The 144179-nt window shown below is 36.7% G+C and overlaps 1 protein-coding gene across 3 annotated transcripts; it reads right to left on the reverse strand.

Annotated features, from left to right (window-relative positions):
• Positions 1–6008: 6008 nt before the first annotated feature.
• Positions 6009–66777, reverse strand: PCDH10 (protocadherin 10). Of its 3 annotated transcripts, none has more exons than XM_072755252.1 (5): positions 63927–66777; positions 62174–62232; positions 61507–61613; positions 53215–53520; positions 6009–6499 (listed from the first exon to the last, which is right to left on the reverse strand). In XM_072755252.1, exons 1-5 carry the CDS (start codon positions 66576–66578, stop codon positions 6432–6434), a joined length of 3192 nt encoding a protein of 1063 aa, XP_072611353.1. In that variant the 5' UTR covers positions 66579–66777; the 3' UTR covers positions 6009–6431. The 3 variants fall into 3 exon arrangements, with proteins under 3 accessions (XP_072611353.1, XP_072611352.1, XP_072611350.1); XM_072755251.1 differs by lacking the exon at positions 6009–6499 and adding an exon at positions 25966–26348 and having other exon boundaries at positions 63927–66718; XM_072755249.1 differs by lacking the exon at positions 6009–6499 and adding an exon at positions 47232–47507 and having other exon boundaries at positions 63927–66718.
• Between the last annotated feature and the right edge of the window lie 77402 nt (positions 66778–144179).

Raw genomic sequence — 144179 nt, forward strand, 5'->3', positions numbered from 1 at the left:
GACTGAAAATATTCAATAAACCATCTTATAAACAGATGTGCTGTCATCTAGGCTTTGTTGTTCATTGACAGAACAAAGGCAGAGTAAATTTAGACAATTCTTAAGGGCCTGAAGATTTTCAGAATGATAAATGAGCATTGGCTTCAACTCAAAGTCACCAAGTACATCACCCCTAACAAGGAAGTCAGCTTTACTTTTTAAAAATTTGAAACCCGGTGTTGACTTCTCCTTTCTAGCTATGAAAGCCCAAAGCGGCATCTTCTTCCAAAAGAAGGATGTTTCATCCACTTTGAAAATCTGTTGTTTAATGAAATCACCCTTATTAATTATCTTAGGTAAATTTCTGTATAACTTGCTGTATCAACACTGATTGCTCTCTCTTGCACTTTTATGCAATGGAGAGTTTCTTTCCTTAAACCTCAGGAAACAGTCTCTTCCAGCTTCAAACTGCTCTTCTGCAGCTTCCTCTCTCAGCCTACATAGAATTGAAGAGATTTAGATCCTTGCTTTGGTTTGGCTTTCGCTTCAGAGAGTGTTGTGGCTGGTTTGATCCTCTATCAAGACCACCGAAGCTTTCTTTTCTCCACAATCAGCAATAAGGCTGTTTTGCTTTCTTATCATTCATGTCTTCACTGGAGTAGCACTTGTCATTTCCTCCAGGAACCTTTCCTTTGCATTCACAGCCTGGGCAATTGTTTGGTGCAGAAGAATTAGCTTTTAGCCTGTCTCAGCTTTCAGTGTGCCTCCTCACCAAGCTTAACCATTTTTTTTAGCTATGATTTAAAGTGAGAGCCATAGAATAAATAAATAAAGTGAGAGCTACGTGAGTCTTCTTTTCACTTGAACACTTGGAGACCATTGTAGGGCTAATAATTGGCCTAATTTCAATACTGTTGTATCTCAGGGAATCAGGAGAGCTGAGGAGAGTGAAGGAGGTGGGGGATCACCAGTTGGTAGAGCAATCAGGACACACATTTATCTATGAAGTTTTCTGTCTTATGTAGGTGCAGTTTATAGTGCCTCAAAATAATTACAATAGTACCATCAAAAATCACTGATCACAGATCACCATAACAAATATCATAATAATTAAAATTTGAAATAGTGTGAGAAGTACTAAAATGTGACACAGAGACATGAAGTGAGCAAGTGGTTTAGGAAAAATGGCACTGGAAGACTTGCATGATGGACTCCCTTGCCACATATCTTCAATTTGTAAAAAAAAAAAAAAAAAAAAAAAAAAAAAAGCACTTACCTGTGAAGGTCAATAAAGCAACTATGCTTGCAATTCCCTTAGTAAGAGGAGGCCTTGGCTCATTTGGGTTGGATGTGAAGCCTGAGGGGCTCCTACAGAGGGAACAGAAGAGCTGGAAAACAAGGATTATCAGAGACTGAATTCTGGACACCTCTAGCTTTGGAGGATACCTTGATCACTTTTGTGGGAGGGAGGGATAAATCAGCAGCACCAAGACAAGTTCTGCAGGGTCCACAAGTGAAGCTTTAATTTTCAGGTTGTATTGAGTTTGTGGAATTGGCTTGAGAAACATGAAGGTTTGAGGTCAAAGGGACAATGGGATGTTTGAGCTAGGATATACTGAGACATAGTGAGAGGCTATGCCTATATATGAATCGAGATGTTGTGTAAGGATGTAATTTTTAAGTTAAGGTAGCTTAAACATGTTTATTTACATACTGAGGGAGGGATCCCTGGGTGGCTCAGTGGTTTAGCACCTGCCTTTGGCCCAGGGCATGATCCTGGAGTTCCAGGATCGAGTCCCGCGTCAGGCTCCCTGCATGGAGCCTGCTTCTCCCTCTGCCTGTCTCTCTCTCTCTCTCTCTCTCTGTCTTTCATTAATAAATAAATAAAATATTTTTTAAAAATTAATTAAAAACTGAGGGACAAAGAGTGGAGAGGAAGAAGGAAAGGAGGAGATGACTGATGGAGCAAGATGTCCAAGAGCAAGCAGGAAGAAATGGGATTAAAATCATCAGTGAATAGATCAACCTTGGAATTTAAGAATTAGTCTTCTCATTTGGATCTTTCAATACACCCACTCATAGACCTTTCAGGTACCTGAATGAAAATAATCCTTTTCTCTTAAGCCCATGCATATTGGCATTCCGTTGCTTACCGGGAGTGTTGACAAATACAAATGGTGACCAAAAAAATGTTCTTTTTAAGATGTAAAGATGGGTGCTGATGATGTTGAGATTAGGAGACTTTTAGAAGTTATAGGATCCTTTCTGATGCATAAACTATTTATGTGAATGAGGAAGCAAGGTCATCCACAGAAAACTTTGGGTTTTTGGGTGAGGAAGGCTTGATTTCAGGCTTGAAGAAAGCAATGATGATTTAATATTGAAAAGGAAAGGAATAGAAAATAGTATGAAATGAGATGATGCTACAATGCTTAGACTATGTGGTACCTGATTCGATGACATTTAACTAACTATAGAAGATATTGTTAGATTTTCAAATTTACTAAAAACTAGTTCTCAGAAAAAAAAATCATCAAATTTTTCATTAATTTTCATATCCCTTGGTTCTTGAACCAATAGCTATATGAACTATTCAAACTTGAAAAAGTAGTTACATGATCTGGTATTATTGATAATTGCACAGATCAAATATTAATCAGGTAAATCATGTTAGAAAGGCTTCCTGTTAGACTAAAAAAATTATCATTTTCTTCAATGCTTATATTAATTACCCTCTCTCCATTAAGGTGTACTTTCAATTCCTTTTAATTAAGAATAAGTAATGAATGTAATTTATCAGTGTCTTAAAGAGCTCCTTATTAGCCTTGATTTCATGCAAATCAATTACAAATAATCTGTTTTTAAACAAAGAGCATTGGTTTTTACAGCATTTCTGAAGGATGATAGACATCCTTTTAGATCATTAGATGAAATGTCTATAAATTTTATACGTGTACATTCATTATGTATATAAACATACAACATACTTGTCTGTATTTACATGTGTGTATACATACACACATACTAGGCTGAAAAACATTAAATGGGAATTTTTTAAGTTAAAGACTCCTGTGAGACTTTTAATAGGGTGACATGAATTATAAATCTTTCAGAAATTGATGTAGCAAAAAAAAAAATTGATGTAGTATGCAATGTCCCTTTGAAAATGAAAATTCCTATATTTCTTTTTACCCCACCTTTGATCAAGTGACTCTGAAGTTTCATGTAACAGGCTTTGGGAATTTTGGACAAGGAGACCTCTAAAACACATTTTACTGCAACATATTCTATTGTACTCTATTCTATTCTATTCTATGTCCAATATTGTGACCATCAAGTTCCTACCTCATTAGGACACATATGCACATAAACTCAGTAGAGTGAGAAATGTACTATTGTACTTTGAAGTTGTAGGGAAAAGTATACAACCTACAATCCAAATCTGTTAGTCTTTTGATCATTTCTAATATTTGCACCATAAGCTTTGTTTAGACAATATAGATATGTGGTTTAAGTGTGAGAGGAACATATATATCTTAATTTATCTTTAAAATTCAAAATACAGGGACACCTGGGTGGCTCAGAGGTTGAGCATGATCTCAAGGCTCAGGGCGTGATCTCAAGGTTCCAGGATTGACTCCCACATCGGGCTCCCTGCATGGGGCCTGCTTCTTCCTCTGCCCATGTCTCTGCCTCTCTCTCTCTCTCTCTCTTTCTCTGTCTCTCATGAATAAATAAATAAAATCTTTTTAAAAATTCAGCATACACTTATTATGGGTGTTTCTAATGAAACCATATTTGCTTAATTACTTCAATTTATTTTTTTCTTCCTATATTACTTAAGGTAGCTAATATCAAGACTCCATACATCAGAAGTCACTTTTAAGCTTCAACAATCACTAGCCTTATAACTAAGGAACAATCAAGTTTACAAGCTTCTTATAGTTTCGTCATTAGTAAATTGATTAAAATATCACTTTTCATATGAATGTTGTGATCAGTAGCACAGTACTTGTCACAGATGGAATACTTAATAAATATTAGCTCTTATTACAGCTTAAAACTACTATAGTTTTGATTTTAATGCAAGTCCTATATATTTACCTTGGTTCATGTCACAATTTGGAATTGTATAAAAATTCATGGTAGAGATGGTCTTTTATCGTTCTTATCAAGAAAATTGTCACACCTGCCAGTAAAACTCACCATATAACTATTCCTTATCATTAATAAATAGAAGCATTTTAGTAAGTCCTACACAGTATTGCAAGTTTTTTAGTTTGTTTTTTATTCCTACCCAGAACTTCCACTGAACAGTGAGTTTCACATGAATTTATGGAGTGAGTATGTCCCACACACACACCAGATCCTAAAAGAGTCTCTCTATAAAATTACCCTAATTTAGATATGAGAATTGAATTGAGTTTCCAAATCAACTGCAGAACTCTACCAAGGTCATAACAGTTTTAATAGTAGAGCTAGAAGAGAATGCAGTTTGAAATAATTTCAGAGGCATTATGCTCCCCATTATACATTGTCTGTATATTTTCTATAGTACCGAAGTTAAGAGTGTTACTAATCTAACATATATATTGTTATATGTTTAAAGCCTTTAATTTTTTTTTTAAATCATGTCAATAATTTCAGAAGAGAGACATTTTAGGAGATTGGCATCTGTATTTTTAATTATAGTGTCAGAGCTAATTAATGATAATGTTTTTCTCAACTACTGCTTAAGTTACCATCATTTCCTCTCATATATATTTTGCAGATCAGGAAGTGGTAAGCTTAGCGAAGTGCCAAGCAAGGTACAATTTCCAAGCCTAGACTGAATACAAAAGTATCATTATTCATCATTTTCTCAATTCTACTTGAATTGGTACTAGTATCAAAGTGAATATTTTGTTCAAAGTGTTACCCCCCTCTTTGTTCTGATTTCAATTACAATTACTTAATATCTGCACGTTCTAGAAACACCAGAAATTAGGAGATTTTCATCTTCAATTTTAAGATATATTTCCCTTTACTAACAAATCCAGATGAAGTGAATATTTCATTCTTTTGTTTGGATTATAATTTCAGAAGAGGATGTGCCCTTAAGCAGGAAAAAAAAAAAAGTACTCATGGCTGATGTAAATAACAATTCTAGGATGTACTTTGATTTAACTTAAAACAGTTGGGATATTAAAAGTGAGCAGTGCATACTCTTTCGACATAAAGTTAGATTTTTTTTAGAATCTGCTTGTAAATAAACAGTACTGATTTCAAGGTTTTGAACATACAAAATTCACTGGGTTCCTTTTATCCTTTTATCTTCCTGCTAGTTACAAGAAAGAATGTGGGCGCCTTAAATCCTCTTGACATGTCTGTCACGGGCACAATAAACTTCCCTCCTGTGCAGAAGAGACCCTTGTCTGTCACTGGGATCTCTACAGAGGTGACGATTGCCAAGTGGGTTTCCTGTCGACTTCCTAAAATGTAACCTCCTCATCTAGGCTGCCATCGCTAGCATGACAGATTGGGTGGATGATTCCATCATCGCATCACACTATGTTTTACCATGTGGGGCCAGATGTCATCTTTGGGAAGAGAGTTAAAGCTTTTGTCAGAGAGTATTTCTCTTGTTTCACTTAACATCTACTCACCTTTTGGTATTGAAAGAATAAAAAATACAAACTGATAAGACTATCCCCAGGCAGAGTTTTCATGCTACCCAAAGCAGTCTCGGCAGTTATAAAGATCCTTCAATAATCTGTCAAAAACTGACATCACTGTGTAAAGAGCTGTTCATTTCTATATCTCATTTTGGATTGATGTACGTGCACTTTCATATCCTTCAGTTCGATATAACATTTGGCCTTTCATGTTCTCAGTTTAAGCTACAGGGAATTCAAAGCTATTTCAAAGCATAATTATATCAATCTGCATATAAAAGGCTCTATGTCCTACAGAGGGTTCGATGGAAAAGCAAACTCTTTCAAAGAAGAAAATTAGAAGTAATTCCCACAACTAAAATTCACAAAGGTTAATACATTTTTCATCTGATGAGAACAGTTTTATTTTTTTAAACCAATAGAAGATTAATCAAGAAAGTGATGGGGACTTTCTTGTGGGGTAGGGAGGAGAAGAGGAAGAAAGGAGAACTGAAAATTGGAGAGGAAGGCAAAGAAATGGTGCATGTACATTATACATATTGTTTGATTATACGCATCACATCAGAAAAATCAATAATTCATATTGCTGTGGCAGACAATAGGATTCTCACTTCCATATCATATTAGTTATCTGTTGCTGGAAAACAATATATTCCAAACTTGTATGATTCAAAGCTCTTAGTGCACTTCACTGGGAGCCTCTAAGGGCTCTTTTGAGATTGCACTCAAGCTGTTGGCAGAAGCTGTGGTCTCCTCTGAAGATGCAACTTGGGGAAGGGAGTCTGCTTCAGACCTCGCTCATGTGTCTGTTGATAGGCCTCGATCTCGCGCCACATGGGTCTCACCACAGAGCTGCCTCCACATCTCTGCAAGCAATCCAAAAGAGAATGAGAGAGTATACAAGAAGATTCCCAATATGGAAAACATCAGCTTTTATGATCTAACGTTAGATCGACATCCTGTTTCATAGAATTGGGTTCCATATCTCAACTACCTTCAGGAGAAGCGAGGTACTTAAAGACCTCAGTAGCAGCAGGTGATAATCATGACGGGCCATCCCAGAGGCTGCCTACCCTACATATATACATTCACGTTAGGTTGCTTTTGGTACCTTTTTATATTAAAAAAGACTTTTCAAAATAGAAGTCCACTAAATGTGGTTTTAAACCGAAAGTAATTGCTACTCCACAAACTCATTATTTCCAAATATTTGCTCTCCAAATATGACCTCAGTAGTTTTAGAATGTTTCATAACTTGGAAATGACAAGTACAGTTACTTTATTCTTTAAAGTAACTCTTTGTTAATCTTTTTTTTCCCCCTACGGCAAAAGGAAGATTAGAAAAACAACCTCACAGACATTAGTTGTGTAAATTCTGAAGCTAACAAAATACTTAGCACCGAAGTTATGTAGCATATGGTTATCCTAGTCCCAAACAGTAAAATGTGTCTGTATGTGCCAGCTCTTAATTACCAGCTCATTAACACTCAGGTGTCAATTGCTGGTGGCAAAGGCAATACCCAAATGGCCTAGTTTCTGTCATGCACAGTGTAATTAAATTGACCTCAAGTACTAAAGCTTGCAAGTTGCCTGATACTATTTGGACACTAATTTCAGGCACTATTCAAAGTAGAATAATATGGTGAATAAACCAATGTAAGAGAAAAGCACTATCAGTTTTCAAATTGTATTCTCATACATAATTATAACCTTGAAACCAATTGAATAAGTAATCACCACTCGAATCTATATCAAATATAACAATACCTGTCATATATTTGGTTTTACTGTTATCCATCTAAAATTTTTAGAACTCAAGATAATGATAAACTCCTTACAAACCAAAAGTGAAAAAAAAATCACCATAATAGTCACGTTTGGGAAAACGGTAATTGCATGTCATATTTTATGATTTCACTTATTGATATGTAATGAGAGAATTATGTATATCTTATGTTTAAATTATTAATTCCCAAATATGAAGCATATCTGTGCTTTCTTTTGTTTAATTTATTTTTATTTTTTTTTACATCTGTGCTTTCTAGATGGCCCTAACAACAAAGAAATATGTACTTGTAGTTAAGACTCCCACAAACTCTCAATAATCTAAGAGCAGATTTTTTCATGACTTTGTGTTATAAGACTTAGCTCACTGTGTGCAAAGCTTATTCTCAAACTTCCAGTTAAAAAGAGAGAGGAGATGAATTTATGCACAGACCTTTAGCTTTTCATAAAACTTCACAGGAAAGAACATTTTCTATGGAAAAGTCTACAAGAACAAGTAAAAGATAAAGAAACAAGTGAACAAACAACTGTAACAACCTTTTGGAAGTTTGGAAATGGATTAGCAAGTTGCTATCAACTTACTAGTTTTGAAAATATATAATCTTGAGCTAAAAGTTAAGAGTATGTAGAAAGAAATCTGACTTATCCCACAGAATATTCCAAAGGCTCGGGAATTAATAGAACAAATTAGTTCTGAAGTAGGAGTGAATATAAAAATAAAAAGAAGGATCAAAAAATGTCATTGAGAAGCAATTAGACTCCTAGGTTTCTCTCATCGACTGTGCATATGTAGGTGATCAATTATCCCCTCTGGTTAGAAGACAGGAGATTTATTCTCTAAGGAGGTTAAGACAGAGGTGCCTACATTGGAAGACAGCAGGTACAGTTTAATGTGAGATCATCATACCCAGAAAATGTAGGCCCTTGAGTCTCCCAGCCATCTTTCCCCAATTAATTTTCAGAATGCAAGTGTTCAGGCTTATACCTTCAGGCAGAAGACCTGAAAACATTTCTCTGAATATCTCTAACTAGCCTAAGAAGAAAAATATACCAAACATATGGACATTGGGGTTTCCTTAATTAAATGATCCAGCAAGATCGCCCAATAGATAAACACTCAACAAGTTTTTCACACAAGGGCAGAGTTTACTTTCAGCATTTTAAACATTGTTCTTAATTATGGGCATACAGCTAAGCATCACCAGACATTTGAAAAAAAAAAGAAAGAAAGAAAGAAAGAAAGAAAGAAAGAAAGAAGAAAGAAAGAAGAAAAAGAAAGAAAGAAAGAAAGAAAGAAAGAAGAAAGAAAGAAGAAAGAAAGAAAGAAAGAAAGAAAGAAAGAAGAAAGAAAGAAGAAAGAAAGAAAGAAAGAAAGAAAGAAAGAAAGAAAGAAAGAAAGAAAGAAAGAAAGAAAAAATACCTACCATAAATTCCTGGAAAGAGACACTGTTCCAGGGAGATAAAATGCATACATGGATACATGGAAAATTTGCATGCATGGAAAGTGTTCAAAATACCTTTAAAGAGAAGTATTAAAGAAACACAAATAACTCTTAGATTTAAAATAATTTTTTAAAAAATGAAATAAAAGCCTCAATAGAAGATCGGAAGATGAACATAAGAAAATCTCTGAGAAAGTAAAAAAAAAAAAAAAAAATAGAAATTGGAGAAGAAAAAGTGGAGAAAATTGGTAGGTCAGTTGAGGAGGCTCAATATTCAAATAATAAGGGATAAAGAAAAAGGATGACGGGATCCCTGGGTGGTGCAGCGGTTTGGCGCCTGCCTTTGGCCCAGGGCACGATCCTGGAGACCCGGGATCGAATCCCACGTGGGGCTCCCGGTGCATGGAGCCTGCTTCTCCTTCTGCCTGTTCTCTGCCTCTCTCTCTCTCTGTGTGTGTGACTATCATAAATAAATAAAAATTTTAAAAAAATTAAAAAAAAGAAAAAGGATGAAAAAAAAATAAGAGCAGAAATGATGAGAGCAATCATTCAATAAAATATCCCAAAACTGAGAGCTTGAGTTTAAACATTGAAAGAGCTTACTAAATATCTGCAATTCAGATGGAAACAGATCTACATCAAATCTCATGATATTATGAAATTTCAGAACTTGATGACAAAGAGACCCTTCCATAAGTTTCCATAGGAGCTGGGGGACCTATGTTCATAAAACATTTAGTTTCCACTTTGGAAAAATATTCTGCTTTGGAAGACAATATGGAAAACCTCTCAAAGAACCTGACCTTACTATCTGACAAGTTTGCCTTGAAATAAGCCTGACCAAGATCTAAATTCCTCAAGGTTCTCAGGGATTTTGGTCCTATCAAACAGTGTAACTGTTCACTGTTATGGTATAACCAAAATTAAGCCCAATTTATATGTTGCCTTGACATCTGGCACAACTACGAAAACCTCAAATAATCCAACTCCCCAATTTTTCTCTCTACTTTGCTCCCAAAGTTAAGATACCCCAGGCAGACAACCCTACTTCTCAGGGGGACGAGATGAAGATAGCTGTTGGTTCCTTCTTAGCTTGCAGAACAAGCCAATTCAAACAGCCAATCCTATCTCAGCAGAACCAGGGAACACCTTACCACCTTGGTACTACAAAGCCTGCCTCCTACAGCCCCTGGCTGTTCACGCTTTCTGGGTGCAACCCCGTGTGGATGCGCAGCATCCTTCTTGCCACCTTCCACCCCAGGGCTGTGACTACCTGTGACAAATAAATTGCTGTTGGTCTCTTCCTTCCAGATTGGATATGGCCGAGTCAGATTTGACTGCAGCCTGTAGAACCGAGCGTTTGATAACTGTGCAGGTCTAATGAGTGCTGGTTCCATGACCCAAGGCATAATGGTCAGCTTGACATGAAAGAATAGATGCTCAGAGTCCATGATGGACTGTTTGCAGAAGAGTTCTCAGTACATGGCCAACAACTACCACATATATCAGTCAGTTTCCTTTATCAGAAGTCCACAGGCAACTTATGACCCCGCACAATCCTTCTGGATAGGTGAGGGGAAGATGTCTGGGAGCCCAGCAACAGCTGTCTTCTTTTTGGGGTGGGGGGGGGGGTAGGCAATGTCCCCAGAGTGAGAATTTACCTCCAATAAAATCCTTTTATCTGTGCAGCCAGCCGGGCAATCAAGCCCCATGATTAGAAGATGAGCCCTTTGACATGCTGGTAACCAGCAGCACTATGACAAGCCCCAGGCACATTGGCATTGGCTAGGGGCTTTTTCATTGAAACAGCAGTTGTGTCACCTCTCCATTATTTGGAGATGGACTGGTACCCAGTACTTAGTGATATCTGCTCCCTGATATATGCTCATATATAATGGTGCCACCACTCTAATGGTGAATTGTGCAAAGCCAAGGAGAGCGGTGCCTCACCACTCCTCAGATCCTGGCCAGATGCCATGGTATTAGAGGAGGTCAGCCCTGTCCCAGACCTCTTAGCAACATGGAGAGCCCTGCAGGAGCAAGTTTGTGAATAATTAATCAGAACCTATATACTTTAGGACCATATTGCCACTGTTATATATGATGGAACTTGGTGGAATGTTGCTGCTTTTCATTTCGCATCCAGGATGTCCCTGATAAATGCAGGCTCTAAGGGTCAGCACAGTTGACCATACATCAGGCATTCATCTTAGCACTGGATAACCTGGTCAGAAAATGCCTCCATAGGTACATTGTTATAAACCCTTGGTGTATTATATAAGAATTGTTCCCTGGAGGTAAAGGACTTTGGGAACCTCTTGTCTCACTGCGACCTAAAATATAAATCAAGGTAAGAGATGTCACTAAGTGTACTGAGGCCACAATTCAAGGCCTCACCAGGACACTCCTATTGTTCCCTTTGGAATTTCAGAGATTATTGATCCTGACCAAAGCATTAATTTCACCTCTCAAAACAGACAATGTTGGGCTCTTGAAGAAGACATTCAATACCTCTCCATGTCCCCTGTAGACCCCAGGCAGCCAGTTTAAATGAGAGGCTTAATGACCCCTTCAAAGAATTCCAAAGAAAGCAAATAACCCTCTGCTATTGCCACAGGCATGGATTAATCTAAGTCCACATTCCCTGGAGACATGTACTCCCTGTGCTAATGCCAGATGAGTTCCTCAATTTCCTTTATTGGCCATAAAGGAAACACCTTTAAAGTTCACGTTTTTGAAGGTCACCTCACTTTGTGACTCTCTGTGTTGGGGGCCCGTAGCTGATGTATCAAATTAAAAATATGCGGATTATGATCTGCTGAATGAGGAGGCAAAAGCCATCCACACAAGGTTGGCAGATGGCTCCTCAGTATCCGAGCACCCACTTTGGGGAAATGAACTCAGGGTCATTTTGATCAAAAACACAGTTTCAATACACTCACACAAAAGAAATAAAGTCACAAGGTTTCATTGCTTACAGATCTCAGGGAGGGAGGGAAAAGACAGTTCCCTGTCCCAGGCCATGAGTAAGCAGGAAATGAAAGCAGGGTAACAGACACCTAGACAATGGTTGTCGTGGACATCACTGACTTTTCACTGGCTTAATTCTAAGTGGTTATTTTAAAAGGTGCCCCAGGAAAAGCAAAGTGGGAACTTCTGGTGGGAATCCGAAGCTCTGGTCCTTATCTGAACATCCAGACTGTGTGCATGAGCAGGGTAATTGTACTGTGAAATGCGTAGGCAGCAACTCAAAATAGTTGTTTTTCTCATCACACTGTCTTCCTCCTGGTCAAGTGCCTACTTCATGTCCTGGAGAGGTACTTCTGCTACCTAGAAGTCTCAGTTCATCACCAAGGTAAAAACTGATGTCAAGACATCAAGGAATCCATCACGGTATAAGGACTAAAATTAAAGCCCGATATTATGTGCTACCTTGACATCTGGCATATCTAGGAGTGCCTTGAAGGGTCTATCCTCAAGGTCTTCATTCTACCCTGGAAGATAAGATCCCTGAGCCAAACAGCTCTGCTTATCAGGGGGACCAGGAGTGTGGTTCTCAGGTTGTGTGGTTTCATTTCCCTGCTAGCTCCATTGAATTCTCCGTGATCACATCCTCCAGTGGGAAACACGGAAGAGCCCCCACCCCTGGATACCAAAGAAGCCTGCTTCTCGTAGTTCCTAGAAAGGTGGCCCTGTGTTCTGTAAAGTGTCCTTCTCCCCCAGGCTGTGAGAATATTTGACTCATACATTGTTAATCAATTTGGTCTGTCTGTCCAGTGTCCTATGTTATGTGTTCCCCATCCTCAAACCCTAAGGTGGAAATCTCTCCCTCACCAACAGGGTGAGGAGTCAACAATGAAAATCACCCTTTACCTTCTTTCTTATTTTTCATTTAGTATTTGATTAACTTAATTGAAGTAGATTGAGCTAAGTTGGGTGAATGTATTAGCGGGAATGATAACGATTTTATCAAGACAGAGGATTCAGACCTATTCTTGGTGAAGTAGCAGTTGTTAAATGGGATTTCTCTGGAAGATGTACTCATATTAGCTTGACTCCAGTTTTGCTTATTCGCTGCCAACATAACATGTTAGTTAAAAGGAATAAAAATGCATATATTAAAACAACATTTTATTCTAAATATAAAAGGACTCTAGTTTCTTAGGCCACACTTCATGGTGCCTTATACATGAGAATCATCCTTAGAAATGAGCATGTGGCATAGAGAGAGCATTGAAATTTAAAAATATAAAGTGTAGTTCTAGATGCTATAACTTATTTTTGTATTTTTAAATATAGTTACTCCTAGGATTTCAAGTAAAAATAAGACTCCGAGACTAGAAATGCAGCCTGGTGCAGGTTAAGAATTCAGTCAAGATAAAGGCTTGGGACATTAAGTTTATGGTTATGTCCTTTCATCAGTGGGTCTATATTTGTCCTATTTTCTTCATAGGTATGTTAAGGACAAGAATATTTTCAAGGACCTGCTCTGCACTAAAAGTCTATGATTCTGTGAGGATCACAGAGAAAGAAAAAGAGAAAAAAGAGAAAAAAAAAAGAAAAGAAAAAAGAAGAGAGAAGAAAATAAAAGAAAAAAGAACAGAAAAGAAAAGAAAATTAATTGCTAATAGAATTTAGATGGGAGTTGATGAATACAGGTCAAACAACTTGAAGGTATTATGACTTTTTTCAAAAATATTTGCTGAAAATGTTATTTGAGCAGATGGAAAGGAAAAATAAATAGCTTTTTAAAGACAATTATTATTTCTATATTTATTTTTATTTATATGTCTTCCTCTTTATTATGTGGTATCTATCATGAATGTCACACAAACAGCCAGAGGTTTTTGACTTAATCTGCCTCCTTTTTAAATTAGGCAAGACCACTTTTGGCATATGCACTAGCCAAAGTCGCACGGGGTGGGGGGGAAGAACTTTAAAAATATTTCTAATTTACATATTACATATTTATAGAATTATTTTCAAATAACATAAGGAAAAAAAATCAACTTAAGAGTTATAATTTAGGGGCGCCTGGGTGGTTCAGTTAGTTAAGTGTCTGCCTTCGGCTCAGGTCATGAGACTGACTATCATTTGATAAAATGGTAAAAATCTAAAATTCTCTGAATATCTTTAAATATAATGATCAAGTTCAAGTTCCACTTGGATAGCAAGCAGCTAGCAAAAATTGAGTGATAGGGGCCTCTGTGTGGTTCAGTGGTTGAGCGTCTGCCTTCAGCCCAGGTCGTGATCCCAGGGTCCTGGGATCAAGTCCCACACATCCGGGTCCCCACAGGGAGCCTGCTTCTCCCTCTGCCTGTATCTCTGCCTCTCTCTGTGTCTCTCATGAATAAATATAAAATCTCTTTTAAAAATTGAGGAATAATGAGAAAATTAACAAGCCCTCCTACAAATAAGATTGCCCTTTTCTTCCTTTTATGTTGTGTACTTAAAGGCAGCACAATCACTCTGGTAAATGAAAACCCCAGTCATATCATTTCTCCCTCTCCCTCATCAGTCATCTGACCATGTCATCAGGGAGGAAACACCATCTATTTGTTTTTTGAACTGTGTCTCTCCATTCTGTCCTTCCTCCTCCATGTGTACTAGTCCAGTCTCAGTTATCTGTGCTCACTTGCCTCCTAGCTAGAGATTTACAACAGTGGGTCTCTCATTACCCCAATTTCCGTTTTTGTTTCTCTTTTTTATTGTTATGAATTACCTCATAACATCCTCTAAATCATAATGCAACATTATTTGCAGCATTTATTTTCATCTTTTAATTATTATTATATCTAATACTGGAATAGACTCGTCTGGAGTGTTAGAGGAAGTCTTACATTCAAACTATATCTAAGCTTGAAAAATGCCCAATATCATTCACTCCACCTCAGCAGCAATACTCTTGACTAATAAACACAGTGTTGTAAACGTGTCATTTAGGTTCCTTTAATGTTATGCCAGTGTCACATGCTTCTGCATGATCCCTTGGTGGCATTTCCAGTTTTCCCCCTGTTCTAGCCCCTATAATTGCAAGTGCATTTTCTTAAGATCACTGAGACACCTTAACCGTAAAATATTTGCGACACTATCATGTAAATCTGTACATCCTTTGTCAGAGAAACAATGGATGTATAGAACGCATACCTACACATATCTACAGAAGCATCCCAATGAGATAGTTGGGTGTTCCTATATTTTAAAACAAAATTTATATATCCTTTCTCTGTTTTAGTCCTTCCTAAGGTATATCACTTTATCTCATTCTTTACTATAGTTTAGCTAGCATTGCCCAACCATTGTTCATTTTCATTAGTTTTCTCCTTGTTTTAACGTACGTATGTATAAGACTACGTGAACTTTAAAAATCATAACTGCTTCTCAGTCTCTTAAAACTTACTGGAGAATGAGGGGAGGGAAGACAATTGGTTGAATTCTCTCTCCCTCTTTTTCCTCTCTCATTTCTCACTTTTTTTCTCTACGTCAACTTACTTGGTATATTTTATTATGACCATTGCGTTGTCTCTTTGTGGTCTGCATAGCCCAGCATAATTTAAGAGTGGTTACCACACGGTGCCAGAAGAAATTGATCATTGATGGCCCATGTGTGGAAAAACCCATGCCAGCCTGTTGAAGAACAAATATACCCAAATATACCATTACTTTCCAACCAGGCATTCTAAATAGTCTAAAGATTAATTGAGTGGCACAAAATGTATATGTTTGCCTATAAGATGATTTTCTTCATGCATTCCTCCATGAGTCTCTTTTGTGTTGTTAATACTTTTCCCCACCACACACACACACACACACACACACACACACACACTCAGATATCAATTTTGAGAGAAATGTATTACCAGAAAACCTTGAAGTTGGCCACTGATTCCATTATTAATTAGAAACACAACTGAGAATATTAAACATCCTCACACTTCTAGAATAAAATTCAGTTTCTGGCTTATGCATTACCACACCAATGCTTGTATTCTTTCCTTTTTTTCATGATTAAGAGAAGAGTCGCTCACAATGATAAAGGAAGCAAGAGCATGGAGATGGTGTTCCAAATTAGATAATTGCAACATTCATTAAATGTTTCTTATTCCCAGGCAAACTAGGTGAGCAATGACCCAAGGATTAGCAACTACTCCCAAGCCAAGTAAATATGTATGATGAAGCAAAACAAAAAGTGTCTTCATCTACACAATATTCTCAATAGAAGTTTTTACATGGATTAATCTAGTTCCCTTAAACATACAAGTGCCCTTTTAGAAGCACTAATTTAATCACAGATTAATATAAGTTGCTTTATTTTGGTGATAAGTTTAAAAACCTAGTTTTCATAATAAAGAACTAAATATTTTTATTAATTAAAAAGAGAAAAATAAAACAATTTTGAACAACCCAAGGCCAGCTCTAGAGAACATTGTCTGCCAAGCTAAGAAATGACAATTTCAAGAAGTCTACAATTAGAACCACTGGGGACTGGGGCTCTGCTTGTTGAGGCGACTTACCCCGTGGGAGATTCCCCCTCCCAAGTAGTCCTTCCTTACTGGATAGTAACACCATAACCAGGCCCCAATCAAAAAACAGACAAGTAAATGAACTTCTTACTGCTATTCTTTTACCTTCTGAAATTGCTGTCATCAAAATTGAAGCCCACACTAAAAGGACTGACCCTGAATACCAGGGAAATGCTCTAGCTAACTTTCATGCACAGACAGCAACAAGAGTCTATAAAAGTTGCAACTCAGGACTGAACTCCATTCTGCTTCAGCAAAAAAATAACCCCTCATTGCCAGACTTTTGTCACCCTGGCGTTCTTATGACATAGCAATTGTCTGCTCCTGACTCAGAAAAAAATAAGGTGGGCAAACAGTGGCTATAAATTAAGTAAATGGTTGGAGCTATGGGAAACCCAAGATAACAGTTCTTCCTGGCTCCCTAGTAAACCTCAATATTCAGTTTTTGCATTCCTTTATTCTCCATGGTGCCTTTAAGATGACTCAAATTATGAATAGACATTGGTGTAGCAACTTCTTTAAAATTGTCCAAACATGGGACATCTGGGTGGCTCAGCAGTTGAATGCCTGCCTTCCCCCCAAGGTGTGATCCTTGAGTTCTGGGATCGAGTCCCATATTGGGCTTCCTTCATGGAGCCTGCTTCTCCCTCTGCCTCTCTCTCTCTCTCTCTCTCTCTCTCTGTCTCTCATGAATAATTTTTTTAAAAAAATGTGCAAACAGTTTAATACCAACATCTAATCTGTCAAGTTCATAATCCTGGAGATACTGTTTTTGTCCCAACAGGGTCTTGGACTTACTCCCTCTGGTCCTTTTGAGCACTTTAGCTGGACTTCATTCAATTGCCTGTTAGTGTGGGTTATATTGATATGTACTTGTTATTTTATGTATGTTTTCCAGATAGTTTGAAGCTTTCCCCTGCCACAGGCTGATGCTCACAGTGGAAAGAAATTATTAGAGAACGTGTTTCTCATTTGGTGATTTCCTTCTGCAATCTCCAGTGATCGAGGCACCCACTTCACTAGACAAATCGTATGAACTTTAACAAAAACCTTGCAAACTTCTAGGAATCATTACTGTACCTATCATCCTCAATCATCAAGCAAGCTTGAGAAAACTAATGGGATCGTCAAACTCAAAATCTCCATATTTGTTGAAACTACTGGACTCCCTTGACCTACGGTATTTCCTTTGGCCTCGCTGACTGTTCACAGACCCCCTTTGGGAAACATAAACTAACTCTACATGAGATAGCCATCAGTAGACCAATGTCTATTGGTATACAACTTTCTGCTGATCCCTTGTTGCAGGCTAGTATGGCTAGCTACTATAAGTATTTAATGTCTTAGGCTAAAGGGTATCGACAAGTTAAAGCCTTCCCAGATCCCAATTCAAAAGATCCTTTTAGTCATTATCTGAAGTCTGGCCACTGGGTATGATTCTGGAAACATCATCAGAGGACTCCCCCTGAGCTCCACTAGAAGGGATTTACAAGCACTCTCACCACCGACACTGCTGCAAAACTAGAAGGCACTGAGTCCATGGTACACATCTCACAGCCAAAGAAGGCTTTACTTGACACTTGGTCCAGTACAGATACTGAAGACCCCCGACTCAAACCGACAAGGAATACAAGTAGCTGACATTCGTGTAGACTTCTTCCACTCAAGACACCAGGTCAAAACTTCATCCTTTAACTGAACATGAAAGCTATTTTCTTCTCTTTGTTTTCTTCACTCTGGCATTGGCCTAGAGAGCTAACATCCTCATCTATACTTCCTAGACCATTGGTGATGGGGATGAGCTTCAGTCAATCCCTCTTAGAAGTCTTTTACCAAGTTCAACTATTATGAACAGGACATCCAGTGCCTTGTTTTTTTTTTTTTTTCTTTTCTCCAATTATAACTGTAGTTATGCAATTAAACTCATATACCTATGTAAATCTTCATATAATCACACTCTCACATTCCCTTGAGTGTCTAGATCAGCTCTGGCCTCCCCTGCGTTAATAGATCTCTCCAGCAGCACCCATCTTTGCAAGGTATTCAGAAAAACTTTTTATTTTAGGCTGCGAGATTTATTCTCTGAATGTGCTGAAAACCTAATTGACCCCTGGGGTGAAGGGGCAAATGCACCAATCTCCGTGAATGAATCCATTAATAGGACTTCCTTAATAGGAATGGTTTGTGCCCTAGCAGGGTTTGTTTTTGTCTATGGTGCTCACCATTCTCTTTGGACCTGAATACCTAGATGGCTGGTGCACACCTGGGCAATACCACTTAGGTTATCCAACTGTACCCCTAATTTTTCACAAACTAACTAAGACATCTCATTAGCTGGTTCCCCTGAATTTACACCATCTAGCTAGAAAGGACCTCCCAGGAGGCATTCATGACTCAGGATGTGCTCCCTTTGGCAGGGCCATACTTGCCTGGTTAGGGATAAATGTCAATGAGCATATGATAAGAAACGTCTCCTTTATTTTTGAAGGTAGAGTAGAATCTGTTGCTAGGATAATAGCTACCCACTAAGGATCCTTAGCCTTTCTGACCAAAGTTGTTCTTGAGAAAAATATAGCCCTCAATTATCCATTAGCTGAGTGAGGAGGTGTCTGGATTGTGGCAAACACCACCTGCTCCCCATGGATTAACACTTTGGAGAAGTTGTAACTCTGTTACAGAAGATCCCTGAGTGAGCCATTTGGCTTGACTGGTTTATTGGGGGTCTTTCTTTGACTTATTTGATTTTGATTGGTTTGGGTTTTGTAGACCATGGCTCCAAAGTTCACTCCAAACATTAAAAATTATCCTATTAAAATCATAATAATCTCCCTAGTGCATTGTATTCTCTCAAAAGCCTTAAATGTACGTTCAGAGCTGCTAACCACCAAGAAAATGATCTCCCTAAGACTGGTATTCCAGAAAAGAAGCAAAGAGAATGGCAAATTTAAGGACTGTGAACCTGGAACTGTGACCTATGGATTCCACAAAAAGAAACAACAGAAGCTGCCAGGCGGTAGCTGAGAGTGGTGCTAATACCTTGAATTTTGATCACACCTCTCAGTCAAGCTGACAGTCTGATCAAAGGAAGGAATTGTTAAAAAGGAAACCACAGGTCCAAAATGGAGTCACTTCTGCTAGGCCCACATCACCAAATGGGGGCTTTATTCCTAACCTAATTGCAGTTTCAACTTTCCCCAGGAATGCAATCTTAATCAATCAGCCTGGAATGTTCTGCTCACCACCAGTGAAGTAATCCACATAATAAGACCCTTTTATCCCCCAAAGGGAGATGACCTTGCCTGAAATAATCCTTTATTTTGTTTATAACTCCCTTGTCCTGGCTTTAAAACCTTTCCCTTTCGGTAGCCCTTTGGAGCTCTCTTCTATCTGCCACATGGGATGTTGCCTGATTTATGAATTGTTCGATGAAGCCAGTCAGATCCTTAAAATTTACTCAGTTGATTTTTTGTTATTTCACACTGCCCAAATTCATTTTATAATATAAGTCGTATGCAAAAAATATCATTCTGTCAATTATTCAGTAACTCCAACAAACATTTATTTGCATGGAAATAGAAAGTTATTCAAAAAGCACATTGGAGGTTGAGGGGGAAAAAATCAGGTAAATATATCCTAGTGCAATCATACATATATATTTTTCATAGTAGGAATAGAGGGCTGTTTGAGAGTTGCAAAAGGGAAATGACTGGAACTCAGCAGCTGTGAGTTTTATTTCCTTGACTCCATACCACCAATAAATAGAGAGGCAAAGTTGAACTGAGCTGATGAGTGGATGCCAAAGGCAAGTCAACTTTAATCTTGAGAATTTGCAATAAGCACTGCTTAAATACAACTTGGAAGCAGTCTGGAGTTTTGTGAAAGGATTGATTTCCATTTGTAGACTATATTCCATACTTTTGGTAATTAAGAACAGCGATAAAGGGATGAAAAATGATATTAATAATAAAATACACCAACTAATATGCATTAGCATTGTGCTATGCATTTCACATATGTCAGTTCACTTAATTCTCATAAGACTTTTACAGCTAAGTGTACTTCATATTTTACAAAGCTAAAGATCAAGATTCAGATGTGAAAGAACTTTTTAAAAAGATCTTCCCTGACTTTCTACAGCATTAAATAAATTTAAATTTGAAAGAGTGATCATATGGTGTAATGTTTTTCAAACATTTGGGCAATGATTCACAGCAAGAAATATATTTCACATTGTGACCTATTTCACACATGTATCAGAAAAAATGTTTCACAAACAATTATTTAATTTTACCATGAGTGATGCTTTTTTATACTCTTCTACTCTACATTTTTTTTCTATTCTATTTACTTATAGTTTTGTTTTTAAGTTTTAATCTTAATACATTGAATTACTCTTGTGACCCACAGTTGGTTTTTGACCAAAATTTTGATTACTTAATTATTTAATATTTTCCTATAATTTCTTTGGTTCTCAAAGTAAACTAGAACTTTCATAAAGGTAGATATTACTACCAGGCATTCTTACCTCCCCTTATTGTTGGGCCTTAATATAGGTGTGTAATTAATAATATTTAATTTTTATGTCTGAAAATTCATAATAGTGCTTAAATAGAAGAGTCTGTGATATGATTCCTAGAAAGGGTAAAAGTGAGGAATAGGAGGTACAGGTCTAGGGGAGAAAAGTAACTTGTAGTTATAGCTGTCAACATTTTATTGAGAATCATCATTCCTGCATATTTCAATTATTTCTTTTCCACCGTAGGGTTGGCTTTATTCGATGTCCAAATAAGAGAAATTTCTAGTCCTATCCCTTGTCTCTTCACAAAATGAATTTCTGTCCAGATATGTATAGTCTGAACTCAAGAAAATCAGTTACGTAAACCACATATGAAATTACAAAGCACATTTCTTCTATTACCTTTAACTGTTTCAGAATGTAAATTTCTGCAAGATTCATTCAGATTATTCTTACATTATAAAAATCTATAATTTATATTTTCTTCTTGAATAGTGATACCCTTCTGTATTTTATTTTTTCTTAGGATTCCATTGACTTTAAATATGAAATCATTTCTTTCTAAAAGTTTAGATAAAACGTTTTCCTCTTATTGCTTGAAGGCACTCATATCCTGTGTACAACTTCTATATCATTCCTTGTGGACCCTTGGTATTACTACGAATCAAAAAAATTAAAAAGAAAATATAACATTAGGTGGGAAAAATATATATTTAAAATATTCATTGTGGGTATCATGAGAATCATATGGAACTAAATGCCTACTTTCAAAAGTATAAATATCATGAAATCCTTTAAACCTAGCATATGTTTCTTCGAATGAGACTCAGTTTTGAACAGATGTCCCCTTAGACCTGTTATATTAAGACTAAAACTACTAAATCAGCATTAGTTGTTTTTAAACTTAGGGCCATATTTTGCCACTGATTTTTATTCAAAGCTCCCACAGGCGTCAGTGGAAGATCGATGCATGGAAAAATGGCATAATATGTATCCTAGTTTTATTTATTTCATATGTATACAGCAGTATAAAATAATATATTACATTTACACTCATTTTACTTATGTATTATTGTAGCATTCACAGTAACAAACACTATAGTTAAGATTTAAACTCATCTTTTGTTATAATACCCTGTTTTCACTCACAGATAACTGTCTCGAAAATGTGTTTAGAGCTGAAATTCCCTGCTTACTTTCAGCTCTCTGATGTACGGATGTATTGGAAGTCTGAGTTCTAGCATTCAGATATTTTTGAGTCTCATGTGAAATTTTAATATTTGCATCATTAATGCAAAATTTTCATGCAACTCAAAAACATCTGGAGTGTAAAACTTCAAACTAAGCATGTGACAAGTTTTCAAGAAATAAAAGTCATTTTTCTAATTTTACAAATACTTAAAAAATAACAGTGATTAGAAATACATGCATGCACACTAAAGTATTAGAATTTTAGTCATATTATTGCCTGCAATACTCTGGCGGCACCCATCTACTAGCATTCTCATAGAATGCTATAATCTAAAACCTATGCCAAGTTTTAGAAGAAAAAAAAATACTCTATTGAACAGTAGTTTCACAAATTACTGTATAAGGATTTTGTTCAACCTAGCAGAGGGTAATTCCTTGAAGTGCTAACAATATATAAAATAATTTTACTATTCCATGGTGTAAAAAATATGGAATTTTGTCATTTTCTGTTTTTCCTTGTTAAAAAGGAACATAAAAAGGATGTTAAGTGCAAAGCCTTTACCACTACAAAATTAGAGTTGAAAAAGATAAAGAACCCAAGAAATTGCAATATGAAAAATATAGGATTTTCAGAAAAATTGTCAAGTATACCAATGTTTTAAATATTTTTGAGTTCCTCGGGTATTCAAAGCACACACAGAAATATGAGGGGGGTGAAAGAAAACCACATGCAATGAGAGTTAACAATTCTCTCATCAGTCAGTACTGTAAGTAATTTTCGTTATCCTGCCCAACATTTGCAATATTCTGACTGAGTAATTATATTAAATAGTACCTTTACTCCAGCAAATACTTTGGTAAGGTGAAATGATACAATTTACATGCAGTTATTAAAATTTATGTTGAGAATTGTGAGGGTTTCTGCTCCTCCTTTATCAGAGAAGTAGGAGAGTTTCTACGTTACAGGAGATATGCTGGCAAATTATAACACTATTAAGAAATGAAGCAAGAGGATGAATAATGAAAATATTTAAATCTTCTACTATAGCACTTATTTGCAATGTTTGATAAAGGCATTGCATTTAATATCTTCAAAAAACAGAATGTACATATTTCCTTCATATTTCCCAAGAAAGATGATACACTTACAGGGATACCATTATGTCTGAAAAGTAATTCTGATGTGGTATTTAAATTTTGGATTTAAAATGATTTCACAGAATTATGTTCACAAGGTAAAAATTAGAATTTTACATGTGGATAAAAGATTTCTAAAAAATTGTCGTTTGACATACCTTTGAAACATTAAGATACTGTTTCCACAGGAAAATAGTTTGACATTTTTACTACTTTTAACTAACCATGTTACAAAGGAGTAAATGCCATGATTATTCATTTTGGAAATAATTTACTGATGAAATATTGACTAATAATTTAGATATTATTTTCCTTTGATATTTATAAAATGATGTAAAATTGGGTATTAGGATGACTAGGTTAAACAGAAAAACTATTTTAAAATTGCTTTTCATGCTAATGTAATAAGTGTTTTTTTGACACCTTATTATCGGTGGATTGCATTCTTCTGTTTTAGAGTCCCTCATCATTGGTAAATAACATTTTAGCCAATTGCTAGGTGATAACCTTACTCTATTGTAATTTCTGATTTATTCTGGATGCAATAGATAATTAATAACTAAACATTTGGTATTTTGTTTTAAATAATTCTACTTTTCCCACAAATTAGGTAAAACTTCTTTGTTTTTTGTTGTTTGTTTTTGGAGATTAATGATATAATTTAAGAATTTAAATGCAAATTAGGAGAACTGTTACTATGACATATAAAAAAAACTAATGCATAAATATATGGCATAAGACATTTGTTCAAGGGAGATTATATAAATTGACATAAAAGGCTAAATAATTAAAGAAACTTTCTTAGAGTTGCATGAATGAATATAACTATAATATTTGAAGTGAGTATAATCTTATTTTTAATGCATGTGATAAAGCAGATGGATGTGTGTTTTCCCCCATAATTGTAAAATGATGAATGAAAGGTTTTAATTAAAGCAGAGTGATTCAACAAGAAAATCATTTTCTTGTTTAAAAAGTAATTACAACAAACAGACGTTTTTCCACCTAAATTATATAGAAACATATCCTTACTAAAATAGTTTATCATTCAAAATATTAATGTAGTAGTGCCAAAAGTTTGAGAAAATGTTACTGCTGCAGCTATGTGAATGCATGTGCTTTTTGTGTCATATATGATGGATTAGTTTTATATATTTTCAAAGGGTCCCCAAAAGGCTGGAACATTACATATATTATTTCAGTATATAAGATGATTGGAATTATGACATATTAATATCTATAATTTGATAACAGTCAAATGAGTGATGACAAAGTGCCACTCAAATATATACATATCAAGGACTTATGAATATACATATACATTTTAATGTTAAATAGAAGGAAAATATTCCCATTTAAGTGACCATAAAATGGAGTGGGTGGGAAACTTTTCTTATGTGTTAAGTTTTAATCTGTTCTTTAATAATATAGCACAGCTCAAAATATCCTGAATTCATAAGATCATTTGACGATGAAGGTAAATATTGCCAAATTGATTTGTGATTTGGATTGGGCAAACATTCAGATATATTAAAGGCTTTTTTAGAGGGGAGCTATGAGAATTCTTTTCTCTCGTAATATCTCTCTTAGTTAAGCAATAAACAGGAGGAAAAAAGAAAAAAAATAGGTAAAAGAAAAGAAAATACACTTAATGGATTTAATAATTAACTTCATTGACTTAAAAATAAGAGGCAAGCTTAACCTTTCAAAGCTGACTCATGAGGATGTTTCTTATTAATAAAACACTGACTATATTTAAGAGATAAAACTTTCACATGTAAGATAATACTGAAGCAATAATGTACCATGCTTCTATCTCCAAATTTATTTATTTTAAATTTAGAGATCCCTTGTGTCTTATAGTTACTCTTTACCAGTTCAGATATCAACATATCTCTATATATTCATATAGAGTTATAAATAAATTTGATATTCGTGTGTTATTAGGAGTCACAAAACTATGCAAAACTATGTAAAATAAAATTCTGTGTGAGTCATGTGGTTGAGGACTTCTTAAAACAGTAATCTTAATGACGTGTTTTACATCACAAAATGTACAGACACCCAGTGTTTGTTTTTGTTTTTTCCTAACCACAAATACAGATGAATTTATAGATTCTTTATAAAAGCTTTAAACGATTCTAAATTCAAAGCCATAGAAATAGAATCGAAAGAATGTAGATTGTTAGATATTTTGATATTACATGTTCAGTGCTCTTCTGATAACATCGACAGCTATATCTTTGGCATTGAAAATTCAGTACGAGTTCTTGACAAAATTTTGTAGCTTAGAGCTTCATTTTCTTTTAAACAAGGAAAAACAGGGCTGAATAAGATATGAAAATTGGGAGGAAATTATTAAGGATTGTTTTTTTCTTAATAAGTTTATCTTTGGGACCCTGAATTACCTTTTACTTTACTATATGATGTGGACTGTATGAATCCATTTAAAAACCAACTGAGTTGTACCACATTTTAGGAAAATTATATAATATAATATATATATTTTATATTTATTTAGAAGCTTTGAAATAGTACAGTAAACACTTTGCAACACGGTGTATAAACTACAGAATGTCTTTGATATTTTGTGGGTCTTCAGAATACAATGTTTTTTATAACCCACAGGTGAAAAGAACATAATCACAATCTCTCTTGTAAAGTTGGAATAGTTTGGGGAACACTTGATCACACAAAAAATAATATAAAACAGTCAAGTTTAAAACAGTGATATTGCATTTATAATGCACAAATTTCCTTTATCTTTATGACTGGCTTCTCGTGGTGAATATAAACATCTAAAGGGCTCAGTGACATTTGGAGAGAGAAAGATATATAGTGCTGTAAACAGGCACACACTGATCGGAGAGGCAAAATCAGTTGCCTCTAAAGTTTCTACAGTTCTGCACATTTCAACTCATTTCTCAGGCCTGCTGAGAGCAATCAGGTCCTATAATTGGCCACGATGACTCCGCCGGCAATCTAATACTCAGTTACACACAACTAACTGGATGGCCAAGATAATGAAGTTGAAAAGTTGATGCTTTTGTTGGTCGACTTTGTGCAAATCATGCTGCTTCAGGTAAATCCTGTAGAATTGACTAGCATATCCTTTTCCGTGCTGTGAAAAAGAAAGAAAAATACTCTAAGAAAAGGAGCCTGGGTTTTGGAGTTTAGAATTGCATGTTATTGTGAAAGAAACAAATACAGTTGGAAATAAGTTGTGTCCCTGTACAGACCCATGTAGTGTCAAAATACTTCAGTGTTAACCTTGGTTTCTCATGGTCAGGTTATTCTGGCGCTTGGCTTTCTGGAAATGACAATTTTGATATTTTAAAAAATCAGTCTTGCATGGGAGATGTATACTTTATATGCTGACCACCAGTCATGTAGAGACTAACATTTTTAAGTGAAATACAAGACAATCCTTACTTCACTACTTAGGCATGATCCGAGTATAGGGAAAAAATGTATGGCCCTTAAGCATTCTTGAGCAAGTCTTTATAATACCTATGAACAACTGGCTATATGTTTAGTTCAATAAAGTCAAGTTATATATATTAAATCAATATATAATACAGAAAACTGTTCCAGAAAATACTTATGTAGTTAAAAAGTTAAAGGATGCTTCACATTCTCTAGGTTTACTTTATCTCATCTTTGAGATTATGCAAAAATCAAACCTTTTTATGTCTGAAAAATAAAAAAAAATATATAAATTTATCCCCTAAAAGCAATCAGTTTTTCTTATAAATAAGGTAAAGGTGAAAAGAGAAAAAGTTATTGAATTTGGCCCAGTCTTATAAAATGCATTGAATTATGAAATAGAATTTCCAAATTCTATCATTTAGATTTTATGATTTTAAGTATTTTATTTATTTATGATAATAATGGATATTTATTCCCACCTATCCATAATCTTTATATTTGGCAATGAGCACAATGAGAACAGAAACTGCATTCCCTCAGTCAGAATCTGGCACATAATAGATATATAATAAATATGTACTGAAAATTGTGTTCAATTTTGATAAAAGGTAATTTGGTTGTATAAAATCAATTGTAATAAAAATTATATATATGATATATAATATACATATATATATATAGAGAGAGAGAGGCAATTAAGAATTAGGAACTACTCTAAATAGCATAACTGAATTATTTCAATCTGGTGAATAGTTGGATTTTTTTGTTTCTTTTTGGGGTTCCTTTACACAAATGTAAGAATATAGTGGTCAGTTCAATTCCTCCTCTATGGTATTTCCATTTATTTCAAGTGGGTTATTTGGTTATATATTTTTCCTAATTCTTTCCCTAGTTCTCTCACTTATTTTTCTTCAGAAGCTCATTTTGTGAACCAGACTATCAAACATTGCTTCCCTAGGCTACTGTTTAGCAGACACGTCAATTAAAATTGTAAAAGTCAGGTACCGTCATTGACAGAAATAAAGTGACAATGATTATATACCTGTTCTGTATAGTAACTAGTATTGAAAACAATCAAAACATATTTTGTTTTGTAATATTATATAGTATCATGAATTATAAAACAAGTTAGCTACAACACAAAACTACCTGGTAGTTATAACTTACCTGGTAGTAATACTGCCCTTTTTAAATAATTAAATCCTATCTTCCTATGCTGTTGAATTCAAATACTGTTTCATGATAAACTTGAGTATATCTGATTTGAATATATTTTGCTTATACCACTCAGAATTTAAAATTCTTCAGTAAATTAGAATAATTAAGCACCACAGAAATTCAAGTTCATAAAATGAATTGGGCAAGTAATTACAGTGATCAAATAATTTATTGTCCAAACTGAACAATTATGTGAGTAAAAGGGAACTCTATTAATAATTGCATAAGACATAATCCTGTGCTTTCATGGAAAACTCAGGAAATATTAACACCCTATAAACAATATTAGTTTTCTCAAAATATGTTAGCGATATTACTTCCAGGATGAAGCTTTTTCTCAAAGTACTGACTTATAGGAAACATCTTTTTAGTAGTTCAAGGACAAGGACAAAAGAAACTCAAGACTGACCTATCTTCAACCTATAAAGTAACTTATTTTGTGTAAAAATTCACATACTGAAAAGCTGCATCTTTGTACAATGTGGAAATTAGTCAACCTGATACATATTTAAATCAGCAAAATATTTCTAATTAGGTTAAAAGACTACTTATGGGAAAAGCTATTAGCATGGATCTTATGCGTTCATTTGTTTTAGTCAAAATAGAAAAAGAAATTGTATTATTAAAATAGTTTAGACTTTTAAGAAAACAGAAATTGAGCACACATTATACTTGCTATCTTAAATCTAAACATAAGCTTAAAAGGCATATTTTTTAAATGCATATTTTCATTACTGCTTAGAGTTGCATGTGTGCTGCCTTTATTTAAAGCGCACCTATTCCAGCTGTTGTATGAATAATATAATCCTCTTTTATTAAATTACCTCCTCCTACCTATCTGTTAACTCAGGAATGCCCATCTGAATAGGACAAGTGATAAGGGCTATGGTTACCGGTCAGAACAAAGTGGAATCAGGAGGAAAGATTTCCTCCATTTCTGAAGCAAATTTCCCAAATGTGAAGTATTGCCAGACAAACTAGAGAAAATAAATATTATTACTAAAGTTATAGCCACATACATTTTGTTTCAAGGCTTTTAAGAGCTGAGTTTGAATACTGAATACTCATTATCTTTGAGGCCTGTCTGGGTTAATGCTGAACAAGTAGCACACAAATATATGTATATTATATATGTATAAATACACACACACACACACACACACACACACATATAGCAATGTTATTACATTTAAGAGTCAGTGCCAAGGACAGTTATTCCACAGCATTAACTGTTATGGCTATGCGCTTGCTGAAGCATTTCGGGCTAGAGAGAATGGGTCATATACATCGAATCTCTATGCTTTATGATGTATTCTACATACGTCTGGGAATTATGAAAGCATACTTGAAAATTTTCTGATTTTTCTTTTCAATTCACAAATATATTTTCCCCCTAGCTATTCATCAGCATATGTAGGGAATTGGTCACTTGGTATAGATAAAAGATTTTTTTTTTCAGTCAAATCTAAAATAATAGGAAAAGGACTGTTAGTGTTTCTTTTTACTTCTACTTATTCTTTTTCTAAAATACTTTATTTATTCATGAGAGACACAGAGAGAGAGGCAAATACCTCTGAGCCACCTAGGTGTCCCTACTTCTACCTATTCATTCACTGCATTTATTCTTCAGAATAAGTCATAGAAATCTCATATTTAAGAAATTTATTGTCTGAACCAAAGATGTAAAAACCACTCTTAATGGAAAAGAGATATTCAAATATTTACTTTTTTACAATTTACCATATATATGTATGTATGTATTTAACATATACATATGCAGGGATGCCTGGGTGGCTCAGCAGTTGAGCATTTGCCTTAGGCTCAGGGCAAGATCCCAGAGTCCTGGAATCAAGTCCCACATTGGGCTCCCTGCATGGAGCCTGCTTCTCCCTCTGCCTGTGTCTCTGCCTCTCTCTTTCTGTGTCTCTCATGAATAAATAAATAAAATCTTAAAATATATATATATATATATATATATATATATATATACATGCATATACTTAAACATACATTGTTTTAATGAAAGTTCCAGGTTAAATATCTTTCCTTATATGTGGCATCCTGTTACTGCCCTTGATAATTTGTCCTAAGTATGATATTAAACTTTGGAGCATTTACAAATTCTGATCAATGACTATAAGCATGTATGTTGCAAAGAGAATTGTAAAAATGCCAGTCCTGATATCCTATTTATACCATGCATAATAATAGTACAATTAGCTTGGTGAAAAGTAATTTGTTATGATATATTAAAATGGCAATTCAATGACTTGAATATTCACATTTCTATACCTGCCTAACAGGAAGCAAAATACCCTTTCTATTTTATGACAGTATGTGAACCACAGAAGCTAAAGAAATCAATAAACAGGGGCACCGAGGTGGCTCAGTCTGTTAAGCGTCTGCCTTCTGCTCAGGTCATGATCCCTGCTGAGCAGGGAACCTGATTCTCCTCTTCCTCTGCCCAATCACCCCCCACCATGCTTTCTCTTTCATTCTCTCTGATCTCAAATAAATAAAATCTTTAAAAAGAAGAAAGAAGAAAGAAAGGAACGAAAAAGAAAGGTGTGGAGCGATCTAACCTATTTTTGTGACTGAAAGAAAGAAAACCTTCCAATATCCCAGATGATTGAGACTCCACTGCAGTGAAAAACTTCCAGAGGCTGAGATCAGTAACCTACTCCAGAGCACATTCAAATATTTAATGAGCCTCAGGGTCAGGACACTTCTTTATATGTAAAGTGAATCTAGCAGAGGAGAGTTAAAGCCCATTACCCCTTATACAAGGCAGAAACACCTGCCCTCTGTTCCCAGAGTAAAAAGCATATCATAAACTGAAAGATCGTTTAAAAGCAAGCCTCCATTAGAGATCTGTCCAGTTGAATAATCAATTCTTTTAACTTCCCTCTATCTTATTCTTGAGCCATTTTTGAGGATTCTTTTTAAAAACCTGGCTATTTTTTTTTTCTGTCTTAACCGTAAAGTCTAGAAATGAGCATAGCAGCAGTTAACTATTAAAAGTGGGTCGCTGCTTGATTTGTCTCTTATCTTCCCTCTTGAACAGTATTAAATTTGCTTTTATAGGGGTGGTGGAAAGGGAGGAGGGTGAGGGGTGGGGGTGAATGGGTGACAGGCACTGAGGGGGGCACTTGACGGGATGAGCACTGGGTGTTATTCTGTATGTTGTCAAATTGAACACCAATAAAAAATAAATTTATTTTTAAAAAGAAACAAAAAAACCCAAAAAATTTTGCTTTTATATTTTAAAATATAATTGTACATTGTTCATATTGCAAATGTTTTCCTTTTCATAAAACTGACAAGATTTTAAATTTTAAGATATATTCAATGAAAAAATGGATAACATCATGAATTATAAAAAGACTGAAAACCTTCTGTTAATATTTCTTTTGTCCGAATATACTAGCTTAGAGCGGCTGTAAGAACTTGGCTAAACTTGAGTTCTTACATTTATTTCATAATATTCACAACATCCTCACACTAAATTTCTGTTTTTCCTTTCATCAGACAGTCTGCTTCTTATTCTATCTTGACAGAGTTAAGGGGTTAGAGAATATATCTAGAAATTAAGAGTTCATCTGGAGAAAGTGGTTCCAACTTGATTAGTCTTTTAGAAAGAAAACTTTGTGAAATAAATGACTCAAACAATGCTTGAGAACATTCATGCAAGAAATACCTATTAAAGCCAAAATGTTCAGTTTGGGCTATATGTGTATGTTATGCTTACAACGTAATTTGCAATTAATAGCTGCTTGTTAAAAGATACATTCGTGGGTATTTGAAGACATAAGGAATTGGCAACCGTAGTTTTGTGGTATAGAAATTTGCATCAGTGAAATGAGTAAATGGACAAGCATGTTGAGCGCGTCCTTTTCATAGACATTTTAACTCTAGCAAATTTAGCACCCTTAACTACTATTACAAAGAAAATCACTGCCTGTCCTTTTCATCTTTCAAAATGACATCACTTAGACCAAATTCCTCAACTGGAGCCGCTTACCTACCTAATCTAAATGCAGTTTCAACCACCCCCAGAGATGTAGTCAGTCAGTCAGTCAGTCAGTCAGAAGGTAACTTTCTGATTAGCAATTAGCTCCAGTGAGTCAGACACAAGGGCCCTGTCCCTTCCCCAAAGGAAGATGAGGTAATCTGCATAAGACCCCTTTTTTATCCCCCTAAGGAGAAGCAGCCTTGCCTGGAACAGTCCTTTCCTTTTGCTAATAACTTTCTTGCCCCACCTTCCTTCTATAAAACCTTCCATTTTGTAAAATTCCTCAGAGGGCCCCAGTGTTTGCTGGATGCGATGCTGCCCGATTGGTGAATCATTTAATAAGGCCAGTTAGGTCTTTAAAATGCACTCGGTTGAATTTTTGTTACTTAACACTAGCCGCCATCTCCCCTAAGAATCTAATGCAACCAATATTTCTACATATTAGTTGTGATAAAGACCTTTTACTGGGACACCTGGGAGGCTCAGGGGTTGAGTGTCTGTCTTTGGCCCAGGGTGTGATCCTGGGGCCCTAGGATCAAGTCCCACATCTGGCTCCCTGCAGGAAGCCTGCTTCTCCCTCTGCCTATGTCTCTCTCACTCTCTGTGTCTTTCATGAATTAAAAAAAAGAAAAAAAAAAAAAACACCCAAAAAAACAAAACAACACTGTATACTGATTTGAGGCTATGGATTATACATGAATTAGAGCTAATTTTCTCACTAAGAGTGGTATATGCAAAGAAAAAATTTATTTTGTGAGCTGGAATGAGCCCCCTAAGATCAAGTAAAGTTGATGCACTTGCAAAGCCCTGAATTTACTATCGGTGAACAGTTCAGAATGTATTGTTCAATGTTTATTTTCAAGCCAAACTTTGTTATTAATTAAAAGACTTAACAACCTTGAAAATAGGAGCTTCTATTTGTCCAGAAGTACATTCCACAACTGTGACAGTTTACCATGACCCTTATGTAGCTTTGTATGAGAAAATGAATCCTCTTGAAATGTCCCGGGTTCCTTCTTGATAGAGGACTCATAGGCTTCTAGAGATTTCTATATATTTGCATGTGTTTGTGTGTATGTGTGACGTGTAACTTAAAATCACCTTCACACTACTCTGTGGGTTACTGCAACCATGTCAGCTACCACTAATATTTTTGACAGGGTAGATGTACAATTATAGTAACCCAATTTTGTTTGGCTTAAAAATCTTTAACTCTAATTAATTAGATTAATTAAGAGTGCTTTGAACTCTATAGCAAAAAACCAATGATAGTGTATCAGCTCCTTTAATTAGACAATACACCTTGATTATTATCATTATCTAAATTGATTTATGCAAGATAGCTAAAAACTTAGTAATCGTGCATAATTTTTCCATCTAAACCCAAGAGTTGTCAATATGCTAAATATGTTTTTAAATGCTAAAGACATTACACTTTTAAGTTAAAGTATTTGTGAAAAAAATAAAAATCTACTATGACAAAGCATTGTATAAAATTTTATAGATTCAAGGAATCTATCTCAAACTCAGCTAGAAATGTGGGAAACTATGCCTTGGAAGCTTAATAAATTTTCCATGAAGTGGGGAAATAATAGGACATAACCCTGTCCAGCCCACGCTAGTCGTTCCATCAAGCGCTTTTGATGAACAAAAACACCTTACCTCAACTCACTGGTATCTTAAAATCAAGTTTGGAGACTGAATTCATTTTTAAGTGCTTCCACTCTATTTTGATATGTAGTCGGGCAATGGAACTCTGACATATATTGCCCTCTATGTTTATGATAACATTGAAAATTTTCCTGGAATCCTTTGTCATAATCCATTAAATATGAACACTGATTTGTTCCAAAACTATTTGAAAATCACATTTTTACATGCGCAGTAAAGAAGTACTCTTGAAATTTCTTTTGAAGACAATCCACTCAATTATCTCACTTTAATAATGACAAAGAATACTTTCATTTAAGTTAGACAAATACCATTATTTTGTGTATCTAAAATTCTCACAAAATATCCATATTTTCCTTTAAAGAATAAATGGTTCTTTTTCTTTGAGACTAATGAGCAATAATATTTACTGACATTTAGACACTCGTATTTCAACTAGTTTTCTTCAAAACAACATTAGAAGATCAAATTAGTTATTTCCCTGCAATATTGAAATTAGCAGTAATTTTCAAAGCAGAAAGCAAGAAAAATGCCTGAATGGGATTGGTCATTCCTACAGGTATAAAGATCTTATGCATATAGATCTATCTGCCACAAATATCATTGTACGGTGAGTTCAGATCAACTGCTAGTGATGCGCGCCACTTTGTCTTTTATATGAAAACTAAGCCCACATTCCAGCAAAGATAGGAAAAGCTTAAAAAGTAAATACATAAGACCTTAATTTAAAAAATATATAGCCATGTGTCTAATCTCTTAACCACTAATAACCTAGTTAAATAGGGATACAATTTCAAAATAATTTAAGTAAGACTTTAGATAATTAAACCATGAAAATAAGTGGAAAATCTTCTGGATTGGTAAATAAGATACTTATAACACAATTTATACAAGTTTATTTTCAAGAAAGACACACACAATACACATGATTTAAAAACTATGTGTAAAAACATGGCTGTTTATTTAAGATTCTTAATGTTCTGATTTCCCCTAACATAATTCAGTTGCTTCTATGTCACAACAAATAGCAGATTAAAAACAGGAATTTCAGGCTCAGTGAGGGGTTGGAAGAGAAAATAACAGAATGCCCAGTTATATTTGAATTTCAAATAAATAATGAAATACTCGTTGGTGTACATATGACCCATGCAGTATTTAGGTGTCATGTCTTTTATTTGCTAAACCTGGCAACCCCATCCCAAGACATCTGCTTCATGGCACAGCAGATGACACTAGTTACCAGTGAGGCAAATATTACAGTGTTTTCTAGAAAAATGTTGCATTATATTTTCTAATTATCTTATAACACTAGAATTCATATAATTTTATATGTATTTCCATCTAAAATGATTTAAAATTAAGACATCAAAATTTCTTAAAATTTAAATTAAGATTTAAAATTCAAAGGAAGAAAGTAATATATATATATATATATAAAATTCAAAAGACAAGAAATGAAATTCAGTTATCTACAATACAAATTCATATTTAATGAATTTAATGTCATACATGAATGCAAGGTTGTCATTTGAATTATTTCTTTGTGTCGTGATTAAATTTTAACCTTGATTTTGAATGAAATCTTTGTTTTTGTGAGATAGATATAGCATATTAGATAAAATGTTCTTTCTTCTTTTGCATAATAAATATAATTTTAAATCATTTATTCTAAAATCTAAAGGTATGTATACATTTTAATTTTAGTTATCTCCAGAAACTCATTAAACCTCCCTCTAGCTCTTGCAATCTAACCTATCACCAGATAATTAAAGCTTTGAAAACTGATAGGCGGGGCCCCTGGTGGGTCAGTCTGTTAAACGTCTGCCTTTGGCTCAGCTCAGGATCTCAGGATCTACCCTTGGGCTCCTTGCTCAACAAAGAGCCTGCTTCTCCCTCTCCCTCTGCTCCTTGCCTCCCCGCCCCCCCCACTTATGCTCTCAATCTCTCTCTCTCTCTCTCTTTCTCTCTCTCTCTCTCAAATGAATAAATAAAATCTTTAAAAACTGATAGGAAGTGAACCAAACTCACCTTTAAAAAAATAACAAAAATGCTAAATTGTGGAAATAAGATTATATCATGCTTGTTAAAAATTAATTATGTACAAGGTAAATGACAAGATTTGGGTCCTTAAACAGTTATATTACATCTCATGACTTTACACTTTGTGCTTAAACAGGGTTCATCTTAATTACGGTAAATACCCACATAATAAATAAAATAAAAGTCATGTTATATGCTTACTATTTGTGAAAAATATCCCAAAAATCTAGGAAAAAGTTCAAATTTTAGACAATCTTTGCTGGTGCCAGTTATAGATCCTATTTAAATAATATCAACAATATGTGTTTATATGTAAGTATCTATATCATTTTTAAAACATGAGAAATGTACAAACCTACCTGCATGTTTAACAAAGTTCTCATACAAAACGTCAAAATTTTGTCTTATTCCAAAAGAAGTATTTGAGCTATTCAGTTGCCACAAGGGCACAGAAAAATAATTGTCTAAGAAAACAATCTGAAAATAACTTATGCAATAATGATGATAAGTAAAAATACCAAACATGTAATAATTGTTACACTGAAACTGCCAAACCTTAAAGGAAAGTCAGATAAATTGCCTGTAGCCATAGTTATCTTGTACTATCAATAATCTCCTGTCCCTGCCTATAATCATGTATAACAATGGATCTCCATTTATGCTCATGTTTAATTACCTCATATTTACTTAATTTTTTACATATATTGTAAATTAAATGCAACAGACCATTGGAAAAAATATACTGGTGAAATCAATAGTTGGTGTTAGTGAAACATGAGGCTCAAGGAGTTGTTTTTTTTTTTAAAGATTTATGTACTTATTTGAGAGAGCATGCACACATGCACACACACTTGCGAGTGGGGGAAGGGCAGAGAGAAGGGGAGGAGGAGAATTTCAAGCACACTTCCCACTGCAGGGCTCTCCATCCCAGGACCCTGAGATCATGACTTGAGCCAAAATCAAGAGTTGGATGCCAGCCAGGCACTTTGAGGCTTAAGGAGGTTTTAAAGAAAAAGTGATCGATCAGAAAAAATATTAAAAGGACAAATAGAGTTAAGAACAGAATAAAAAGTACATGGAAATTTCGGAATTTTGCAAGATGATGATTAGGAGTGAAAATGGTGAGGTTTGGGGGGTTTTGATTATTTGCTTTGGCTTTAAGAGATTATTATAATTATATTGATTTTGTAAGTCAGGAGGATATCTATCTAGATAACTAAAGAGAAAAACAAAAACCAACAAAAAAAAACTTGCTTTCTTAGCTTTAGGATGTTCCACTTGTTGATTCATTGATGTAGTCTATAAGTACTTACGGGTGTTTACTTTGCTCCAAACAAAATGTTGGGACTTGAGACTAAAATGAATACACATGGATTCTGCTCTTAAAAGATTTAGCAATCCAATGGTCGAGGCAATTTTTTTTACAAGGCATTTTAAAAACAGCAATCCTGTATAAAAATCTAGAAGTTAACAAGAAGAATGTATATCTGTCTTTGTCTGGAAAGGCTCCTTATTCAAGGAAAAATTAGTTGAATGTTGATTAATGATAAAAGATGGCCAACCTCATGTGTTGGGCTGTGGTTTTGTATCTGAGAGAACATTCCAGAGGGAAAATAGAATGTGTCAAAGCACAAGGACCTGGGGAAAATGGTGTATGGAGAAGCTGACAATCATTGAATGACATGAAGCAAAAACTGTAGGCAGGGTTTCAACGTAAAAACAAAACAAAAAAACCTTTTAAAGTTAGTGAACATCATTATGGCCACAACAGAGAGCTTCTTAAAATTTTTAGAGGAGACTACTGAAGTCAAACGTCTATAAATATGAATTAATATGCCACTTGACAGTAGAAGCCCGTGGAAAACAGAGGAGTCTTCATTAATTTTGGTGAGCTGGGCAGAAAGGACTGGGTTTGGGGCATACAAAAGAAAGTGCACCTGTGTCTCTTCACAGAGCCCAGCAAAGCTACTAGGGTTTATCCTTCACATATCTGGAAATAGTTTGTATTCCATCACCCCAAATCTTCAAAATGTAACAAAATATTTTGCAATCAAATGATTACCGGGGTGTTTTGGAGCTCATAACGCAATACTAAGTAAGGGTAATTGTGAAAGAAAAAAATGGTAAAAGGAGCTGCTCAAAGAAATGATTCTGTCCCAAATCTCAAGCCTCAAGTACTATCAACAGCAAAAGCGAGGTACCTATAGAAAAGCATAGAAAAATTTTCCGCACACATTTTAAAAAAGAAAAAATAAGGCAGATAATGATCATAGGCTAACATTAAATTTACTTTATAACTGTGAAACTGAATTTTCTAAAATAATATATAGCTTCTTGTTTATTCTTTCACAGAGAGACACAAGTAAATCTCATCCTGGGAACATCTGGTCGCCAATTCACAGAAATAGTGAAGACACAGGGACAATTTTAATTATGGCATTTAAAACAACATTTTTTTAAGTGATTAATGGTCATATGCATTTGATCAAATCTTTCCTATCGAAAAATAACTCCAACCTACTTGTATTTTTAGTTATCACCCTTCCTTATATCAACTTTTCACTTCCAAAAATCTTAATTTAATAACGTACACATTTTACAGTCTCACAATTCATCGTGAGACTGTAAAAAAATTCGTACTTTTGATATATATTTTAGGCATAGTATTTTATCTCTCTCCATCTTATTGAAATGTACTTTCAAGGGTATTCCTAGTTGGTTATTAGTTTTCCTTTTAAAAATATATTTTATTTAAATTCAATTTGCCAACATGTAGTATGGTTATTAGTTTTCCAATCAAAATGTATTCCCTTCTGTGCGCCCTGGGGGCTCAGCTGGTTGAGCAACTACACTTGTTTTTGGCTCAGGTCATGATTTCAGGGTGATGAGATCGGGCCCTGGTAGTCCCTCTCTCTCTGTTCCTCCAATCTGGCTCTCTCTCTCTCAAATAAATAAATAAATAAAATCTTTAAAATGAATAAAGTCTTCAAGCACATGAACTTCAGTAGTAGTATAATGGGGGGGCGGGGGGAGAAATCTTTTCCCAATCATTCAGTTTGAAGATTTCGGAACCATCCTGGATAACTACTTTATCTTTTATTGCTACATTTAGAATTCTAATACTTTCCTTTTTTTTTTTTTTAATTCTCTAATAGTAATCCCTTCATTGCCATTCTCCACAAGGCTCTTATTGCCACAAAGCCTGACAACTGCAATAACACTCTGTTGACAAAAAACAAAACCAAAAACACAACCAACACAACATCTTTGCAGACTCCTCTCTGAATAGCATCCAGTTTTTTTCAAGTCTGGGATTCAAATAGCGAATGGGACACAAATAAACGCTTCCTCTAGAATCAGGTGGTCTCAAATAAAAGCTTAGCTCTCCCTCACTGGCCATCAGACCATTGACAAGTTACTGGACATCTCTCTCTCTCTCTCTCTCTCTCTTTTTTTTTTATTTTATAATCTGTAAATGGGTCAAAATACTTATTTCTTTTGGTTATTGTAAGGCTTATATGGATTAGTATCTGAGAAACTCTTAGATTCCTTAGTACTAGGCTGATAATAAGTGCTTAACAATTGTTCGCTACCATTACTATTGGTTTTATTATTTAAAATGAATCTTAATCTATCCAAAACATAACTTTCAAACTTTAACTTCCACTATTCCCCTTAGATTTATGTTATAGATTCGATAACTTGGAGTATTCACTTCTTCCCATGTATCTCTCTCGTTTCACGCTTTTGTTCATCTAATTCTATACTCCATGGAATGCCCTTTTCTGTATCAGTAAAAATCATTCAGATAGTTCTCCAATAAAGGACCTAAAGTACAGTTCTCTAAATCCTTCCTTGGTTACACTCTAAGAGATCTTTTCCAAACATAGCCAAAGGTATTTATATAAAAAAGAAAATGTCTTGTTTATCTGTTAATGAGATCAGTGCATTTTGAGAAGAGAGAAAATACTTAATTGCAGTTGACACTGAAATTTCTTTCACAGATATGTAAATGAAAAAACAATTAAATCTGTTTTAAAATTTGATTTTTTTTTTCCCTATAGTTGGGCAACAGTACTATTAAATGGAGGAAATTTCACCATTAAAAAAAAATGAGAAATGTTTGTTTTCATATTAGGCACATAAAAAGAAGAATATATAATACTGAATTGTAATTGGGCACTAAAACTTAGTCATTAGGTTTGTTGTTATTCAGGCAAAATAGTGATAAACATGCAAAACCGACCTGGAAGGAAGGAGACAGAAAACACATGGAATCATAAAATCCTGAACAGTACACAATGGGCCCAACGAATAAACCAGACACAGAAAGTAAAGTTTGGGTGGTTTTTCAGGCATTTCTCAAATGAGCTTGTGACATCATTTGATAGTTCTACATGACTTTTAACGACAAAGTTACAAAAACAGAAATAAAGATGCTGACTGAAAGAATTAGGTTTATCAGACAGCGGGATCTTAGTGAAGAAAAAGAAGCAAGAAAACATTTGAGCTTCTGCAGGTTCAAATACTGATGGAGGCAGAGATATCTTTCGTCTATCTTATAGAAAGATTCAATTTTCACATAGTAACAGATTGTTTTCACTCTGTGCGATGATCTTTGGGCATCTGGGTCTCCCACACAAGGGTAGCCGAACTCTTTGGAACTCACAGTGTCCTGTCTAAGGCCAGAGTCCACTCTATTGTGCTAGTACAGTTGTCACAATGCAGATTATGTCAAATTAGATGTGGGAATCTATTTGTATCAGTTAACAATTTTGGGGGGGCCTGAAGAAATATAAATTCTTTACTTTCAAATATATGCTGCTTCTTATACTAAAATAAGAATCTGTCATCTCAAATGTGTATTCTTTGTCGGATTATTTTTGCCATTTGTCGTACCTAATCAAATATCTTTAGTCATTGTTAACACACAAATAAAATAAGAAGAATGTGAAATTAAAAAAAAAAATGATTGTGGTTTGTGACTAACATCACCATAAAATGAATACAATCTAGTCTTTGCTGGGCATTATACCTTTGGTTCTGTTCAATCGGTTTCACTGGTTTCACAGATGAAAAAGAAAAATAGGGATACAGAACTTTTAAAACATATGTATTATGTGAAAGAATATATACTGCAGATGTAAAATAGTGATATATCGTGAAAAGAACATTTGGAGTCTGATTTTTCTCTGGGAGTAAAAGAAAGCATAATTAGTTCTATTTAAGCTAGAATTTTAATTTTCTCCATACTCAGGCTGATGTCATTGTTCCAATTTTAACTGAATATATGGTTGCCGTGAACACTTAATGAGTGCTTCCTTTGGGCCAGGAACTCAATGCTTTAGATATGTTAAATAATTTAATCTCTACAATGAGCTTTTGAGGATCTATGTCACAGATGAGGTAAATGAGTTACGGGAAGGTTAAAGAAATTACGGAGGTCACACAGCTAGGAACTGGCGGGATCAGTATTGGAACGCTGGCAGATTGGCCCTATAACCAGAGCTCTTAATTATACTACATCACTTCTCTGATACGAGGACAGGTATAAAGACCTACTCCTGTAATTATGTAGTAGGATGCAAGTCCAAAGGAAGCACACACATACCATAAGAACAAAATCAGAAAGTGATATTTGCTGAAATTAAAAATTCCAAGTGATCACAAAGTCAAAATGGATAAAATCAGTGATGCTTAAGAAGATGTATCCCCAAAATAATAAGACTACGGTATTTTTTGAGTATTTGCCAAGATCACAACCCAACTAGAAAGTAGGCTGTGCTTCATGTACATCTTAAAGGAAGTTGAGAACTTTTTGCTAGTGTTATAATATGCCTCAGGTCGGTTTATTCTTTTTTTTTTTTTTTTTAGAATTATCTCAAAAGATGGCTGGTAGTTGGCATGAGGTATAGGGTGGAAGGATATAAATAATTAAAAATGCTTTTGCATATTTCTAGAATGGCGCAGAGAGAGGCGACACTAAGATGATCTGATCCGAGTATGTTGATCCACAGAGAAGATACTGTATCCTTCGACTGAATGAGGATGCATGAGGCTATGTGTGATCACTAATAATGAACTTGATCTGATGCCCTTTACATTTGCAACCAAGGTTCTCAGTATTTCTGTTTTTCCCTTGGATATCTCTCAAGAGTATTTCAATTGATTCCATTATTACATTTGTATTTAAATTAAGGTATTGATCTTATTTTCACATCTGTCTGTGATGACTTCAGGAGCCATAATCATTTTCCTACATAGTTGTCCTGCAGGACATTTATGTAATCTAGTTCTAAGGCAAACAAAACTGAAAATCACTGTGCCTGGAATATATAGTAGGTGCTCAACGATAATTTTTCTTGAATATGGGTCACACTGTTTTTGTCAGTAGCTTGGGAAGACATGCCTAAAGCAGCTGGTTAAAAACTTTTCCTACAGCTTTAAACCACCATGGCACTACTTTAGGATAACTAATAGTATTACAAGTAATAGGACCTCTTGACATCCCTCTGAAATTAGAAAGTAACTGAGATATGAAAAACTTTGAAAGATTAATAAAGGGCATAGAGTTAAAACTAACCTCAGAGAAACATAATATGTCTTTTATAAACTACATTAAATGTTTTCATTTAAGGGGAAGATAATATTTCACCGTAATAGATATATTAGAACACCTTCTCTATAAGCTTCATGAAAACATAATTTCTATGAAGAATTCTTACAAAGCAAGCAATATAAGTTCTCAAGGATTATGTCCCTAGATCCCAGGCTCAATTGTAAATGCAAAAACTGAAAACTAAATTATTTAACATCAAGCATTTCCTAAAAATAATTCTAAGTAAGAATTACTAATTCTAAGTAATAATTCTAAGTAAGTAATTTTCTTAAAAAATTACCTTTCTCAGTAATTTCAATGAGTCAATATTTTGTTCTTATAATTTGAAAAATAATTATCTTCACACCATTCTATATGTAATTAAAAAATATTGATTTCCTAAATCCTTCGCTTAATTCAAGTTCAAAGGAGTTAGAATTCATTCCAGTCTATCAAAAAAGGCATTTCTACGTTGCTTAATACCAAACTCCTTTGCCGCTATAAAATTAAGTATATTTATATAATCACAAAATATCCATGTTTCTAAATCAGAAATTATTTCATCACCCTTGCTTGATAAAAATAACTATCACCTTATAACATTGGCTGTGTATTTATGAAATCGGTGTTTTTATTGTGTCTTATTTCATCTTTTCATGCCTATAAAATGTGCACTCGGTAATAGCTACTACTGTTATTAAATTTAGACTTAATGTTTAGCTAATACAATTTCCCATCTGATTATTTTTCTTTTCATCTTATTTTTCTTAAGTGTGTAATTAATTCATGCTTCCATGTTGCCAAGCTAAGTCTACATTTTAATTTACTCTCCAAAGTAACAAACCAAAAAGTAATGATCATATACAGTGTGCTTGCTATACCTTCCAAAATAGTTAAGAAAGCACATAGTACTATTAAGTTTAAGAAATGGGCAGCTTGACCTCAAATCGTTATTAATGGCGGTTTCCGTTTTTTACTTAATTGTGAGCCATTTCATGGTAGCTGACACCAAGGATTTTCCTTAAAATTCAGCAGAAGATAATATGATACCAAAAGTGGAAAATTCTTATTATAGAAGAAATAAGCCAGTTCAATAAGGATTATTTATTTGATACAGTAGGATACTTAAAATCTATTCTCCTCTCTCTCCCTTTTATAAATTATTATTATATATAACATGGAGCCTTACATTTTTATTTGTAATGATACAATATTTTATTTTTAATAGATACAAAATATGTTATATATTGCACATGTACATATATATACATACATATATGTATATATGTGTGTGTGTATATATATATATATATATATAATATAACAGACATTTTATACTCCACTTTTGCCCTCTATACATGTCCCCAGATTTCCTTCTAAAATTATGATTTCTTAATTTCTAGTCTTGGATATTTAATTGTCTGTTACAATTCCATGTGTGAGGGGAACAAAGAAGTCTTCATAAAACCAATTTTTGTCCTTTCAAAATCCCTAAGAAAATAAGAAGTCATCAACACAGAAACAGGAAGGGAAGGACATAGATCAAAATCTAGGCTTTATCAATTGTCTTCCCTTCATCCTCTGGTAAAACTGAGCCTTATCCCCTTCACTCCCTCCTCACCAGCCCCAGTGCTGGGAAATGGGTTCTGCAGGAAATACATCTCAGAGCTAGAAAGTGCCATTCCACCAAATCACAGTTGACATATGCTGTCTACTTTGGTAGTTTGTAAAGCTCTCTAGGTATAGTGTTTCCATATCTCTCAGGAGCAAATACCAATGTCAGGGTCAGAATATTTCCCATAATGTGTAATTTACATCTCTCGGGATGCAATATAGCTCCATTTTCTCTTTTCTGCTCTCAAGAAAGACAGATTAACCGATCGCTATCTTATCTGTGTAGTATTTGTTTAACACTTAACATTTGTTAAGTCACCTCTCCCCCTTTCTTCTCAATTCACAGTCCCTCAATCCTTTTAAACTCTTCAGATATGCCATTTTCTAAAATGTTAATCTCTTTATTTTAGTAAGTGTCCCTTTAGCATCATGAATGCCAATTTGCCACAATCCTCTAACCCAGACTCAAAGAAATGAGAAATACAGACATTTCAATTTTTCTTCTCTTTCATTATAGTCTGGTATTCAAATGAACATATAAATATTTGCTTCTATAAAACACCACTAAATTAATAGATTATTTTCCATCAATAAGGAGGATATAAAGACAGGTACCAAGCATTTTCTGAATGACCAGACATGCTAAGAATTCCAAAAATAGTAAGAGAAATCATGTGCAAGGAGAACACATGCTAACTAACCTGTCTTTTTAGCTTACACATTGTTTTATTTTAGGCTCTGCTGATTGCTTACCCTGTATTATCAGAGAGAATAACTGGCTATTACACTTTAGGGAAACACATATATTATTCTATTTCATTTATTCAAATGATAGAAAATTAAAAACCCAGAAAAATTAATTTTTGGTTAGAGGCCAGGACAGTGGCACCCCCTGAGGTGGTAGTAGCTGGAAGAGGACAAAATACAGGACTTTTTGAGGTACTAGTAATGTTTTGACTACTGAACACAATACCCAGTTAATGCTGTGGTCACAGATTACACAAGTGAGCTCATTTTGTGAAAACTTGGGTTATATATACATTTGTGATTTTGTTCTTTTCTACAAGTATTTTATACTTTTATAAAAAGTTTAAAAATAAAAATAGATTGCTATGTATGGAGCTTATTTTAATCATGAATCAAATTAGTTAAATGTAAATGGCATTAATATTTATGAGAAAAATATAAATAATAAATCTACATGTAAATATTACTTAGGAGAAAGTATGGAAATTTGAACAATTACTAGACAATGATAGTGAGAACTTTTTAAAAAAGGAATACTCTTCTTGCAGTAGTGATAAAAATAGACTTTTATCTTTAATAAACATATGCTGAAATATTAATGGATTAAGCAGTAGGATCTCTGGATTTGCTTTAAAAATCTGAGTGAAAAGAAAATGTTTTAGCATTGGATGAAACAAACTTGGCCAAGAATCGATAATTGTTTAGGCTGGAGAACATGGAGAGTTTAGTACTATTCTTTCTATTTTTGTATATGCTTGAAATTAGCCATCATTTTTATGTCTAAAAGTATAATTCAGTAGAATTCTGTAGATTCTATGTAATATTGTTTTCTATTGCCATTGTTCTTATCAAAAAGACTGAGTTAACTCTAGAATCAGGACATATCTACCAAAAGATAACTAGATTTCATGATATCCAGTGTATTCATCTGATGAGTTTTTCTCTGGCAAATAAACCTTAAAGCCACACCATTAGTGACTAGCAAAGGTTTATTAATAGTGGGGAAGAAAAGCACAATAATTTTTTACTAATCTTACAGTTCAGCCTCCAGATTTTCTACACGCTTTCTAAGAATAAAATGCCAGCAACAGTTAAACTGTAACATTAACCTTCATATCTATGGTCCTATTCCTAAGGCTATTTTGCTCAAACCTACATGTGAAAAATTTTATCTTATATACACCATCAGGTGTGTACTATCAAGACAATTTATTATGTACAATTTATTATCGACTGTTGCTGTGTTGACTCAGAACTTTCTACCATGTATTGCACTTTGAGACAAAACCCAATGATACGTTTAGTGAGATCGCAAAGAACCCCTTCACCATGGCTATTTCTTTAACCAGGGTGATTCAAAATTTAACTCAAGAAATAACTCAAGATATTTGATATTGACTTCATTTATGTATTTCTCCTGGGCTTGGGTCTTTTTTATTCCCTTTTTAGTACACTTCTTGAAAACTTTAACAAAAAATACTTTTTATGAATAATGCAGTCTTTATCTAGCTTTCAGCTTAAATATAGATATTGGAATAAATATGAATCTTCAACTACTTGATGATAAACTAAGTCACTTTTCTAGTATGTGTAAAATATACCATTAGATATCCAGCACAGGTAATATTGGAATCTAGGGTAGGATTCTGGCTAATAGCAACATGAAAAGAGGAAAAAAGTCCTATTTGTACAAACAGCAACAATAATATTTTCCTCAGAATACAAACATCTATTTCCCCTACAGTGTAATGGTTAATTTTGCTGCATTACGCAATGGGAACTGGGCCTCAAAAAGTACAACTAGTACCTTAAAAGATAAACAGACCGAAATCGATTATGTCACTTGTCTGTTTCTCAAAAAACACCATATTATTATATTTAACAGCTTCTGATAATGAAGTAGTCATTAGTTAAATAATTATGCTCTGTTTCTCCTCTGATAATTGATAAATAAAATTAAAAATTAAATTCTTCTATATGGGATGCATATAGGCACAAATGTGTCCATACAACAGACTCATGAAATAGAACACAGAAGATATGTTTACAATTACTTATTGAACTCAATGACTTAAAAGCTGTCATTGATAATTTTTTTTGTCATTGATAATTTAATAACTCTACAGATTATGGAAATTTTGTTGAAATTAAGTTCACATATACTCTTTCAATCTTCACACTTAAAAGAAAAGTATCTCTAGGAGAAAGAATATGGTTATGTGCCTAGCTATAATGTTCAAACCTAATCCCATATAATGTATTGATGAAAGAATCAGAAATAAAACCCTGATTTTTATCTGTGAAGTTTTCTAGCTTATAATTTCTCTTTATCTAGATCCTTTTGAACATAATTACATTTAGGTTTAAATGTTTTCAAATCCTCTATACTGTCCCCACCTAAATTGATTAGATGATTAGAGGCCCACTAATGCAGGATTTAGGGAGTCTTATTGGATCTTGATATAAAACTTCCAAGATTTTTATTATACTTTGGGAAACATTAAATAGACTCCCATTATGCTGAGTATAGTCCTGATTTGATAAAATTATTTAATCTTGAACAAGAACCTCACAGTCCAAAACAGTTTCCAAGCCATATTGTCCAAATGATGCTGTCTAATTCCTATTAAAAGGACTCAGAAGACGCAGACTCACCCAAAAAAAAGTCTGGCACATTGAGTATTGAATAATGTTTAATGATATTTATAAGCAATTAAATTTGTATATTCCAGACTTCTTTACAATATCTTTATATCTTAATGCATTTAAATTTTGACCCACACATCTTCAGTATGATGAGGCAGGAAAATATCCCAAGTAGATAATCCTTTTCATTGAATAATTCTATTTATATTTTAATTGATAATCTTCCTTTGTTAGGCTCACATGACGGACAAGGCTTATAAGGATTTACTTCCAATGTACAAAATAAGAAAGAGGATGGAAATGATCTGTAATATAAAATGAGGTATATAAATAATATTAATATGCTAAATGTTAGATCAATAAAATGCAAAATATGCACAAAATAAACTGCTTTAAATAATAGATGGAGACCCACATACTAAGGAGTGCAAATAAAATACTGAATAAAGATATAAATTACTGTTACCAATTAAGTCTTCTCTCTATATCCTTAAGTATATTTTTATTTAACTACATATCTGTCAGTTTGAAAATATAATTAATAACATGCAAATAAATAATTCCTACATGAGAATTATGTAAGAAAAATAAGTGACTAAACTGATGAAAATTTATAACTATTAGCTTTACAAAGAAGTGAAAGATGAGGCCTAATCTATGAAAGCTGCTAGTAAATAAAATATGTCAAGGAAAGATTATCTCAAAGATCTGGTAAGAAAGGGGAGTTTAAAATTCTAAAAAAGTTGACAAGTATGAAACAAATTTAACACCTCTTTAGAATATAATAGAAGTTCTTAGAATGAATCAAGAGGAGTTTTAAGTCCCCAGGTATTGAAAAACTCCATCATATTTTACAAAGCACTTTGATTAGGTGCATTTCAATATTTTGAATGCATTCACAATCTACTTCCCCTTGTAAAAACTCGTGGGTAATAGCACGAGAGAAATATAACTAATTTAAAACATATTTTAAAAATTGGAAAAAAAAAGTTTGCCTAGAGATTAAAAAAATAAAACCTATGGGCAGACATGTGTGTAAATGAAAGTATAATGACAGCATTAAAGATTATTTGGGTACTTTAAAAACACTCATTTAGCTATTCATTCATTTTTTAATCACATAATTATTTAGCATTTATAGTATGTACAGCTGGGTAATGAGTCTAAATAGGCCAAGAGAGTATTGGATACTAACCAGTTCTAATGCACCCAAAGACACAAATTTTGAATGACGTGATAAGTCACCGAGAAGCACTGATGTCTGAATAAGTGAAAAATAAGCTGCCTACAGAAATTGTCAGATGTATAGGTGTAAAATGAATGTTCACCTCAGAAGGATTTTTATAGATTTCACTTGAAGTCCTACTAATTGAGGTAGACCATTACTGAACAACTATACAAGAAATCAGATGATGTGAAAATATTTCATTTATCTGGAGTTACAGGAAGGTTCCAGGGTGCTGCATAGCTAACTGGAGTAATGATATAAACCGTGACTAGATTATCATTTTTTTAAAGTAAAATATCATAAAATTCAGTAAACATTAAATCTAACAGTAGATATACAGAGAATATGAACTGGGTTTGGGTTTTGTTTTGTTTTTTTCTGGCCCTGAGTTTTCATTTATTTTCTAATCACTGAGTTCAGGTGAGTAAACTATTTTGATTGAGTTCAATTCTTAATTACTAAACAAGGGAATTTGATGAAAAACAAATGTGATGGACTAGTGTGATTCAAAGGCCAGAGATTTGTCATAAAGGGATAAACTAAAAAAGTGAAAAAGTTGGGTTCACAAATCTAGAGCTATCCTTAAAAGAGTGAGAGAAGCAAAAGTCTCAGAAATAGGGTATTATAAAAAATCAACACAACTTAGATAAAAAGGGAACAGAAATTAACATATGTACTAGGAAAAAAAATCCTAAAAAAAGATGACCATTCATTTAGTGATGTATGGACCTATGCAACAGAAATGTTAAAAAGGCCATGGATAATAGTGTTATTTGTGGACTTTAATGTTTCATAAAGTGATGCTGTTTATGACATTACAGGAATATAGAAATCTCAGAGAAAACATATACAGGGACTCGTAAATAGTGAGGGTAATGTGTACCAATAAGAAAAGTTGTTTTATTTTGAATCTAATGTATGCTCTTACCACACTATCGAGTTCAACAAATTATGAAAACTCACAGAAGGCAGATTGAGATAATGAAGGGATTGAAAGTGATGTGTCTAAACAAAACATACTCTACAATTTTAATCAGCTGAAAACTTGAAGTGCACCATAGAAATAACATAGATGCCCAAAAGAATTTTCTCAAAATGAGGTTTACTGAAAAAAAATTCTAGGTAAAGTGTCAGCAGTTTTTCAAGAGGCATATTTCAAAGTTCTGACATCTTTTCTTGTATTATGTTAAGATTGAGTCGAATTGAAGTTTCAAAAGGACTCAAAAAGTAGGCAAAAATAAAATTAGGTCAGGAGATAAGTAGTAATTTTTTGGCATATTGGACTAGTCAAAATGTTGTGTAATGTGAACACAGGATGGACCATGACACTTCAATAAATGGTTCCCTACAGTCCCTTGAGTCTAGAAAATTTCATGGATTTAGAGTTTTAAATTTTTTTAGGTCAATGTATTTTTTCATTTCATTCAATGTAATTTATTATTGTACGACCCATGAAATGAAAGAAAGAATTTCATAAATAGTTTAGATGAAATTTCATTGGTTGTCTTTTGACTGTTGTCAATTCTTAGGCACTGATTATGTTTATTGACAAGAAATCAACAAGTTTCCAAGTAATAAAGTCTTACACCTTAACTACTGTACTGTGTATGATTTGAGCGAAAAGATATGCTTATTTACTGACAAAAGTCATAAGCCATGATGTTTAAAATGTGAAGCCAAAATTATAAGCAAGGATGATTGCAAAAGTAATATTAAAGATACTGTTTTAACTATTGGGGTTTTCTAAAGTATCTTAATATTACAGCTTTTAACAATATATTCTTGAACTTCAATTGTTTTTATGCTCCATATTGGCTGAGACTATCCAGGTTGCTTTCCGTATAATGTGTCATTTGAAAGACTGTTATTTTAAATAATGTCTATAGTACTAAAGAAATTCTTGAGTTCTCCACGATAAAATGTGGCGTTATTTTTAAACTCCAGGTAATAATTTTTTTCGTGTTTCATTTTAATATGTATCAAAAACAGTAATTATTTTTTAATTAAAAGTTAAGGTGATATTTTACTATTTTTTTTATTTCTCTAAAAAAGGTAAAGCTAAGCTAAAATTCATTAGCATTTTAAGATAATCTAAACACAGTTTTGAATACAACAATATTCCACATGTTTAATCTCTTCAATCTTTCAGTGTATCCCTTTAGTTTTTAATCTGAGTATTAACCAACTACAACATTATAACGAAAATATGAGCAAGCATGATCATAAAGTGCTCATGACTAACGAGTTTGAATAGACATTTTCAAAATTATTCCTGATTTAAAAAATTACTTCCATTTCACTAAATGCATCATGTATACTCTTCATGGATCTTTTCTTACACGTTAAAAAGAAAAAAAAGGAAATATAGTTGAATTTGGGCATTGAAAAGAATCACAAATGACATTTTTTTAACATGTGCATGCACGCACTTTTGGGTAGAAGTTGGTTTCTTGCGATTTTTAATTTTAAATTTAACAACCAGAAGTATAGAAATGGGACGTTCTTGTGTATACAATGATCTCATTTGCATTATTAAGCATATTACCATTTTGTGATCATTTTATAAATGACAGTGGTAGCTTCATTAGGGTTTATTTTTAGAGCTTTACAAAAATGACTAAATACACAGCTGCTTTTCTTAACATTAAATACACAGTATGTTCACTAAAGAACTAAAAGCATATTCAGCAAAAGAAAACTACTACCTCAATAATTACTTAAACATTCTGATTAAAAATAAGTTGTAGGTGTCAAGTTTTCAGCTTAATTACATAAGGGACATGCTTTTCAGTTTAGAAGATGAGAATATTCCCATTCCTGATGATAAATAATACAAGTATTAACAACTATCTCCATGTGAATTTTTAGGGCAAAATGGTCAGGAAAGGTTTTAACTTGTTGTTTATACTAACAAATTAAGCATAAAATTGACTGTGTCTATTAAATCAGAACCTTGATATAATTTTAAAGATAATTGTGAGCCTAAGATAACATTAAACACTAAAAGTTAAAGTTCTATGAAGAACTAAGGAGAGTATAAGTAAGAACAGCAAAATACTTCTATTTCTGCTTATTTTTCACCCAGGTCACACTTTATCCCAAACCCTAAATTTAGAGTGGTATGAGCTGGCTAAAACAGGAAAAAAAAAAAAAAAAAGCTTTTAAAAAGTAATTTATTCTCCTATATCTGACTATTATGAAAACAAACCATTTTCTTAATTAAATAACATATGAATTCTTTGATTCCTCGCAACACGTGTAATGATTTTACATCACTAATGTGTGTAGACATGTAAACTAAACTTTAGGACCTTAGCATACAAATTTCATCATAGTAATTGTTAGACATTTCGATACTTTCCTTAAGTATATGTGCTCTCCTTGTATTATATGACTTCAAAAAAGAAAGCAATACAATGGTTCATACACAGAAGCAATTATTTGGTTCTGAAATGCTAAAATACTGTATCATGCGTGGGGTAAAGGTATTTCCAACTAATTTGAAAAGCTGAAGGCAATCTTTCATAAAACAGTTTAATCATCATTGCCATCACAGCGTATGTATCCAATGGCAGCTCTATTCCTTTATTCATAGAACACTTGTCTACTCTTATTATCAGTGTCTAGAGTAGTAGTCTTGTCCTCAATGCCTTCCATTCGCGCCTTTCATATATACATTCATAAGAGCTGAAATATATGTTCTTCAAGTTTTTTTTCTTTCCTTTCAGTATTTTTTTTCTATTTCCCTCCCAGTCCATAAATCATAAAAGAAATGATACATCTGCAATCTGCCTCGTTTTTGTTCCTAGCTTATGATTCCATGATTTTTTTGGTACTAGAAGATGAAAGAAAGAAGACACCATGTACTTTGGATTTGATATACATGATTAAAGTCATCTTTTGACTGAGTTTTTATGAGTTGCATCCTTTTCACATATTAGTTTATGTGGTTTGACCAAACTATTGAATTATCACTGGTATTTATCCATTAACTAGAAGGAAAAGATAACTACGTGGCAGAGAATAATAGGATAATTTCATTACCAAGATCCTCAAAGGAAATACACTACAGAATCTCTACGAAATTTTATTTTCACAGTGGCTGTGTAAAATAATCCACTTAAAGAATATGATTCCTATATCGAAAGAGCTGAGTACAATTTTTAATGTCCCCGTGTTAGAAGAACACCTTTTACGTAAATAAAGAATATTGCTTTATCTATATCTTTCCATCACATAGTTGCTCTGATTCTGATCAGAGACTCTACTCCATAGGAACATATTACTGAATCGTGTTGAATAGTCAAAGTCATAGCTGCACTGATTTCCTAACTTAGCCCAAAATGTGTAATGCCACTATGGAAGAAGGATCAATTGTGCGATAATGCTGCCATCAATAAAAAAAAAAAAAAAAAAATGAAATCTCCCCGTGACTCCAGTGTCAAGAGATGTTTTTCTATCTTAACGAAGCCCTTCGAAACACAATGAAATCAAGTACGCAAGAGAGCAATATTCAAAGGAAATAAGAAGCGCATTTGAAAAATGCTTCCAACATCCAAAGTGATGTTTGACTGTTGTCAACAACCATGTCCTGACACAGGAACCTGCCTTCCTGTTGCGTATATTCATTTTTCCACAGCAAAGTGCTGCCTGCCTCCAAGAGTCACTTTTATCTTTGTTTCTGAAAACCACTTGAACTCTTCTATTCTTACTGGGAAGCATGGCAGGTTGAACTCACTCCCTCAAAGGGAATACTTTGATAAAGCCTTTTATGTAATACTTACTCAAATATGGTGGTTTGTAAGGCGCTCGTGTATTAGACAGCAGTCCATCCAGCTCCTTCCTCTCCAGAGTGCTGTGAAGGGCCTTCTCTTTGCCAAAGGTGGAGAAAGACCTCTCTGCCCCAGGCTGGGCTTCTGGAGTTTCAAACACCTCGGTGTCTGGAACAGAGTCCATACCAGGAACATGCAGGTTGCTGCGATAATCAGCAGCCTGGCGTCCATCGGCGGGGACAAAAGAAGGCATCCAGCACCGATCCGAGTGGCCCAGCGCTTTGCATTCCTCAGTGCAGTTGGAGAAGAGATCCATACCTGTAAGCAGGAAAAAGAGACACTGCAGATACAGGACTCCCGACCGTGAGAGATGACAGGGAGCCTGCAAAGTGCTGGCTGAATGGGTTCTGCCAAAGTTTTCTTGCCCTTAACCTCACAGGAACCAAAAATGTCTTTGCACTCTTTTTCCAAAGAGCTAGACTCTTCTAGCAAACAGGACCCTCAGGTAGACGTCTCTAAAATTCTCAGAGTACTGGAAAGAAAATCTGGCTCTAAATTATTTAAATAGCTAGGGACAGGGGAGTAGAAAAGGAGTGAATACTCAAAGATCTCTGGTGAAATTCATAACAGAGAAAAATGCAAGGCGTAAAGCTTTTCTGATCCACAATCTCTAATGATGATGAGGCATCCAACATTTTCTGTTTCTTAGAGACAAAAACAGCAGAACTATGCGACGTATAAACGATGATCTTTAGATTATGGAATCTGGACATGAAACAAAAAGTGAAATTCAGCAGAAATACGGCACACATATTGACAAGCCAATAAATAACAAGAATGAAACATTTAGATTAGATAAAAAAAAAAAAGAATGAAACATTTCAGGAGTGGCCAAGAGTATGCTTTCTTAGGTTCTCAGAAAATGACCCTAAAAGGTATATTTCAGTGACATTCTGGTAGCCCATATTACGACAAACCACTTATCATTTACCACTGCAGACAAACCCAGAACAAATGACTATAATTAGTGAAACCAAGGTAATCAAGTGTAATGTGAGTCAGCTGCAGATACTATTGACAAATACCTTATTACTTGTTCTATATTGGAAAACACTTGTTCTAGTAGACCTAGAACTGTTTCCCTACTAATCTGAGAATTCTAAGATTTCAAATGACATCTTCAAGTTTCATTGTTTCCCACAGATTGACAAGACTATTCCATATTATCTGATTATGACTCAAAGTTCAGTTTCTTCAGCAAAGCGTAACGGTTTTTGAGCATTATAGAATACTATTAGATATTCATTTTGATAACTATCCCTACCCAGAAAAACAAGTACATAAACCCAAATCACATTTTAATATTATTCTAAACATACTAACACATTTATTCTGCATGTTTTTAAACAGGATCAATTTAAAGTAATTCAAGCATGATTATTCTGTATAAAAGAAACTCTCAAATGCATGAGTATGAATTTCTTTTTTTAATCAACAGACTAATATTTATTTAATGAACCCATTTGATTGTTTCTTCTTATAAATGCCACGAGCGATTTGAACTCTTGAGTCAGTTTTAGTTTATAAACCCCCGATGGCACTGCTTTACTTGTTTGTGTGTATATGTTAACATTTGTATGTATAAAATACGGAAGATATTTTTTCAGAGTATTAATCTTCTAGATTATTCACAAGTATTTTGGAGTTCAGAACAGTTAATTATGTAAATTATGTTTAAAGAAATAAAACGAAGCTTCTTATCATATATTAATCTCACTATATGACTTTTTTTTATTTTAAATTAAACTATGTATAATGCCGAGTCTGACTTTGATTATAATGTTCCATTGATAATTGTCATGCATAAGCCTCGAAATAAATTACTGATCAGTGAACTGTTGAGGAACTTAAACGTGAGCTGAAACCAGGATAAGGAACCAGACTAAGAAAGCATGTGAAACATGTCAATGCTTTTCTAGACACAAGAGTAGCTCAGTTTGTTATCCTATTTCTTCAAGGAGATATGTAGAAAGAAAAAGTGTAAGGGAAGGAAAATGTCCCTGATAAATATTGACATACTAGGTAGGTTAAAGCTATATGACCAGAAAAATGTATATTTTGAATACTGAGTGCTCCCTGTTTGCACTGTGTTAGAGAAAGAGAGAGAGAAAAAAAAAGACTTTTTGGATAGACGGAACTGTTATTAAAAGGCAAACTATGATGAGCAGTTATTTGTTTGAAAATTAAATTCGTCATGTTAAATTTGAAGTTGGTGGAATTAATCTAAATACTAAGATCGAACCGTGTTATTAGACCCTGAAGAAGATGGGTATGTAATGTGAAATTTGGGATTAGTGCAACTTTTCTTCACATGACTGAGGAATATCATTTTAAATATACTGCATGAGACCATTAATAATCTTTCACATATTTTCAAGTACCTGTATCCAAGGCCTCTCATATTTTTAAATATGATCGTCTCTCTTATAGAAAAATTTTAATAAACTAGTCTCTCGACATTATTAAGGTATTGTTTGATTATATTAGAAGGACTTTTAGTAGAGCGTTTTTTTGTGCCCATTTTCTTCTCTGGAAATTAACAATTTTTTTGGGTTTCAGCTTCTTTGATTATTAGAGGCTAGTTAAAATGCCCTTAGGTGATGTAATCAAGTTCTCATGAGTTGAGAACCTGTACAGAAAATAGATCATGTGCATAACAAGAAAAATGAGAAACATGATAAAGTTTTCTGTTGGAAGAACAATTTTACCTGACAGAAGGAAGAAAACACTTGTATATAATGTTCTTAGTAAATTTATGAATGAGTCCTTTTAAAGTGTGATCCCCATAGCAATAGTATACACAGCTTTATAAGACCAGAATGAAAGATAAGGGATCACAAATTGTGCATGAATGTATTTCACCAGCTTTACTGATAGAGCAAGTGTACCGATTTCTCATTAGGAGAATATCAGAGCAACAAAACAAAATTAAAAGAGAAAGAACAAATAGCACATCAATAAATTTCAAACCATTTGCCTTTTAGCGCTATAGTCTGAGAACCAGATAAATGTCCCCATTCCCATTCCTCACTTCAGGGAGTCACTGAAAGACAGCCAGTATTTTATCTTTTTTCATTTATCACCAGTCCCATTAAATATATTATTTAATGACCAAATAAGCAGACGTGTATTTAAGTTTTGTTGTGATAAGTGACTACGCGATACACAGGAATGCCAGGTATCATAGGGCAGGCGACATATTAAAATGCATGCCTTCCACATTGCTCTTGGAATATTTTAATAGCTCAAATTAAAGGTCCAAGAGAGGGATCCCTGGGTGGCGCAGTGGTTTGGCCCCTGTCTTTAGCCCAGGGCGTGATCCTGGAGACCCGGGATCGAATCCCACATCAGGCTCCCGGTGCATGGAGCCTGCTTCTCGCTCTGCCTAGGTCTCTGCTTCTCCCTCTCTCTCTCTCTCTCTGTGACTATCATAAGTAAATAAAAATTAAAAAAAAAAAAAAGGTCCAAGAGAAAACTTAACTTGATCTTTAGTTTCTCTTATTCAAATCCCCTTACTACGGAACCTGCCAGATTTGTACAGCGGACAAATACAGGCCAAACCTCAGTTTTGAAATTTTGGCAATTTTGAAGAAATATCTCAACATATACACATTATTTGAAATTTCTTCTCCTAGTTATTTATTTTTCCTACCTCTCAGAAATAATCTGTCCTACAAGGCATGACAGCTGACATGATAGACTGCCTGTTATGCAAAGATATATTTAGACAAATTTTAAAATACATATTTTTTAACCAGCGAGTAAAACTTGTTCCTTAGAGGCAGTGATGTTATCACTGAGAAAAAACTGTGACTTCAAAAATATTTCAACTGTACTCCATGTGTGCTATTTCCTGAGGAATGTAATAATATAGAGTTATATGTACATTTCTTCCTCGTGCACCAAGGCTTCATAAAAAATGTTTAAATTTTCATAACATGATAAATTAATTTAAGGAAAATCAATATTTCATTTTTTGAAGATATTTCCAGCCCTCCTTTAACCACTTAACACAAAAAAATGGAGAGATATAAATTATAACCACAAAAGTTGCTATAGTTTTTAGGAAAATATAGCTTGGAGGCAGGTATTTACGAACACGATTCACTCATGAAAAAATCAAAACATGTACATTAAAACTGCTCCCTACTTATCATTCAAAATGTTTATATTTTTCTCCATTTTCTCTAATATTTTATCATGTATTTTTTCCAATTATAAATCTTTCTGTATCATCAATTTGTAGTTCATATTTTCACCAGAAATCTGAATAAGCTTTTGCAATCAATCATGTAAAGTCACTTTATTTACAAGTGACTAATCTGCCTGTATCTAAATTCTTACTGGAGTTGTGAAAGGGAAATCTGTACTTGTGATAAATCAAACATTGTCTTGTTACTATTGCAGTAGTTGTGCAAACAGCTGAACACATTTCCTGATGTACTTTATCCACTAGTCTTAAGATACTGACAATTCAAATCACTTTTTGGCATGTGTAGCCAAATTTTGACCATGTGTCTTATATCAATCTCAATAATTAGTTAAAAAATAAACACATTTAGAAGCTAAACTTGTAACTGAAATTAAAATTTACAGGAAGGAGTGACTTGACAATTTTCAGGTAAACCATAACAAGTAAGATTAACAGAATTGTTTATTAGGGTTATCTTCTTCAATATATATATCTTTTAAGAAGGCGCAATTATTAAAAATGAATTGATAATTCTAATGGTATGCATACCGCAGATATTCAATAAACGAGGCAAGGGAAATTTTACAACTAACTATATCTCCTCAGACGTACCTGCAAGACCGTTAAAATGTTTAATAATAGGCAACTAAAATTTTTGTATCAGTATTGCAAATCAGAAAAAAAAATCTTTTACTCTAATCATACAATAAAATTGAAACTATATTTCTTTTAGGTATACTTTGACCCTTTTTTTTTCTTTGGCTATTTAAGCCATATTAATCAGATTTTCCTCTTGTGATGGTTTATGCATAGATTTACCACATCTCCCTGGACTTCTGCCAAATGCAACCAATACATCAATAGTGCCCTGAAAAAAAACGGAAAGCACCTTGACAAGGCTATAGAAAGAAAATGCCAGAGAGCAGTGGTCAAGCCGAAGAATTTCACACATGGAGCCAGGTGCAGTAGAAAACTGAAAAAGCTTATGTGATTCTCTGTGCAGCTGCCTCCGTGTTTAAAGCCCTTCTATGAACAAGATTGGTGACTGCAAATGGCTTTAGAAAGGAGAAAAGCAAGGGGGGTAGGGGAGAAAGAACAAAAAAGAAAACTATTCATAGAAGAATAAACAGAAGGCATATCTAGATAAATAAATACAAAATAATGCTAACATCGAAAAAGAAATTGGGGCTACATACAAAGGTAGGAAGATTAAACAGGTGAAGCACTAAAGCTCAATAGTGTATATAATGTCACATGGAGTGAGGGACAGACTGAAGAAGAGAATTCAGAGTATTAATTAATTAATTAATTAATGGAATTCAGAATTCCAGTATCATTTCTCCATCACAATCTGGTGTCCTCCCCCTAAAAACTGGCTGAGTAAGATTTGCTTATTAGTGTGAACTTTTCCCATATCCTAAACCTGGAAATAGATGCGCTATGAGTAATGTGTCTTAAATATTACAAAATGGGAAGATCATCAGTACCTGGCTTTCACAAGAAAATAAAACAGATGTACTTTTTCACCTGAAATAGGCTCATCTTTTAGGAAACCTTATCGCTACTTGCTGTAGAGTGTACAGTACGCAACATCAGTATGGACTGGGCAAAGTCATTAAGTCGATGCATTCCAATTCTCTGCATTTAGGGTTTTATACTTATAAAAGAAAACACTTCAAAATCACTCTTACAATAAAATTAAGACACAGTAAGTCTGATTGCAATTCAGCACACAAAGGTGAGATGACTTCTTAATACAAGAGTGTCATTACAATTCGAAAACAGCGATTATTGCACTCAGTATGTTGTGGCTGCCCTAGAACTGCCAACGCAATACCAAAATAAATCGTTAATTCTGTAATACTTTTCACGTTTAATAAGGTAAAGATAGGGCAGATATATTTTTTTTTTTGCCACTGCTGAGGAAAAATATGAACTGCCTTGCTTTTTTAGAAAATGTTCTCCAGAACACAATTTGGCATTTAAGTTTTCCTTCTAATGCTTTGACATCTCAAATGATTTGAGAGAAACATTACCAAAATGGCAACACTGAGTCCCTGTGAAATAAAGTAGCTACTGGGAAGGCTCATTGATAAGACTCTATTCCCATCCATCTTCCAAATTTAGCACTTTTTGCAGATGTTTATTCGTTTCTCTTTCTTTTTGGTTAGGTTATTATAGCTCATTATGTCTGAGGGAACTAAACTAATTGAAATGTTCATTGAGACTGGAGTGCTACAGAAAAAAAAACAAAGCAGAGGGAGGGTGGGGGAGTGGGAAAAGAATAAAATGCACCCAAGGAAACACCAAGCAGATACTCTGTTTTAATATTAAGCCTTTTGTCTTAGAAGTTTAAAAAGGCTAACTCAAATTAGAACCCCTGAAAAAAAGGAACAGGAACGAGCAATTCTGAATGTACAGCTTTTTAAAGGTAACAATAAATCATATGCCATATATAGGCCAAAAATGAAAGGGACTTTGTACTCAAATATAAACTTCTGGCAAGTTCTGGTTTGTTGTCAGGTTCCCAGACACTAAATAGATGCTCTGTTCAGTTAGCGTGAAGGCCCGCAAGGGGCAGGGACCTCCGGGGATTCTTGGCAGTTCTCAAGTCTCATTAGGTCTGCATATTAATGACTTGCAGCAATATAAAGAGACCCTTGAGCAGCCTTTTTACTCCCCCCTCCTGACTGTGTTTCCCAAGGCTAAGGCAGCCTCAGACACAGCACACTTTAGCCAAGTGAGAGGCTTGCAGTAACCACGGCTGCCAGGCGACCGTGGGGCGGGTGCTGCCCTTTGACACACTGCCTCAGCACCCTTCAGAGGTCCACCAAGTGTGCTAAGGAATGTGTGCTCTCTAGGACTGATGTTACCTCGAAAATGAGGACTCTTCCACCCTGGGGTTACATCATTAACCAAAATGAAGCTCAAGAGCGAGGGGACAGAGTTGAGTTTGGAGATGGCCCAGTGACGGATGTTTTTATAAGTCACAAGAGTTAATCTGCCTTTCCACTTCTCTCCGTGTCACAAAGACACAGGACTCAATGAGAAAAGAAAAAGTTAAAAAAAAAAAAAAAAAGATCAACCAGCCCTCTTCGCCCCCTTCTCGGTTGAAATGCCAATGACGTGGAAAGAAAATCCAACCGTTATGAAATCATTTTCATTATTATAAGGCATATATTTTATTTTTCAAAGTGTTTTTCTTTAAGGATTAGGAAATAGAGTTATCAGCACCCTATAAAACTTCACGGTTAAATTCATAGAGGAAAAAGTAAACTAAAATAAATAAGCAATGTAAAGATCTATGTATCGCATTGCAACCCTATCAGCAGGCATCATTAACCTCACATACGAATAAGCACGGGGTTCAAATTTTGACAGGTCATGGACCGCAAGGAAAATATGAGGAAGCTTCTCGGATGCTTGAGAAAATACACATTATCCAATGTTTACTAATGGACCGAAGCCTAAGAACCCAGCATTGGAGACCTTGCTGTCAGCCTGTTCATGACTTTTAATCACCATTCCGTCTCTCATTCAATACTCAGTGGCTTGCAAAATGCATCGCTCTCAAAAGGGAAGAAATTTGGATTCTAGTTCCCAATCATCATCCACTTACTCTCTGTGACTTTGTGCAGGTCAATCAATTTCATTCATCTTCAGTTACCTCATCCATAAACAAGTCTAATAATACCTTCATTGACTGAAGACTGAGGCCTGGACCAGGTGAGAAATCTATAGGTTTTTGAATTTCAATTTAATTGCACGAAAGAACATCACATAAGGAAGAAATAAGCTCATGTTCTAACATATTTCACAGTAAGTCTCTAACTGTACCCAAAGGGGCATTTTTAGAATCCTCTTTGACTATGTAATTATCAACATAGAATGACACCATATTCCTGGTGTGGACTTAGCAACATTAACCCTACAAAAAAAAATACCTAGGACATCACTCTTTCTAGATTTACTTTGAAAACAACAACAACAACAACAACAACAACAACAACAACAAACTATAAAAGTCAGCATTGCCCTTTGAGCACACTTACCAGCTGACTGGCCGCGGTTGGTGGCATCATGATCACTATCTCCCTGTTCACTGTCCCCATGACCACTGTCCTTCGAGCTTACTATGTCGGCTTCCTGGAATGCAGAACTAGAAGTACAAAAACGTGAATATTAGAATTAAAAAAGGTGAAGAAACACAGAAAACATTCTTCTGCCACCACATGGTCACCAATGGTGCTGCAGATTCACAGACCTCTCACAGTGGCCTTTATTCCTGCAGAACAGCTAGTTTTCATCACCTTACAGCCTAACTCTTTACAACTGAGCAAAGTCAGTAGGAGCCTTTAATAAGGCACGTCACGTTTAGTCATTATTCTGCGAGGAGAGCCACGCGTATGTTTATATCATTGTCATAAAACAGAGTATATAGACCCTTGGAACAGGGGGACTATCAGAAGTAGTGTTAAGAGTATAAATTGATAAAATATTCAAATATATTCAGTAAGTTGTATATAGATGAAAGACACCCCTATTTCTAATGTATTGTCCAGGAACCCCAACATAGACAGTATTTATGATCTGCCCTAGCTGGAGATGCTTTCATACATCTTATATTCTAATATTGGATAATACGTCTAATTTCTAACTTTCATAGGTAGTAAACTTGTCCATACACCAAGCTAGGGGGATAAAAAAAAGAGTCCATACCTGTTAACTCGGCGAGGTCTGTCAACTAGATAGCTGAGCTCTGCTCGCTGGTGTTTAGTCTAGAAAGAAAATAAATAAATCAAGAGCATTTGAATGCTAAGGGCTTAACTAGCAGTCCTCTTCTGAGGTTAGGAATTGAGTCTAGTTTAGGTAATTGTGTACGGTTTTATGCATTTGCAAGCTGCCCTAAGGCCTCAGGCTAGTGACTGCTGGGTAAGGGGAGGGAGATATCCAGAGACACCTCAGTCTAGCTTTTCAGTAAAGGGGTAAAAAAAAAAAAAAACCTGCAAAAATAAAAAGCCAATTTTAAACGTGTGTGTGTGTGTGTGTGTGTGTGTGTGTGTGTTTAAGGAGAGAATGCAAATGACCTCATAGCTAGGGCTCATAAACTACTGTCCCTAACAGAGTCAACCTAGGTATACTCTGCAGTCTTTCCCTCAGTGGCCTAAAAAAGTGTTCAGGTGCATACTGGTTGACACAAGAAAAAACAGCACGCTCAATAAGCAAAAAGTTTGGATATTTTATGGAATTATTTTGTTGTTTATTTTCAAAATGTGCTTAAGATACAAATGAGCTGTACAAATATTCATGAAAGTCAATTAATAATCTCTGAGACTCAAATAAATAAAAGAACCTGCCGAGAAAGGAATTCATCATCCACACTCCCCCACCCCAGCCCCATACCTTTCCCCCTCCAAAACGCCCTGTGCACTCTCCTCCCCAGCGTCCACCATCCACCATCCACACACCTCTTCTGGCCCCAACTCTCTTGTACACAAATCAGCTGTGTTCTCCCCCTCCCTCCCTCCCTCCCTCCCTCCAACTTTGCCACTTCCCCATCTTTTAAAAAGAGATCAGAACTGACAAGCCAAATTCCTTGAGGAAGAAAGCCAACAGCAGCGATTTACCCAGAACAGTGGCAAAAGGTGAGGATCAGCTAAAAGGTATATATATATATATATATATTTAAGGTCACAATTGCTTAAGCCTTCCGTTAGTTAGTGTACGCTTACAGGGGGCTGTGCCAAGGCAACTTCATTCAAATTCACACCGTGTGGGCGTCGGGCTTCCAGGGCGGCTGTAAATGCTGTCCAGGGCCGAACGGAAGCCTTTTCTGCAACCCGAGGTCGGAGGACAAGGATCTGATAACTTATTCGCTAAAACATGCATTCGAGTTTAGGCGGCTGTGCAAAGTCAGACAATCCACAGCTCACTTTTACGCGCGACTCAAAGCATCGATAAACAAAGCAAACAGAATTGACTTTATTAGTGCCTGGGACAAACGCAAAGAGCGGGAAGACCTTGGCCAGGGCCCGAAAGTCCCTCCATCCGCATTTCCCTCGCTCTTCCCTCCCTCCCCCCACCCCCGCGCACTTTTCCCTCCACTTTCAGATTTTTTTTTTTTTTTTTTTTTTTTGAGAAGGGGTTAGGACTTTAAAGGAAGGATGCCAGAGGGAAGAGGGAAGGTCCAAGGTGGCAAAGCACCAAGGGAGGGAGGGAGGAGGGGGAAGGGGAGGGGATGAAAGTCAATGTGCAGGGAGGGGTGGAGCGCAGGGGATTAGGGACCACACGAAAAAGTTTAGGTTACAGACGAAGGGGTGGGGGACGGCCTCCCCCCCCCCCCCCACAGAGATACAAAGAAGTGAGTATCCTAAGTATCAATACACAGTGCACCAGAGATACAAGGGCCGGGCTAGAGGAGGCTTTCGGATGGAGGAGATGAGAGATGGTGGTCCTTGCGCTTCAGCCTTACCTCGTTGGACAAAATGCTCCCGTTGGAGATGATGTCGGGCTGCTGGTCTGTGTAGCCGGTGACGATGGCCCCACAGGGGTTGTGCTCAGTGTCCGCGCTCCGCGAGGGGCTGCAGGGCTTCAGGAACATCAGGTCGGTCTTGGCGGACTCGGGGGTCAAGCACACCTGGTAGCAGTAGTTCTGCGCGTGGTGGTGGGCGCCGAAGCCGCCGGCCTCCTCCACGGGCACCTGCGCGGGGGTGCTGGGGACGTTGGAGCTCTGCACCAGCATGATGTCCGACTTGCTGAGCTTCTTCTTGCGCGCCCGGGCCTGGCGGCCGCAGCAGGCGGAGCCGCCGCCGCCGCAGCAGCAGCAGCAGAGGCAGCAGTCGCTGGCCAGGCACGTGTAGATGTTGAGCTTCTTCTCCTTCTGGCAGCGCACGGCGAGCACGATCATGGCCAGCAGGAACACGAAGGACACGGAGCCCAGCGCGATGATGAGGATGAGCGTGAGGTCCAGCGAGGCGTCCGCGCCGCCCGAGCGGCCGGGGCGCTGCTGCTCCCCGGGGCCCCCGCCGCCGCCGCCGCCCCCGCCCGGGGGCTCCACGGCTCCGTCCACCAGCTGCACCACGAGCGCGGCGGTGGACGACAGGGGCGGCTGCCCGTGGTCGCGCACCTCGATCACCAGCTCGTAGGGCCGCTGGGGGTCGCGCTTGGCCGGCACGCGGCGCGCGGTGCGGAGCTCCCCGGTGCGCCAGTCCATGCGGAACAGGTTCATCTCGTTGCCGCGCACGATGCTGTAGGTGAGCCGCGCGTTCTCGCCGTCGTCCGCGTCCACCGCGGCCACGCGGGTCAGCAGGTAGCCCGGCTCGGCCGAGCGCGGCAGCGCCTCGCGCGCGGGGGTCCCGTTGCGCCCGGGCAGGGGCGCCACGATGGCAGGGGCGTTGTCGTTCTGGTCCACGATGAGGATGTTGACCGTGGCGTTCCCGGCCAGGGCCTGCGGGCTGCCCGCGTCGCGCGCCTCCACCTGGAAGCTGAAGTCCTTGAGCTGCTCGTAGTCGAAGGAGCGCAGCGCGTACAGGTAGCCGTTCTCGGAGTTGATGGACACGTAGGTGAAGACGCTCATGCCCTGGATCTGGCACTCGAGGATGGAGTAGGCGAGCTGGGCGTTGGCGCCCTCGTCGCGGTCCGTGGCGCTCACGGCGTAGATGTAGGCGCCGGGCACGTTGTTCTCGGTCACATACACGTCGTAGACCGGCTGGCTGAAGCGCGGGGCGTTGTCGTTCACGTCCGACACCTGCACCTGGATGGACTTGCTGGTGGAGAGCGCCGGCTCGCCCCGGTCCCGCGCCACCACCGTCAGCGTGTAGGAGTCCCCGGCCTCGCGGTCCAGCGGGGCCTCGGTCACGATGGTGTAGTAGTTCTTGAAGGAGGACTTGAGGCGGAACGGCACGTCCCCCAGCAGCTCGCACTGCACCTGCCCGTTCTCCTCCGAGTCGCGGTCGGTCACGCTGAACAGGGCCACCACCGTGCCGGGCGCCGCGCCCTCGCTCACCGCCTCCTTCACGGTGCTGAAGCTGATCTCGGGCGCGTTGTCGTTGGCGTCCAGGACCCGCACCAGCACCTTGCAGTGCGCGGGCACGGCGTTGGGGCCCAGGTCCTTGGCCTGCACGTACACCTGGTACACGGGGCTCTCCTCGTAGTCGAGCTCGCCGCTCACCTCCAGCCGCCCGGTGCGCGGGGACAGCCCGAAGAGCTCCCGCGCCCGGGGCGAGATGTGGCTGCTGAAGGAGTACACCACCTCGCCGTTCTGTCCCTCGTCTGGGTCCGTGGCGTTGAGCTGGATCACGAGCGTGCCCGGGGGCGAGTTCTCCGGCAGGGACACAGTGTAGACGGGTTGGTCGAAGGCGGGCACGTTGTCGTTGGAGTCCAGCACTCGGATGGTGAGTAGGGCCGTGCCGGTGCGCTGCTGTTGGGGGGGCAGGCCCCCTCCCCCTCCTCCTTCTCCTCCTCCTCCTCCGCCTCCCCCTCCTCCTCCTCCTCCTCCTCCTCCTCCCCCGTCCACCGCGGTCAGCACGTAGCGGTGCACCGCTTGCTGCTCGCGGTCCAGCGGCTTCTCCAGCACCAGCTCCGCGAACCGGTTGCCATCCCCCTGGGTCTGCACGTCCAGCGAGAAGTAGCTGTTGGGGGTGATCTCGTAGTCGCGCAACGAGTTGGTGCCCACGTCTGGGTCGAACGCGCTCTCCAGGGGGAAGCGGGTGCCCGGCGTGGCGCTCTCCGAGATCTCCACCGTCAGGTCCGGCTCCGGGAAGGAGGGGGGGTTGTCGTTGATGTCCAGCACTTCGATCTCCACCCGGAACAGCTCGAGGGGGTTCTCCAGGAAGACCTCCAGGTGCAGGACGCAGGAGGGGCTCTGCTTGCAGATCTGCTCGCGGTCGATCTTCTCGTTCACGTACAGCACCCCGGTCTCCAGGTTGAGGTCCAAGTAAGGGGTCCGCGAGTTGGGCACCGTTTGAAACCTGCGAGCTGAAAGTTTTGTAATGTCCAAGCCCAGATCTTCAGCGATATTCCCCACAAAAGTGCCATGTTCCTGCTCCTCCTGCACCGTGTAGTGAAGCTGGGAAAAGACTCCTTCCACCATCCAGAGCAAGGCAAAGAATAATAGCACAATCATCTCCAAAGGGAAAGGAAGCAGCTTCCCGCAGCCAGTCAGCCACCCAATCACCTCCCCCACCACCACGGGAAAAAAAAAAAAAAATCTAAAAAAAAAAAAATACAAATAAAAGTGCCCTATGTGTGTGTGTGTGTATGGGAGGGGGGGGGGGTGTTCCTGTGGCTTTTCTGTCCTTAAAAATCTTATTCCTTTTGCTTCATTTTAGGGCTTCCCCCAATTCAGCCTCATTTTTCAATCTTAGCGCAGGAAGGGTGACAGGCGTCCCCTTTCCTCATCTGTAATCTTCCCACTGACCGATTAATAAGATAATAATACAATAGTCAGCGTCCTTTATTCCGACAGTCTTGGCGCAACGCGGCGCTGGCAAATCCCAAGGAGGAAATTTCGATATTTCAAGACTGTCCTCGGTTTGTCTTCTTGCTGATGGGAGGAGAAGAAGGAGGAGGAGGAAAGGGAGGAGGAGGAGGAGAAGGAGGAGGAGGAGGAGGTGGAGGAGGAGGAGGAGGAGGAGGAGGAGGAAGATGAAGAGGAAGAGGAGAAGGAAGAGGAGATGCAGCCGGCACCGCTGAACATGCCTCAATGTCAACGGCTGGCAAATGCAAAAGGGCTTAAAAACAGCGAGAGAATTTTGTGCCGGAAAAACACAGAACGGCTCTGCAGCATAAAACTTTCATTCTCTTCGTTTCTCCGGATGCATTTTCTTCTTGGCATTTTCCTCCTCTTTTCGCTCTATTGGTACGTTTTGGCTTTCAGAGTTTTGCCCCTCTCTGCGCTCCTCTCCAGCATCCTTTGCCTGTCCCTAAGAGTGATGAGCAGTTTCTTTCCTGCTGTTTTCTTCCCAAGCCTCTTTCTCTCTACCCTGTCTCCTCCTCCTCCTCCTCCTCCTCTCTCTCTCTCTCTCTGTCTCTCTCTCTCTTCCTTCCAGTCCTTTCCCTCCTCCTGCTTCAGCCCCAGAGCCTGTGATCTCGGCTGGCAGTTTCTGAGCTCCGAGCGCTCCGCTTCTCTGTTTTTGCGCAGCGCCCCCGACCTGCCAACCAATCGCTGAGGAGCACCACCCACCGGGCCGCCGCCAATTGGCCAGCCCGGCTGTCAGGCAGGCGCGTCACTCGGCAGCCGGGAGGGGGCGGGACGCAACCCGGGCCGGGGCGGGAGGCCGGGGTGAGTGTGAGTGTGAGAGCGAGGACAGCCCGGCAGGTCCCGAGGCGCGCGCTGGGGACTGTGCCGCGGAAAGTTCCCAGTCCCCAGCCGCAGGTGAACCGACAGGGAATAGACAGAGGCTCCCCCGTTTGCATCAGCAGATGCGAAAACATAATAGCGACGGCAGCGGCATCCTCTCTCCGGAGCGGGGTTTCCAATGACGCTAACATTCTTTTTCCTTTAAGGTATTTTCCTTTGCTGCCGATCGTGGAAATAAATCACGGGGAAGGGGGAAAGTTGCAGGGAGGCCACTAACCGACTGCAAGGGGTTACCTGATTAAGGGACTCTGGCAGCGGTGGGTTGGGCATCCTTTTTTTTTTTTTCTCTTTTTTTTTTTTTTTCTTTTTTAAGGGATATAAGGTGGATCGTGTAAAACTAAGCGTGAGGGTGAAGCGCTGGGAGCGTGGGGCGGAGGTGGGTCCTGAGAAGCCGAGGGGGTCACGCCAGGTGTGGGCCGGCAGCTGCGATGGACGTGCGGACGCGTTGGACTTGCTCAGTGTCTGTGCACACACGCTCTTACCAATAGATCAATTCCCTGGGGGGGGGGGGGGCTAGTTGGAGCCGCGAGCGCCCCGATCAGTGACCGGCTCGCAGGCAGCCGAGCATCGCTGGGCGCTGCAAGGCGCCCCGGATGTCCCTGCGCCTCGCCCGGCCGAGTGCAGCGCTGCAAGGCGCTCTCAGGCTATTTTCTGCTTTTTTTTTTTTTTTTTTTTTTTTTTTTTTTTTTTGACATTTGGAGATCCCTCTCCCGCTCCACCCCCCGCTACAAAACCGGGGCGCTCTCAGGTTATTTTCTGCTTCCCCCCCCCCCCCCCGACATTTGGAGATCCCTCTCCCCGCCCCTCCTCCCCTACAAAACCGGGAGGGCTATTTTCTGCTTTTTTTTTCTTTTCTTTTCTTTTCTTTTTTCCTTTTTCTTTTTCTGACATTTGGAGATCCCTCTCTCCACCCCACCCCCACCCCGAGTGAACCGGGGCGCCCGTGGGTCGTTGCCCAGTTTGAGGCAAGACCGCTGCAGGAGAGCGGCTGCACGGCTGAGAACTCGCGCAGGGGTGAGCGCGAGTGGGCGGGCAGGGGCCGCGCACACCGGGGCGCGGGTCTGTGCGGCTGCGGCTCTCGGCGAAGGCGCTTGCACACCTAAGGGTGCCCGCATCCATCCTCCTGGGCCCGGCGCACAGGTCTGTGCCAGCCCCCACGGAGCCCCGCAGCGCGCGCGCGCACACACACACGCTGATCTCCAAGGATGCGCTTGGCCAGCTCTCGGGGCCCACTGCCTGCCTCCCCGACGCGGGGGCAGATGCATCCCGTTCTCCTGAAGTTAAAATACAGCGCTAACTCCTTAATGTTAGAGACGGAGATGACTGTCAATTATCCAAGAAAAAAAAAAAAAAAAGCATTTTTAAAGCATATGCATATATTATTTTTTAATACTCATTCATGGGCTGCTGGGGGTTGTTTATCCCCTAAAGCTGCCCCCCCCTTGTTCAGTGTTCATCTTATACCACAGTACAGAACGGTCCCCTGCGGCTTCCCGCTAATGGATGACCCGAGAGTGACACGGCCACAACCTGCGAGAAAAGGAGAGCCCCTTCCCCGGCCCGAGGTACGTCGGCCTGTGTCCGCGGCGGGGGCGTCAGGAGAGCGCGTGTCCACGCGCGGGACTGCAGAGCGAGGCAGGGCTCGGTGCGCCCCGCGAGCGCGCGTCCAGGGCCGGGGCGCCCCCACCCCCACCCCCCAGGCTCCTTCATGGACACGGGGCCCGCCTTGGAGCGGTCAGAGGGAGAGATGCCTGCAAAAATGGCTAATCCTTTCTCAGCTGCAGCAAATTGCCCAACAGAAAACCGCTGCAGTTGCAAGGATTTCAGCCTCGCGTCTGCTGCCGAGAAGGGGGCGGCAGTTTACAAAAAGGACCTGTGGATCAATGCAAAGGGGATCACAGTGCATCTGAATATTAATAACGGCAGCATTGCAGCCGTACCTCTCCCTCCCTCCACCCCACCCCCCCTTTTTTTTTTTTCTCAGATCTGCGGGATTGAAACGAAAAATCTTGAGCTCTTCCAGCTGACTCATCAGAATCCTGGAGCATTTTTTTTTTTTAAATGACGGTAATGTTGTAATGTTGTTGTTGTTTTTCCCCCCCCCCTTTATACGTTTGGAAACACTTGTGTGTGCGCGCGTGTGCACGCGTGTTTGCGTGTGAGAGACGCGTGGGCTGAATGACAATGCGGATCCGGAACCCGGGGGAGGGGGTTGGTGTGGTCGGGTTGCACGTGAAGTTTGAGCCGACTTGGGGCGGTTCGCTGGGAGCCGTGGAGCTTCCAGAGGTTGGGGACGAGGGCGTGGAGAGATGGCCAGATTGGCCTGTAAATAATCACTACATCCACTGTAACACTGGAGCTGCTGCTTTTTTTTTTTTTTTTTTTTTTTTTTTGGGTCCAGTCGTGCTGGAGCCGGGGACGCTCTCTGCAAATGCAAACGTGGGTTGCAGGCGTCTCCTAGCGGCGGCAGCGGCATAGGGCAAGGCGGAGAAGGCTCCAGCTCTCCTTCAGCTGGGCTCGCCTGTTGGGGGCTCTGCAGCCTTTCCTGGGTCGCCCAAGCCTGTGTCCGCGCCGCCCACGCCGGCCGGGGGGGCCCCCGGGGTCTCGCGTCCCTGGCTTCTGGCCCCTGCGGCTGCCCGGGACCCTCGGGGTGAGACCAGGTCCTCTGCCCGGGGAGCAGCCCCGAGCCCCGATCCAGGCCCCCCTCCCCTAGCGAGCTGCAGCCAGGGCAGTCACAGCCGGCTCTGGCACCTTTAAACAGCCCCACCCTGTCACCCACAAAAGCCTTAAAAAAAAAAAACCCAAACGCCTCTTATTGCATTCCCTTCGGTGGATCCTGGAATTTAGTGAGGCCAGGTTTGCATAAACAAGAGCCTTGGTAGCTGGGTTCATGACCTCTTTGAAATCCAGAGTTATCCTGTGATACTGCATCCCACCCTGCACCCCCAGTTCCTGGACCGGGAAGGGAGCCCCAGTACCTAGAGAACACAATCCTACTCCCCGTCCAGGGCAGCAACCATCTGGGCCAAATTGCATCCTAAATCAGAAGGGGAAAGCAGTCCTTGCTAATCCAAGGGGTGTACCCAAATCAGTTTTCATAAAAGTCCTGGTTGGTGTAGGAGATTGATAATGCACAGGCGCGTGTTTCATTGGTTTCTAAGTTACAGCAAAAAATTGAGATGGGGGGGGGGGGGGCGCTAAGGATCCCACAAATGCATTTTTTATATACATGGTTCCAAACTTTGAAAGTCGGTACCAGGGTTGCTTTCTTCCCTAACCCTTTTTCTGGAAAAGGCGGGAGGGAAACAAGTTTGTTAACCAGCCGTTTGGATAAATGAGTGTTTGCAGTGATTTAACTTGACTTGAAAGCAATTTGTTTCTAAATCCTCTTATTATTGCAGTGTGCCCAGAGCTTTGAGAGATTTTTTTTTTTTTTTAAGAAATGGAAGAAAAAAAAATTTAAATTGTCAATAAGAAGTCTTTCAAACAACCAGACTCGGCCAGGATTGAGCTAGACGGTTCCTGACGTTTGTCATTCCCAGTGCAGAGAGCAAACTCAGAGGACCCGGACTGTACTGCATCTCTTATGGGTGTCCATGAAATCGGTTTATTCGTAGTAGTGTAACCTAACTTAAGAGGTGGGAAGGCAGGGCTTTGGAGACAATGGCACAGACACCGTGTTAGTTTTTGTTCTTCTATTTAGAGAATGTTGACTACAGTTTCTAGAAAAGATTTATAGCATGTGCTATGCATTTTTAGTTGTATATATACTAACGTTTTTAGTTAAAGGGAACTCTTTAGAGACTGTGCTCTGAACTCAACAGAGAGCAAACTAATCCACGTTTTGGGAACTGGGAATACTGGATATTCCATTAAAGCATTACCTGATATTCCAAGTAGAAATGTTCTTCTCCGTTTTGTTTAACCTAGTTAATATTGGTGCGGCTTCACATTTCAGTGTCTTTCAGTTATCAGACGGGGCCAGCATTTTGTTAAACTCTAAACAGTGAATTAAAAGCACTGATGAGCTGAAGCAGCCCTCTAATGCAAAATGACAAATTGCACTTAAGCAATACATGAAGAAGAAAATGATTTATGGATTTTTACAATGGTCTGAGCAAATGAAAGCAACATGAATTATACATCCTAATGCTCACGATATCATTTTCTAATAATACTGTTTCAGTTCAGATGCTACACTCTCATCCTTTCTATAAGAGATATTGATCAATAGAGGTCCAGGAATATTTTTAAATTAGGCAATGGTGTCTGATATGGGTTCCAAATATATATATATTTCCTGAGTATGGGGGGAGTGAACATTGAACGTACTAACATTCTAGGCAGCTCCTTCACATATTGTGTCTTTGAGTGATAAATAGACCTTTGGAAACTTCTGTTTCCTTCCACACCTTCTTTCAGAATGCAAATAAGTAGATCTAATTTAGAATGACGATCTTTATTCTATCATGACCTCTTTCTCTGAAAATTAAAAAAAAAATATGTGATTTCATCTTAACTTTTCCCTTCATTGCTTTTGATATTGAAAAAATCTGATTTCTCCAAAATATCTCTTACCTTCTTCATATTTGTCTATCCTATTTTTCCAGAACATTGTTTAATTCTTTAGTGTGTTAAAGACACCCCTGAGTTAGTAAAAAGGTCATATACCTTAGTTTTATTTTGGCCTTAGTAGACAGAATAGATCTTATGGCTGTCTTAAATTACAGGGAAAAAAAAAATCAGTCAGATAAAATTTTATGTGGTGGTTGTTTTTTGACTCTGGGAAAAAAAAAAAACTGTAGTTACTTCTGTGTTATGATGAGTGACTACTCCTAGCACTTTTATTTAACCATTTGTAGCTTATATAAGTATTTTAGGGTGTGGGTAGAATTTTAAGTGAAGGCAGTGTCTTTGCTGTATTACATACTCAACCACAGGAAACTCCTAATTCCAAAGCCCCTAATTCTGGGGCTTCCAGAACTATATTATCAGGCTTGATCTTAATTATCTAGGTTTATAAAAAAAATGCAAAAGAAAAAAAATTGAATCACAGGTTCTGCTTTTGACAGCACTAATAATCACTCTTACTGAAAGTTTACTGAAATCAATGATGTGATTAGGATTGTAAATAACTACAAGACATCACGTTTAAAAGCAAGCTGCTTTGCTAACATGAGTGATATGCAGGTTTTACTGATGGGGCCCAAAGGTAGAAATGAGGGTTTGAACATTAAGATCGATTTAGAACAATTTCAAAAATTAATTGCAAGCCCTGATTAAATTTATATAAGTAAGAAGAAAGGTGTCTAGAAGTCTGTGTTTTTTCCTCCCCAGTGTATTTGCTTCTTATCTGACAATGATACAGTCAGCATAATGCTAGTGTTTGGCAAGTATAAATTGTTTTCTTAAGGGGAAGCCCCTTGAGTTTATGAATACAAAATGAGATTATCCAAATTGTGATTAGGGTTACAAGCCATAGCATTATTTTCTGAAGAGTTCAGAAATGTTATTGGAGACAGACACCATGCAAAGAATATCAAATGTAACTTGAGAATTGCACTAGTAATTAGTAATTGGAATTACAATAGTAAACAGTAAATAGATACTTCAATAAAAGAATTATCTATTTCAGTTTGACTGCCTGCCTAGTTGGTATAATTCTTTGTGTTAGAAACTTGATTTTCACGATGTCTTATTTAAATGGGTCTAGCAATGCTATACTGTAAAATGGCTATATTTTATTAGACTTTTTGTTTTGTTTGTTTTGTTTTAGAGGAAACTGATTATTGACTTTTAAACATCCAGTGTATTCCAAGCATTCTAACATAAGTTATCAAATCTCTCTCCAGGTCTCTAGGTATTATCATTTCAACATTATAAGGTAAAGATACTAAGGATGTTCAGAATTTAAGTAACTCACAAAACTAATACAAAATTCATACGCAGGCCTTTTGATGCTCATGTGGAGGCTTACTTTCCTACACCATGATATTTTTCTAGTTTGAGTTAGATTTACTTAAGAGGTAAAACAAACAAACAAAAAAAGAGCTGATTTAGAGGTGGGGTTCATCCAGATTTTGTACAGACAAGAGTACTGGTTTTCTATTCTAGGCAAAATGGCTAATATATTGAGTTGAGCTATGGAGAGATTCATAAATTAATTTAAGGAGGAGTTTTTTTAATTTTGTGTGTGTGTGTGTGTGTGTACGTGTGTGTGGGTTGTCGGGGAACCCAAGCTTGATTATGTTTTCTTACTAGACTGAATGGTTTATAGCAGTCATCTCTTTCTCATGTAGAAGCGCCTGACGTGGGAATTGTAGGTTTTAATGACTGAAAATGGAAATTGATACAACAAACGTGTCCAAAAGGAAGCTGTCTCTGCTTTATCCAGTCCTGAAAAGTACAGTGTTGATCAATGGTCCCAGAAGTATTGTCTTAGTTTATCAGAGTTTGTTAAAAGCTGGAAAAAAAACCAAGCAGTGTATCCACTTGATACAATGCAAATATTAGTTCTTATTTTGTGTATATTTCTGAACTGGTCTTTGATTTAAAAGGAAAACTGTTATACTCACGTGAAATTTCAGCTCTCACTTTATACTCATTTCTTCAGTGTTGCTTAGAAAAGATCGTTTTAACTTGAAATTCGAAGTTGAACAAATTTATTTGACAATTTTGTGCCAGCAGAAAATGGAAGTAATCAACTTTAAAACAATTTTAATACAGAAAGAAATAATCAAAGGAAGATGATTATGAAAACTTAATTACCCACTGTAAGTAAAATATGTATTATTATGGTGATAATAAGTATTGACGGAGGAGAATATCATGTTTCTTTTAGAAGAAACTAACTGTATCCATCCACTCAGAGTATGTGTGATGTAAGCCCTACAGGATAGGTTCTATGTCTTACTCATCTCTAACAGCACCCAACTGTGGCAAGCAATGATACATCAGTAAATTATGAAGAACATAAACTTGAGAATTAAGCCAAATTGGGCTCAAATCCCTGCTTCTCAAAATATCTGAATTTGGACACATTACTTAACTCCTTTGAAACTGTCAGTCTGTCAAACATGCTGAACATCTGTTAAAGTATGATGATATATATTGACCTTGTTGAGTCATTGTGAGGCTTAACTAAAATACTCTCTGTAAAATTCTTGGCTCATGGTAGACTCTCAAAAAATGTTAAATATTGTTAGAGTGAGATGTTTTGAATGAGGTGTCTTTAAATAAGACACTTATTAAGAATAATTGGCATTGATTCCTAGTGGCTTTATTTCCCTTATGGAACACAAACTAAAATATTTACTTTGAGGTGCAAAAACAATTCCACGTGGTTTCTGTTTTATAGGAAATTATAATATAAATTTGAAGATTGGATGCAAATAATAAAGAAGAAGATTAAACTAACAAAATTTTAATTAGGCACCAAAACATAAAAATCAATAATGACCTTTATTCATAACTGTGCTTTATTTTAAAATTTATTTTCTTCCAGATAAGTTTAAATTTTCTGTAAGTTTTTAATTTATATGATAATACTGATATGTAGTTAGATTTTTAAAAATATTTTATTTATTTATTCATGAGAGATACAGAGAGAGAGAGAGAGAGAGAGAGAGAAAGGCAGAGACACAGGCAGAAAGAGAAGCAGGCTCGATGCAGGGAGCCCGAACTGGGACTCGATCCAGGGTCTTCAGGATCAGGCCCCGGGCCAAAGGCAGCGCCAAACCACTGAGCCACCCGGGCTGCCCTGTAGATACATTTTTAAAATTGCTTTGACAAGAACATGGCTCTGCCATTGTAAAATTTTGTTTTTCTTCTATATTTATCAAAATTTTAGGATTAAAGTATTCTTATTTGATAGATTCACTTATTTTTTCAAGTTTCTTTGTGTAAAGCCTTAATACTAATTACTCTGTTCATCCTGATAAGTACTAAATTCTCAAAATTAAAAACAAACCAGTGAAAATCAGTCACTTAAAATAGAATGAGTTTATTGGAATGACCAATTCTGAGTCTTAAGCCTCAATTGTATTTGACTCTCTTCAGCATCCTGTCCTTGCAATTTTTCTGCCTAATATTGCTGTTATTAGTATTCTCTTCAGCATCTTCTTACAATTTTAGAAACAAAAACATGCATGGGTGCTGGTGTGATAGGAGCAGAGTCATAGGGATACTGAAAGAATAGAAAAGATACATAAATCATGGATTTATATATTTTTAAGGATTCATACTCAATTTGATAAAGAATATACATTAAAAGTTTTGATAACTTCATAATCAGTATTAAAAAACTATTAAAACATATAATGACTGTGACTTCCAGCTACATAAGGAATAGACTAGAACAAAACCAATTAGTTAAGCAAAGATTTCCATAAAAAGGCAGTTTTTGTTATGATTTTATTTATTTTTGAGAGAGAGAGAGAGGAAGAGAGAGTATATACACATGAGTGGGGCGAGGGGGAGAGGGGCAGCGGGGCAGAGAGAGACTGAATCTCAAGCACATTCTGTGCTGAGCAGGATCCTAACCCGGGGCTGGATTTCATAACCCTGAGATCATGACCTGAGCTGAAATCAAAAGTCAGTCACTCTGAGCCACTCAAGTGCCCTTTTGTTATGATTTTAGAACTATCCGAAGCAGGTTAGAGGAATTTGCACAGTGAAGAAGTGAGGCAGTGACAGCAAAAAGCTCTTCTATAGAAAGCATAAAAACAGCAAAGTAGTCTCTTCAATTATGGGGCAATATCCCTACTCTGGACTCCGTCCCTTAAGTCTACACTGTCAGAAGGCCTTCATTTTGTTGCATTGGATTTTTTCTTCCCCATCACCACCTGCAAGAACTTGGCCAAATTTAAGGTTAGCAGGCAAGGGTGCATTCAGCATCATACTTGAGTAATGCTTTTGGTATATTTTGTGCTAATAGCCAATATTCAGCCTCAGAATTATGATAAAATGTGATATTATTGGTTGTTCATTAGCACATACATTTGAGGACCTTGGCTGTTGCTAATCTAATGATGAAGTGCTGATTGCTGATTTTCTTAAAGAATTTTTTTAACCTTTCCTACTCAGACTACCTAAGTATCTAATTTAACAAGAACATATTTTCATTCAGTTGGACAGATAAGAGAGAGAAGTATTGTTTAAGCCCAAGGAACTTAACAAACATTCAGCTGGATGGTCACATCTTTGATGGATTTGTTGGCTGCATAACCAGTACTTCATAAAGTTGTGCTGACTAAATAACTGAATGATTGACCTTTTAAGTTTCTACAATTATTTATCTCGAAAGATATTTCTATGATATTTTTTTACTCCATTCCACAATCTATGTTTTTAATAATCCGTATTTGAGAAAGGTCTTTTCAAGTTGGTTATTGCAAAGAAATTAAGATGGAAAGTTCATTGTATAAATACTTAGAACTAATGAAATTCATTTCTTCTCTCTCCAACTACTACTCAAAAGTGATAAATTATTATGATTTTGTTTTCTAATTTTCACCCTATTTCATATGTATATGTTGACTATATATACAAATATGAATAAACACATTATGTATATATACAAATATGAATAAACCCTATATATAACTATATATATAGTTCCTTTTGACTATATATATATTGCCATTATATATATTGCATATATATTTATATATATAAATAATATTTTATTTATATATATAAAATAATAATATTTTATTTATATATATATTTCCCAGCTTCCTTATTCCATAACTGCAAGACCCATATTTTGGTTTAGATGTTATGGAGTTTGGAAATAATTCTCTAATTGGTCTGACAACTATTTTACATATACAAGATTGAGAGGAGTCCTGTGAGGTTTTTCACAGACTAATAAAGTCAGGATTAGTTGACCAAAAAGAAAGGGTTTCAGTATAAAGTTAAAGTACACATGTTAGGAGGGAAAAAGGCATAGTAGTTAAAACTATGTTTTTGGTATAAGAAAATAAAAAAGAATCAATGGGATAGGAGAGATGACACATCATCAGATGATATGTAGACGTTTGCTTGGTTTAAAATGGAGAAATTTCATGTCTGTTGTGAAAAGAAAGGTTTGGTTTTTCATCTTTCATGATATATGAAAATGGATTCCTCACTGGATTTGAGCATTAATTAAAAAATATAAAACCATGGGACAATTAGATTCATGGCAGTATCTATCAACTGAAGAAAGAGGTAAACTCGAATGACCAGAAATTGAGTTTATTCAGGAATAGCAAAAGAATTGCAAGTCAGAAGGCAAAATGCACCAAGGTGTTGCTGAGTCTGAGGGCCTGGGGAGGGACTTAGGGACAAGGAGAGACAGCAGGGAGTCCAGCCAGCATCCAAGCAGTACGTTTATTGGCTTGAGGGGACGGAGAGACTCTTGGAGGATGTTCATTGGGCCAGAGATAAGTTTTCCTTCTTAAATGGGACATTTATGGGAAATCAAGTCTCCCAGGTTTCCCTAAGAGCGCCTGCATGAGATTTTGCATTTTGGAAACTCTGTTTCCATTTTAGATTGAAATCCTTCCACATGAGGCACGCTTGCATCACTCCAGTCATGTTTCTTGCAACAGGGCCGAATGTTGTGCTCTTCAGCTCTACTTCTCAGATCAAGAAAAAGAACTTCTCAAACAAATCTGTGAGAAACAGCAGAAATTGTGCTCTTCCCACAACGTGAGGCCCTCAAATAGAGAACAGTGGTCTTCACCTGGGATGCATCCTGGGAGCACCTGGGAACTCAATGGTGGCAACAGATGGAGATTCTGGAAGGGGAAATCGAGGTTTGAAACTTTTGGACCTCTCTTTACTGCAACGTAAGTTCCTTTTGACACTGATGTGGGAGGAAGGGAATTTAGATTGCTAGCCTCTCAACCTATCCCTCATTGCCAGAATTAGAAAAATTTCCCAATTTTTGGTGCTGAGATTCCCAGAAACTCTTAAAAGGTTTCTTTCAGTGAGAGAGTCCTAAAATAACAGCCTGTTTTTCAGATTCCAAGTGGAGAGTATTTCTAACATGCATAGGTAGCTTTGATAATGTCCTCTGATTGAAAAACTAAGTTAATGGTTGTTTTTATGGTTATTTCTTATTGAAATTTATAATAACATTTGTCTAAAAGGTTTTTGTTTTTTCCACTCAGTTATGCTTTAGTATGTCACTTTTTATTTAACTTTTTGTGGAATTAAATATACGATATTCATCTCTGAAAGTTTAAAAAAAGGAGGTAAATATCACCCTAGAGCACATGATTTATTTATTTTAAAATTTTTATTGATCCTTGTCATGATTCTTTTTAATAGCACACCTGAATTAAACTTGGATGGGAAAATTCATTTACAATTTTAAAATAAATGTCCCTTTAAAAAAGTGCTTCTTTTTTTTTCCCTCACCCTTAAAGTTAGTAGTTTGGATTTAGCTGCATTTCTTATAACTTATGTTTAAAATAAGGACATGCATGAGAGCATGAGGTCTGATTTCTAGATTGGAGACTATAACGAGAACTCCTCTATTTCTGTGCTCTGAAATTTTACACATGAAGAAGAATTTTAGATGTAAAGACAGAAATGTTATCGATTCTATAGTTTGTTTTAACTTTAATAATTAGTAATAAAGTAGATTTTAAAAATGAAGGTCATGGCATTTAAGAACATCTTTTTGGATATGATGCTGTTCTCTTAAATTGCTGATGGTCACAGAATCCCTGCTGTATTTGTATTGTGTTCAGCAATATTTGCGAATTTTCTTTTTTTTTTTTTTTATCTGAAAAGAAGGTGTTATATATCAGTGAATTATAGGTGGCAGTATACACAGCTAAATTTCATGTTTTATTACAGGTAGAAGATATCTCAGTTGGTTAACAGTTTCGTATTTAAGCTTATTGTAATTCTAACTCCCATTTTAAACTCCCTTCCCCTCCTTCTTGTTATTACATGAGAAAATCAGATAAACTTCCTCAAATAAGAGTGTGTGCTTGGGAAGTATTTTAAATCTCAGGTTTATTCTGAAAGATACAAAGGTTTTTTTTATTATTTTTTGTAAGGTTATTATTAAAGATCCATTAGAAACAGTATAATATACACTGGCCAGTTGATTTAATATTAGCATCAGAATTTTAAAACCGAAATTTCTTAGAATTACATATCAAAGCAGTGACAAGAGAATTTTTTATTCTGCTTCTCCATCTTCTGTTTTAAAAATTACAAGCAAATGTGCTTTGCCTGGTAATTGGAAAAATTCAATACTTTCTCGATTTACTATCTTGAGGTGTGATATCAATCTTTGCGAATAAGTACAAAATTGCTATTCCTTATGCCTCATATCCACTCTGAAAGCATTATACTCATGAGTATGATGATAAAATTATACATGATATAAAGAAACAGAAAAACTTTAAGTTGATGATCGATACCCATACTGTGGCATCTTATGGAGGATAAGAACATTCCTCATTAGAGCGGTCCATTGACGCCATTCTTTCCAGAAGTTTTCACAAAGAGCATCCAACGGTTTTATGAAGGTGACTCAGAGACATATGGGGTTGGAAGATGGGACGGAGTGGAGGTGAGAACCAATGAGGCAAGCAGGTCAAACTCCGGTGCCCTGCAACTTTTCTGTTGTTTTGTTTGACATACTGAGCTTTGTAAGATAATCTCTTTACCTTTTAAACTAAAACCATTTTATCTAATCCCAAATCCTTACGTATAGAGGAGAAAATTGAGAATAGAGTAGATTCAGACACTTGCTGAGGATCAAGTCAATAATGAGCAGTGTAGGGCTGACATTACCAAGTGCTACTATACTGCTGAGTAAGTGGTATTTACTTTGTACATGTTTTCTCCCTTGCGGGGGGGGGGGGGGGGGGTTCTTTTCTTTTTTTTTTTTAATGTTTGTTTGTTTGCTTGCTTGCTTTGTTCCTTGCCCCACCATAATTTGTTTATTCATTTTAATGTAGTCAGTTGCTTTGCAATTTTTGGCCTATAGTTTGGCTTATAGTTTTCAAATAGATTTGCTTGCTTGCAAATGCTCACATTAATGCTGGGCAATTGTTTTAGGATCATTTGATTCTCTTGAGCTGATATTTAAGCCTTATTAATTCTAATATGAAATAAGTAGACTTAGAGAAATTCAGAGAGAAACTGTTTCTTCAGACTTTTTTTTTTTTTTCTTTTTCAAGGTCAAAAAGATAGGTTCTCAGAACTTGAGTGTTTCTTGAGTACTTCCCAACAGGTTTTATTGTTTTTTGATATGGTTCTCTAGCATTTGGAAGTCTAAATACCCTTAAGTATTTGGAGTTTAAAATTGGCATAGACCTGTAGAAACTAAGAAGACATTAATTAAATATACTGAGCTAAGTTCATTTGAAAAACAAATTGAAACCATGCAAATGTTAGGAGACCAACCCAAATCTGCTCTGGTTTGTGTTGGAGAAATGCAATGGACCCCAGGATTTAGCCTCCGTTTTTGAAAAATTTACTCCTTCAGATAGCTTTTGAATCAAATAGCATGTTAAACATGAGTATCTTTTCACCTGAAAGAAGTATTATGCTTGGACCTACCATAGTCCCATAGAATATGTCTTTCTAAGAATTTTTTTATTATTATATTAGTCGAGGTCTCAGTCTTTTTCACTATTGATGCCTAGGTTTAATAAAAAAATAAATAACATCTTCAAGATGTTGATGGATATTGCAGGATGAGTACAGTTGACTTATTTTGTATGTTTGGCTAGGGCCTAGAAAAAATCATTTATTTAGGTTGTGCTTGCAGGGACCTATATGATAATTTAGATTTCAAGTTTATGAACTCAAGTTTATTACATGTAGGCTCCCCCAGAAGTTAATAACTTGCAATGCTCTATGTAACTTCAATTTAAAATAAAAAAATGGCAAGAAATTTTGGTTGATGAATTCACTTATTCATTCAAGAAATGCATATTCAACACCTATCATGTGCCAAGGTGTTTGGGATATATTAGTGAATAAAATAGACAAATTCTTGCCTTCAAATTCATATGTGGGTGTACAGACAGCAGCAAATGAATGTATTAAATAAATAAATTATCTCCTATGTCAGAAAAGTGCTATGGAGGATAAGAAAAGTTGAGCAGGCTAAGAGGACCTTTTAATTTAAAATTAAGTACCTCTGAAATCTGTGAGGGTTATAGAACTCAGAGATGAAAGAGAATGGGTTATTAGTAAGAGACTATGGTTGTTTTGCATTGGGAAGAGAAAACAAACGCAACTTTAGCTGTTCTTTTTTAAGATTTCCTTCAGGAGTTGCTTTAAAGTAGATTTCTCATTAGCCATTAAATTGAATGTTTTCCCACTAGGCAATTTGCCCCAAACACTAAATTAGTGGGAGAACCACTAAAATAACTTTGTCATTCTAATGGCAAGAAGGCTTTTAAAAAAAAGGTGTAAAGGGATGTCTGGATATAGAGTAGGTTCCCCCCCCCCTTTTTTTTTCCCTTGGCAGAAACATAAGGTAGTATTTAAGAATGTGTCAGTGGAAGTAAAACTGTGGTTTAAGATGTTGAGTCCCCAGAAGGAGACCTTGAAAGAATTTCTTGGTTACATTAACAAAACCCTCATGTTTCATGAGGAATGGCTAAACAATAATAAAAATAAATTAAAAGCAAAAAAAAAAAAAGAAAATGTAGTTATTACCATTTGAACAAGTAAGTTTCACATGGAAACTCACGACAAAGTTTATCGAATTTGACTGCTCCAAGGGCCTGCCCCCATTGCCCTTTGCAAAAATACCATTCTTACACAAGCAGTGGTCTTAGAAGAAGTCATGTCCTCTTGTGAATGCATAATCTGTGATTACAAAATGCTCACGCATGTTTTAATGCTTTGATTTTTTTCCTGCGTGCCTAAATCTCCTAGTTTTATTTTAGCAAAATGCCTATCTCCCAAGCTTACTTATTTATTTGCTACTAACTTCATATACTTATTTACTTACTTATTTAAAAATGTGAAAGTCCTATGTGTTTGGGACATTGTGCTTGGTGCTTTACAGAAACTTTTTTCTGGTTAAAAAATTTCATATGAAAAGTGGTAAGGTGACATGACTAGTCTGAGTACTTGCTTGCAGTGCCATTGCTTCGTTCTTTCTAGCTTAGAGTTGTATATAGATTAGAAAAGAGACAAATGACTGGCAGGATGTGGGTAGAAGTATCACCAGATTTGAAAGCACGGTGATAGAAATCTGTATGAATTCAGTTAAGTGCTACACATGTGATGATATACATAATGAAAACAAAGAGAAAAGGTTAAATGTTGTCACCTATAGTCCTTCTAATAAGAGACATTTTCAGTTCATCTTGGGATAATTTCAATTCAGTGGTCCCCATGTATATAAAGTTAATAACAAATTACCTTAGTGATAATAATGCTTTACATTTATATATTTAAGAAGTCCTTGATTAGTTATTTTTGAAGTTCTTTTGTAAAGAAAATTATGTTTTGCAGATTTATTTTTGGACTTTGTAGAATAAATTATACCATTATAGATTGTATTTAATCTGTTTTTTAAAAAGATGCTTCATATATATTTAGTGTACCGATTGGCCAGACCTGATTTGCTGCAAACCTATTTTATATAGAATATATAAAGAATTTATAAAGAATTCCTGTTTACAACTTTATAATGCAGTTAATATATTTTTAATCCTAAATGTTAAAAGAATCTTGTTTGAATCATTCATTTACATACAATGAGCTCAGTTCAGTACACCATATATATAATTGTCTTACACATGCTTGTGGATATCTTGTTTCTAACAATTTCATTACGTGCAATTGGAAATGTGTTCAGGTTTCTATAGAATGATTGTTAAATTTCATATAATATCTTTCTGGGAGAAATGAGTAATTAAGAAGCACAAAGCCACCTATTTAATTAGCCTACTTGTATCCACAGAAGAGTCTCAGTTGTAAGAAGTCAGAGGCAGCTTGCCTTTAGTTAATTGAATCAGGGGATTTTTCACCTTTTTACATTTTCCCCTACTCATTTGATTTAGTTTTATTCACCCTAAATGACTCACTAAAAAATTCCAGACTGCATACATAATTTTGTCCAAGTAATATTTTGTTGAAGCTTCTCTATGTTCCAATCTAGAGTCAGTATCAATCTTATTTTGTTACCAGAAGGGCGTGAATATGTTTTTATGATAAAGAGGTATTCAAATATGAAAATAGATTTCATTGATCTTTAAGAGTAAGGGATTTAGTATTTTGACATCTACTAAATAGTTCAAAATGCAGTTTGAGAGCTGCTTAATCTTTCATTTGGATGCTGCTAAACCACAGGTATGGAGAACTTGGCTTACGGTTAATTGTCGTATTTACGAAGATGAACTTTATCTGTTTCAGCTTAATATTTCTTTGAAAGGGCAGTTCTAATTTAGAAGCAATTGAATAAAAGGCATCATGCTTTTAATTACTTTATAAAAATAACCTGGTGCTTTCCCCCTTTGAATACTCTAAATTAGATTAAACTTTTCAGGGGGAAACAAAGCAGAGGGGAGTTGCTAGTGGAGAAGTGTTTTGGAGCCAAATGTAAGTTACCAATCCTTTTATGGAATAAAGGGAACTAAGAAAAACAGCAGCTGCCATTTCAGCTCAATAACTCCAATAGCTCTTAGTGAAATCATTTTGAGACTGCTGAGTAGAAATAGTTTAAAGGTCTATTGTAAAAGAAACAATAATTTTATTCATTAATTAGACTCGTCAGAGACTGCTTTGATTTTGCAAAAGTGAATAACCTTTTATTCCCTGGTTATAGTTAAATCCTTAAGCTCATTTGATTTCCTGTGCCCCATTCGATTTCACTTTAAGGTTTCACCTTTGCAAATGCATTATGCCAGGCCAATCCCATTAATATTTTCATTTCTCTCTCACTTTAATAAAAAAGCGAAGAGTAACTTTTCTTAAAATGAACACAAGACTGGGGGAACATAAATTGCAGAATTGAATGCACAAGTAATAGAATGAGTAACATTTTGTTTATGTGTTTCTCACCTCAACCTCAGATAGATGAAGACTGTTTTTGTTTTTTCTTACCAGTGATTTTTTTTTTATGTTGTAAAATATTGGACTTTTATGGAGATTATTCTCAGTTTTGCTACTTTTTAGTTGAGGTTGATTTAAAAGCAGAATTTATGCCAGCATTTGGGATTTTGCTGTCTAGCATCTATCATATATTAATTCACACTTGATTAATTTGGAATTTCAGAAAATTTCAGTGTAGTATTGGACTTTTTTGACACAGTGGAAAAGAGTATACTAAACAAATAAATAGCGTAAAAAATTATATGGGGAAGGTATATATGCTAGAGATTAAGTAGTTTTCAAAGTTTTAAAAATAGTTGAAAATATTAAAGCATTATTGTTCAATCACTTTGACATGACAGTTTCAACTTATTAATTATAGCATTTATGTTCCTAAGAAACATTTCTTTGTTTTAGGTTCTAACATATTTCAAGTTACAGTTGCTTAAAAATAACTAATTTTTAATTTAATGTTTTCAATATAATACATTTGGGTATATTTTAACTAAATAGTTCAGTGTGCAAAAAACAGGAATCCTCTGCTCCCACCTTCCCCATCCAAGATACCCAGTCACCAAGGACAAGTATTTTGAACTTTATAAGCTTTTTCTTTTGATATTTTTAGTTACAGCTCTAAATACCTCATTGATATTTTTATTTCTTAACCTCTCAATTTTAGGCTGCATATAGCTATTAAAGTCCCAGAGAAGAAGGTCTTTTAACAATCCACTCATACATATAAAAACACGCTTCTACTCCTTCCATTATCCCACTGAAGCCTTTTTATAATTTTGGTTAGAACATTATTTGGTGCTTACATTTATATCTGAGTTATGTGCCATGCACTATGCATATAATTACTTTCTTGTGCAATGGTTTTTATCTGGAGTCGATTATAAATTGTCTTTAATTTGTATAGACCTATCACTCCAAATTCTCCAGAAACACTATAAATTCTCTCCATACATACACATCAGATCATCTTTTAGATTTTTTTTCTTTCCTTTTCACTGCTGGCATCTTACTCTGTTATGAAGCTGCTGAGCTGCAGGTCAGAGATACAGTTATCAATCCAGGACTTCTTTTCACCATCATCCAGAAGTTTCCTGTGTGTTCTCTTGTGTTCAGTTTATATTTCTCCTCCTTCTAGATTATTCCTTAATGTTAGGTAAATGTGTCCTCCAGAAACATAAGGTAGGAGATAGGAGTTGGTCTTGGGATTCACATTTTTGAGATCATACAATTCTGAAAAACATTGTTGAACATCGTATTTGACTGAGGATATAATTCTAGTTCAGAAATGTTTATTTTTCCAAATATTGAAGATTCCGTTTCCTCTAGCTTCCAGGGTTGCTCTTGAAAAATCTTATGATATTCTGATTCTAACTCCAGCTTTGTGTAACGTGACCTGTTGTGCTCGCTTATATTTCCAGAAGGTTGTAGGGTTTTCTCCTTACCTTCGGTATTCTGAAATTTCAAGATGATGCAACCTGTGTGCTACTCCATACAAAACAAACAAAACAAAAACACATTTCATTGGGCTAACTATTCACTGGACCATTTTTCATTCCAAAATATGTGTGTGTTTAATATATATATATATATATATATATATATATATATTTAAATATACATATGTCTTTCAGTTTCTGGAAATATTTTGATACTCTTAAACTTACTTTCTTCTGTTGTTCTAATTTTTCTTGAAACTTAATTAAATCAGTGCCTCAATTTTATTACATTTTCCTATTTTCTGTGTCTTTGTTATTTCTTTCCTGCTGTCTAATTTTCTTCTCAATTTGAAATTCCATATTTTCTACTGGATATTTTTATGTCTATTATCATATATTTAATTTATAAGAGGTGTTTAACCTTTACTGTACTTTTAAAATATCGCTTTGGGAAAAATGCTTTCTTTTGAATTATTATCCTTTTCCTGTGTCAATTCTTTCTTCTCAGATCCTATCCTATTTTCTGTTTATTGATTTTGTTCAATATTATTCATTTATAGGATTGTTTTGGCTGTGGTGCTCATTCACCGCCCATTCAGTGTTAAAGCAGAATGAAAATGTTGCTTTGATGATCAGAAAAAAAAGAGTTCATTGGATGCTCAGTGTACAAGGGTCAGTATGAGAATGGTACATGTCCCTCACAGTAGGAAGAATCATTTAATCTGGGATTCTTAAATATGAATGTTTGGGGTCATTTATCTTGGGCTAATTTTCATAGAGCAAAATCTTCTAATCTCTTGCAGATAAACATAAAATGGACTGGCAAATGCCACTTTTGACTATGCAGACTTCATGTTAAACCTTTTATTTTTATTTGGGTATCTCACCTCCATCTGTCACCCTTTGCCTGGAGACCCAGAGATAACAGCCTCTTGTACTTATTCCATCTTTTAACGAATCTCCTTTTTTTTTTTTTTTTTTTCTTTTACGAATCTCCTTATTTTCAGTCTCATCCCATGTGCTCTACTGGTAACTCCAATTCCTGAGTAATTCAGTGGTATGTAAGGAGGGACATGACTTTCTTCCTGTGAGGGCACTTTCACATTGACTTTCTATGCAATGCTATGTCAGTTATCACGTATCCATCTACTTTTCTTTTACCAAAAAGACAGTCCTCATCTGCTGTGATTCCTTTTCTTTCTCTTGTGTATACATAAGTTTTTAAAAATTAATTTACTTGTCACTTTAAGACAGTTTTGAGGGGCGTTAGAGGGAAACCATGTTCAACCAGAAGTCATGTAGCATAATTTTAATTTGCAAAACTATTTGGTAATTAAAAATTTTATTATTTTATTTTAGTGAGTTCACATTAATGACTGTTTGCATCAGCTGAGATGGCAAAATGTTCTTGTGAGAAATTTTTACTTGCTAACTATAGAATTCAAATATGATCCTTCCTCCACTGGAATAAAGATGATTTAAAAACACATATATACTTATATACTGATTGAATTCCTTCATCAGTAAAAATGTATTACCGAGCATACCAGAGTGCTCAATTGATTTTCTATAATACTTGGTTCCAAATGTTAAAAATGTATGGATGAAACATTCTGTCAGTGATACTAGAATCTGTATTTAGCCTATTGCTAGAATAATTGCCACTGTTGTTGCCCATGAGTTTTAGACATTACTAATGCTTATAAAAAGATTGATATCACTGGCCAATATCATAAAATATCCTACTCAAATGTATATAATTCAGTAAGCATATTGATAGGTAGCATTAAATTTCTGTAACTGAGGTAGAGGTAAGAATGTACTACTGAAATGAGGGTAAACTCGAGGAGGAGATGAATTCAAGTCAATGCAAGGTAATACTGTTGAGTATTTCATATTTCAAATGAGAGAGGAAGCATCCAAGGGAATGTAGGTTTTGAATAAGTGGGCAGATACTGGTATGGTTAATTGAGACATGATATATGGGAAAGAAGTTTGGGAGAGACAACTGTTTTGGTTTCAGATGCATTAACCTTGAGGATCTTTTGAAATATTAAATAGCAATCTGTATATAGGACTGGAACTCATCAGAAAGGTCTGGTTCAGATATATAGAATTGATTGAATTAACTAAGATGCACCAAATACTCATATCACAGGTGCTTAAACAAGATAGAGAATTTTTTCAGTCTTGTGGAAGAAGCATAGTGGAAGGCAACTTAGGCTGAATGGAGCACAAAAACAGTCATCCAGACTTATTTTAGATCTCCATTCTGCCCTCCTAGGTGTGGAACTTCTTACAGGATCCAAAATTTCTAGTGTAGAAGCTCCATCACAATGGTGTCTCCAGTAGCAAAATGGAAAAAGGCACAGCTCCTCCCTTTTAAAGAGACTTAGCCAAGCTTTCACCCCAGTCTGCTTATATCTCTTTTGCATGCAAAATAATTTAGTCGTATCTCACCAAATTACCAAGAAGCTCTGGAAATATCTTTTATTCTGTGTGGTAATGTGGAAGGCTAAAAACAAAACCAAAAAAAAATGGCTTTTTTTTATTTAAATAGAAATAAGGGAATGGAAGATGGAGTATGCATCTCACAGGCCTATATTAAGTCACTGGCATATAGATTGCATTTTGAAATGTGGATATGTATGAATCACAGCATGTATATTAAAAGCCTTATTTTGAAGTCAGATTTCTGTGGATTGAGCAATGAATGGCAGATGAGGAACTAAAGAGAAACAGACAAATCCTTCAAAAGGCTTGGATGAAAGATGAGAGAAATAGGACAGTAGTCCAAAAATTTAGAGTTTGTGAAGAATAAAATGAGCTCAGAAAGAGGTGACTTAAAAATGGAGGATAAGACTGATGACCAATTAATATTTATTAAGTGATGTTATTTATTGATGTATGAATGCTTCTATATGCACTAACCTTTTGCTGTAGGTATGATCATTTCTATTTTATAAGTGAATAAACAGCCCTGAAAGATTAAATTATTTAAATGGAGACCCAGAGTTGCTAAATACTAGAGCTAAGAATTTTATATGGAAAAGACCCTGTGTCAACTCATAATCGGAATCTACCTATTACTTTTTTAATTAGGCATATCTCTCTAGAGGTGCCCAGGTGGCTCAGTTGGTTAAGTGACCATCTCTTGGTTTTGGATCAGGTCATGATCATAGGGTCATGATCTCAGAGTCATGAGATCGAGCCCTGCTTTGGACTCTGTGCTCAGTGCAGAGTTTGCTTGATATTTTAATCTTCTCCTTCTCCCTCCCCTGCTTGCTTCTCCCTCCATGCTCTCTCTTTCCCTCTCTCAAAATATATTTATTTGTTAATAATAGGTCTTTAAGAAATAGGCAGGATCTCTACTCTGAACCACCATACAGCTTAATACTTTTGTTTTTAGTTAGGAAGGTAAAGAGCTCAGTGAAGGTGAATGGATAAGTTTAGTCAGAATAGACACGCATGAGTAAGCTTCTAGTGGAAAAAGACTTCCTAGTGATGACAAATTTCAAGTCACTTTTACCAGGAAACCAGATTAGGTGCCAGAGGTACATGTTCCTATTATGTTTCCAAAGCAAAAATTGATCATCTCATTTTAAATAAAATTAATACTACTAATCTTCTTTGGACCATAAATATTACCTTAAAAAAAGGAAATTAGTGCTTGTGTTTTACATTTCATTATTTTTAGTTTTATTTGGTCTCTCGTCATTTAAAAATTTAAATAAAGCACAATTATGATCACTATGATAATGTTAAAACTAGAATTAATTTTGTTTATGTGAGAATTATACCATGGTTATCTGTGTAGATGGTAATTGCATTTTTAGATGATTTTTTTTTCTTTAGAACCATGCTTTACACTAGAGATTCAAATAAGTGTACAGAATAGGAAAAGGTTATGATTTCTTCTTGGGGAAGGGCCAATACTTGTTTTCCTAAAAAGTCTTCATCTAAGAGGATTTTTCAAGGTTTCTGAAAAACCTGATTCTTTGAATATATTGAGATTATTCCTGTTTCTATGGTATCATTTCTTATTGACCAGCAGTGTAAGACCGGTACATACTAGCAGGATGTATTTAACCACAACCATGAGTGACTTCACAGAGACCAGAGCTGTGAACACCTGTGTGACTAGAAAAGCCTCTTTACTTCATATAAGGTACAGCCTCTGCTGGGGCCAAGTTGCTAGGTGTTCCTGAAATGAGACTAAAGCAAGTTGATTTAATTTAATTTTATAGTATTACTAAAATTATTTAATTTATTCATCTTTCATATGATGGTCTTCTCTGAAGAAGAGTCCACTATTTGTGGCACACTGAGGAGAATATATAAATGTGTATAATTACCCAGGTCGTTAACATGTACCAATGTACTGAGATCTTTTATTGTTTACCCTGTACTGCAACATTTTCAGGTTGATAATTTCTACACATGAGAAAACAGGTTAAAAGATATTATAAATCACCCAAGGGTTGTAAATGATTGAGTCAGAATGTAACCAAGGCCATTTCCACAGCCCCAAATGTAAAGAGCTCAGTGACAATATTGTCTATAGAATGTGTGTATTAGTTCTTCGAGCTGCTGTAACAAGTTACCACATGCCTAGTGGCTTAAAATGGCAGAGATTTGTTCTCTCAAAGGTGTGGAGGCCAGAAATCCAAAAATCACCTGCTGGCTTCCTCCAAAGCCTCTAAGGAAGAATTCTACTTTGCTTTTTCCAGCTTCTGGTAGCTCACAATTTTCCTTGGCATATGCCAATGTAACTCTAGTTGCTTCCTCTCTCTTTGCATGGCTTTCTTCCTTGTATCTCTGTGTCTCTTCTTTTCTGTGTCTTATGAGAAAACTTGTTATTGGATTTAGGACCCACCTTAATCCAAGATGATCTCTAGAGATTCTTCTCTTAACTACATTTATAAGACTTCTTTTCCAAATAAGATCACATTCTGAGGTTCTGGGTGGAAATACCTTTTGGAAGACCACTTTTCAGCCCACTACAATGGGCATGGCCTCCATTTTAAAAATATTAAAAAATATTAAATAATTATCAAGTGATCACCCAGGTAGCCACCCCCCATATCAAGACAGCATTCCCAACAATCTGAAAATATCCTGTTTCCTTCAATGATTATCTCCCAATCTGTGGTCATTAGAATTGTTCTGACTTTAAGAGAATCACTTCCTTAATTTTCTTTAAAAGTTTGTTATTCATGTAGCAAAATAATAGTTTTATATATTTTTATATTTCATATAAATGAAATTGTGCATATTTTGTGTTATGCTTCTTTTAATGAGTTCTATGTTTATAGGAATCATATATTATTGAAGGTGGGCTGTGGTTAGTTTTTTTTTACAGCTTGTATATTTTATCTTTATTGCATATGTTTGTTATTTATTTTTGGCCATCACAAACACTATTATTATGAACAGTTTTGTATATTTAATCCCCGTACAACTGTATAATTTTATATGAGATATATACTTACTAGATGATAACACATTTTCAGAGCCACTGTAGTGCTATGCCTTTCATCAGCAGTTTATGTGAGTTCCTGTTGCTCTCACATATTTAATAACCCATGGCATCAGCTGAAATTTTAGTTATCTGATAATTTCATAGATGTGCGGCCAAACTCCATAACAGTTTTCACTTACGTGTCTCCAATTACCAATGAGTATCATAAATTTATTGGATTTGTACTTTTATGAACTGCCAGTTCAGTTCCTTTTCCCATTTTTCAGTTTGTCTTTTCTTATTATTTCTCTTTTTTCTTATAATTCTGGATAGGAGCCCCATATTTATAATATGTAATGTAAGTATTCCCTATCATATAATGGTTAACTTTGTTCTCTTTTAGTGTATGTTGTTTTTTAAAAGATTTTATTTATTTATTCATGAGAGACACAGAAAGAGAGGCAGAGACCCAGGCAGAGGGAGAAGCAGGCTCCCGATGCAGGGAGCCCGATGTGGGACTCGACCCCGGGACTCCAGGATCACTCCCTGAGCCAAAGGCAGAGGCTCAAACGCTAAGCCACCCAGGCATCCTTAGTGTATGTTTTGATACATTTTTTTCTTTAACATCAATCCATCTTCTCCTTTATGATTAGTGCTTTTAAAAAAAATTTCTTATTTTTTCCTACCAATGCGACTGTTTGTAATTCCTTTATTTCCCCCCTATGTTTCTTTAACCAACCAAACCCATTTCTGATTGACACATTCTGTTTTTAGAGATGGTGGTATATTGAGGTTATAATCAAGTCTTGCTTATTGGGAGCAATTATGTCACTTTCAGGTGTCATACATTTCTTGTGTATTGATTTTTCTAGGTTAACTTGGAGGCCAGTCTTAATTTGCTCATTTTCATCTTCTTGGGAGATTTGTTTACAGTGGGTCTTCACTATCTAGTAAGTATGGATAAAAGCGGGTTGGCTTTGAAATTAGTTTTACTCTGATAGTGCTTTTTGGGTAAAGAGGCTCCCCAACTGATTTCACCATTGGTCCTGCTTTATGTTAGTTAGGTATCTGACTAAATGGGAAATTTACTCTTTATCAAATATTTTACATATGATATTTCAATTATCTCATGAAATCTATAAGTATATATATAATTATATTATTGATGAAAATTATGAGATTGAGTGACATTAAATAATATGATCAAGGACAAACTCAGAAATTACAAGTTAAGATATGTACTCAAGTCTCATTTTTTTCAGATTTCTTTGATGTCTCCCCTTAAATGCGGTTTCAAACTTTAAAGTTACAAATTCACATTTTACATGACATTGCCAATTTAAAAATAGGTGAAAGAGCCCTGCTCTAATTTAAACTACTTCCAAATTTCTTCCTATGAGCGTTCTTGCCTTATCCATATTTAGCTAAAATTATTTACATTTATAATCTTTTCAAAAGTTCTTCCTATTGTTTTACATGTTAGTCAATGTATTTTCTTTTTCTATTTTTTTTTTTTTTATTTATTTATGATAGTCACAGAGAGAGAGAGAGAGAGGCAGAGGCACAGGTGGAGGGAGAAGCAGGCTCCATGCACCGGGAGCCTGATGTGGGATTCGATCCCGGGTCTCCAGGATCGCGCCCTGGGCCAAAGGCAGGCGCCAAACTGCTGCGCCACCCAGGGATCCCTGTATTTTCTTTTTCTTTGAAGAATTTGGGGTGAGTCATAGGGAATCTTTTGAGGACAACTTAGCAGATACACATTCTTCCTTGTTTGCTTTTTAGCAAGTATTTTAGATAAGTGAAATAAGGGCAAAATGGGCAAGACAAGAAAAAAGATAGAATTAGAGAAGTTCACTTACATTTGTCTGCAGTAGATTTGACTGTCGTCGTTTTGAAAGGTTATTCCTAAGAAGATGCTTATTTCCAGTTAAGCTAATACAATTTTAGGATATAAAAGTTTCATTCAAAATCTTGAAAATCACACTTATGTGTTTGTAATGGGATAAGTTCCAACCTATATCCTCAGATTCAGTAATTCCAAATGCTTCTGCTAGATCCATATCAGTGATGAAGCCTATCTATACCTCTTAGGTGATGGGATAGGCGAGGGAAGTGTTAAAAAAGAAAAAGGAAATACCAATTCTTGACCTTATTTACACAAAGTGATGAAAATATAGTAATGAATTGATAAATTTGGGGGGAAAATTTAAAATATAGTGTCTAGATCAGTACAGCACTTTCAAATAAATACACTCACAGTTGTGAGATTTTCTAATCCTCATCTGTCTTCTAGCATAAGGCTATGAATAATTTATTTAATTCTTAGAAATTACTAAATTATCCATATCATACTGAATTCTAATGAAGTTCTAGTTATGTAAAATAAGAGTGAACCTAGACTAGCATTACGACTAAGTGGTAAGCTGTAGTCTGCTTAGGCTCCTACCTATGATCGCTTTTTAGTATGATTTCTCATTTTGAAAAGTTTTAGTAGTTCCTAGGTTTGAAATCTAATTCTTTCAAAAGCTTCTTGTACTTTACAATTATAATCACACGTCTTTCAGAAGAACAATAGAAGAGGTGGCTATTACATGCTAGTCTCTCAGATGGATTATATTCTATCATGCTGCTGTCGTCCAAACACAAATACATCGTCCTACTAGTTGAAATAGATTGAAATCTGAGTAATCTATATTCTCATTCTACTGGGTGTTGGGGTTTTCCCTTAAAACCATGCTTTTCAATTTCCTTTGAGTCTCTTTGGCTCAATCTCCTGCTGTTATAATCACTAGAAGTCCATAGAGAGTGGAATTTCTCAAAATGTAGACAGTTTTATTCAGAACATGAGCCCTCAGGCATTTCTTTTCATTTTTTACTTAGCTTGGGATATATAGATGCACCTTTGACTTTAATGTGCTTGTTACAGATCCTAAACGCAAAGTATGCTTCCTTCTGCCTTGAGATACAGGTGGCAAGAATTCTTGGTCTGCCAAGGAATTTTATTTGCTTCTAAATTCTGACTGTCCCATTATATGACTTCGTTATATTAAGATTTTAATAGTGCAAATAAGGGCCAAGGCTTCTTTGTTAATGAAATATTAAATCACTCTTTGGTCTTACATCTGGCAGTTATTTTCTACTTCATCTTTAAAAGCGGAAGTGTGTGAGCTTTTCATCCAGTGGAGTAGTTGGAATTTATTCATATGAGTTCAGACCCATTGAAACCTGCCAACCATATAAAAACAGTTGCCAATATGGGAGAAGTCTTCCTTGTGTTGTGATAGAAAGGGTTTCACTGTTTAGATGTGAACTTAAAATAAAAATGTAATCTTCCATTTAAAGAAAAGCCTGTGCCTACTTGTCACAGATGGCTTTCTACAGGAATGATGAACAAAGTGGATTTATTTGATAATGTCTTAAATCTTAAATTATTTTTCAATTTATATGTGTATTTGCTTATATATATTACATATATGTGCACACACATATATCTAATGTTAGAAACAGTCTTATTTAATGTCAGCTTTAAATTGGTTACAGAATGTAGTTGGACTTGCTTTTTGACTAGGCAAGCAAGCAAAGATTTTTTTTTTTTCTTTTTTAAATGTATGCTTTTGTTTTTGAACCATGACCAATACTTTGGCATATGGATTTAAAAAGTATTCACAATGATCTGAATTTTTTTTTTAAGATTTTATTTATTTATTCTTGAGAGACAGAGAGAGAAAGAAGCATAGACGCAGGCATAGGGAGGAGCAGGCTCCATGCAGGGAGCCCGATGTGGGACTTGATCCCGGGTCTCCAGGATCCCACCCTGGGCCGAAGGCAGGTGCTAAACCACTGAGCCACCCGGGTTGCCCAATGATCTGAATTTTTATCAGTAAATGTTTCTTGACACTAGTATGTTTTTCTCTACTACCTGGGTTCTTTTGTTAGTGGTAGTGTTTTCATTCTAATCACCTGTAGCAGCAAACATGGATTCACAGTTAAACACATCAAAATCCTGGCTCAGAACTCCTCTGGCCAAGGCCCTGGCAGCTGGAGGAGCCAAGACTCAGCAGGCATGACTGAAAAGAGAAGTCCCAGTGGTGCTGGAATGGTCCTATAGTGGGAGAAGATTGAGTGAGGTCTAGAGGAATGACAGCGATGACATCTGTCATTTGCTCCAAAGTGTGCAAGCCAAGTCCTAGGAAGAATCATGAGAACTCTGATCCCTGAGTAGTTATAGAAGCTGAAATGCAAATGAATCAGCATAGTTTGATAAAAAACTGGTCCTTCCTGCTTCTCCATAAGCCCCTCCCCCACTTTTTTTCTTCCTGAGGCCATTTGTTGCTATTATTTCACTCTTGTCCTATGCTGTAGGAGTTACAGTACTTGTATGGGAGAGCCCTCTAAAGTCTCAAAATCCAACCCAAAAGGAAGGGAGAGATATCTTTTCACTGATAAAGAAAGGACCCCAAAACTTGGATGAGGAGGGCTTAAAAGATGTGGATGTTTTACACACTTTGGGAAGACAAGAGAAGACTGAGGAATTCCTAACATCCCTATTGCCCATAAATTATAGGAGTGAGCTGATGAGGCCTTTTTGGAAATCTGTGTCCTGAACATGATTCATGGGGGGTATTATCTCTCTCTCTCTTAGCCATTGTCTGATTATGCAGACATAAAAACAATAAATTAAAAATTCTGTTTGTTTTGCCTCTTCAGTGTTTCCGAGTCATTTATTCCCCTTCCATTCATCCTGTCACTGCCCTAATTCAGGTCCTCAGTCTGTAACATCCAGATTTTTGCAGTTTCTGTCTGGCTCTTTTGCTTTCCAGCTTCTCTCTACTCCAAGTAGAGAGTATTACTTTCAGAATGATTTTTCAAAAATATAGTTCTTATCCCATTAATTTTCTTGATACAAATTTTCTATGGCTCTTTGGTTTTGGAGTAAGTTTCAAATTCCTTAGAGAATGCACAGCTTAAGAGAGTAGCCACAGCCATATGTAGGTCTTTACATTTAAACATAAACTGAATTTGGGCAGCCTGGGTGGCTCAGCGGTTTAGCACTGCCTTCAGCCCCGGGCCTGATCCTGGAGACTCAGGATCGAGTCCCATATCGGGCTCCCTGCATGGAGCCTGCTTCTCCCTCTGCCTATGTCTCTGCCTCTCTCTCTCTCTATGTGTCTCATGAATAAATAAATAAAATCTTTAAAAAAATAAATAAACATAAACTGAATTGAAAGTAAAAAAAAAAAGTTTCCTTAATCACAATTTCATGTCAAAAGCCACCATTCAGTGACTACCGAATTGGATAGCACCAATTTAAAATATTTCTATCATCACAGAGGGTTTCATTGGACAACTCTGCCTTAGAATGTTGTACCAACCATTTCATACCATGTTCCAGCTTACTTTTCCAATCTTATTTTCCCCTACACAGTGTCAACACATCTCTATGATCCAGTCCTGTGGGTCTACTTATTGTTGAAAGCATCAAACATTCAATCAACAAACTTTCATTGAGCTCCATTCATATATTACGTATCATTCTATTAGCAGTACTACTGAGAATTAAAACAAGACAAAACAAAACTGCCTCATGGACATTATATTAGCAACATTATATTAGTATTTATATATTATAAACATCCAAAATATTAAACATGTAAAATATGCAATGGTAAGGGGTACTAGGAAGAAAAATAAAAATGGGAGTGTTCAATGAACAGTGGGTGAATGGTTGCATGGGGTGTTTGGGAAAGACCTTTTTGTTGAGGGGTATTTTGGCCAAGCCCTGAATGAAGTGAAGAAATGAATCATGTACCTCTCTGGTGAAGTATAAATCTTCCATTCTACCGCCTTTGAGCTTTTGCCCTTCTTATGTTTGTGGGACTATTTTTTTTTTTTAAGATTTTATTTATTTATTCATGAGAGACAGAGAGAGAGGCAGGCTCCATGCAGGGAGCCCTATGTGGGACCCTATCCTGGGACTCCAGCATCATGCCCTGGGCTGAAGGCAGGTGCTAAACCGCTGAGCCACCCAGGGATCCCCCTGTGGTAATATTATTTATTAAGGACATATCACTAAGTGGTAGCCTTCATCTTGCTCTAAAGATTTTTGGTCTCCAGACAATGTAATCAGAATCCTAGACTGTTAGAACTAGAGGCACTATAGAATTCATCTAATCTATTTCCTAATTTTAAGGAGGAAGTAGCTAAGATGTAGATAAGTTTAATTGATTTGTTTTAAGTGGCAAAGTGAAATAGTGGAAAAATGTCAATTAGAACCTGGTCTCCTGGCTTGTATTATTGTCTTGTTTAGGGTTGGGTTTTCTAAGTAATGAGATTAAAATGAGGAAGGACTCATGAACCTTTTAAGAATTTTTTTGCTTTAAATATTTACTTTATTTTGGCTTTCTCTAAAATTTTGTTGATATTGATATTTCAAATGAGCCATTAGTCTTTCTTTTACACTGCAGAGTCCATCTGATTGTTCAGAAATATATTTGCAATTATTTCCACACCTAATTGTCGTTTAAATTTTCATTTACCAATATGGGTAAATACTTTTTAGCATTGTAAACATGATACATATACATATGTATGTTTCTGTACAAGGTAAGTATATATGTACATCTCTTTGTCATCAATTATATATGCTACTTTTGTGTTCACACATTGTATTTACAAAAACCAAAATTTTCCTTTTGTGTAGTCACAACCAGCATAAAGTCATGCATTTTAATTGACTTATGGCCTTATTCTCCAAATGAAATCCTCAGGCAGGTGGGCTAGCAATTAATTTTCTGGACATTTTTAAGGGTTTAGAAACCTTAAACTCATCTTCAGTAGGTAAGGGCTAAGGCTTCTCTCCTTGTTCATGTCTCATTATTCAAGGTTAATAGCTTAATAGTATAATTTTATTATACTTAGTATATTGTCAATGAACAGTAAACTCATAAAGTCCATCTTTATTTAGTGATTTTTGGAAACAGTGAGTTTCAACACTCAAACTACAGTACTGAGAATGTATATCAAATTATGTGTTTTGGAGAATGACATCACCAATATGCCAGCATGGGTCATTTCTGACCTATGCTTTTATTCCCACTCACAAGAAGGACGGCTGATATCTACTCAAGAACAAGATATCACTGAGAGAATTCTAGAACGTGGGTGAGGCTGAAGCACACCCCTGTACTTTAGAAACAAAGACAAATTGCATTAGAAGGGTACCAGGAACAGCTACATAGTGACCACATTGCCCCTCCCCCAGGAGAGCATAGTACCATATAGAGAGGTCTCCCTTGAGCCTCTGTTTTTTTCCAGTAGGAAAAGAGAACTAGGGGTCTTTGTGGGAACCCTTACTCTGATCTTGCATCATGGAGATTGCAAGGGAATCTGTGGGGCTCAATCAATGAGAATCTTACTGCCACAGAAAAGGCGGGGAGAGATTTGCAACAACCAGCACATAGATCTTGGCAGACTGAGTTGATACCTGTAGGGCCCAAGTAGCAATATCTCCTCTGCTGATCTGCAAACCCTAATGAAGGGTGTACTCTGACCAGGGAACTTGGAGGGGGTCGCAGATCTGCTTGATTCAGATCCTCAAAGGAAGAGTTTGCTGGCCTAGAGCCCAGTATACTTACATGGAGGCTGGGTGATGAGCCATAGGCCCACCCACTGTGGAGACTGCCTTCCAGGCCCACGTGACTAGCAACCCATGGAAGCTGTATAGCCCAGGGGTACTTAAGCTGACAGGTGGATAAGCAGAGTTGATTGCCCCCAGAGCAAAACTAATGCCCCAGGTTGAGGCTTCCAGTACTACACACAGGGAGAAGGATTAATTCAAAGAAGGCAGGAGGGCTCCAGGCCCCACCTAAACAGATAGCTTGTTTGGGAAATTGAGAGTAGCCTGGGGAGGCTTCTCCCCATTCTGTCCTGGCAAGGAAGCTGAGATATAGCCCCACCTGCTGTGGAGAGTGTTTTTAGCTTTTTCTGGCCAGAAGAGCTGGCAAAAACACCTGAAAGGTATACAGTATTTATGGCAAGAGAATTACAGACAGAAACAGTAGTTATGTAGAGCAAAGCCAGTGGCCTTGTACAGCCAGGGACCTTGGGGGGTGCAGGTCAACTTAATTGAAGACAACAAAGAGCTTTACCAGTTTTAGAGCTACTTTAGCTGTACCCAAGCAGAGAATCTAGTTTATAGCCCTGCTCGTTGTTAAATACAGCCTCCAGCCTGTCCAACCAGAGAACTTTATGAGAGCAAACAGGAAGCTGCATAGCTAATTCAAAAGTGTGACTATGTACAGTGGCCCTTGAGCAGAATATAGTCTGTGGCTTCTGCTGTCTGCAGAGCAAAACTGATGCCCTTATCTGACCAAAGAACTCAATGCCCTATATTTAGCCCTGATTCAGGTCCCCTCAAAACAAGCTGTACAAGGCCCTGGCTTTCTATTTTTCTAGGGCAGGGAAGCTAATTCATAACCCTGTCTACTACTATAGTACCCGGTCCCAGCCATCTAGTAAGTTTGAGCAGAGTATTGACAAATGCAGAGCTCATCCTACAGCCCCCTTGGGAAGGGAACCAAGCCAGCAGTCTTATCCAACTAACTGTCAACGAGACACCCCCTATCTCTGTCCTCAGAGTTCAAACAGTTGCCTAGTCTCAAAGTAGACGATGATAGCAGGCACCAGCTGCTCAAAGGCATTATCAGCAGACACACCAAGAAATGCAAATTGAACTAACTGGTGAAGAGCAATCTCTGCCAAAGCAAACCTGTAAAATCTGGAAGAGGAGCCCCATTACTCAAATGCACAGATACTAATGTAAGGAATCAAGGCTCACAATAAATCAAGTAAATATGATACCACAAAATTGAATAAAGCTTCAATAAGTAAACCTAAAGAAATACAAATCTGTGAACCATGAAAGAATAGGCAATAACCCTCTAAGAAAGTTAAATGAACTACAAGAAAACATAGACAACTAAATGAAATTAAGAAAACAATGCATGAATAAAATAAGTTTGACAAGGAAGTAGCAACCATTAAAAACAACAATAAAAAAGAAATCCTGGAGTTGAAAAATATAACTGAACTCTAAAACTCAATAGAGATTTTTAGAAGTAGACGTCTACAATGCAGAAGAAGCAACAACTTAGAAATTAAAATATTGGAAATTAGTCGAAGAAGCACAAAGAAAAAAGAATGGAAAAGAGGACCACAAGCCTACAGGATTTGTAGGACACAATGGAAATAAGTAATATTTACATTATGGGAATTCCAAAAGAAGGGAGAGTAAGGGATGGAAAGTATATTTAAAAATAGCTAAAACTTCCCAAACCCAGGGAGGGAAATAGCCATCTTGATCTGTGAGGCCTGAAGGACCCCAGATAAATTGAATCTGAATAAGGCTACACTGAAACACAGTATAATTGCATTGTCAAAAGTCAGACAAAGAACTTTAAGAGCAGCAAATGAAAAGAGAGAAATTATATACAAGGTATCACTATAGGTGGACTTCTCAACAGAAGCTTCTCATGTCAGGAGAGAAAGGAATGACATTCAAAATACTGAAAGAAAATAACTCAATCAAAAATTCTATACTCAATGGAGCTGTCCTCCAGAAACAAAGGAAGGATAAAAACTTTCCCAAACAAAAGCTGAGAGAGTTTATTACCACCAGACATATTTTACAAAAAAATGTCAGAGGGAGTTATTTGAGTGGAAGTAAAATAATGCTAATTAGCATCCCCCAAACACAAAAAGGTAGCATACATCTCACTGGCAATGGTAAATATAGAGTCATAGTTAGATTCTGCAATATGGTAATGGTGGTGCATTTACTCAAAACAGTAGCTTGAAAGTTAACTGAATGTAGCAAAAATAACCATGAATGCTATAATCTGTTAATGCTGTTACAGAATAAAAAAAAAAACAACATGTGAATTGTAACAGAAATAAACTAGAAAGTGAGGGGGAGAAGAAAAAATTTGTAAAGTCTACAAATTGTACTGAAGTTATCAGTTTAAAATAGTGTCATAACTTTACCATATTTTATTTAAGCCTCATGGTAACTGCAAGGGAAAATTTGGTAGTAGTTACACAAAGGAACACAATGAAGCAAAGTATGCTGATACTAAAACAAAAAACAAACAAAGAAAAAAAACGACATCAGAACACAAAAAAGAAAGCAGAATGAAAAACAGGGAACAGTGGATCTACATATAATCTCTATGTATGTCCTTATATGGTCTCTATAATCTCTAGGTATGTCCTTACCTAGGGACACCAGGATTTATAGGATGTAGCAAAAATAGTTCTAAGCAGGGAACTTTTAGCAACAAATGCCTACATTAAGAGGCAAGAGCAACTACGATGGCAAAACAGTAGGAGGACCCTAGGCTTGCCTCTTCTTTGAACACAGTTAGATAAATATCAAATCATCCTGAATACCCAAGAAATTGATCCGAGGACTGACAAAACAACCAGAGGGAGGAAGGAGGCCACATTGTGGAAAGTAGGAGATATGGAGATGTGGTTTGGGGGGAAAAGGATCATGGGTGCTGCAGAGCGGAGGGAGCCCTGGTTGTAGGAGAGGTGAGGTTGAGAGAGGAGAGCAGGAGATCACACAAGGGAACACTTCCCTGAAGCCACTAACTGGGAAAATGAGAGGGGCTGATTTTCCTGAGTTTTTACAACTAGCGGAGCTCAAAGCCTGGAGTTTTACACGTTTATTGTGTGGCTGGTATAGAGCCCAGAGAACACTGCAGTGCTCCTGTAGAGAAGGCAGGTAATCTGGGGGGCAGATGGCGTGACTTGAGGATCACCTGAGAAGCACTCCTTCTTGGAGTGCATCTGAGAGAGGTGGCATTGCCTCTCTGGGACAAAGGAACCTGCATGACCCATTTCCCTACCCCCGCCCTCAGCCTAGGCACAGAGACACCTGTTGAGGGTGGCTAACCTGAACTCTGGCCCCTTAATATCCTTTGCTCCAAACCCCACACTTTTGTGCTTTGGCGCAACTGCCCTTCTGGGTCAGACCTGCATCAATCCCAGCATGGTGAGACCCTCCACCAGAAGACCAGCACAAGACTGTATCACACCAGGTCTCTAAAGTTAAACATTTTAAAACTCAGCCAGACTTGCTGTGAAAGAGCCCAAAATGCACTGTGCTACTCCAGGCAGTCAAGCAACAGGGGCACAGTAAGAAAACAATGATCTGAAAAAGATGTAGGACAGACGAGGGACACTTATTCACTCTTCTGGGAGGGCTTCCCTGACACCAGCAAGCACAAACTCCCCTCTCCTGAGACAAAGGAGCTGGCTTGTGCCTTTTCTCTACCCTGCCTCTCAGCATAAACTAACCTCAGTAAACAGCACAGTGCCAACACTGACTGCCTACTTTGCTTACACCAAGCCCTGCCCCCTGTGCTCTGCTAGTACTGCTTTTCTCAGGCAAGTGTGCCAGAGAACCAGTGCATCGGGGCCCCTTCCCCAGAAGACTGGCACCCCCCCTCCCCCATGCAGCATGTGTACTGACCATAGAGTTCTGCAGATCTTCAGCTCTAGTGAAAATAGCATCAGGTCTCTTTTAACAAGCAGACAAGACCACACGTTATTAAAACTTGCCTCACTTTGGCCAAAGTCCAAACACTCCCTAATGTAGGCAAGGAGGAACTCAGTTGAGGACTGGCTTGAGGGATAGAGTAGCCACAACACAGCAGCAGAGTGTATGAAGAATACACCAGAGAAACTTCCTGAAGCACCAGGCCCTGAAGAGTATATGACTTCTTCATAAAACCATTACTCTCAGGAGCAGGAAACCTAATAGACTTTACCAACACACAGATGTTCTGAAGCAAAGTTTCACAAGAGTTCTACTCTCAGTTTTGAAGGGGAAAAATCCTTTATTGATATTATAAAAATCTAACAGAAACATAAGAAAATGGAAATTTGCACATAGATGAGGGTAGTAGTAAGCAGTAAAGGAGAATAAGAGAGTTATATCAAACCAGTACTTAACAACACCCAACGTCATTAGCTGAAGAAGCTCTATGAAGACAGTCAGACTGGAGTCCTGATTGAGAGACCTGAATGGAGCATCCTTCTTTCAGGTGAGACTTCCAACTGACCATCCTCATAAGGGCCATATTAATGGGGCAAATGATGGAGTCTGAAGTTAAACATTTGTTTGCCTACATGCAGTTTGGAGTGGGTTGCATGTCTATGTTATCGTGTCTTTACATCTTCAAGGGTCTTGGGCGAGGTATGCTTGTCTCCCCTCTCAGATTCCATTTCAGGAGGCCAGCCCAGATTAGATCCAGGGGAGATACAAGGCAAAATTTATAGCTCTTGGCATCCAGACTAGAAGGGTAATTCTAGCCTGGAGGCCAGCTAATGTCAACGAACCAGGCTCCCAAACTCTCTTATGCAGCATAAGTCTCACGAACAATGTTCTTTAGTCTGCCTGCATATATTCAGGTGTGGGTGGCTGGTTATGCAGGGCAAATCACAGAAACCTCCATCCATAGAATACAACAGAAGAAGACAGAGACCTAGCCAAAACACGAACATGGAGGAATTCATCCCCCACCAAAAAACAAGAAAAGGTCATGGCAAGGGATCTAATAGAAGCAAATGTAAATAATATACCTTATCCAGAATTTAAAGCAGTAATCATAGGGATGCTAGTTGGGCTTAAGAAAAGCATAGGAGACATCAGGGATACTCTTACCACAGAGATAAAATAGCTTAAAACCAATGAGGTTTAAATGAAAATGTAATAACTGAGTTTTGAAACTGAATGTAATGATGACAGGATAGAAGAAGTGGAGGTAAAATTAACTGATATAGAAGATAGACTTATGGAAATGAAGCTGATCAGAAGAAGGATAGAAAACTCTTGGACCATGAAAGTAGACTTAGGGAACTCAGTAACTCCATCAAACATAATAACATTCATATCATAGGAGTTCCATTAGAAAAAATGGGACAGAAAAGAGGACAGAAAGTTTATTTGAGGAAATTGTAGTTGAAAACTTTCTTAATATGGGGAAGGAGACAGACTTACAAATCCAGGAGGCACAGAAAACTCCCATCAAAGTCAATAAAAGCAAGCCAACACCAAGACATAGTTAAATTTGCAAAATAGAGAGATAAAGAAAAAAAATCCCAAAAGCAGCAAGACAAAAGAAGTCCCTAACTTACAAGGGAAAACCTTACAGATAAGGTTAGCAGCAGATCTCTCCACAGAAACTTGGCAAGCCAGAAGAGAGTGGAGTGATATAATCAACAGGCTGAATGGGAAAAGTCCACAGTCAAGAATACTCCATCCAGCAAGGCTATGATTCAGAATAGAAGGAGAGAGAAAGAGTTTACCAGACAAACAAAAAGTAAAGGAGTTCTTGTCCACTAAGCTGGCCCTGCAAGAAACAATAAAGGGGACTCTTTAGGTAAGAAAGATAAAAAATGATAAACACTAGAAAGGAATAGAGAAAATCTCCAAAAATGACAAAAGAAGTAATAAAATGGCTTTAAATTCATATGTATCAATAATCACTCTGAATGTAAATGGAATACATGCTCCAATCAAAAATAGAGTGTCAGAATGTATAAGAAAAAGAACCAACACCCATCTATATGCTGCCTACAGGAAACTCATTTTAGACCTAAATACCATCTGCAGATTGAAAGAGAGGATGTAGAAACATTTACTATGCACACGGATGTCAAAAGAAACCTAGAGTAGCAATACTGATATCAGACAAGCTAGATTTTAAACCAAAGACTGAAATGAGATTAAGAAAGGCACTATATCATAATAAAGGGGTCTATACAACAAGAAGATCTAACAATTGTAATGTTTATGTCCCCAACTTGGGAGCACCCAAATATGTAAAACAATTAATAACAAACATAAAGGAATTCATTGATAATAGTACAATAATAGTAGGAGACTCTAACACCCCACTTATATCAATGGAAGGTCATTTAAGCAGAAAATCAACAATGAACTTAGACATACTGGAGCAGATGGACTTAACAGATATATTCAGAACATTTTATCCTAAAGTAACAGGATACACATTCTTTTCAAGTACACATAGGACATTCTCCAGAATGGGTCACATACTGTGTCACCTATCAGGCCTCAACCACTACAAGAATATTGAGGTCATACCATGGATATTTTCAGAACACAATGCTATGAAACTTTAAGTCAAGCACAGGACAAAATTTGAAAAGATCACAAATATATAGAGGTTAAAGAACATCCTACTAAAGAATAAATAGATCAACCAGGAGATTAAAGAATAAGTTGAAAAAATACATGAAAACAAATAAAAATGAAAACAGAATAGTCCAAAATCTTTGGGATGCAGCAAAAGTGGTCCTAAGAAGGAAGCATGTAACAATACAAGCCTGCCTCCAGAAGCAAGAAAAATCTCAAATATGCAAACTAACATCTAAAGGAGTTAGACAAAGAAAAACGAATGAAGCCAAACCAGCAGAAGAAGGTAAATAATAAAGATTAAAACAGAAATAAGTCCTATAAAAACAAACAAACAAAACCCAGTAGAACAGATCAATGAGAAAAGGAACTGGTTCTTTGAAAAAAAAAAAAAACTATAAAATCAAAAAGAAAAGAGAGAGGACCTAAATAAATAAAATTACAGAAAGGAGAAATCACAACCAACACCATAGAAGTACAATTATAAGAGAATGCTATGAAAAATTATATGTCAACAAATTAGGCAATCTGGAACGAATGGATAAATTATTAGAAACATACAAACTACCAAAACCGAAACAGGAAGAAATAGAAAACTTGAACAGACTGATAACCAATAAGGAAATTGAAGCGGTAATTAAAATTTTCCCAACAAACAAAAGTTCAGGGCCAGATGGCTTGCCAGGTGATTTCTATCAGATATATAAAGAAGAGTTAATACCTATTCTTCCCAAACTATTCCAAAAAATATAAATAGAAGAAAAACTTCCAAACTCATTCTATGAAGCCAGTATTACTCCGATTCCAAAACCTGACAAAGACCTTACTAAAAAGGAGAAATAGAGGCCAAAATCCCTGATGAACATGTATGCAAAAATTCTCAACAGAATTATTAGCAAATTGAATCCAACAGTGCATTAAAAGAATCACTCACTATGGTCAATGGGATTTTTTGCTGGGCTGCAAGTTTGGTTCAGTATTCACAAATCAATCAAAGGATAAGAACCACATGATCCTCTTAATAGATGTAGAAAAGAGCATTTAACAAAATATAGTATCCATTCTTGATTTAAAAAAAATTCAGCAAAGTAGAGGTGGCAGGAAAAATCATAAAGGCCATATACAGAAAACCCACAGCTAATATCCTCAATGGGGAGAAACTAAGAGCTTTTCCTCTATGGTCAGGAACAAGACTGAGATGTCCGTTCTCACCACTCTTGTTCAACATAGTACTGGAAGTCCTTGCTTCAGCATTCAGATAACAAAAAGAAAGAAAAGACATCGAAGTGGGCCAGGAAGAAGTCAAATTTTCACTATTTGCAGATGACATGACACTCTGTAGAAAAGCTGAAAGACTCCACTAAAAAAAAAAAAAAATACTAGAACTGATACACTAAAGTTACAGGATACAAAATCAACAATCAGAAATCTGTTGCATTTCTATACACCAAAAAGGAAGCAGCCAAAAGAGAAATCAAGAAATCAATCCCATTTACAACTGCACCAAAACCATAGAAGACCTAGGAATAAGCTTAACCAAAGAGGTAAAAAGGTCTGTACCCTCAAAACTATAAAACACTTATGAAAGAAATTAAAGATGACAAGAAGAAATGGAAAAAGATTCCATACACATGGATTGAAATAGTTGAAATAGCAAATATTGTTAGAATGTCTGTAACTACCCAAAGCAGTCTATATATTTAATGCAGTCCCTATCAAAATAACACCACCATTTTTCATAGAGTTAGAATAACCAATCCTAATTTTTTTTTATGGAACCACGAAAGATCCTAAATAGCCAAAGCAATTTTGAAAAAGGAAGGTAAGCTAGAAACATTTCAAGTCTAGACTGCAAGCTATATTACAAGGCTGTAGTCATCGAGACTACACTGGCACAAAAGCAGACCCATAGACCAATGGGACAGAATAGAGAATCCATAAATAGAGCTACAACTATACTGTCCGGTAGTCTTTAACAAAGCAGGAAAGAATATACAATGGGAAAAAGACAGTCTCTTCAACAAGTGGTGTTGAGAAACTGGACAGCCACGTGCAGAAGAATGAAACTGGACCACTTTCTTACATCACACACAGAACTAAATCAAAATGAATGAGAAACCTAAATGTGAGACAGGAATCCATCAAAATCCTAGAAGAGAACACAAGTAGTAAATTCTTTGGCATTGATTAGCCATAGCAGCTTCTTACTAGATATGTTTCTGAGGCAAAGGAAACAGACGTAAAAATGAGCCATTGGGACTTCATCAAGATTAAAAAGCTTCTGCACAGTGAAGGAAACAATCAACAAAATTAAAACAGAGCCTATGGAATGAGAGAAGGTATTTGCAAATGACACATCTGATAAAGGGTTAGCATCCAAAATCACACAAGAACTTATCAAAGTCAACACACACACAAAAAAAATCATCCAGTTAAGAAATGGGCAGAAGACAACGATAGCCAAATAATGAAAAGAGCCCAAGTGTCCATCGATTGATGAAAGGATAAAGAGGTGATATATATATATATATATACAGCCATGAAAAAGAATTCAGTCTTGCCACTTGTAACAATGTGGATGGTGCTAGAGAGATTATCCAAAACAAAAAAGTCAGATAAAGACAAATACCATACAATTTCACTCATACATGTAATTGAAGAAACAAAACAGATGAACATAAGGGGACAAAAAAGAGAGGCAAGCATAAAACAGACTCTTAACTTTTTTTTTTTTTTTAATTTTTTTTTTAATTTTTTATTTATTTATGATAGTCACAGAGAGAGAGAGAGGCAGAGACACAGGCGGAGGGAGAAGCAGGCTCCATGCACCGGGAGCCTGATGTGGGATTCGATCCCGGGTCTCCAGGATCGCGCCCTGGGCCAAAGGCAGGCGCCAAACCGCTGCGCCACCCAGGGATCCCCAGACTCTTAACTATAGAGAAAAAACTGACAGTTGCTAGAATGGAGGTGGGCAGGGAATGGGTTAAATAAGTCATAAGTATTAAGGAGGACACTTGTGATAAGCAGTGGGTGTTGCATGTAAATATTCAATCAGTAAATCGTACAGCTGAAAGTAGTATTGTACTGTATCTTAGCTAATGAAGTTAAATAAAACAAATTGAAACTAAAAATAAATAACTTAAAATTTAAAAAGTTAAAAAAATGTTAACAAAATTAAAAAGGAAGTAAGTGCATTTCCAAATAAACAGACTAACTGTATACGCAAAGGAACTAGTAAAAGAGAAAAGTGATTCAAAAGTTAGCAGAATAAAATAAATAATAAAGATTAGAACATAAATAAATGAAATAACAGAAAAGCAAATTCAAGATTAAGCAAAGTAAGCATTGATACTTGGAAAAGATAAATAAAATTGACAAACCCTTGGACCAACCAAGGAAAAAAGAGAAAAGACTCAAATCTGCAAATTTATAATTGAAAAAGGAGACAATTACCATAGAAATTCAGAGGATCGTAGAAGGCTACCATAAATGACTATATATTAGCATATTAAACAACCTAAAAGACATGGACAAAATCTTAGAAACCTACAACTTACCAAGACTCAATCAGGAAGAAGTAGATAATCTGAATAAACCAATTACTAGTAGGGATATGGGATCAGAAAACAAATATTTCCCAACGAAGAAAAGCACTGGACCAGATGGTTTCCTTGGTGAATTTTACTGAACATTGAAGTACCACCAATCCTTCTGAAAGTCTTCCAAAAAAATCAAAGAGGAAGGAACACTTAGTCCCAAACTGACTTTAGAAGGTCAGAATTATCCTGATACTAAATCCAGAAAAGGACACTACTAGAAAATAAGTCCACACACCAATATCTCTGATAAATAGAGATGAGAAAGTTCTCAGAATATTGGCAAATTGAATTCAGCAGCAAAGGATCACTCACCACGCTCAAGTGTTATTTATCCTTCAGATGCAAGGATGGTTCAACATATGCAAATGATTGTGATATATTGCACTGATAGATGAAAGAAGAAAATAGCATGATCATCTCAGTAGATGTAGAAAAAGCATTTGACACAATTCAACATCCACTTATAATAAAAACTCTTAGCAAATTAGCCGTAGAAGGAACATATCTCAGCATAAAAGCCATGACAAGCCCATAGCTAACATCATAGTCAATGGTGAAAGGACGAAAGCTTTTCCTCTAAAATGAGCAACAAGACAAATGTGCCCACTGTCATTTCTCCTATTCAACATGATATTAGAAGCCTTATGGAAAAAAAAAAAAAGAAGAAGAAGCCTTATGGAGAGTAGCCAGAAAAGAAAAAAGAAGTAAAGTGTATAAGAATTGAAAAGGAAGAAGTAAAATCGTCTCTATTTGCAGATGACACGATTTTATATTTAGAAAATCCTCAAAAATTATGACCTCTAATCAGTGAATTCAGTAATTTGTAGAATATAATATTAACGTACAAAAATTAGTAATGTTTCTACACACCAACAACAAAATTTTTGAAAAAGAAATAAGGAAATGAATCTCATTTATAGTAAGCATCAAACAAAATCTTGTGAGAGAAAAAAGAGTGACAAAGGCCTTATTATTATGAGAAAAATACTTTTGACCTTGTGGGACCCTTGAAAAATTGTTGGGATCACTAGGAGTCCTTTGACCATACTTCAAGAACTATTATTGTATTTTTTTAAAAAGAACTGCTACTGAATAAAATTATTCTGTTCATCCAATACATCTTATGTTTATTGCAACTCTACATGTCTTAAAAACATTTGCTTATGGATTTTCATATTTTAGTCCTACAGTAATGTATTGCTGATGGTACTGAGATCAAAATATGGGATTAGAGATATTTCTAACTTTGCATATGTCAACTCTCACTGCTAAGGAAGCTTTCTCTCATCTTGCAAGTCTTTTTCAGATAATCAATCACCTTCTCTGTGACACATGTAGTGATTCCTGTGTCTTTCTTATGTACTTTGTATTACTTTTATTATTTTACAATCACGCAGGTGGTAATTACAGTCAAGGAGACAAGATGTATAAAAAATACCACTTTATTTCCTTTGTAATTTATTTTACTGTGACTTCTTCACTTTCTGACTTCATAGGGAGTCCCATGTTCGGCACAGTAGGTTCTCTGAACCTGACCTAGTGTGTTCCTCCATACTCTGAGTGCCTACTTGGTGCCCAGAGAATGGAAATGAGCTTCTGATGACTGTGTTGGACATGCTGACGTCCCATTGCCTTCACTTATGGCAGTAATCTACTTGTCTGCCACTTTTTAGCTGCTGCCATGCCATACTTCTTGTGACAAAATCTCTTCTGAGTCTGGTGACCAGTGGCCAGTGACAATGGTTACTTGTTCCTCTACTCTCACACAGCATTCCTTTTGCTGTGAGGGAAACTATCGGAAACTGTGGGGGAAACCCCAACTAGCCTCCTGCTTTTGTAAGGCTCTTTTTGATTTATAATTGACATCATTATGCTCAGTGGGTGCAGGATTTACAAAACAAGGGTTAAGAATTCTGGTAAGCTATCTTTATTTTCCGTCCAGTCATATACCTATCCTGAATACTTTGAAGCATGGAATTTTACTTTATTGAAGGGAAAGTGGAGAAAAAGAAAAAGAAGAAAATCTGGGAGGAGGAAAAGACAACACTAATTAATCCAACAATATTTTATTTATCCATATATGTATTAGACATGATTTTTTATGGGATTTTATCTTTGCACTCCACTCCCCAACATACATACACACGTGTATGCACACGTAATCTATGATGTTGATGTGAATGCCTTGGCATAGGCAGCTTCTGTATCATACATAATGACCAGCATATTCTCAAATTTCTCTATATTTGTTAAAGCAATCTAAACATATATATATATATATATATATATATATATATATATATATGTCTTTACCAACACTTTTTTTTTATTTTTTTTTTATTTTTTTTTAATTAATTTTTATTGGTGTTCAATTTACCAACATACAGAAAAACACCCAGTGCTCATCCCGTCAAGTGTCCACCTCAGTGCCCGTCACCCATTCCCCTCCAACACCCGCCCTCCTCCCCCCTTCCACCACCCCTAGTTCGTTTCCCCGAGTTAGGAGTCTTTATGTTCTGTCTCCCTTCCTGATATTTACCAACATTTCTTTTCCCTTCCTTTATATTCCCTTTCACTATTATTTATATTCCCCAAATGAATGAGAACATACACTGCTTGTCCTTCTCCGATTGACTTATTTCACTCAGCATAATACCCTCCAGTTCCATCCACGTTGAAGCAAATGGTGGATATTTGTCGTTTCTAATCGCTGAGTAATATTCCATTGTATACATAAACCACATCTTCTTTATCCATTCATCTTTCGATGGACACCGAGGCTCCTTCCACAGTTTGGCTATTGTGGCCATTGCTGATAGAAACATCGGGGTGCAGGTGTCCCGACGTTTCGTTGCATCTGAATCTTTGGGGTAAATCCCCAACAGTGCAATTGCTGGGTCGTAGGGCAGGTCTATTTTTAACTCTTTGAGGAACCTCCACACAGTTTTCCAGAGTGGCTGCACCAGTTCACATTCCCACCAACAGTGTAAGAGGGTTCCCTTTTCTCCGCATCCTCTCCAACATTTGTTGTTTCCTGCCTTGTTAATTTTCCCCATTCTCACTGGTGTGAGGTGGTATCTCATTGTGGTTTTGATTTGTATTTCCCTGATGGCAAGTGATGCAGAGCATTTTCTCATGTGCATGTTGGCCATGTCCATGTCTTCCTCTGTGAGATTTCTCTTCATGTCTTTTGCCCATTTCATGATTGGATTGTTTGTTTCTTTGGTGTTGAGTTTAATAAGTTCTTTATAGATTTTGGAAACTAGCCCTTTATCTGATATGTCGTTTGCAAATATCCTCTCCCATTCTGTAGGTTGTCTTTTAGTTTTTTTGACTGTATCCTTTGCTGTGCAAAAGCTTCTTATCTTGATGAAGTCCCAATAGTTCATTTTTGCTTTTGTTTCTTTTGCCTTTGTGGATGTATCTTGCAAGAAGTTACTGTGGCCGAGTTCAAAAAGGGTGTTGCCTGTGTTCTCCTCTAGGATTTTGATGGACTCTTGTCTCACATTTAGATCTCTCATCCATTTTGAGTTTATCTTTGTGTATGGTGAAAGAGAGTGATCCAGTTTCATTCTTCTGCATGTGGATGTCCAATTTTCCCAACACCATTTATTGAAGAGACTTTCTTCCAATGGATAGTCTTTCCTCCTTTATCGAATATTAGATGACCGTACATTTCAGGGTCCACTTCTGGGTTCTCTATTCTGTTCCATTGATCTATGTGTCTATTTTTGTGCCAGTACCACACTGTCTTGATGACCACAGCTTTGTAGTACAACCTGAAATCTGGCATTGTGATGCCCCCAGCTATGGTTTTCTTTTTTAAAATTCCCCTGGCTATTCGGGGTCTTTTCTGATTCCACACAAATCTTAAAATAATTTGTTCTAACTCTCTGAAGAAAGTCCATGGTATTTTGATAGGGATTGCATTAAACGTGTAAATTGCCCTGGGTAGCATTGACATTTTCACAATATTAATTCTGCCAAGCCATGAGCATGGAATATTTTTCCATCTCTTTGTGTCTTCCTCAATTTCTTTCAGAAGTGTTCTATAGTTTTTAGGGTATAGATCCTTCACCTCCTTGGTAAGGTTTATTCCTAGGTATCTTATGCTTTTGGGTGCAATTGTAAATGGGATTGACTCCTTAATTTCTCTTTCTTCAGTCTCATTGTTAGTGTATAGAAATGCCATTGATTTCTGGGCATTGATTTTGTATCCTGCCACGCTACCAAATTGCTGTATGAGTTCTAGCAATCTTGGGGTGGAGGCTTTTGGGTTTTCTATTACCAACACTTTTAATCTTAATTCTCTTTGAAAAAGAACTTAAGTTATGCCTTCTTGCTCATTATAATTAAAGGCTAACGACCACATATAAAATGCTGATATATTTCTTCAAGGATTTAATATATTAAAACATGTTCTTAGAACATTTACTGACTCTCAGTGTCAGGCAAAGTTCTAGACTGAGGCTTTAGAATTGTATCTGACTCAGAATTGTTTATAAATTAAAATTTCCTTTAATGCTGGAAAATTATGGCTGTCTAGTATACTTAGGTATGCACACTAATCCATTTGTCCACAGAGATTTCTTTTTTTTTTAATTTTTTAATTTATTTATTTAATGATAGTCACAGAGAGAGAGAGAGAGAGAGAGAGAGAGGCAGAGACACAGGCAGAGGGAGAAGCAGGCTCCATGCACTGGGAGCCTGATGTGGGATTCGATCCTGGGTCTCCAGGATCGCACCCTGGGCCAAAGGCAGGCACCAAACCGCTGTGCCACCCAGGGATCCCATGTCCACAGAGATTTCTTATAGCACTAAATGAAACAATGTTTTAAAACAGCTAGGACACTATGTCATAGGTGTTAGGTGATGCTCAGGAGATGGCAGCTCTTTACTTTGCTTTATTTCTCTCTGACTAGAGATTTTGTAGGTCTACAGTTCAGCTATCTTGCAACTATGAGAAATGCCAGTTTTTTCTGCTGCCAGTAAATTCTTTTTACGCCAGGAGGAAATCTAGACTTCTTGCTGAACTAATTAATGTGCATAATAAAATAACAGTTATAGAAGCAGAAAACAGAGGGCCAAAATGATCCTGCAGTGTCTTAGAAAAGTACTTCACGGGAGACACTGGGAAGAGATCTGAATTTGCCAACACTTTTATGTTTTTTTCTGACTTCTTTTTTCTGTGTTTTTTTTTTGTATGCTCATGTTCTGCTGCGTAGGGATAAACTCAAAGTATGTGTTCCTATGACACATGATGATGTTTCTTAAAGTATGTTAACACGTACAAGATCAATTGCCCTAACTTAAAAAATATTTAAATTCAATTTGGCAACATATAGTATAACACCTATTTCATTATGTGCCCTGCTTACTACTTATCACCCAGTAACCCTATCTCCCCATCCACCACCTCCCCTTCTGCAACCCTTTGTTTCCCAGAGTTGGGAATCTTTTCTGGTTTGTCTTCCTCTCTAATTTTTCCCCACTCAGTTTTCCTCCTTTCCCTTATGGTCTCTTTCACTATTTCTTATATTTCACATATGAGTGAGACCACATGATGATTGTCCTTCTCTGGTTAACTAATTTCACTCAGCATAATAAATACCCTCCAGTTCTATCCATGTCAATGCAAATGGTGGGTATTTGTCCTTTCTGAAGGCTGAGCAATATCCCATTGTATACATAGACCACATCTTTATCCATTCATCTGTCAAAGGACACCAAGGCTCCTTCCACAGGTTGGCTATTGTGGATTTTGTTGCTATGAACTTTGGGTTGCAGGTGTCCTGTTGTTTTACTACATCTGAATCTTTGGGATAAATACCCAGTAGTGCAATTGTTGGGTCTAGGGTAGCTGTATTTTAACTTTCTAAGGAACCTTGACACAGTTTTCCAAAGTGGCTGTACCAGTTCACATTCCCATCAACAGTGCAAGAGGGTTCCCCTTTTTCCACATCCTCGCCAACATATGTTGTTTCCTGTCTTGTGAATCTTCACCATTCTCATTCATGTGAGGTGGTGTCTCATTGTGGTTTTGGTTTGTATTTCCCTGATGGCCAGTGATGTGGAGCATTTTCTCAAGTGCTCGTTGGCCATGTCTATGTCTTCTTTGGAGAAATGTCTGTTGATGTCTCCTGCCCGTTTCTTTTATTTATTTATTTATTTATTTATTTATTTATTTATTTATTTATTTATTTATTTATTTTGCCCGTTTCATGATTGGGTTGTTTGTTTCTTGGATGTTGAGTTTGATAAGTTCTTTATAGATCTTGGGTACTAGCCCTTTATGTGATATGTCATTTGCAAATATATTCTCCCATTCCGTAGGTTGTCTTTTAGTTTTGTGACTGTTTCCTTTGCTGTGCAGAGTCTTTTTATCTTGAGGAAGTCTCAATAGTTCATTATTGCTTTTGTTCCCCTTGCTGTCATAGATATTCCCTGGAAGAATTTGCTGTGGCCAAGTTCAAGAAAGTTGTTGCCTGTGTTCTTCTCTAAGATTTTGATGGATTCTTGTCTCACATTTAGATCTTTCAACCATTTTGAGTTTATCTTTGTGCATGGTGTGAACAAATGGTTCATTCTTCTGCATGTGAATTGCCCTAAAATTTTATCTTTTATTTATTTTTTTGCCCTAACTTTTTAATAAACATTGTAGGAAGAATGATTCAAGGCAAATTAAACATTTATTATAAAACTTCTATAGATATTTGATGGATTTGCAGACTGGGAATGTATTTGAATAGTTTTGTTAAACAAACATCCAATATTGTAAAATCTTTAACATCAAAGTCTTCCTTGTGTTGGTGCTTAAAAAATGTTGGTTGTAACATTTGTGTTTTATAATTTTTTTTTTATGATAGTCACAGAGAGAGAGAGAGAGAGGCAGAGACACAGGCAGAGGGAGAAGCAGTCTCCATGCACTGGGAGCCTGATGTGGGATTCGATCCCGGGTCTCCAGGATCATGCCCTGGGCCAAAGGCAGGCGCCAAACCACTGCGCCACCCAGGGATCCCAACATTTGTGTTTTAATCTTGTCTCTACATTTGCACCTTGAACAAATTCTTATGTCTTCTGATCGCCAGTTTTCACATCTAAAAAATGGAATGAGAAATAAGATCTTGTCATAGGTTTATTGTGATTAATAAGTGAATAATTCATATAAAATGACATTGTAAGTCTTCATCAAATATTAAGTATAATAATAAGCTAACTTTTAATCTCTACCCTTGGAATTTGTCCTTAACATATTGTTGAAGTATTATTTAAGAAGAAATTCTTGCATCTAAAATATGCTGAACAATTATACATTTGGGTGATGGATTATCTCATGGAACTCTTATTTTTTTAATTTTCTAATCCTGGGTTTCAGGAATCAAAATTTGAATTTAGAAAAGAAGTTAGGGATCCCTGAGTGGCTCAGCAGTTTAGCGCCTGTCTTTGGCCCAGGTTGCGATCCTGGAGACCTGGGATGGAGTCCCACCTCGGGCTCCCGGCGTGGAGCCTGCTTCTCCCTCTGCCTGTGTCTCTGCCTCTCTCTCTCTCTCTCTCTCTCTCTCTATCATAAGTAAATAAATAAATAAATAATTTAAAAAAAGAAAAAGAAAAGAAGTTAATATTTCTAATTGCAAATGACATCTTTATAGTTTGATTTTATCATAAACATTATTTACTTGACATCCTTATTAATAGTTTTTTCATTGATGGTAAAATAAATCCCTGTTGTATTGTTTGAATGATGACATTAAGTATGTGTTAAAAGTCTCCTTTCTCTGAACTTGGTATAAATATATTTTTTATTCTTAGATGGTTATAGGAAATAGGTAAGCTTTTTGTCTATTTTCTCTACTCCAAGATATGTATAGCGATAAGTATCGTCAGAATTCTGATTTATTTCACTTTTTACACTCACTGTTAACTTGCCTAACTTACTTAGTTCATCTAAGCTTGTGTGTGGGTCAACTTTGACAAGTAATTTAGAAGGTTGTCATGTTAGACAGGAAAGCTTCTGCGATCATGGATTTTCTACTCTATTAATATTGTCAACTGGACTGTTTTCTGACATCTTAAAATAAATGTGAGCCGTATTTACTATTATTCAAAAGACAGATCACTCAAATACTGTGAATGAAAAATATATCACTGGCTACTGGGAATTTTTTTAAGACATAAATGTTATATTCAGAAAACTTAGTGAAGTAATCATTAGAATTCCTATTATTTAGTGTAATTGGGGCTTTTTTGTATAGATTTAAATTTAACTGCTGTGTTGCACTTTCTTCAGCTAAATGAAAAAAAGCAATAATTTTGTGAAACCTCAAGTCTAGACAATGTCTGCTTTTGTGTATTTCCATTTTAAAACAGCAAATATTTTCTCCAAAGGTTGCAGTGTGAAAGCACCAGGGGATAGGCTGTCTCTTATTTGCCACCCCTACCTGACTGTCCTGCCTTTTACAAAAAAGAGGAATCTCTTGAGTTTTTAAGCTAAACATATAAAGCAGAGGTTTCTCCTAAAAATGAAAGATTCTATCAAAGTTGTTTCAGGAAGTTAAACATATTTTCAAGAAGATAAGAACGGCACTTCAGTAATTCAATCAGCAGGTCATAGTAGTTAAGAGAAGGGTTCTCTTAGCCAGATGGCATGGCTTATAGTTCTCTTTCCACTACCTGGGACCTTGATCAGGTTATTTCTGTATGCTTCAGCTTCCGTAATGATAAAATGTGGATAAAAATGGTACTACCTCATCAGGTTAATATTTGGAACAAGTGAATGTGTTTTTACTTTTTTATTTTTAAAACATCTGGAATTGTGCCTGACATGCACAGTAAATACAAAGGCCCAGGTGAGGTTCTCTGTCTGGCACTACTCAATAAATATTGTCATATATTGTGCGTGTGTTGGGGGGGGGAAGCAATATATGAATGTCCTCTAGGAGACGACAAATGGAAGCTTGTGCTTGGTGACTCTTGGGCCTTGTTGATACTAATATGTGTAATTTTGCTGTAATAAACTGTATCTGTGAGTATAATGCTTTTTATGAGTTCTGCTAGTTCTGATGAAATATTGAACCTAAGAGAGTTCTTGGGACCCCCAAACTTAGAATCCCTATCAGAAATGAGGGTGATCTTGAGGACTCATGAACTTTGCATGGCCATTCACAGCTATCTTCACACTCTGTGGCCATTCTGAAAGTTTCATGCATATCTCTCCTTCAGACCTGTTTATACCCACTTTTCAAACTTTCCCTTTCCAATTGAATGGCCATCAGTGAACCTCAGTTCTTGCCCATGAGTGTGAATATCAAAACTTATTTTCTTCTAGGAAGAGTGGACAGTCAGACATACTGCCTGAAACTATACACTCTAGGATTTTCCTGACTGATAATCCTCAATAATGTAGTAATCATGGGTCCATTCAAGTTCCACAAATCAGGTCTGCATTCCTCATCTCCTACTCCCTGGTCACAGGGAATCCTCCACCCTGAGGCCATACCTGTGGTTTTGGAAAGACCTGGTGAGCGGCATGAATAACCCTCCTGAGATTCTGAGCCATCATCTCATGCAATTTAATTGTGAGTTCTTGATGTTGTTGGACTGAGTCTCGTACACACCATTAACATTTAATGATGGAGTAGATATAAACCAGTTTGTGATGGGCAACTCATGCTGCATATTTGCTTGATGCCTTTTAATTAAAAGTCTTTACTAGAGCCCAGTAAATTGCCAGGAGTTGCTTCTCAAAAGTAGAATGATTTTGGCAGAAAAGGGCATAGCTTTACTCCAAAACTAATGAGTCCTTAATGTGATTCTCCTATTGAGACTTAACAGAATTTCCACACACTATTGTCATTGCCCATGTACACTTCCAATATTGTTGGATCTGAACAACCTAATCACTTTAATAATAATCTGCAGTTATTTCTAGCATCTGTCAGGCTTTTCCACTGTCAAAAGATAAGGTAAAAATGGATAGTATAGGAATGATCAATCCTGCAACTTTCACATCTTCAGACTGTAATAAAAATCTTATTTAGCTCCTTGAAGGTGTGATATTGTTTTTTTTTTAACTTTTTCAAAAGCATTTTTATTTAATTATCACATAAAAACAAGAGACCACAAGTCATGTATGTACAACATCAGGATCCAGATCAAGCCCACAGACCCTCTCGGTTCCCTTCCAGTAACTACGTTCCCACCAAGGGTTATTGCTATCCTGCTTCTAAAGACTAGTAGTTTAGTTTGTGTTTAAACCTTATACACATAGAATCATACAGTATGTACTCTTTTATACAGGGTCTCCCCCCTCTCTGAACATTGTGTTTGTGGGATTTATCAATTTGGCTGCATGTAATTATAGTCCGTCCACTCAGACTATGTTCCTGTTTAGTAGTCCATTATTTTTCATCTTCTATTTGTATATAGGAAGCAGTCCTGAGTTTCCTTTTAGCTTTTATGGCCCTAGTATTGGAGAGTCAATGAAAGGATTCTAACTTTGCATCAGGAACTGAAAAAATAACCATAGGATTGGTTGTGGATCCACGGATTCCACTGGGAGACATATACACAGATTCTGTGATTTGACCACACATTCTGGCAGTTGGGCCTCAGACATATTTGTATTCTGAACTTTAGTGTTGATTCAGAACCTACATTTAACAAACCTTTGGAGATTTGGGTATTTATCTGTATGCAGTTATAAGGCACCCAAGCGAATGGCTGTATATCTTGCTGGAGAAGGCTTGGACACCTATTCATTTAATGTAGCTGTAAGCACCATTGCAAGGGTCTTCCACAAGCCTCTCCATTCATTAGTCAAAGGACTTATGATCTATGAATTGACTTAAGGCTGTAAATGTTCTAATCTACTGTGTTAAATTTTACTTACTGGATTTATTTTCTTTATTAATGTTAAGCACATACAAGTTGCTCATTTATTATATTCTAGGGATATCATAATAAAATATCCCCTGCTTCAGTTTCTTGAAAGTCAGTAGATCTGATTACCACTCCTCCCTTGTGGTTTTTTATTAATTCCATATGCCTTCTTCACCTGGATTGTATTATACTGGGATTCCATTTTTTCCCATCATAAACAATGAACCAGATTTCCTTGCAGTATCCCTCACAGGCCAACTGCCATAAAGCTCTTTACAGATGGTGTTGCCTGCCTCATCAATACATATTAATGCCTCAGAAAAGGAAAACTCTGTTATTATTTCTTTTATTTTTTTTAAAAAAGATTTATTCATTATTATTGTAATTTTTTTTTTAAGAGAAAGAGAGAATGGGTGGGGGTAGTGCACAGAGGGAGAATCTCAAGCAGACTAAGCATGGAGACTGATGCAGGGCCTTATCTCCTGACGCTGAGAGATCATGACCTGAGCTCAAACCAAGACACAGAGACTTACATCAGGGGTCACTCTGGCTGATGTACATTCTATGGGTTTGGATAAATGCATAGTGAAATCTGTTATAATGTCATACGGAGTATTTTCACTGCCTTAAAAATCCTCTGTGCTCCACCTGTTCTTCTTCTCCTCCTTCCCAATCCTGGCAAATACTGACCTTTTACTGTCTCCACAGTTTTTGCCTTTCTCCAGATTGTTGTATAGTTGGAATCATATAGTATATAGCTTTTTCAGATTGACTTTTTTTCACTTAGGGATATGTATTTAAGGTTCCTCTGTGTCTCTCATGGCTTGATAGCTCACTTCTTTTTAGTGCCAAATAATATTTCATTGTCTGGATACACCATAGTTTCTTCATTTACCTAATGAAGAATTTCTTGATTGCTTCTGTTATCTCACAATTATGAGTAAAGCTGCTATAAACAACTATGTGCAGGTTTTTTTTTTTATTTATTTTTTTAATTTTTTATTTATTTATGATAGTCACAGAGAGAGAGAGAGAGGCAGAGACACAGGCAGAGGGAGAAGCAGGCTCCATGCACCGGGAGCCTGACGTGGGATTCGATCCCGGGTCTCCAGGATCGCGCCCTGGGCCAAAGGCAGGCGCTAAACCGCTGCGCCACCCAGGGATCCCTATGTGCAGGTTTTTGTGTGGACATGCATTTTTAGCTCTTCTGGGTAGATATGCAGGACTGCAATTGCTGGGTCATATGATTAAGAGTGTGTTTCATTTTATAAGAAGCTGCCAAACTGTCCTCTAGACTTTACATTCCCACCAGCAACATGTGAAAGGTCCTGTTGCTTCACATCCTTGTTAGCATTTGTTGTCAGTGTTCCAGATTTTGGCCATCCTAAATAGATGTGCAGTGTATCTCATTGTTTTAATTTGATTTTCTCTGATGACAGATGATGTAGAGCATCTTTTCATATGATTATGGTATCTGTCTATCTTCTTTGAAGATTGTGGCCAATTTTTAAATTGGGTTATTTTTTATTGTTGAGTTTTAATAATCTTTGTATATTTTGGATAAAAATTCTTTATCAGCTGTGTCTTTTGCCAGTCTCCCTGTCGGTGTCTTCTAACTGTTTTGAAATGTCTTTCACAGAGCAAAAGTTCTAATTACAATGAGGTCCAGATTATCAGTTCTTTCTTTCATGGGTTGTTCCTCTGTATCAAAAAGGCATTGTCATACCCAGGGTCATCTAGGTTTTCTTACGTTATTATTTAGGAGTTTTATACCTTAGATCCATTTTGCTTAATTTTTGTGAAGGGTAAAAGGTCAATATCTAGATTAATTTTTTTTGCATATGGCTGTCTACTTGTTCCAGTGCCATTTGTTGAAGAGGGTGTCTTCTTCCATTTTATTACATTTTCTTCTTTGTCAAAGATCAGGTGATTATACGTAGAGGAGTCTAATTTTGGGTTCTCTATTCTGTACCATTGCTCTATTTATCTACTCTTTAGTCAACTCCATACCGTTATATTTAAATTTATTTTATTTATTTTTTAAAATATTTTATTTATTCATGAGAGACACACAGAGAGGCAGAGATATAGGCAGAGGGAGAAGCAGACTCCCTGTGGGAAGGCTGATGTGGGACTTGATCCCAGGACCCAGGGATCATGACCTGAGCCAAAGGCAGACACTCAGCCACTGAGCCACCCAAGTGCCCCCTCAACTCCACATCATTTTAATTACTGTGGCTTCATATATCTTGAAAGCATGCAGCATCACACCTCGAAATTTGTTTTTGTCTTTCAATATTGTATTGGCTATTCCAGGTCTTTTGCTTCTCCATATAAACCCCAGATTTAATGTTTGTTAATATCCATTAACTAACTTGGTGGGATTTTGAATGGGATTGCATTGAATCTATAGATCAAATTAGGAAAAACTGATATCCTGGTCATTTTGCATCTTTCTATCCATGAAGAAAGAATATTTCTCCATTTATTTAGCTTTTTCGATTTCTTTCATCATAGTTTTATACTTTTCCTCATATGGATCCTATAAACATTTTGCTAGATTTTTAGTATTTCAGTTTTAAACATTTTGTTAAAGTATTTCAGTTTTTGGTTGGTAATGTAAATGTCATTATGTTTTTATTCAAATTCCACTTGTTTATCATTGGTATATTGGGAAGCAATTGACTTTTGTGTATTGATCTTATATCCTGAAAAATTGCTATAGTCACTTACTAGTTCCAAGAAGTTTTTTTTAAAAAAATCAGTTCTTTTAGATTTTTTACATAGGTGATCATGTCTTCTACAAAGACAGTTTTATGTTTTCCTTCTCAGTCTGTATACTTTTCATTTATTTTTTCTTGCCTTATTACATTAGCAAGGACTTTCAGTATGATGTTGAAAAGGAGTGGTAAGAGGGGACATCCTTGCCTCATATCTGATCACAGTAAGAAAGCTTCAAGCTTCTTCCTATTAGTTATGATGTTAGCCGTAGGTTTTTGTTACTCATTGTCAAAATGAAAGAGTACCCCTCTATTCTTAAATTACTGAGAATATTTATCAACAAATATGTGCTGGATTTTCTCAAATATTTTTTTCACATCTAATGATATGATCATGTGATCTATCTTTTCTTCTTCTTTTTTTTTTTCTTTTTTTGGCCTGTTGATGTGATGGATTATATTAATTACTTTCTGAATGTTGAACCAGCCTTGTATACCTGGGATAAACCCACTTGGTCATGGGATATAATTCTTTTTACATATAGTTTGGTTCAATTTTCTGGTTATTTATTTAGGATTTTGCTGCTGTTGCTAAATAAAGTAGCCTGCAGGTGTTAATTCTGTCCAGTTTGTTGATGGTATTGTTGAGGGCAACTGTTCTTACTGATTTTGTCTTCTGTTTCTGATAGAGGGGTATTAAAATCTCCAGTTATGAGAGTGGATTTATCAGTTTCTCCTGACAGTTTTACAGTCTTTGCCTCTTGTAGTTTGATGCTTTGTTGTTATGTCATTCAGATTTAAGTGTTTTTGGAGAATTGTCTCCTTTATCATCATGTAATGCCCTTCTTTGTTAATTTTCCTTATCTTTTATTCTGCTTTGTTTGAAATTAATATTGCTACTCCTGCCTTCTTTTGATTACAGTTAGCATGATGTGTATGCTTCTCCATCTGTTTATTTTTAATTCATATGAGTCTTTATATTTAAAGTAGTTTTATTGTAGACAACATATAGTTAGGTCATATTTTTTGATCCACTCTGACGATCTCTGTCTTCTAATTGGTGCATTTATACTATTGACATTCAAAGTGATTATTGAAATAGCTGAATTAATGTTTACTCTTTTTTGTCCTTGTTCTTTGCCTTACATATGTCTTTCATTTTTCTGCCTTTTGTGGTTTTAATTAACCATTTATTTTTTTTTAATTTTCTTAAGCATTTTATGATTCAACATTCTCTTCCTTCTCAACATCATTTATTCTTTTCTTCTTTCTTTCTTTCTTTCTTTCTTTCTTTCTTTCTTTCTTTCTTCTTTCTTCTTTCTTTCTTTTTCTTCCTTTTTTTTTTGTTTACTTTTTTACTGGCTGTCCTAAAGTTTGCAATGTACATTTATACTCCAAGACAACTTTCAAATGATACTACACCACGTTACGATAGCATATCTTATATTAAAAAAATCCTTATTTTATCCTCTATCTCATATCATTGCTGTCATTCATTTATTTCACTTATATATATATTCATATATAAGCATATACACACATATATATGCATATGTAATTGAATGACACTATTGCTATTATTATTTTGAACAAACTATTACTATTAGATCCATTAAGAATAAAAAAATAAATTTTGTTTGACCTTCACTTATTCCTTCTTTGGTGCTCTTACTTTGTCATATAAATCCAAGTTTCTGGTCTATATTATTTCACTCTAAAGAACTTCTTTAAACATTTATTGAATGGCAGATCTACTTGTAACAGAGTCCCTCAATTTTGGAGAACATCTTTATTTCTCCTTCATTTTACAAGAATAAATTCATATTAGAGGCTGGTACCTTCCTTCTCTCAAAACTTTAAATATTTCACTACACTCTCTTCTCACTTGCATGGTTTCTGAGAAGTTGATTGTGATGCTTTTTTATTTCTCTATGGGTAAGATTTTTTTCCTGGGATTTTTTTTATGTTTGATTTTCTATAATTTTAAAATGATATTCGTATGTGTAGTTCTTTTTTTTAATAGTTATCATGTTTAGTGTTCTCTGATCTTTCTGGCTATGGGGTTTGATGTCTGACATTAATTTGAGGGAAATTCTTAGTCATTACTCTTCCAAGTATTTCTTCTGTTCCTTTCTTTCATTTCCTTCTGGTATTCCCAATATATATATATATATATATATATATATTTGTGTATTTGTTCACAAATACACACTTTGTGTGTTTGTTCTACAGTCCTTAGGTTTTCTATTCTGCTTTTCCAGCCTTTTTAGTCTTTTCAGTTTTCGAGCATTCTATTGCTACATCTTCTAGACCAGGTAGTCTCCTCAGCTGTGTCCAATCTACTAATAAGCCCATCAAAGGCATGCTTCATTTCTGTTACATTCTTTTTTCTTTTTTTTTTTTTAATTAATTTTTATTGGTGTTCAATTTACCAACATACAGAAAAACACCCAGTGCTCATCCCGTCAAGTGTCCACCTCAGTGCCCGTCACCCATTCCCCTCCAACACCCGCCCTCCTCCCCCCTTCCACCACCCCTAGTTCGTTTCCCAGAGTTAGGAGTCTTTATGTCAGCAATGGCCACAATAGCCAAACTGTGGAAGGAGCCTCGGTGTACATTCTTTTTTCAATCTGTAGCATCTCTTTTTCTTTCTTTGTTAGAATTTCCATCTCTCTGTCTCCCTGCCCATTTTTTTCTTTCATATTGTGTACTTTATCCCTCAAAACTCTTAGCATATAAATTATAGTTGTTTTAATTCCTAGTCTGGCATCCCAACATCTCTGCCATGTTTGGTTCTGCTGTTTGCTCTGTCACTTCAAATTTTATGAAATGCAGCTAATGCAGCACTTAACTGAATACGCAGAGCTTAAAGCACATTCATTATAAAAGAATGAAAGTTGAGAACAAGTGATCTATGTTTCCATCTCAAGATGATATAAAAGAGCAATAAATCTTACCAAAGAAAATAGAAAGGAGGAATTAATAAACGTAAGAGCTGAGTCAATGAAATAAAGAATGAATGTACAATATAATTTCATGTTATTATTACAATATAATTGCATTATGATTTTTTCTTGATACTCAGACATTATACACTGAATAAAAGGAACTACTATAAGTAGGCCTTTAGTAATGCATGGCCAGTTGTCAGGAGAGGGGAATCATTCTATAGTCTACAAGCAGGTCTCAATTTTTTAGTGAGTTGTATCTCTGGACTACAACTTGACAAGTGTTTCTCATTTCTTTTCTCCTTCCTTAATTGGGACAGGTTGGTTACAGTGATTTGGGTATTTCCTTTCCCTGGGCCAATTATGCTGTGATAATACTCTTGCAGGGTTAGCTTCGATTAACTAGTTTCACATAAGGGCGGGCCTTGTTAAGAAGAACATCATGCCCGGGAGTATTTAAAAATGGCTTCTTCAGAATTTTGATGTTTTCCTCTCACATTGAGGTCTTTCATCCATTTTGAATGTATTTTTGTGTATGATGTACGAAAGTGGTCCAGTTTCATTCTCCTACATGTTGCTGTCCAGTTTTCCCAACACCATTTGTTGAAGAGATGATCTTTTTCTCATTGGATATTCTCTCAACTTGACCATATGGTTATGGCTTCTGTTTCTGAGTTTTCTATTCTGTTTCATTGATCTATGGGTTTTTGTATGGTCTTGATAACTACAGATTTGTAAGACAGCATGAGGCCTAGAATTGTGCTGCCTCCAGCTTTGCCTTTCTTTTTCAAGGGTCTTTAGTGGTTCCATAAAAATTTTTGGATTGGTTGTTCTAACTCCATTAACAATACCAATTGTATTTTGATAGAGATTGAGTTAAATGTATAAATTGTTTTGGATAGTTATAGACATTTGAACTATATTTGTTATTTAACATGTGTATAGAATGATTTTTCTATTTTTTTTTTATCTTCAATTTCTTTCATAAGTGTTTTATAGTTTTGAGAGTACAGAACTTTTACCTCTTTGGTTAGGCATATTCCTAGGTCTCCTGTGGTTTTGGTGCAGTTGTAAATGAGATTGATTCCTTGATTTCTCTTTTGGCTGCTTCCTTTTTGCTGTATAGAAATGCAACAGATTTCTGAATGTTGGTTTTGTATCCTGCAACTTTAGTGAATCCGTGTTTCAGTTCTAGCAATTTTTCAGTGGAGTCTTTCATTTTTTCTACATACAAAATCATGTCATCTTCAAATAGTGAAAATTTGACTTCTTCCTGGCCCACTTCAATGCCTTTTCTTTCTTTTTGTTGTCTGAATGCTGACGCAAGGACTTCCAGTACTATGTTGAACAAGAGTGGTGAGAATGGACATCTCTTTCTTGTTCCTGACCATAGAAGAAAAGCTCTTAGTTTTTCCCCTTTGAGGATGATGTTAGCTATGAGTTTTCTGTATATGACCTTTATGATTTTCTAGGTTCCTGCCATCCCAACTTTGCTGAGGTTTTTTATTTGTTTGTTTTAAATCAAGAATTGATGCTGTATTTGGTTAAATTCTCTTTTCTGCATCAATTTAGAGGATCATATGATTCTTTACTTTTATGAATGTTGTGTATCATGTTGATTGATTCATGGATATTGATGAGCATAGGAATAAATCCCACTTGATCATGGTGAATAGTCCTTTTAATGTACTCTTAAATTTGATTTACTAGAATTTTGTTGAGAGTTTTTGCATTCATGTTCATCAGGGATATTGGCCTTATATTTTTTTCTTTTAGTGGGGTCTTTGTCTGGTTTTGGAATCAGGGTAATGCTGGCCTCATAATGAGTTTGGAAGTTTTTCCTCAATTTTTATTTTTTGGAACAGTTTGAGAAGATATTAACTCTTCTTTAAATGTCTGATAAAATTCCTCTTATGTAAGCCATCTGGCCCTGGACTTTTGTTTGTTGGGAAATTTTTAATTACTGACTCAATTTCCTTGCTGGTTATCAGTCTGTTCAAGTTTTATATTCCTTCATGTTTCAGTTTTGGTAGTTTGTTTGTTTCTAGGAATTTATGCATTCCTTCTAGATTGCCCCATTCTAGGAATTTATCCATTCCTTCCAGATTGCCCCATTTGTTGGCATATAATTTTTCATAATACTATTTTATTTATTTAATTTATTTTATTATCTTAAAAAGATATATTCATTAGAGACAGAGAGAGAAAGAGCCAGAGACAAAGGCAGAGGGAGAAGAAGGCTCCATGCAAGGAGACTGATGTGGGACTTGATCTCAGGACTCCAGGATCATGCCCCAGGCAAAGGCAGGCACTAAACCACTGAGACACCCAGGGATCCCCTCTTTTATAATTATTTGTATTTCTGTTGTATTGGTGTAATCTCTCCCAATTCATTCATGCTTTTATTTATTTGGAACCTTTCTCTTTTCTTTTTGATACGTCTTGTAGGGGTTTAATCAGTTTAGCAGGTACCTCTTTGACCTTGTCCATAGCTACTTGTTACTAGACACATCTCCTGAGGCAAGGAAAACAAAAGCAAAAGTGAACTATTGGGACTTCATCAAGAGAAGAAAACTGTACAGCAAAGAAAACAATCAACAAAGTAAAGAGGAAGCATTTGGAGTGGGAGAACATATTTGCAATTGAGATACATGATAAAGGGTTAATAACCATAATCTAAGAAGAACTTATCAAACTCAGCACTCAAAAAATAAATCATCCAGTTAATAAATGGGCAGAAGACATGAATAAACATATTTCTAAGGAAGACATCCAGATGGCCAACAGACACTCAACATCAGGGAAATACAAATCGAAACTATGATGAGATACCACTTCACACCTGTCACAATGGCTAAGATTAACAACATAGGAAAAAAACAGATGTTGGCAAGGATGCAGAGAAAGGGGACCCCTCTTAAACTGTTGGTGTGAATGCAAGCTGGTGCAGCCACTGTGAAAAACAGTATGAGGGTTCCTCAAAAAGTTAAAAATAGAACTACCCTATGATCTAGCAATTGTGCTATTAAGTACTTACCCAAAGGATGCAAAAATACTGATTTGAAGGGACACATGCGCCCTAAAGTTTATAGCAGCATGATCGATAATAGCCAAATAATGGAAAGAGCTCAAATGTCCAATGACTGATACAATGAATAAAGGAGTTGTGGAAATATATACAGTGGAATAATATTCAGTCATGAAAAACAAAGCAATCTTGCCATTTGTCACAATGTGGTTGGAGCTAGAGAGTATTATGCTAAGTGACATAAGACAGAAAAAGACAAATGCCATATGATTTCAGCCATATGTGGAATTTTGGATGTAAACAGATGAACATAGGGGAAGGAAAAAAAAAAGAAAAAAGATAGGGAAGCAAACCATAAGAGACCCTTAGCTATAGAGAACAAACTGATAATTATATGAGATTGGATGCATTCAGGGTGATATGGCTGTAGACTGAACAAACTGATAATCAATGGAAGAGCAGTGGATGGGTGATGGGTATTAAGGAGAGCACTTGTGCTGAGCACTGTTTTTTTTTTTTTTAATTTAATTTGCAAATGTCTTTTTAAGTTGCCAACATACAACATAACACTCAGTGCTCATCCCATCAAGTGCCCTCCTTAGTACCCATCACCCAGTGACCCCATCTACCCCCCCTCCTCCCCTTCTGCAACACTTTGTTTCCCAGAGTTAGGAGTCTCTCATGGTTTGTCTTCTTAGTTTTTCCCCCACTCAGTTTCCCTCCTTTCCCTTGTAGTCCCTTTACTATTTCTTATATTCCACATAAGAGTGAAACCATATGATGATTGTCCTTCTCTGGTTAACTAATTTCACTCAGCATAACACCCTCCAGTTCCATCCACATCAAAGTAAATGGTGGGTATTTGTCCTTTCTGATGACTGAGAAATATTCCAGTGTATCTATAGACCACATCTTCTTTATCCATTCATCTGTCAAAGGACATCATCGTTCCTTCCACAGTTCGGCTATTGTGGACACTGCTGCTATGAACTTTGGGTTGCAGGTGTCCCGTTGTTTCACTACATCTGTATCTTTGGGGTAAATCCCCAGCAGTGCAGTTTCTGGGCCATAGGGTACTCCATTTTTAACTTCTTTAGGAACCTCCACACAGGTTTCCAGAGTGGCTGCACCAGTTTGCATTCCCACCAATAGTGTAAGAGGGCTCCTCTTTTGCCAACACGTGTTGTTTCCTGTCTTGTTAATTTTCACCATTCTCACTCATGTGAGGTGGTATCCCATTGTGATTTTGTTTGTATTTCCCTGATGGCGAGGGATGTGGAGCATGTTTTTCAAGTGCTTGTTGGCCTTGTGTATGTCTTCTTTGGAGAAATGTCTGTCGATGTCTACTGCCCGTTTCATGACTGGATTGTTTGTTTCTTGGGTGTTGAGTTTGATAAGTTCTTTGTAGATCTTGGATACTAGCCCTTTATCTATAGGTCATTTGCAAATCTTTTCTCCAATTCTGTAGGTTGTCTTTTAGTTTTGTTGACTGTTTGCTTCATTGTGCAGAAGCTTTTTTATTTTGAGGAGGTCCGAATAGTTCATTATTGCTTTTGATTCCCTTGCTGTCATATCTATGGAAGAATCCTTAGAAGAATTTTCTGTGGCCAAGTTCAAGAAGGTTGTTGCCTGTGTTCTCTAGTATTTTGATGGATTCTTGTCTCACATTTATATCTTTCAACCATTTTGAGTTTATCTTTGTGTCTGGTGTAAGAGAATGGTCTAGTGTCATTCTTCCGCATGTGGCTGTCCAATTTTCCCAACGCCATTTATTGAAGAGATTTTCCTTTTTTTTCCCCAGTAGATATTCTTTCCTGCTTTGTTGAAGATCAGTTGACCATAGAGTTGTGGGTCTATTTCTGGGTTCTCTGTTCTATTCCATAATTCTATGTATCTGTTTTTGTGCCAGTACCAGACTCTCTTGATGATGTCAATTTTGTAATACAGCTTGAAGTCAGGCATTGTGATACCCCTGCTTTGGTTTTCTTTTTCAACATTCCTGTGCCTATTCAGGGCCCTTTCTGGTTCCATACAAATATTAAGATTATTTGATCCAACTCTGTGAAGAAAGTCCATGGTATTTTGATAGGAATTGCATTGAACATGTAAAGTTCTCTGGGTAGCACAGACATTTTCACAATGTTTATTCTTCCAATCCATGAGCATGGAATGTCTTTCCAACTCTTTACATCTTCCACAATTTATTTCAGAAGTGTTCTGTAGTTTTTGGAGTATAGTTACTTTACCTCTTTGGTTAGGTTTATTGCTAGATATCTTATAGTTTTGGGTGCAAATGTAAGTGGGATTGATTCCTTCATTTCTCTTTCTTCAGTCTTATTATAGTATATAGAAGTGCCACAATTTCTATGTATTGATTTTGTATCCTGCCACATTGCTGACTAGCAATGAGTTCTAGCAATTTTGGGGTGGAGTCTTGTTGGGTTTTCTACACACAGGATCATGTCATCTGTGAAGAGGGAGGGTTTGACTTCTTCTTTGCCAACTTGAATGCCTTTTATTTCACTTTTTGTTGTCTGATTGCTGACGCTAGGACTTCTAGTACTATATTGAATAACAGTGGTGAGAGTGGACATTCCTGATGTGTTCCTGATCTTAGGGGAAAAGTTTTCAGTTTTTCCTCATTGAGAATGATATTCACTGTGGGCTTTTCATACATGGCTTTTATGATATTGAGGAATGTTCACTTTATCCCTACACTGTGAAGAATTTTAATTAGGAATAGATGCTGTATTTTGTCAAATAATTTCTCTGCAACTATTGAGAAGATCATATGGTTCTTGATTTTTCTTTTATTGATGTGATCTATCATGTTGATTGTTTTGCAAATATTGAACCACCCTTTTACCGGGGATAAATCCCAATTGGTCGTGGTGAATTATCCTCTTAATGTACTGTTGGATCCTATTGGCTAATATCTTGGTGAGAATTTTTGCATCCATGTTCATCAGGGATATTAGTCTGTAATTCTCCTTTTCAGTGGGTTGTTTGTCTGGTTTTGGGATCAAGGTAATGCTGGCCTCATAGAATGAGTTTGGAGGTATTCCCTTCATTTCTATCCTTTGAAACAGCTTTAGTAGAGTAGGTGTTATTTCTTCCTTAAATGTTTGATAGAAACATTTGCTCTAGGAAGCCATTGGACCCTGGGCTTTTGTGTCTTGGGAAGCTTTTGATGACTGCTTCAATTTCTTCACTGGTTATTGGCCTGTTCAGGTTTTCTGTTTCTTCCTGTTTCAGTTTTGGTAATTTGTATGTTTCCAGAAATGCATCCATTTCTTCCAGATTGCCTAATTTGTTGGCATATAGTTGCTCATAATACATTTTAAAAATCGTTTGTATTTCCTTGGTATTGGTTGTGATCTCTCCTCTTTTGTTCGTGATCTTATTAATTTGAGTCCTTTCTCTTCTTTTTAATAAGACTGGCTAGGGGTTTATTTATCTTAATTCTTTCAAAGAACCAGCTTTGGGTTTCTTTGATCTCCTCTATAGCTCTTCTGGTCTGTATTTCATTGAGTTCCACTCTAATCTTTATTATCTTTCTTTGCTCCTTGGTTTAGGCTTTATTTGCTGTTCTTTCTCCAATTCCTTTAGGTGCAAGGTTAGCTTATGTATTTGAGTTTTTCCCAATTTTTTGAGGAAGGCTTGTATTGCGATATATTTCCCTCTTAGGACCACTTTTGCTGTATACTGATGATTTTGAACAGTTGTACTCTCATTTTTATTAGTTTCCATGAATCTTTTCAATTCTTCTCTAATTTCCTGGTTGATTTACTCATCTTTTAGTAGGATGCTCTTTAACCTCTGTGTGTTTGATTGTCTTCCAAATTTCTTCTTCTTAATGAGCTCTAGTTTCAAAGCATTGTGGTCTGAAAATATGCAGGGGACAATCCCAATCTTTTGGTATCAGTTGAGACCTGATTTATGACCCAGTATGTAGTCTATTCTGGAGAAAGTTTCATGTGCACTTGAGAAGAATGTGTATTCAGTTGCATTTGGATGGAATGTCCTATATGTATCTGTGATATAAATTTGGTCCAGTGTATCATTCAAGGCCCTTGTTTCTTTCATGATATTTTTCTTAGAATATCTGTCTTTTGCTGAAAGTGCCGTGTTGAAGTCTCTTACAATTAGTGTATTATTATCTAAGTATCTCTTTGGTTATTAGTTGATTGATATACTTGGTGGCTCCCATATTAGGGGCATAAATATTCATAATTGTTAAGTCTTCTTATTGGATGACCACTTAAGTATGAGATAGTGTCCCTCTTCATCTCTTATTACAGTCTTTGATATAAAATCTAATTTATCTGATATGAGGATTATTACCACAGCTTTCTTTTGAGGACAGTTTGAATGGTAAATGGTTCTCCACCCCCTCATTTTCAGTCTGGGGGTGTTCTTAGGTCTAAAATGAGCCTCTTACAGACAGCATATAGATGGGTCTTGCTTTTTCATCCAGTACGATAAAACCAGACCCTGTGTTTTTTCATGGGATCATTTAGCCCATTCACATTCAGAGTAACTATTGAAAGATATGAATTAAGTGTCATAGTATTACCTATACAATGCCTGTTTCTGCTTATTGTTTCTTCCTCTTTCTCTTACAGGGTCCCCCTTATTATTTCTTGCAGAGCTGGTTTGATGGTCAGATATTCTTTCAGTTTCTGTCTATCCTGGAAGCTCTTTATCTCCCTGTCTATTCTGAATGAGAGCCTTGCTGGATAAAGTATTCTTGGCTGCATGTTTTTCTCATTTAGTACCCTGATATATCATGCCAGCCCTTTCTGGCCTGCCAGGTCTCTGTGGAGAGGTCTGCTGTTAATCTGATATTTCTCTCCATATAAGTTAAGAATCCCTTTCCAAGCTGCTTTTACAATTTTCTATTTATCTGTGAAATTTGCAAGTTTCACTATCATATGTCAGGGTGTTGATTGGTTTTTGTTGAATTGGGGGGAAGGGTCCTCTCTATCTCTTGGTTCTGAATGCCTGTTTCCTTCCCCAGGTTAGGGAAGTTCTCAGGTGTGATTTGTTCAAATATACTTTGTGATCCTTTCTCTCTTTCCACCTTTTCTGGAATCCCAATAAGCCAAATATTATTCCTTCTCAAGCTATTATTTATTTTTCTTTTTTTTTATTATTTATTTTTCAAAGTCTTTCCTCTTGGGTTCTTAATTGTTTTTCTCTTTTTTTTTCTCAGCTTCCTTCCTTTCCAACCACTTGTCTTCTATGTCACTCATTCTTCCACCTCATTAACCCTAGCAGTTAGAGCATCCAGTTTAGACTGAACCTCAGTTAAAGTATTTTTAATTTTAGCCTGATTAAATCTCAAGCCTGCAGTAAGAGAATCTCTAGGGTCCTTTTTGCTTTTTTCCAGAGCCACAAGTAATTTTACAATTGTACTTCTGAATTGTATCTCTGGCATGGTACTTAAATCCATATCTAGCACGTCTGTGGCAGAGTGTATTATTTCTGGTTCTTTCTTTTGTTGTGAATTCTTCTTTCTATTCATTTTATCCAGTGAAGGATGACTGTATGAGTGAACAGGGTCAAAAATATCAACCACGACCTAAGTAAAATACGCCATAGACAATTCTGAAGAGATCAGAGACCAAAAAATAAAAGAAAAAGAAAACCAGAACAAAATGAAACAAAAGGGCCATGAAAGTGAAAAACAAATTTAAAAAAAAATAGTAATAATTAAAAAAAAGGTAAGGAGGAAGTAGTGGTGGAGAGAGAATATAGTCTCACCAAGTGGACTTAGAAGTTGATTTTCTTGGCTCTAGGTGTATTTTGTTCTGTATGTCAGAAGATGTTAAAATCTGAGTTTATTTAAACCAGCAAAACTTACATAGAGACCCAATATCAACTTCAATAACAAAAACAAGATAAAAGAAGGGGGCAGAATGGGAAGGAATAGAGAATATAATCTCACAGAATGAACCAACACGGTGTTCCCCTTGGTCCTGGGTGTACTTTGGTCCGTGTGTTAGAAGGTACTAACGTCCACCATTATAAAACAAAACAAGACAGAAAAAAACAAACAAAACAAAAAAACCCATGACTTATAGATCAACCAAAATTAAATTGAATATGTTGCAAGGAATCCAAAAATGAAGAATATATTTAAGACATATAATTGTAGAAATATGAAAGTCTAAAAGGAAAAAACTTAAAATGAAGAGTTGGTAAAATACTGTAGTTAAGTCAGGAAAAGAGAAAAAAATATTGGAAATTTTTAACCTGAAAGATAATTGTAAGGAAAAAACCTTCGAGTTCTATATACTCTTTTCCCTCAGTCCCTGAGCTTTCCAGTGCTGGTTGGTCAGTAAACTTGCTCTTCCCTTGTTCTTCCAACAATTATTCTGGAGGGGGGGCCTGCTATGCTGATGCTCATGTGTATGTGCCTGGATGGAGATGCCCTTCCCCTTGCCAGGTGGACTGGCTCAGTGTGAGCTGTCTACCCTGTGAGGCCTTTGTACCTAGAGGCCACACCTCTCCCAGGTGAAAGGTGAAAATTAAAATAATAATAATAATTTAAAAAATGGCAGTGGCCAGCCCTGGAGCCAAGAGCTCCCTGAGACTACGGAACTACAGTCTCCCAGCGCACAGTGGCCTAGATGCTCCTGGGTGCAGGTGCGGGGACACTGGTCTGCACAAATTGAAGGGCACCCAGCAACAGGAGAGTTCTCACTGTCCTCTGCCCTCCCTGGTTCCTTCTGTCCCTGGAGGAATGGAGGGTAGCCAGCTTTGTCTGCTGGGATTCCTCTGGATCAAGGGCCCTGTACCACTGGACCCATGCTCCCAGGGTTCACCTGTCCCGAAGGGAACAGAGGACAGCCTGCCTCCATCTATTGCCAGGCTCTAGGGTAAAGAGAGTCCTGGTGTGGGCCTGTGCCCCTGGCCTGCTTCTCCCAGATGCCCCAGGAGGGTTGCAGTGTTCCAGCCCTTTACTGTGATCCAACCACAGTTTGTGTGAGCTTTCTCCTGGGTGCTCCTATACTTATGTGTCTCCTGGAATTTTGAGACTTCACTGCCCCTCCAGTGAGTCTGCCCTATTTCCTCACTGAACACTTTTCAGTCAGGGAAGAATCAGGCTCAGATTTCTCAAGTTCCCCATTGTCTGCTCCATCGCTTTCCTGTCATGGCTTTCCATGGCTCCCCTCCCCTGCCTTTCCTCTTATCCACCTTCCTACCTTGTCAGAAGCAATCACTTTTCTCTCTGTAACATTCCAGCTGTTCTCTCTTTATATCTCAGGTTGAATTCATGGTGTTCAGGATGACTTGAAAGTTATCTAGGTGAGTTTGGGGGACCAGATGACTCAAGGACCCCTACTCTTCCACCATCTTGCCTCCTCTCTCAGCACTGGGTGTTTTATGTAAGTGGTAAATCACTAAATTGTGCTTCTGAAACCAATATTATACTATACGTTAACTAGAATTTAAATAATTTAAAACCAAAAAAAATAAATAAAAGGAAAAGCATGGAGAATTAAAAAAATTACAAAATAAAAATAAAATGACCATACCCTTAGAACAAAATATTTTAGAAACAGTGTGATGGTCGTACAGCATTATAAATGTAATTAGTGCTGCTGAATTATACACTTCAAAGTGGTTAGTAGAAATTACATATTTTGGGTTAGATATATATATTTTACCACAATAAAAAATGATCATATAAAAAAAACAAACAAATAACTAAAAAAGAAAATGGTTTACTTTCTCCTTCTGCTAGAAGTCCTGGGAGAGATTTCTCCAACATTTACTGTGGGAATCTGGTCAGGCTATGGGAGGTAAATCTCACAATATTGTGGAACACCTTTATGACTCTGTCCCCCTGGAATTTTAACTTCCAGAGTTGTCGGCACTGAGCCTCTAGTATTTCAGCTAGTAATTCAGTTTTTCTTACCTGGCACTGGGTTCTTGTAGCAGTTGCAACATGTGAGTCTTTGCTCTGGTAGGCTAAGCTCATTTGCTTGTTTGTCTCTCTGATTTGGGGGCCAGCAGTTTGCCCTGTGTCCTCCCCTTTACTATGGATCCAAGAAGAGTTGTCAGTTTTTCAGTCTGTTTAGCATTTTACTTATTAGGATGGACTGGTTACTTTCAACCTCCCTACATAGGGAAATAGAAACTGGGACCCTCTTGTACTGCATCTGTCAGTTTTTAATACGAAGCTTATGATAATAAAATAGCTAATATTTTCTTTTTAAAATTTTTCATATATTATGGTAATGTACAAAATTATATTCACATGTATGTATTTATGAATATGTGTCTGTCTGAATTTAACAGTTGTGAAACCACTCCCCAAACCATATGGATAATTGATTTAGCACTGTTTAAAAATAGAATATAGGTTTCTGTTGATTTGAAATGTTATCTTTTTTTTTGTCATATATCAATGATATATATTTTTGTGTGTTTTTGTTTCATTGATCATCTTTCATTGATAGCATACTCTCTTAATAATTATAGGGTTATAAAAATTCCTGTTTATTTAAAGACTAAGACCTTGTCCCACTATAGTATTATAGTGTTTTTTCCTGACTGCCTAGAACCAAAAAAAAAAAAAAAAAAGGACTCAAAACAATCCTTAGACTCCCACAAGAAGGACATAACCTGTACAAGATGTATAGTTTCCATAAGTAATGAAAAAGTAAGTGTCTCTCAGAGGGAAGATTCTGATATATGAGAGAACAATGAACCAGGAAGTTCTTTGGTCAGGAATGTGGGTCTAATAAAGGAACTTTCTCCACAGCAGTTCAGAAGGAGTGCATTTAAGGAGGAGATGCCTTACAGGGCCTACCTTGCAGTATTGTTTATTATCTTTTCTCTCCTTTTCCAAAATGTAAGTTTTCTACTGTGGTTGTATTGTTGTTCTACCCCTGATAACATACACAGGTCTGATCTTTTGTCCTTTATGTCATACTTTGTAGGACTACAACTGGATCCAGCCACTATGGAGAGAACTACTCAATATCCAGAGATTGAAATTTCAATGATCTATGGTAATATGGTAAGTGGATAAAACTTTGGAATGCCCCCTTGGGGAAAGAGTGAGTCTGTACCACCCATGGGAAGACCGTGCACATGGATATGTATCAACAGAAAGGTGGTTTGTAGAGAAAGTACTAACTGCCCAAAAATGCACTTGTTCTCCACCTCTTGATCCTGGAAGCAAAGGTTTCTTACCTCTTGTTCTTTTGTGTGGGAATTTCCTGAGTTCTAGCCAATGAAGTGTGGACACAGTTGACATTTCTAGTCTTGACCCATTAAAAATTCCCGTGTATGCTCCTTTAGGCTCTATTTGTTTTCTGTCTATTTGGAATTTGGAATGGAGAGCATTGCCAAACAGGCCTTGGATTGGCATAAGGTGAAGATGGCAGAAAGCCTGTTGGCCATTTGGAGGAGGATTGCTATACTGACCTGTTTACTCTTTTGAGCAAAAAATAAGCTCTAATACATTTGTAGTATGTCCTAGGACAGATATAACAAAGCGCCATAGATAGGTTGGCTTATAAACAGACATTTGTTTCCCACAGTTCTAGAGACTGGGAGTCTGAGATTGTAATGCCAGCATGACTGAGGCCAGGGGAAGGCCCTCTTCCAGGTCGTAGATAACTGACTTGTCTTTGTATCCTCCTGTGGCAGAAAGTGAGCAAGCTAGCTCTCTGGTCCCTTTTTATGAGGGAAAAAATCACATTCATGAAGGCTCTATTTCATTACCTAATTATGTCTCAGAGGTCCCACCATCACATACTATCCCGTTAAGGGTTAGGATTTCAGTGGATGCATTTTAGGGGGACATAGACATGCGATCTATAACATGCTATTTATTTTGGTCTCCATTTGTTGCAGCAGTTAGTTGATCTTGCCTAATGTTAACAAGATTACTAAAGGAGCGGTAAAGACATGTATTAATAAATTCATCCTGAATGAAAGCTGTTCAATTTCTAGCACCTTATTATCATTTGCAATCAATTTTATAACCATTCCTGTTTAACTATGTAGCCTTAGTTTAATGTTTAACTCACCCAACTTATTACTTTTTATGGTGACAATAGTAAAGACTTTGATGGTTAGATTCAACACAGAAAATGGTGAGGACAAAGAGCATTCCTGGCTTCTGTCATGTCTGATTGAAGTCTGTTATGTTTCAGGAATCTTTTATCTCTCTTGGAGTGGGTTTCCTTTTTTTTTTTAATTTTTATTTATTTATGATAGTCACACACACACACACACACACACAGAGAGAGAGGGCAGAGACATAAGCAGAGGGAGAAGCAGGCTCCATGCACCGGGAGCCCGACGTGGGATTCGATTCCGGGTCTCCAGGATCGCGCCCTGGGCCAAAGGCAGGCGCTAAACCGCTGCGCCACCCAGGGATCCCTAGTTTCCTTTATGTTGGCTTCATTGCTAGCCAGGTCTTTGTGGTAATGATGACAATTGGTTGACTCAACTTAGAATGCCTTTATTTATTTTTTAAAAAATTTATTTACGTGAGAGAGAGGGAGCAGAGAGGGAGAGAGAGAGAGAGAGAGAGAGAGAGCGCACATGAGTTTGGGGAGGGGCAGAAGGAGAGGGAGAAGCAGACACCTTGCTGAACAGGGGACCCTGGGATGACGACCTGGGCTGAAGGCAGATGCTTAACCAACTGAGCCACCCAGGCACCCCCTTAGAATGCCTTTAAATCGATATATTCTTGATGAATAGTGTGCTGCTTCTCCAATATCTCTTTTTGGGAAGAATGTAATTGATCTATTTTGCATTGTGTGGCCATTTCTAAAGCAATTAGTTTGCTATAAAATAATTTTGATACCACATGCCTAACCTTGTGGTATGGACACATCATAACCGAATAGAATGAATCCCATTTATGAAATAGAAGTTTATCTATCAGATAAAGGGAAAAAGTAATTAAAACACATACACAGACCTAAAATGCAAATTTCCACTATTGAGGACCTATCTAAATTTCAACTGTAGTTATAGGGACTCAAAAGAAGTTAATTTCACAGTTCTCCCGTAGTGTCATGAATTTAAAAAAAAATGTATATGTGGAATCATAAGGTGATAACCCAATCACCTGCCCAAATCTCTGTTCATCCTCCTTCAAGATGAAATGAGAATATTTCAGTGGCATGATTTTATTTTTCTTTTGTAGACCTCTTTCAGGCACTACTATGGGATTGAGTTTGGTCTGATACAGTGTTTTATTTCCTACTACGGTCATCCAGAAGTTATATGATAGATAGAATTGACTTTGTATATGGTATAATGTTTTTTTCTGTATATAATCAGTGATGTTCCAACATCATCTGCTGAAATGGATATTCAAGTGTTTTCCTACAGTTTGTAAAGGCAATGTTATCAGATGTAAATATTCACATGTGGGCATCTGAATCATGGCTCTCTAATCTGTTCATTGTCTATCCCGGTCCCATCAGGTGGTATTACTAACTGTCTTAATATCTGCCAGGATGAAGTGCTCCTCCTAATGTTATAGCTTAAAGTTTGTCTTGACGATGCAATGCCCCTTGTTATTCCACATGGGTTTGTAATAGCACACTTGTCAACTATGAACATCATTTTTGGGATTTGGACTAGAATCGCATCTAATTATAGAATAACTTGTAGAAAATTGGAATATTTAGTCTTTCCAACTATGGGTACATTATTCATTTCCTTTTTTGAATATTAGTTTTTACTTTTATTTTTTAAAATTTTAATTATTTATTTATTCACGAGACACATAGAGAGAGAGAGAGAAAGAGGCAGAGACACAGGTAGAAGGAGAAGCAGGCTCCATGCAGGGAGCCCGATATGGGACTCGATCCCAGGACTCCAGGATCACACCCTGGGCCAAAGGCAGATGCTCAACCACTGAGCCACCCAGGCATCCCTAGTGTGTACTTTTAGTAGTGACAGAAGGAGTAGTTAGTAGTGACAGTAGCAACAAACAGTTCAATGGTGTTTTTTTTTTTTAAGGTTTTATTTTATTTATTTATTTATTTATTTTATAAATTTATTTTTATTGGTCTTCAATTTGCCAACATATAAAATAACACCCAGTGCTCATCCCATCAAGTGCCTCCCTCAGTGCCCATCACCCAGTCACCCCCACCCCCCACCCACATCCCCTTCCCCCACCCCTAGTTTGTTTCCCAGAGTTAGGAGTCTCTCACGTTCTGTCTCCCTTTCTGATATCCCCCCCTAATTTTTTCTCCTTTCCCCTTTATTCCCTTTCACTATTTTTTAATATTCCCCAAATGAATGAGACCATATAATGTTTGTCCTTCTCCGATTGACTCATTTCACTCAGCATAATACCCTCCAGTTCCATCCACGTTGAAGCAAATGGTGGGTATTTGTCATTTCTAATGGCTGAGGAATATTCCATTGTATACATAGACCACATCTTCTTTATCCATTCATCTGTCAATGGACACCGAGGCTCCTTCCACAGGTTGGCTATTGTGGACATTGCTGCTATAAACATCGGGGTGCAGGTGTCCCGGTGTTTCACTGCATCTGTACCTTTGGGGTAAATCCCCAGCAGTGCAATTGCTGGGTCATAGGGCAGGTCTATTTTTAACTCTTTGAGGAACCTCCACACAGTTTTCCAGAGTGGCTGCACCAGGTCACAGTCCCTCCAACAGTATAGGAGGGTTTCCTTTTCTCCACATCCTCTCCAACATTTGTTGTTTCCTGCCTTGTTAATTTTCCCCATTCTCACTGGTGTGATGTGGTGTCTCATTGTGGTTTTGATTTGTATTTCCCTGATGGCAAGTGATGCGGAGCATTTTCTCATGTGCTTGTTGGCCATGTCTATGTCTTCCTCTGTGAGATTTCTCTTCATGTCTTTTGCCCATTTGATGATTGGATTGTTTGTTTCTTTGCTGTTGAGTTGAATAAGTTATTTATAGATCTTGGATAATAGCCCTTTATCTTATAGGTAATTTGCAAATATCTTCTCCCATTCTGTAGGTTGTCTTTTAGTTTTTTTGACTGTTTCTTTTGCTGTGCAGAAGTTTTTTATCTTGATGAAGTCCCAATAGTTCATTTTTGCTTTTGTTTCCCTTGCTTTCATAAATGTGTCTTGCAAGAAGTTACTGTGGCCGAGTTCAAAAAGGGTGTTGCCTGTGTTCTCCTCTAGGATTTTGATGGAATCTTGTCTCACATTTAGATCTTTCATCCATTTTGAGTTTATCTTTGTGTATGGTGTAAGAGAGTGGTCTAGTTTCATTCTTCTGCATGTGGATGTCCAATTTTCCCAGCACCACTTATTGAAGAGACTGTCTTTTTTTTCCAGTGGATAGTCTTTCCTCTTTGTCAAATATAGTTGACCATAAAGTTCAGGACCCACTTCTGGATTCTCTATTCTATTCCATTGATGTATGTGTCTGTTTTTGTGCCAGTACCACATTGTCTTGATGACCACAGCTTTGTAGAACAACCTGAAATCTGGCATTGTGATGCCCCCAGCTATGGTTTTCTTTTTTAATATATTCCTGGCTATTTGGGGTCTTTTCTGATTCCACACAAATCTTAAAATAATTTGTTCCAACTCTCTGAAGAAAGTCCATGGTATTTTGATAGGGATTGCATTAAACGTGGAAATTGCCCTGGGTAACATTGACATTTTCACAATATTAATTCTGCCAATCCATGAGCATGGAATATTTTTCCATCTCTTTGTGTCTTCCTCAATGTCTTTCAGAAGTGTTCTATAGTTTTTAGGGTATAGATCCTTTACCTCTTTGGTTAGGTTTATTCCTAGGTATCTTATGCTTTTGGGTGCAATTGTAAATGGGATTGGCTCCTTAATTTCTCTTTCTTCAGTCTCATTGTTAGTGTATAGAAATGCCACTGATTTCTGGGCATTGATTGTGTATCCTGCCACATGCTGAATTGCTGTATGAGTTCTAACAATCTTGAGGTGGAGTCTTTTGGGTTTTCTATGTGGTGTATCATGTCATCTGAGAAGAGAGAGAGTTTGACTTCCTCTTTGACAATTTGAATGTCTTTTATTTGTTTTTGTCATCTGATTGCTGAGGCTAGGACTTCCAGTACTATGTTGAATAGCAGTGGTGAGCGTGGACATCCCTGTCTTGTTCCTGATCTTAGGGGAAAGGCTCCCAGTGCTTCCCCATTGAGAATGATATTTGCTGTGGGCTTTTCATAGATGGCTTTTAAGATGCTGAGGAATGTTCCCTCTATCCCTACACTCTGAAGAGTTTTAATCAGGAATGGATGCTGTATTTTGTCAAATGCTTTCTCTGCATCTCTTGAGAGGATCATATGGGTTTTTTTTTCTCTTGCTGATATGACGAATCACATTGATCAACCGAGTTGTGCCAGTTGACGGGAGGAAAGGCCGGACTCACAGAGGGCTGTTCATTTAGAAGAAAGCAACACTAATTATCTGCACAACCTCTCGAATTTGTGTTACATCACAGAAAGCCTTATCGGTTCAGTAATTCCAGTCAATCTACCAAGATAATGTAATTATGTTTAATTTTATAAGGTTTACAACAGTGATCTCCTATTTTGGTGTCAGTTTTTCAATATGAATTTTCATATGATATATGTTGTTTCCAATGTATTGTCTGTATAACAAATCATATGTTGCTATGGGTGGTAAGTATTATCTACATACTAATGATGACACTGAGGCCCAGAGATCTTAATAATATGTGCTAATTTATGTAAGATGAAGAGCTGGTATTTGAATTTATGCACTTTGTCTCCAGAGTTTAGAATTTTTACCAATACCTGATAATGACTCCCGAAGAATTTGGATCACCTTCTTAGTAATTCTACCATTGGTTTATCACCTCAAATTTTGTAATTAAATAATAATACTTTATGTGCCAAACTGCAATAAAATTATTAGTTGTATTCGGATCATTAAACTACTCATGTTTACTTGTTTACATATTGCCTTAGCTAAGACTTCCAGGAA

The sequence above is a fragment of the Vulpes vulpes genome, chromosome 4 (genome assembly GCF_048418805.1).
Source record: "Vulpes vulpes isolate BD-2025 chromosome 4, VulVul3, whole genome shotgun sequence".
NCBI classification, from domain to species: Eukaryota; Metazoa; Chordata; class Mammalia; order Carnivora; family Canidae; genus Vulpes; species Vulpes vulpes.

Bases quoted from the DNA above. Each gene is read 5' to 3' on its own strand.
- PCDH10 (XM_072755252.1), bottom strand. From the start codon at position 66,578: ATGATTGTGCTATTATTCTTTGCCTTGCTCTGGATGGTGGAAGGAGTC. The intron at 62,233-63,926 runs GTAAGGCTGAAG...TTTTCTTTCTAG, and splicing joins GGAGCATTTTGTCCAACGAG to ACTAAACACCAGCGAGCAGA. The intron at 6,500-53,214 runs GTAAGTATTACA...GATTGCTTGCAG, and splicing joins TTACAAACCACCATATTTGA to AGATGTGGAGGCAGCTCTGT.